The 125,054-nt window shown below is 47.0% G+C and overlaps 8 protein-coding genes and 1 long non-coding RNA gene across 14 annotated transcripts; 4 read left to right on the top strand and 5 right to left on the bottom strand.

Annotated features, from left to right (window-relative positions):
- Nucleotides 1–9,155: 9,155 nt before the first annotated feature.
- Nucleotides 9,156–21,389, bottom strand: LOC128120623 (paired immunoglobulin-like type 2 receptor alpha). 2 transcript variants are annotated; one of them, XM_052754780.1, is made up of 7 exons: nucleotides 21,158–21,389; nucleotides 20,474–20,860; nucleotides 16,517–16,717; nucleotides 12,804–12,834; nucleotides 10,382–10,419; nucleotides 10,141–10,172; nucleotides 9,156–9,596 (listed from the first exon to the last, which is right to left on the bottom strand). In XM_052754780.1, exons 1-7 carry the CDS (start codon nucleotides 21,243–21,245, stop codon nucleotides 9,471–9,473), a joined length of 903 nt encoding a protein of 300 aa, XP_052610740.1. In that variant the 5' UTR covers nucleotides 21,246–21,389; the 3' UTR covers nucleotides 9,156–9,470. The 2 variants fall into 2 exon arrangements, with proteins under 2 accessions (XP_052610740.1, XP_052610741.1); XM_052754781.1 differs by lacking the exon at nucleotides 16,517–16,717.
- A 4,941-nt stretch (nucleotides 21,390–26,330) lies between these two features.
- On the bottom strand, nucleotides 26,331–28,893 carry LOC128120797 (paired immunoglobulin-like type 2 receptor beta-2). Its single transcript, XM_052755005.1, has 3 exons — nucleotides 28,880–28,893; nucleotides 28,560–28,699; nucleotides 26,331–26,563 (listed from the first exon to the last, which is right to left on the bottom strand). Exons 1-3 carry the CDS (start codon nucleotides 28,891–28,893, stop codon nucleotides 26,331–26,333), a joined length of 387 nt encoding a protein of 128 aa, XP_052610965.1.
- Nucleotides 28,894–38,085: 9,192 nt separating this feature from the next.
- Nucleotides 38,086–39,187, bottom strand: Pvrig (PVR related immunoglobulin domain containing). The gene is made up of 5 exons (XM_052755006.1): nucleotides 39,127–39,187; nucleotides 38,678–39,037; nucleotides 38,476–38,599; nucleotides 38,338–38,395; nucleotides 38,086–38,235 (listed from the first exon to the last, which is right to left on the bottom strand). The coding sequence occupies exons 1-5, from the start codon at nucleotides 39,185–39,187 to the stop codon at nucleotides 38,086–38,088; spliced, it is 753 nt and encodes a 250-aa protein (XP_052610966.1).
- A 13,617-nt stretch (nucleotides 39,188–52,804) lies between these two features.
- On the bottom strand, nucleotides 52,805–79,307 carry Stag3 (stromal antigen 3). Its single transcript, XM_052755007.1, has 30 exons — nucleotides 79,266–79,307; nucleotides 78,370–78,489; nucleotides 73,836–74,040; nucleotides 73,289–73,410; nucleotides 68,091–68,164; nucleotides 67,176–67,299; nucleotides 66,566–66,664; nucleotides 66,279–66,358; nucleotides 65,781–65,888; nucleotides 65,345–65,459; nucleotides 65,097–65,202; nucleotides 64,799–64,902; nucleotides 64,439–64,531; nucleotides 64,233–64,322; nucleotides 63,680–63,880; nucleotides 63,509–63,579; nucleotides 63,323–63,410; nucleotides 62,620–62,697; nucleotides 62,447–62,539; nucleotides 62,162–62,330; nucleotides 61,917–62,053; nucleotides 61,054–61,155; nucleotides 59,548–59,696; nucleotides 59,227–59,355; nucleotides 58,981–59,138; nucleotides 55,682–55,856; nucleotides 55,402–55,503; nucleotides 55,082–55,163; nucleotides 53,391–53,462; nucleotides 52,805–53,169 (listed from the first exon to the last, which is right to left on the bottom strand). The coding sequence occupies exons 1-30, from the start codon at nucleotides 79,305–79,307 to the stop codon at nucleotides 53,161–53,163; spliced, it is 3,297 nt and encodes a 1,098-aa protein (XP_052610967.1). The 3' UTR covers nucleotides 52,805–53,160.
- Nucleotides 79,308–82,374: 3,067 nt separating this feature from the next.
- Gpc2 (glypican 2) lies at nucleotides 82,375–88,882 on the top strand. The gene is made up of 10 exons (XM_052754782.1): nucleotides 82,375–82,698; nucleotides 83,368–83,526; nucleotides 83,837–84,159; nucleotides 84,924–85,004; nucleotides 85,697–85,859; nucleotides 86,106–86,236; nucleotides 86,377–86,523; nucleotides 86,613–86,752; nucleotides 86,843–87,012; nucleotides 87,969–88,882. The coding sequence occupies exons 1-10, from the start codon at nucleotides 82,533–82,535 to the stop codon at nucleotides 88,226–88,228; spliced, it is 1,740 nt and encodes a 579-aa protein (XP_052610742.1). The 5' UTR covers nucleotides 82,375–82,532; the 3' UTR covers nucleotides 88,229–88,882.
- Nucleotides 88,883–89,791: 909 nt separating this feature from the next.
- On the top strand, nucleotides 89,792–98,220 carry Gal3st4 (galactose-3-O-sulfotransferase 4). Of its 3 annotated transcripts, none has more exons than XM_052754113.1 (4): nucleotides 89,792–89,893; nucleotides 91,313–91,414; nucleotides 91,664–91,967; nucleotides 96,853–98,220. In XM_052754113.1, exons 2-4 carry the CDS (start codon nucleotides 91,317–91,319, stop codon nucleotides 97,942–97,944), a joined length of 1,494 nt encoding a protein of 497 aa, XP_052610073.1. In that variant the 5' UTR covers nucleotides 89,792–89,893; nucleotides 91,313–91,316; the 3' UTR covers nucleotides 97,945–98,220. The 3 variants fall into 3 exon arrangements, with proteins under 3 accessions (XP_052610073.1, XP_052610075.1, XP_052610072.1); XM_052754115.1 differs by lacking the exon at nucleotides 89,792–89,893 and adding an exon at nucleotides 89,901–90,048; XM_052754112.1 differs by lacking the exon at nucleotides 89,792–89,893 and having other exon boundaries at nucleotides 91,052–91,414.
- A 952-nt stretch (nucleotides 98,221–99,172) lies between these two features.
- On the top strand, nucleotides 99,173–103,582 carry Trappc14 (trafficking protein particle complex subunit 14). 2 transcript variants are annotated; one of them, XM_052754110.1, is made up of 11 exons: nucleotides 99,176–99,746; nucleotides 100,001–100,096; nucleotides 100,196–100,325; nucleotides 100,441–100,527; nucleotides 100,659–100,779; nucleotides 100,874–101,021; nucleotides 101,324–101,406; nucleotides 101,493–101,656; nucleotides 102,231–102,385; nucleotides 102,530–102,723; nucleotides 102,838–103,582. In XM_052754110.1, the coding sequence occupies exons 1-11, from the start codon at nucleotides 99,330–99,332 to the stop codon at nucleotides 102,989–102,991; spliced, it is 1,749 nt and encodes a 582-aa protein (XP_052610070.1). In that variant the 5' UTR covers nucleotides 99,176–99,329; the 3' UTR covers nucleotides 102,992–103,582. The 2 variants fall into 2 exon arrangements, with proteins under 2 accessions (XP_052610071.1, XP_052610070.1); XM_052754111.1 differs by lacking the exon at nucleotides 102,838–103,582 and having other exon boundaries at nucleotides 99,173–99,746; nucleotides 102,510–102,621.
- A 367-nt stretch (nucleotides 103,583–103,949) lies between these two features.
- Lamtor4 (late endosomal/lysosomal adaptor, MAPK and MTOR activator 4) lies at nucleotides 103,950–108,091 on the bottom strand. 2 transcript variants are annotated; one of them, XM_052754116.1, is made up of 4 exons: nucleotides 108,014–108,091; nucleotides 107,500–107,580; nucleotides 104,550–104,667; nucleotides 103,950–104,277 (listed from the first exon to the last, which is right to left on the bottom strand). In XM_052754116.1, the coding sequence occupies exons 1-4, from the start codon at nucleotides 108,014–108,016 to the stop codon at nucleotides 104,180–104,182; spliced, it is 300 nt and encodes a 99-aa protein (XP_052610076.1). In that variant the 5' UTR covers nucleotides 108,017–108,091; the 3' UTR covers nucleotides 103,950–104,179. The 2 variants fall into 2 exon arrangements, with proteins under 2 accessions (XP_052610076.1, XP_052610077.1); XM_052754117.1 differs by lacking the exons at nucleotides 107,500–107,580; nucleotides 108,014–108,091 and adding an exon at nucleotides 106,819–107,409.
- Nucleotides 108,092–108,346: 255 nt separating this feature from the next.
- LOC128120626 (uncharacterized) lies at nucleotides 108,347–117,402 on the top strand. Its single transcript, XR_008221913.1, has 3 exons — nucleotides 108,347–108,540; nucleotides 116,437–116,509; nucleotides 116,939–117,402. It is a non-coding gene; the product is annotated as an uncharacterized LOC128120626 (long non-coding RNA).
- The last annotated feature ends 7,652 nt before the right edge of the window (nucleotides 117,403–125,054 follow it).

Consider the following 125,054-nt stretch of genomic DNA (forward strand, 5'->3'; position numbering starts at 1 on the left):
TTCATCAATTGAGAAACTCTGAATCTATTTTTCTGGTACATGAATGGTCATAGAGTCAGCCATTTTGTCCCCTATGGCAGGGAGTTTCTTTTTGACCCAGCATTTCAACCTATTTTGGGCAGGGAGCATGGGACGATGTATTCTCTTTTGGAACTTCTTTAAGCTGACACTGGGGTGTTGTTGTCAAGGCCCAGAAAGGCTGAAAGGCTAGTCAAAGTCTGGGCAATGGGGCATTTGTCAGAAGCATGTGTTTATCTGACCCAGCTGTTGAGACAGGGAACAATCACGTTGGCTGGTCTGGTCTACATCTGCTTTCAGCAAGTCCAGAGATCATAGTCATCTGGAGCAGTGTAGTCAGCAACTGAAGCTTGAAGGGGTTTGCCGGCCACGTGGAAACCTGTTGAGACAAGGAACAGAAGTTAACATATATGAACTTATTTGGAACTTTCAGGCCCATAGTCTTAGTAATTGGGAAGGTCGGGAGTCCCAAGACCAGGAGAGAGAAAAATACTGTCCTTAGGAATAGACAAGTGGGGAAAATTTAAGCTGTACTTAATTGGAGTCCTTTTGACCTCTGTTTAGTGTATCCAAGTTCTATGACTCTTTTAATCCTCTGAGGCCTACATGAATTATTTTAGATGCATTAGTATTACCAATCTGTACCAAAATCCATGTTGTAGACAAAGCAGGTAATGAGAATCTGTAAAACAGCAGAAGTGGACTCAGACCTTTTCTGAATCCTAGCAAAAACTACAGATTTGGGTTAAAAACATGTGCATTTTCCTTCTGACCAGACATCCAGGTGTAGATTAGACAGAGATTTCTTTGGCCTGATGACAAGCACTTTTAAGTTTATATTTAGATGACAACCAAACTAAATCTAAAATGTTGAGCTTGTGACTGAACAGTAAGTAGTCACTGTTCTACCAGCTTATCAGAACTCTATTAAATGTTAAGCTCTGACCTTTTATATTATAGAAGGGGAGAGCAATCAGAAACATTTCCCACAAGCTAAACCATTCATTTATATCCTCACACCTTGCATTTATATCTTATATCATTTTCTGAGATCCTCATAGCTTATAAGCTTCCATCTCCTCAGACCTTTATATATTTTAAAACATTCTTAGATCCTTAAAACTTGCATAGACATATATCCTAAGACCTTTTTTTCAGACTCATATTTAAACCTTTATGACTTATTTAAACTTTCATATCTTAGAACATTTTCTTTAAAATGAGGTAACAGGCTGGCTATACCCTTGAGGAGAAATCTGGTTGTCTGATGCTGCCAAGCTGACAAAGTAATAGCCAGCCTAGCCATCAATACTATCAGAGATCTGAGAAGGATAACATTATACCTGAGTGCAGATGAAGCAGCTTCTGAATCTATTAAAAATGCCAAGGACTATTCCATTCCCAGTCTAGCCATCCCCAGGTCTCCATAGCGGTGGAGGCAGAAGTATCAAAACAGCATCAATCTTGGGTTTCAAGTCCCATAAGGGGAGAGTTTTTCCTGTGGAAGAGGGACAAGGTGAAGACTGATGTTATTTGTCTAAGACAAAGGAGTATAATCAATTCTCAGTGTCCTGTTGCTTGTCCACAGTCTCGGTTGTGTCGTGGAGGCAGGTGTAGCATCAGGGCTTCTCACCCTGTGGTCAGCATTGCCATAATCCAAGTGGAGACATCATGGTTCCCCATAATCTTCTTTGGAGACCTTGAGTCACTGCTAGGATCTAGGAGTCTCTGATATAATAAGCTTTTTAATGAAGTTTTTAAATGCCATATTCTGCAGGTCTCTGAAATATTTGGGCTGTCCAGGTTTATCTGAATAGACAAACTTTTTTTCTATTTACTTGTTTTAAGCTCAACCCTGAAAACACTTGCAAGGGACTAAGTAAAGCTCATACCTATCATTAATTATATCAGTCCCATAGCATTATAAATTTAATATTTTTAAAAGTGTTCTTAAAAAGGTTAAAGTCTCTCAGATGTCTTCCTGCAGTATCAAAAATAAAGTACTCTCTTTTACTTCAAGAGGGATAAAACATGGCATAACCACAATCTGTATAAGGCAAAACCAAAGCTCCAAAGTGCATACAATCCCCAAGTTCAACATCTGGGATTCATTCCAAATCCTTTTGGTTGTTTAATTTAGAGACTTAACCTAAATCATTTCTTGACCCCATCCTTGGAAGCATATACATAGCTTGCCTTCTGTGAGAGTCACCAGGACCTGAGGACAGTCCTCAGCTGTCCTTCTGCACAGCACAGCCAATCAGAGGACAGCTCTCCTGGTCCTTTGCCCTTGTCCATGTCCTTCTCCCTCTGCTTCCTTCCCCTGCCTTGAACCCATGTCTCCTCCCTGCTTTCCCTGCTCTGCACTCTCCACGCCTCCCTTTTGTCTCCCTGGAAACTGGCTCTCTAGCTTTCCCTGTGAGTGCAGGCTGCTGCCACCCTGCAGATTCAGCCTCAGGGTTCAAATCCCAGTCAGTCTTCTGCTGCCTCTCAGGCTGCTGCTCTCCAGCTCTCAGATGCTCCTCTAACCTATTGGAGGGCTGAGCCCTTCTGAAGACCTGGACACTCCCCTTATGTGATTCATATAAATGCAGGCAAAACAGTCATATCCCTGAAACACATTCAAATCTTTTTAAAAGAAATGCCAGTAGCTTTTCAGTCTGTAGTTAGATCTCAAGCCTTTTTCATACTGAATTTTATCTGGCCTAAGCTTTCATCAATCTTGTTATAATTCTGCCCTTACTCCAGCTACACATGCACAGTTCAGGGTCTTATGTCTTACATCATCGTGGGTGCTGGCCACTATGTGTGCTCGGCATGGTCATACAATCAGCATATGTGTGATGAAGCATCATACTGGGGCCCTTAAAAAGCCGGACACAGACCCCCACCTCTCTCTCTTCTCTCACTGCTCTCTCTGCACCCCATCTTTCTCTCTGCCCTCCGCACCTGCTCTTTCCCAGGCCTGGTCCTTTTGTTCCTGCCCCCTCCCTTCCTCCTAATAAAGCTCTCTGCTACTAAGTAACCAGGTTCTGTCGTGACCGTGACCTTTCCACCGGTAACCAGCACCGCCACCAGCGCCATTTATCATTCATTTTATTGGTGCCATGGACTCAGATAGGACATTCCACCTGCTCTGTGTCCGGGGCTGAGTGTTGTCGGAAACCTATACCGAGGACCTGCGACTGCTCATTCTGCTTTTTTCCATTTGCGCAGCTGCAGGACCACTCTGCACACACCACACATGCCACTAAGATTGGTGAGTTCCCCTATTTTCCAAGACTGCAACCTGAGCTATATTCCTCGTGCCGTACCCCTGGGGGGTCCTGGGCTGCATACCACAGTACATTCTATCTTAATGAAGTATAGGACGCTGTCTGGGCCCCAGGGGTGGGACCCTCTAGCACATATGCCCCAGCCCTTACCCTTATTGTGACAGTGGTTTGGGTAATTTGTGCTGTTAATGCCGGTCCACAGACTGCCTATTCTTGAGGATGCTTGAAATAGGAGCCTGGGGTCCTGTTTGTTATTTTAATTTTTAATTTTTTCTCTCTCAGTTGCAGCCATGGGATGTAAGGACTTCCTTCTTATGGTTCCATTCCTCCTCTGACAAATGCCTTAGATGTCCCCAGATACCAGTGAATTTGGTTGCTTGAACCCTGATATTTCATGGGAATTCATCTAACATCTGCCAGTGAATGGGCAAATGAAAAGAGGTACCTTATCCCCACGCTTTTACCCAAGCTCTGAAGTCCCTCTCCCTTTCTTTCTCAATCTCTCTCCTGACCAGGTGCATTCCTAAGCCTAAGGAGTCTCTGACTCCAAAGAACCCTGTCTTATCTGTTCTCTGCTCTGTGCTCTGCTCTCTGCTCTCTGGTATTGGCCGGGTTCTCTAGTATCAGTTCTACCCAAGCCTGGCTCTCACCTTAACTCACCTTAACTCCTCCCACTTGTTCTCAAGCTGCCCTGAGAATCATAGCCTGGTCTGAAAGCAGGCTAGGATGCATGCAAATAAGTTTACGATCAGAACCCACATGGGGATCACAGTAATCTGGATGGCTCTTTAGCCAGAGATCAATTTACACTCTGCCTCCTGGCTGGTCTTCCTAAAGCTGACTTCAAGCCAGCAGATATCAAGAAAAAAAAATTCAAGACATGAAATAAAATCTGTCTCTTATCTCCCAGACCTCCCTGACATTAGGGCTAAAACTTAAGCATCTGGAGAGCAAGGCTCCTGACCCCACAGACAGAAGTTTCAGCTGTGGCATTTAAGGTGTACCAGGGGAGAAATGAGAAAGCCTGAGAACAGAATTTCCAAGTGCCGGCACACACTGTCCAACCAGCTCCTGAAAGCCACTGGGTCCCTGTTTTAAGTGCGGAGAAAAAGACAAAAAGGCCATGTGGGCTAGTGTGTGCCCTGCCAGGCCATCAACTGAGTCTTGTTCAAAGTGCCACCTAGAAAGACATCTGGTCAGTTGACTGCACCCAGGCACCAAGGGTCATGGGAGCATCATCTAAGACTTCCAGCAGACCTAGGCTTGGCCATAGGCTCACTTGCAGGGAACCCAGAACACAGCATGGAAGCGATCCATTTCTTTCCTTCTGGACACCAAAGCCACTGACTTGGTCCTGGGTGTTTTGGGATGTCACCTCTCCTCGTTTCCCTATTGGGGTAGGGAGGACAGCCTTACCCACCTCACCAGACTTAATTGTACTTTCAGGGTTGCTTGATGGGAAAAGATTTTCCAGCTAAGGTAGGAGCTTTCATTTCATTGCTCCCTCCATGTGCCTCACTCCAGACCTGTCAGCAGTGCTTCTCCTCCTCATGTGCACAGACAGGGCCCTGATCTCTACCTTGTCCCTAATTCCAAAGAAATAGGTTCTCACCCCACAAGCGTTTCTCTTCCTGGTTCCCTCTTCTAATTAACTGCTCAGCTAATGGCTGCTTCAGACCACCACAGTACTGGAGTCCAGGAATCACCAAGTAAGAAACTGCAACAGCTAAATGGTATTTACACCCCCAGACCCAAAAGTGTCTGGGTTCTACAGAAACAGATTTTAACATAACCATCTATTACTGTTAAATGCTCTCAACAGTTGATCACCTGTGTCTCCTGGATGCTCAACTAGTAAAGGAAACAGGTGCCTTAAATAATCTGTCTCTGATAAAGCTTATTATCTGGTTAAAAAATTAAACAACATGTTCCAATCTCTCTGTTTCTCTCATTAACAGTAACCAATACAAGCAGAGTACTAAACTCTACAATGGTCACTAATTTTCTCATGGCTGCTTCTTAATATGTTCAAAATTTTTCCCAAGCTCCAGAAACCAGCTTAAGTCTGTCTGGACAGGTCAGTTCTACTTCAGATAAGCGCCAAACACAAACTCTCCGAATCTGGGAACACGCCAAAGAAAATAAAAATAATAATGATTCTTTTTCCTAAGCTTTCTCTGTCTCACCAACATCCTGTCAGATACAAAAGCGGCCAGAGTGCCAAGCCAAGAGGGATGAACTGCCCCGAGGCAACAGGACAGCCCACCACCCCAGGACGCCTAACCCCCCTAAGAGGCAACCGACATCCACAAAGTCAGCTGAAAGCAGTTTTTCTGAGAGAAGTGACACCTTTATTCCTATTCACTTGCTTTTTTGTAATGAGCGAAAAGTCTGGTGAAAGATGTGGGGGAGAGAGAGCAGAGAGAGAGAGAGTGGGGTCTGCATCTGCCTTTTTAAGGGCCCCTGGTATGGAGCTACACCTCGCAAGCGCTGATTGCATGACCACACCACGTGCAAGTAGTCGCTACCATCTACTAATGATGTAAGACGCAAGACCCTGAACTGCGCATGTGTAGCTGGAGCAAGGGCAGAATTCTAACAGATCTAATGTCTGCTGTCACAATCACTGTGAGTTCATATGTGCAGCTGCCCTGGTGTGTTCAGAAAATACTGTTTCCTCCACCTCTGGCTCTTACACAGCCTTTTGTCCTGACCCCCCTCTTTTCTTAACGATCCTTGAGCCTTGGGAAGAGGGATGTGGTATGTCCCAATGAGGACTGAGGTGCCACAGTCTCTCATTCTCAGGATGTTGACCAGTTGAGTGACTCTGTTAATTGTCACCTGATGCAAGGAGAAGCAGCTCTGACAAGGTTGAGAGACGCACTGATCTGTGGGGACAGCAGTGAAGTTGTTAGAGTCACTTTAATTCTATGTCCATTAAGTAGAGGATGGGAGTGGATTTTCCTTAGGTCCTAAGATTGTCACACACAGGTTCTTGGACCCTTTAACAGTGCCAGGTGTGGGTCCATCTGATGGAATGGGCCTTAGAATTTTGACATTTTATCTATTTATTTTTAATATACATATTTAAAATTTTTATATGTATGGGTGTTTTGCTTGCATATATATCTGTGTACCACATGCATTCTTGGTGCTCACAGAGGCCAGAAGAGGGTGTCATTGTGGTGAGCCATAAGAATATATAGAATATAAGGAGTGCAGCTGTATATAATAAGCTATACCTTGACCGATCAAAGGTCCTTCAAGTGGGAAGCCATTTATCACAGAATATTTGGTGTTATTCAGCTTTCATATTCAGCTGCTCCTTGTTATGAATTTCTTGTGCTCATAATCCCCATAGAACATGTATGTGTGAGCATCCTGCTTGGGCCAGTACTTGGACAAGGTCATGGAGACAGGACCTTCTGCCTCTGAGCTCCCTGCTCCCTTTTAGCATTTGAATAGGGTATCTGCCTTTTGCAAATTTCCCCTTTAGTTAGGGCCAGCCCCAAACAAAGCATTGAAGGACTGGGAGGGGACAGAATAGCTGAGACCATCCCTTGCCTTCAGGCCTATTGGCATTCTAGAGCAACTGACTGAGAACAAAGGAGGTTTTTGCATATCTAGGTAGTATGAGCGGTGGAACAGGATTCCTGGGAGACAGAATCATGTGGCCAGAGAGAAGGGAGGAAGACAGAGATTCTGTAGAGGGTAAGGCAGATCTTCTGTAGTGTTTCTCAGAGCCAGGAGTAAGGAGCTAGGAAGGCAAGATGGAGGACGAAGGAACAGAGGATGAAGATGAGGTCAAAAGCATAGGAGCTTATTAAAACTATGAGGACAGGAAAAATAGGCACAGAGAGGTGGGGCCCCATCATCTTTCTGGAGACTTCAAATTCACTACATTAAACATTGAAGTGTAGGCAGTGGTAGCACATGCCTTAAATCCTAGCATTCCAGAGGTAGATTGCATTTGGATCTCCATGAGTTCAAGGCCACACTGTAAACAGAGTCAGGCAGTGGTGACAGACACCTTTAATCCCAGGATTTGAGATCTCATGTCTTGCTTAGGAAAGACACATGCCTTTAATCCCAGGAAGTAATGTCAGGGACATAAGGCATGAAAACCAGGAACTAGAGGTTTTTTAAACTTTTAAGCTTTTGAGCAGCAGTTCAGCAGAGATCCATTTGGATGAGGACTCAGAGGCTTCCAATTTGTGGAAACAGGATCGGCTGAGAATTTGGTGAAGTGATGTTAGCTGTGTCTTGTTCTGCTTCTCTGATCTTTCTAAGGCTTTAACCCAAATTTCTGGCTCCATAGTTTTTACTAAATAAGACCATTTAGAAATTCATCTACAGAGAGGAACTGAATGTGAGGATGGAGCTGAAGCTGTGTAGACAGAATTTTGTCATAGAGGAATAAAGCAAATGGACAAAGAGCTGGTGAATCTAGATTCATTACCCCGATATTGGTAGCATCTCTTCTGGGCCCCTGGGAGAATATTATAAAGGCTGGTCCATGAATAATATTTGAGATGTCATATCCTCTGGAACTGGAGTTACAGGTGGTTGTGAGCCACCGTGTGAGCACTGGGAATAGAAACCCAGTCTTCTAGAAGAGCAGCAAGTTGTTTTAACTGCTCAGCCATCTTTCCAGCCCCTTGACATTTCAGATACAACTGTAGTAAGTAAGGCTCAAAAGTGTTCAGATTTGTTCAAGACCCGTGTTGAACACACAGCTAACACAAGGCTGGAGTCCAAGTGTGACCTGAAAGTCCATATTCCTCATTCTATCCTTTCAGACGCTTTAAACATAAGAATCCAGAAATCTGGCTTGTAAAACATCAGGATAGGTTGACTTAAAGGGACTCTAAACTTTGTCCTTTTTTCTCTTTAGGCCCTAAAAAAAATAAATTAATTAAGAGGCCGGGCTGTGGTAGCACACACCTTTAATCCTAGCACTTGGGAGGCAGAGGCAGGTGGATCTCTGAGTTTGAGGCCAGTCTGGTCTACAGAGTGAGTTCCAGGACAGGCTCCAAAGCTACACAGAGAAACCCTGTTGGAAAAACCAAAAAAAAAAAAAAAAATTCTTGTTTCTAAAAGCAAGGACTCAGTGACCACTTACTCAAGGATAAGGAAATAAAAAATCATATCAAAGTGCCCTACCCCACCAGCTCCACACGGGGCTTGTCCATTGGGAAAGGAAAGTCCTGGACTTCAGAAGCCCCTGACACAGGAGGCAGCAAGTTCCCCACTGAAGGTGATGGTTCCAGTGACCTGGACTTGAAGCAACTCATGGAAGACATTGGAGAGGCAGAGGAGAGAGGGGAGTCGCAGCAGGGGGATGGCTCAGAGGAGTTCCTGGCGGGTCTCTTTGAGGAGTAGTGTGCTCTGGTCCTTCTACAATTCACAGCCTCTCAGTGATCCTGAGCAGATGTTGAATGTCGGGGTTGGTGACCTGCTCCATGCTTCAGGTCAGAGCTGTGCATCATGGGTAATAAAGCAGGTCTCTGGGGTCACTGTTTAGGCTGGGCTTCCTTTCATGTCACTATGGCAACCTGCCTTCTCTGGAGGGTATAGGAGGCTGGGAACAGCAGCAGGACCCAGGCCTGGGGAACCTTCAGAAAAGCATGTCTGTGAGTCCTGGCTCCCCAACTTCCTGGGAGCCACATGGCCTTAGGAAAGCATTGTGACCATCTGGTGTTTAGTTCCCTGTCTCACACCATCTATCTAGGGTTGTTGCTGATGTCCAGTGTGGTGGTCCATGGGAACCAGTCACAGAGTGTGCTGGTTATTACCCTCCCAGATATGGATGTACATCGTGTAGACAGGCTGAAAGCATTTGGGGCATCCCCTGCCTTGGGCAGCTAGAAAAAAGTTATAGAGGAGGGGATCTTAGAGGGCCAGAAGTTAAGGGTCACATGAGTGACTCTAAATTAGATTCATTTAGGCAAATTCTGTGGATTGTTTTATTTTGTGAGAAAGGTCTAGGAAGTTAGAAAAGGGAACTGGGAATTTCTCATTTTCTCTCAGCTCAAACACCCTGACGTGTGGATTTCTGTCTCTGGCCATGGGTATCAGTGACCCATGAGATTTTGTCTCTGGCTGTGGGTATCTGTGGAAGCTGGGAGTCTTCCTACTAGAAACACAGGTGACTCTGAGATCGTCACCCAGACCCACTCATTTGGCCTTTACAATGGAGTACACAGTCTCTTCCTGGGGATCTTCAGGGACAGCCTGGCAGGGTGATGTTCCCGGTAAGGCTGGATTTGAGAGGGCAATGGAGGCGTACACGATGTTGTTATCCTGTGGGGACAAGAGGTTAGATGGCAGCAGTGCAGCTGTGGCCACCATAAAGCAGCAGCTGCAGCCTGAGTGTCCTGCCCACACCTGCAGCAGCTGCAGCCTGAGTGTCCTGCCCACACCTGCAGCAGCTGCAGCCTGAGTGTCCTGCCCACACCTGCAGCAGCTGCAGCCTGAGTGTCCTGCCCACACCTGCAGCAGCTGCAGCCTGAGTGTCCTGCCCACACCTGCAGCAGCTGCAGCCTGAGTGTCCTCTCCACACCTGCAGCAGCTGCAGCCTGAGTGTCCTGCCCACACCTGCAGCAGCTGCAGCCTGAGTGTCCTGCCCACACCTGCAGCAGCTGCAGCCTGAGTGTCCTGCCCACACCTGCAGCAGCTGCAGCCTGAGTGTCCTCTCCACACCTGCAGCAGCTGCAGCCTGAGTGTCCTGCCCACACCTGCAGCAGCTGCAGCCTGAGTGTCCTCTCCACACCTGCAGCCTCCCCCCTTCTGCCTCCTTCTTCAACATCCCTTTAACTTCCCTCAGGCCTGAGTCTGAGTGGCTTACCTTGGGGTTCTCTTTGGGGTCCATATATTGCCCTAGAGAAAAAAGAACACAGAGTGCTAAAGTCAAGGGAAGGGAGACAGATGGCTGGGAGTTCCAACAGTGAGGTGAGGACCTTGGTTACATGGGAGGGACAGGGTGATGGAGGGAAAGGTGGAAATACTGAGGGATGCTTATGTAAGTGTGGGGTCTTGGGAGAAGAAGGCAGAGCCAGGTGAGGAAACAGGAAGCTGGCAGAATTTACCTTCAGGTTCAACATTCTCAGTGTTTTCAATGAGGTCCCTGCATAGGAACAAATGGACAACATATCAGAATCTGGACAGGAAAGGGTTAAGACACCAGGTGCTGGGCTGCAGAGATGGCTCAGTTAGGAAAGTAAGTGTCACATAAACACGAAGTCCTGATTGCAGACCCAGGACCCACAGAACACTGGATGCTGGAGAAGCAGAGACAGGCAGATAAATCCCTGGAGTTCACTGGCCAGCCTGGACTAACAGATGAGCTCTAGATTTATCTCAAAAGATAAAGTGGAGGGCTGGAGAGATGGTTCAGCTGGCAAAGTGCCCACTTCACAAACACGAAGACACAGATTTAGATCCCCAAGGACCCATGTGAAAAAACCTGGACACGATGTGCCTGGAGAGTGGGGTGGAGAGAGGAGGATCCCTGAAGCTCATTGTCTGGGCAGCCTGGCCCAACTGATGAACTCAGGTTAATGAGAGACCCTGCCTCAAAATAAATATTAAATAACGGTGGGAGAAACTGAGGGGAGTCACCACATAGACTTCTGGCTTCCACACACATACACAGGTGCAGACACACACACACACACACACACACACACACACACACACACACACACACACACACACACACACACTCTCAACATACATGCTGGGACACAAAACAGACCAGAAAACAACTGAGAGACACACCATTGATCTCTGGCTTCTACACACATGGACACATGTGGATGTGCACCTGCACATGGATACACACAGGAACAGTAACAACACACACAGGAATAGTAACAACACACACAGAACAGGGAATGGTGGTGCATGCTTGAAATCTCAGTGCTCAGGAGGTGGAGACAGGGAACTCCTGGTGTTCAATGGCCAACCAACCTGATCTAACTGGTGAGTTCCAGACCAGTCTGAACCAATTAAAATAACAACAACAACAACAACCCACAGCACAAGTGGGGACTGGAGAAATGACTTAGTGGTCAGAGCAGGCCATCAAGACTGACAACCTGAGAAACATCCCAAGGATTCACAAGGTGGAAGGAAAGAGACAGCTCTCAGAAGTTGTCCTGTGACCTCCACATGTGGACCATGTCAAGTCATACCCACACACATGTATACACATGCACACGAACAAAATGTAATAAAAATAATTATTTAAAAGACTGATTGGCACTGGAGAACACACTCACACAGACACCCAAAACACACACACACACACACACACACACACACACACACACACATACACACACACACACACACACACACACACACACACACACACACACACACACCAGGAGCTCGTTCCCTCTGAGTGGTCTCTGCCATCCTCAGTGACTCTAGATGAGCATGACCAAGTTCCATGCTCAGAATTAAACCTTCTCCTGAAGACAATGAGAGGCCATTGGGAAGGTGGCCTGGCCAAGGTCCCTCAGCACTAGCTGAGGGGAGTCATTCTAGGAAATCGTCTTGCCCTGGGCAGGAACAGAGACTAGAAATAGGAAGAACCAAGTCTATCCTCTCTCACTACCCTGAAAACTAGAAGGCAAGAAAGTTTCAGATCTTCTGGGTAGGTGCTCAGGCTGGGTTCAAGGAAGAAAGGACCTGAGATGGGACTGGAGGAAGGGCATCTGGCCAAAGAAGCCACAGGGAGAGGAGAGATGGAGGAAGCTGGGATGCAGTGTTGCTGGTGGATGCTTGAGTTATCTGCACAAGGCTGTGGGTTCCATCCCAGCACCTCATAAACCCGGTGTGGTACAATGCCTGTCCTTCCAACAGTTGGGAGGTGGAGGCAAAAGATCAGAAGTTCAAGGTCATCCATGGCTACAGAGTGAGTTTGAGGCCAGTCTGGACTAAATGAGACCCTTTCTCAGAAAAAAGGGGTTGGAGGAGGAAGGGTGAGAGCAGTTCATGTTCAGTAGGAAAAGAAGAGGCAGGAGAGAAGGGTGGAGAGGTTGGGAGGTGGAGAGAAAAGGGCAGAGATGTGGAAGATCTGGAACAAAGGATTCTGGGGGAGCGGGGCTCACTGACCATAGAGACAGACAGAGAGAAGGAAGGAAAAGATGGGAGAGCTGTTGAATCCAGGCGGATGTTCAAGGCTGAGAGGAACCAGAGACAGAGAGGGAAGCCCAGGAAATGGAAGGAGAGAGGGAGAAAGTCTGAGGCCTAAAGGGGGTGTTGTTCTGGGAAGGAGACTCCTGAGACCCTCTGCACTCCTTGTCACTGAGAATCTGGTGCCTGAGGAGCCTGAGGTCATAGAGGACAAGGAGGGAGCAGACAGGATGAGTCAGTGGTTAGGGAGATGTGAAGAGTCCTGAGTGTGGTTTTCCTTTTTTTATGTTATTTGAAGGGCCTGGAGAGATGGCTCAGTGGTTAAGAGCACTGGCTGCTCTCACAGAGGACCCGGATGGTGCTCACCTGGCTGGGGTTTCGGCTTTAGTCCTCTGTCCTGTGGGGAAGAAACAGTGTCAGTGTGACATCAGTGCTGATCCTCCATCATCCCTCTCAGCTGTCCTGTGTGTTCAGACCACCTTCAGAGGACAGGGGAGCAGAGAACCTGCCCCAGGCAGTCAGAGAGGAGCCTGAGCTCCCTCTGCTGGGCTGTGTCCTACACAGCAACCTCCCCAGATCTCTGCTAGGTCCATGTCCACCCATGTGTCCTCTGCTTCCTTCACCAACCTTGAGTTCCCCGCACTCCACACCTGCCTCATCTACTCTGCATTCATCTACCTTCCTTTTTGTGCCTTTAGAGACCGCCTCTTTCTGGATTATATTTAATCTACTGATCTTTTTGTCTTGGTGCATACTAGTCTCTTTTTATTTACTGTAGCTTTTAAATCGTCACTTATTTATTATATGGTCGGGGGTGTGCCACAGTTTGTATGGAGGTAGAGGGCAACTTGTAGGAGTCTGTTTCCTCCATCATATGTCCTCCAGGTTTCAACACTGACTCCTTTTACCCTCTGAGGGCAACTGTAGATTTTTAAAGAAAAAAATCTATTATTTATTTAGCTACTGTAGCTTTAAAAGTTTTTGTTGTTGTTGTTTTGTTTTGTTTTAAGAATTTTTAAATTATGTGAACCTGTTTTGGGGCACAAGAGAGCAGATGCCTGTGGGATTCAGGAGAGGGCTTCGATCGATATGGCTGCAGCCAGAGTTACAGGCGGTGGTAAACTGCCTGATGTGGGTGCTGGAGCAGAACTCAGGTTCTCGGCCAGAGCAGCCAGTGCTCTTAACTGCGGAGCCATCCCTCCAGCCTCCTGTTGCAACTTTGATAAACTCTGGGATCAGGCAGCGGGAGTGCTCCATTATTGGCCATTTTTGTTATTTCATCTCATTTTGTTTTCCAGAATGTACGTGAATTTGAAAAGATGAATTATTTTTACAAAACTCCCATTGTACTTTAGATAGAAATTATATTGAATTTACTGATTATTTTTGTAGTACAGACATCTTTTTTTAAAAAAAACTTAACTCATTTTTATTGTATGACAGTTTGCCTGCTGGTATGTCCGATTGCCACACATGTGTCTGGTCCCTGTGGCAGTCAGAAGAGGGCGTCAGATCCCCTGGAACAGCAGTTACAGGTTATTGTGAAACATTGTATGGGTGCTGGAATCAAAGCCTGGTCCTCTGCAAGAGCAGCCAGTGCTCTTAACCAATGAGTCATCTCTCCAGCCTCCTAATATAGACATCTGAACTAATTTTTCCATTTTAAGAATGAGATGATTCCTACTTACCCGCTTCCTGTGTCTTTCAACAATGTTACCCACTGTGTTTTGGAGAACACGTCATTTGGTGCCTTAGTTTAGGGTTTTTCCCTGTTTTTTTCTTTTTTCCCGGAGACAGAGTTTCTCTGTGTAGTTTTTTTTTTTGTTTGTTTGTTTTTTTTTTTTTTTTTTTTTTTTTTTTCGTGTCCTGGAGCTTTCTCTGTAGTACAGGCTGGCCTCGAACTCATAGAGATCCACCTGGCTCTGCCTCCTGTGTGACAGGATTAAAGGCGTGTGCCACTGTCCACTGGCCTTCCCTAAGTGTTTTTAGATTATAATTTTAGTTTTAGAGATTTATTTTTATTTGTGTGTGTATATATGTGTGCATGATTGTGTATGCCATCCTGTTCCCTTGGCCAAGGAGGCCAGAAGAGAGCCCTGGGTGCCTGAAGCTAGACTTAGAGGAGGTTGTGAGCTGCTCCATATGGGTGCTGGGAACTGAACTTGGGTCCTCTGCCAGAGCAGCAGGTGCTCTTAACTCCTGAACCATCTCTCTCTGTTTTTCTTTTGACTTATAAATACACTTTGTTTGTTTGTTTGTTTTTGTTCAGCTCTGTGAGATCCACACAGGCACGTCAAATAGATCCCCAACTCAGCTGGTTAGCCCACTCCTAACTAACCCAAACAATTGAATTGTTTTCATTTTTTAATTGTTTGGGTTAGTTTAGGGTTAGATTTGAATGAAAAATCTTCATAACAGGCTCATCTATTTGAAATCTTGTCGTATTTGGGAGGTTATGGACCATTTAGGAGGTGCAGCCTTCTGGAAGAGTTATGTGTCACTGGAGGTGAGTTTTGAGAACGTATTGCTCTCCCTCACTTCCAGCTTTCTCCCTGGGTTTTCTGCATGTGTTGAAGATGTGACTTCTCAGTGTCCTGCTTCAGCTCCCCCTTCACTATTAACCTTCCTTCTGGGACCGCAGGCCAAATCAAACTCTTCCTTCCACAAGTTACTTTTGATCATGATGTTTTATCACCACACTGGAAAAGTAACCGCCATTACACACTCTCAAACACACTTCCTCTTTCAGTCCCTATATGGCTTGGTGGTTTCATCAGAGTGTTTCTCAACACACTGAGGCTTGTTCCTGTTCTCTGTCCCCATGTAACCCATCTAATCACTGAGTGTTGGTTTGAGGTCTTCTGCACCCTAGGATGACTTTGAACTACTGATCATCCTGCCTGCCCCTTCCACACACTGGAGTTACAGACATGCACTACCACACCAGGCTAATCACCAAGTATGAAAGCTTTTGCCTTGACATTTTCCTGGTTCTGGCTGTTCATCCCCATGTGCAGGTCCACTGTGGCAAAGTGACACAGCCTGGCCCCCCTCCAGTCTGTTCTCTGCACCCTAAGACTGTAATGTCAGAATCCAGCTGCTGCTCAGGCCACAGCACCACCCTTCACCTCTCACACAGACACTGTCCGGACACTGTTCTCTCCAGCTGACCTGATTCCATCCAGGTCCCGGGTTTCTCACCTGGGAGTGATTTTAGTCACTGACAGTATTAGTGTCCACACATCCTGTTCCCTTTCCTGCCTCCTTCCTGGTTCAGCTTGTGTAGTGAAACCACCCCTATCCACCTCAGAAGGATATAAAAAGAACCCCCCCTGTTTCCTCTTTAGAGGCCCTGTCATGTTGGTAGAGCCTGAAATCTCCTTAGAGAGCCCTGCCTTGCTGCTATTTACCATTCTGTCTGTCCATGGCATCGATAACCTTTAGTAAACTCCTTCCTCCCCGGTTATCTGTCTCAGTGACCCTCTTGAATCCCCATCTGAGACCTTTCACACACACTGATGTCATCATAGCAGGGTGCTGTGGTGGCCACTGCATTTTTACTATGGTATCAGAGGCTTGGGGACCTGATTTACCAGGTTCCCTCTGGTCATCTCCTGCCTCCTCTAACAGCACCACACTGCTCAAGAGTTCCTGAGATGTTTTCCCTTTCCTGGAAGGCCAGAGAGTGTCCTCTAAACCACTCCCAGCCCTTTCCTGGCCGTTTGGTGGAAGGAGGAGGGTTGAGATAAATTCTCATATAATCCAGGCTAGTCTTGAACTCAAGACCCTCCTGCCTCCACCTCCCAGGTGCACTTATTGAGGTGTGCATCACCGTTGACTGTCAGTGTTTTCATTTTTTAATTGTATTAGATTATTTTATTCACTGTGTATGTGAGTGTGCACACACCATGGTGTGGTGTGTTAGAGGACAATGTCCAGGACTCAAGCTCTTTCCTGACTCAGCCATCCCCTGACCCTGGCATCTGCTCTGTCGTCAATCTCCTTCATGGACTGTGGTGTGGACTGTTCTGTGGAAACACTCAGGACGTGTGATGGGGGTGCTGTCTTGGACCACTTACCTTTCCTTCTCTTCCACCTGAGGAACACTATCAACCCCAAAACCCCAGCCAGGAGTACAGCAGCAGCCACTGCCAACCCAACTGTGGTTCCCAGACCCAGGGGCTGATTCTTCCCACTGTTCTTCCCTTCTGTGGCTGTGAGAGCAGTTCTGGTGAGTGCAGAAGTTGCAGTGGTGGGGCTTGGAGAGGTGGTCTTGGGGACTGGGAGGAGACAAAGGAAGTCAGCATTGAAGGTGATTGGGAAGTTTAAGCCAAATAAACCTTTTCCTCCCTAAGTTCTTTGGTCATAGAGTTTTCCACAGCAATAGAAACTCAAACCAGGACACCTGCTGCCTCTGAATCCCAAGTCATGGAGGCTGTTCTAGTTTCAAGTCCTCTGTTGAATCCCCATGGGGACCTGCTGTGGGATGATTTCTCTCCAGGATGCTGCAATCAGTCTCCTGCAGTGCCAACTCCATTTCCCCAACAGCAGTGACTGGACCCTGCAGCCATGGTGCTCTCACAGGGGTCGGGCACTTCTGTGGAAGAGCAGTGTGGGGCTTTGGTGTAAGTGGAAGTTTCTGTCCCTTCAGCAACTCCCAAATACCTGGCAGCTGCTTCCCAAATTACCATCCAGAGACTTAAATAATTAATATATATTATATCATATTATATTATATTATATATATTAATATAATTATATATAAATGATCTGCTGTTAGCTCAGGCTTATTACTAACTAGCTCTTACACTTAAATTAACCTATAATTCTTATCCATGTTTAACTTGGTACCTTTTCTCAGTAGGGCAGTCTCATCTTGCTTTCTCTGCATCTGCCTGAGGACTCCTGACTCAACCCTTCCTCTTCCCAGCATCCCCAGGGACCTGTGTGTTGCCATGTACTTATAATCCCAGCACTTCAAGGGGAAAATAGGCAGATCCCTGTGGCTCACTGCCAATTGTCCTATCCCACTTTGTGAGTTCAGCCCAGAGAAAGACCCATCAAAGGAAACATAGGAAGAGAGAGACAGAGAGACAGAGAGCTAGAGAGAGGGAAAGAGAGACACAGAGAGAAATCTATCACTAGGGGTCTCTTTGTTTAGACATGAAAGAGAAAATGTGCAAAGGAGAGTACTATTGATTTGGCTACAAAAATTAAATTATGTAAAGAGAATTAATAAGCCAACCACAGGGTTCTTTTCAGTACTTGTTGCACATATTTCTCCAGGGGTATTATCTTTGCCCTAAATGAGGACATTTTGCTCGGATAAAACATTTCTTTTGAGGGCTGTGGATGCAGCTCAGTGGTGGAGTGCTTGCCTAGGGTGCACGAGGCCCTGAGTCCATCTCAGGCAGGGGACACGGGATGGTGAAATGTCCTTTTGGTCCCAGCTCTTGGGAAAGAGTTCAAGGCCATCTTAGGTTTTATAGCAATTTGAGACCAGCATGGACACATGAGACTCTGTCTTAAAGAAATGGAAAAATAGAAGAATGTCTTTTTATCGTTAATTTTAATATTTTAAAAACAATGGGCAGGAAGCCGGTGGTGGCGCACGCCTTTAATCCCAGCACTCGGGAGGCAGAGCCAGGCGGATCTCTGTGAGTTCGAGGCCAGCCTGGTCTCCAAAGCGAGTTCCAGGAAAGGCGCAAAGCTACACAGAGAAACCCTGTCTCGAAAAACCAAAAAAAAAAAAAAAAAAAAAAAAAAAACAATGGGCAGGAATATTTAGTTAATGAATTAATTTTTAAAATGCTGATGGGAAAAATACTGGTGGAATAACTCATAGTGGAGGTGAGGTGTAAGTCAATGACAGAGCCCTTGTCTAGTGTGCATGTGGCCCTGGGGACAAGAAAAAACACATGGTGTCTGTGCCTGAAGCAGAGAAAGTCATGGCTGCCTTAAATTGATTGTTCTACAAGCACCTAATAGATTATCGCCAAGACTGGAGACATTAGGAACGGAGGAAGAGGGAGGAAGCTGGAAGAAGAGAAGTCATTTAGGGAAACAGGTAGGAGACACAGGAAATGCAGATGTAAGGTGCCTGTCAGCTCTGTCTGTGGAGTTTATCCTGAACCAGAACAGGGGTTAAGATGAGGAGTGTGCTGTGGGATGTTCTGTGTGGCAAATGTGTTGCTGATTGGTCAATAAATAAAACACTGATTGGCCAGTGGCCAGGCAGGAAGTATAGGCGGGACAAGGAGGAGAATAAAGCTGGGAAGTGGAAGGCTGACTCAGAGAGACACTGCCAGCCGCCATGATGACAAACAGCATGTGAAGATGCCGGTAAGCCACGAGCCACGTGGCAAGGTATAGATTAATAGAAATGGATTAATTTAAGCTGTAAGAACAGTTAGCAAGAAGCCTGCCATGGCCATACAGTTTGTAACCAATATAAGTCTCTGTGTTTACTTGGTCGGGTCTGAGCGGCTGTGGGACTGGCAGGTGAGAGAGATTTGTCCTGACTGTGGGCCAGGCAGGAAAACTCTAGCAACAGGAGTGGTTTGCCAGGGGGAGATGGGTGAGTCTAACCTGGAAGGGACAAATCTACTTATCACTGGCACTGCTGAGAATTGGCAATGTAATTAATGATGATTGTTATTTGACTATTAATTTTATATTTTATTTTCTAAAAATGTTTTTTAATTAAATTTTTGCACACACACAATGGTGCATGAATGTGTATGTGTGTTTATGTGTCTGTGTGTGTCTGTGTGTGTGTGTCAGAGGTTAACCTTGTGTGTTCCTTCCTCAGATGTCATACACCTTATTCGTAAGACAGACCACGTGAGCACCTATAACCGCAACACCATGGGAGATGGAGACAAGAAGATCAATGGGTCTTCACAGCCCATCATCCTAGCCCTAAACAGTGAGCTCCAGGTTCAGTGAGAGACCCTGCCTCAAGGGAATAAGGTGGGTCTTAGTATAGGAGGACTCCCAATGACCATCTACCTCTGGCCTTCCCAAGCACAAAAATGAAATACATGCCCCCCCTACGTGAACCCACACAAACACACACACACACACACACACACACACACACACACACACACACACGCATGCATGCTTACACAATATATACACACTCCACATAATCAAGAAAGAAGAGAGGCAAGCAACAGTGTCTACTGGTTGACAGATGCTTGGAGGTAAACATCTTTACCTCCAAAAACCTTTCGGGGCCTGTTCCTCACCAGCAGGACCTTGGGCAGGGGGGAATTCTGCTGATCTCTGTGTCTCACTGTATAATGACCATGAGAGTGCCCAGCAGTAGTGACGGGTGGCTGGAGTAATGTCCACACAGTGACTAGGCTGGGCCTGTGTGCACTCTGTGTGGAAGCTGCAGTTACAGTTGCCATGGAGGAGGAGAAGTGACCAGAGAACCTGATCATGGTGAGAACGTGAGGGTCTGTGTGGGAAAGATGGGGGATGGGGAGGAAGGAAGGAAAGAGGGAAATGAGGAAGCAGAAAAGAAACTGGGGCAGGGAGAGGTGAGGGATGTGTCTAGAGACTGGTGAAGTGGGAGGATCCAGAGAAGGAGGGGTACCCGGGACCAGAAGGCACCTACTGTGGAAGACATGAGATATGGTGTAAAGTCTAGATCTAATGGAGACCCTGACACGGGACCAGGTGAAGGCCGCTCCGTCCTGGAGAGGTCAGATCCACGTGGATTTGTGTCAACGAGGGTGGGGTGGGCAGGGTGGTAGTCAGTTTGGAGAAAGGAGCAGGAGACTGGGCCATCTGGGAAGAGCTGAGGCTGGGGGTGGGGTGGATCTGAGGGCACATGAGGGGCAGCTCAGAGAGAGCAGCTAAGGCTTGTGGATGGTTGTGGGGAAGAGGAAAGGTGGAGTTGTCAGAGCTCTGGGGAGGGGACAGAACACATGAGAGGAATCAGAGGGAAGAAACAGAAGTGTAGGATCCCTAATGACAGTACAAGAAAGCCATGGCCACCAGGGCCTGATGTGGGATGTGCTCACCAGGAGTGATGGTGAGTTGGGTCCCAGGAATTGACTGAAACATTGTCATGCCTTCTTTTGTGTTCATATGAACTCGGCAGAAGTACTCTGTCTGGTCCTTCTTCTTCAAGTCCAGGATTCGGAGGACTCCAGATGTCTGAGGCTGTGTCCAGTTCAGGATGAGCCGGTTCTTGAAATGCTCATGTATGAAACGTGGGGTGGAGTTGTAGATATATTCCCCATGGAAGTTCTTCCATTTCCAGAGAATCTTCATCTGTGGATCCTCTGCCAACTCCCAGGGGAAGTAAAAGGAGAAGGAGATCTCGATGGAGCTGCCCTGGACACCAGAGATGTGTGCTGGTTGGTTGACCCCATAGGGTCCTTTTCTGTCGGATTCTGCTGAGTCACCTGGGAAGGATGGGGAGAATCTGATGTCTCTGCAGGGGACGGAAAGGACAACCGAGAGCTTCCTGAGCCATATCCATAGGACAGTCCTGCCCTGTGTCCCACTGTCCCATACAGTACAGGACAGATGAGGACGGGTTGGGCTGGACCCCCTCTGAGGATGAGCTCTCTCTTGGGGCACAGAGCACTGGCTGGCTCCTTTAGCAGACACCTGTCCACATGACAGCCCGCTCTTCCCAGTCCCACTGGCCCCTCCTGTGGTTATGGCAGAGTGCCTGCTAACAAGGTCCCCAAACTCACCAGCTTGCAGACATTCAGCTGACAGCAGCAGAAGCAGGATCCAAGTCATGGCCTGATTCCCTCCAGGAAGTGAGACCAGCAGAGCCATGGGGAAGGAGAGGAGCCCTGTGCAGGGACACTGGGGTGCTCAGGAGTCAGGAAAAATCAGGGTATAGTGGTACACAACCACCAAGTCTTCTCATGTGGAGGACAGAGTGGGGCAGGATCTCCCCATCTCCACCTCCCTGTGACCAGCAACTTCCTTCATGATTCTGGCTTCTTCCTTCCCACGCTGCAGAAGATCCGCCCTGTGGTCACCGACAGGATGGCCATGCCCTTGAGCCCAGCCCCCATTTTTGACAGGAACTGACCTCACCATGCCAGGCTCTCCTCTCTTCTACCTTGACCTCCTGTCTTATTGAATCTCGTCCATTTCCTATGTGGCCTGTAATCACTGGTTCCTCACCTCCATAATCTCCTCCACTCCTGCCCCCACCACCTCAACATTTTCACATGTCTCCCACCATGCTTGTTGTGTGTCTGTCTGTCTGTCTAATAACCTCAGGCACAGAAGTGGTCAGTTTCTGCTCACTTCAAACACAGCAAGGATGGAAACACATTCTGTCCCAGCCCTAGCTCGGTGTCCCCACCACCATCTGCTCTTTGTCCTCTTCTTGCCCTTCAGGGACTCTTCACAGCACCCGGCAGAACCAAGGCCCAGTGGACACTACCGCCCTGGTCTGCCTGCTGCTTCAGACTTTATAAGCACCCTGAGCTTTTTGGGTATTGCCTCCCTCACCTCAACAATGAATCCAAAACTACTCCAATTTGTGCTCCGCCTCAGTGCTGCCACCTGCTGGCACCTTAATCACAAGTCATGCGCACTGTTAGACTTTCAAGGCCTGGCCATTGAGACCCTGCTGTGGGATATGATTTCTGTCCAGGATGCTGTAGTCAGTCTCGTGCAATGTCAACCATGTTTCCCATAATATCAGTGACTGGGCACTGCAGACATGATACTTTCATAGGGGAGAGACACTTTCTGTAGAAGAGCAGCCTGGAGCGTTGGTGTGTGTGCACACATGCACACATGCATCTGACCATTGGGAGTGTCAGACTGCAGTGTTAGTACCCGGCTGCTGCTCCGGCTGTAGCACATGCAGTTTGGTCCCCATAGAATGAATAAGTAAATAAAATGGAAAAAAATTAAACCCGAAAATGGGCATGGTGGTGCATGCCTTTAATTCTAGCATTTGGGAGGCAGAGGCAGAGATGAGTGAGCATCTGTTAGCTTGAATGTAGACTAGTCTATAAATTGAGTTTCAGGTCAGCCAGGGGTACATAGTGAGAACGTGTTCCCCCCAAACAAGCAAACAAATCAACAAAAAGAAGGACCAACTAATCAAACAAATAGCCCAAGGTGCATGGTGTCCTGAGTAGGAGTAATGCCTGAGGTTGTTCTCTGGCCTACACAAACAGGAGCACACACTTACTTGCATGTACATGCACCTACATGCAGACACACACACAGTCATGCAAGGCCCTTTTCACACCTGATCTTCCACCACATGTTTACACAGTCCTCATCCTGAGTAAACATGGCCTCTCCAGGCATGGCTATGTGACTCTTCAGATCCAGTTCCTGATAGTGTCCCCAGCATTCAGACTCTGACATTATACCCAACAGTCTCAACACTCTCTATTTCTCTCTGAATCATCCAATTCCAGAAACTCCCTTCAAATTACCTACAGTGCAGTTCCTGTGGGTCCTGACCCTACAGATATCATCATTGATGAAAACTGTCCATCTGTCCACCCCTCCTGTCACACCACCTACCCTCTCACTCATGATTTGTTTACCCCAGTGACAACATACAGACCCAGAGTAACCTGTGCAGACTGGGTCCTGAGGAGAGTGGAGGAGATGCTAGAGAGGGTGGAAGGATGGCGGCTGGTGGTGTAGACAGGACACTCAGGCTGCACCTGAGACTTTACATTAGCACAGTTGCCCCGCCCCCATCTCACCTCTTCTTTCTCCCCCAGGATGACATCATCATCTTCATCTCCCTCCTGTGCTGCTCAACCTCAGCATGAACACCTCCCTTCAGCCCTGCCCAGGGGAGCCCCAAGAAGAGACTCTATACTGTACTAAAGGCCCAGTGAGTGGGGCTGGGTGACCAGCTCAGTCTCCTGCTCCTCTGGAGGAAGTCTCCCAGCTTCTGCAGATAGCTAAGGCCAAAGGCAGAAACTTACATGTCACTGAGTTTGAGGTCACAGAAATGTAGAAACTCCCAATTTCCTCTTCAACATTATATATATTATTTAAAAGAAAATATTAATTGTCACAAAATTTGTTTAAGTGAATCTAAAAAGAAAACTGGTGATATCTTCAAGTTCTCTGTCTCCAACCAAAGTGGATGACCTGCCTCCATGACCCCTCTGTTTGGAGTTTTAGTGAGATTTACTGTTCGTTTGGTTTTGGGACAGGGTCTCATGTACCCCAGGCAGGCCTCAAACTCAACAGGTACTAATGACAGCCTCCAATTCATGGTCTTGCTATCTTTACTGTCAATCATTGGCATTACAGGCATATGCCACCATGCCTGGCTTCCTCTAGTACTTCTTTTAACTGACTGGCTCAGGCCAGGGAAAACTAATCCCAAACACTGGTAGCCAGGCTAGAAGCTATGTCTGCTCTGTGGGTTCTGTGAAGTCTTTGCTGTGGGCTCCTTTGCTGTTTCTCCCTTTTGAACAATGGAAACTGACATGGCAAGTCACATGACCACTGGAGTATCATTCATGAGGTCCGTCTCTCTTACCAGCTACCTGGAGGGAGGAGATGATGAACGGATACTCCCATAGATGACTGGCCAGACCATCATCCTGCAGCCTGCTCGTGTGAACACTCCAGGGTTGCTCAGAGGAGACACCACCCCAGCTGTCAAGATCACTGTGACCATGGCTGCTGCTGAGTTCAGCCTCAGGAGGCTTGGATCCAGTTACACCACTGCAGACATTTCACAGCTGTCCCAGGAGACTTCACTTCAGCCAGGAGAAGCCTGGGTCACTTTTCTATGACTCCATCTATCTTCAAATAGTCTAATGGAGATGGGACAGTTTTTTCAATGACTCATGATTGATTCACATTTGAGGCTTGTGATTGGTGGAACTGGAGCTGAATCTATGCAGGACTGTGATTGGTGGATCTCAGTGAAGCATGCCCATGCATCTCTCTCTTCTGGCTATAAAAAGCAGCCTGGGTTTCATTCTTTTTTTTTTTTTTTTTTGGTTTTTCGAGACAGGGTTTCTCTGTGTAGCTTTGCGCCTTTCCTGGAACTCGCTTTGGAGACCAGGCTGGCCTCGAACTCACAGAGATCCGCCTGGCTCTGCCTCCCGAGTGCTGGGATTAAAGGCGTGCGCCACCACCGCCCGGCTATTGGTCAGTCTGGATGCTGTCCTTATGTCCCGGGAGGCTCTTTGTTAGAAGCTGACCCACTGACTATCAAATGTCACGACAGACTGGACTTGGGAAGGAAATCTTGTTCTAGGGGAGACCCCAGAGGTCAGAATATCAACATGGCAGGAAATAAGGAAAGCGAGTGGATACAGACGGGCAAGGAGGACAGGAGGACCAACATGGGAGCAAGACGAGCTCCGTTTTAAAGAAAACTTCATTTGTACAAATACTAAGATAAAAGCTGAGCCAAGTTCCAGAGACATAAACACCCAGCGAAGACTCCGGTCAAGGCGGTCCCCCCAGGGTGGGTGGGCTGCTGGCCCATAAACAGTTCTGAAGCTAAAACAAAGGCTTAATCCATCAAAGTCTCCAACAGTACTGGGAGAGTCTCTAAATGTATTTTATCTTCTGTAGTTCTCTTGGCTAAATGTTCCTGTTAGCTAAGTACAACCCTGAAATGCAAAGGCCTGTACCCTCTAGCTTACATTTTTTCCCTTTAAAAACCCTCTCTCTGAGAGCTCAGGACATTCTCCTTCACCTGGCTAGTCAGTGTGCTGGATGCGAACCAAGCCCGGGCTTGCTTACTATCAATAAACCCCTTTGTACTTGCATCAGATATTGGCTCTGTGGTGGTCTTGCCTGGGGGTCTCGCAACATGGGCACAACAATGCAAGCCATGGTCTGTCACCTGAGGAGGAGCATGGTGTGTTCAGGGCTGTGGCTGAGATGTCTGTGTCCAGGGAGCAGGAGAGAGGAACCAGAATCCTCAGGCAGTGGTTCTCAGTGTGGACCATGGTCCTTTCCTCTCTCCCTGTCCCTGCTCCTGGACACAATCTGTCACTCTGAGACCTAGGAGGTCTCACATGGGGTGTCAAGAGAGGAACAGATGGATTGCTGGGAGTAAGAGAAGTGTTAAAAAAGTGTTATCAATTCCATAGACAGACAGAAAACAGCATGTTAGTCCCCAAAATCTAGGGTCTCGAGTGGGCACCCCAAGAACCCAGACTCCAGTCCAGTTGATGCAACAGCAAGAGGTGTTTATTGAAGAAGCAACTGTACAGTCGGGCAAACTCTTGTCCTGAGAGCAAGAGCTGCATCTTACTGTAGACACATGGGTACTTTTAAAGGAAAAACCCACAAAAGCCCTAAGATTACAATTCCCATACAATTTCGTTTTACAAGATCATGGTCTGATCACAGAGTGGGTACAGTTACGTCCACATGTACATTCTTCCTGAAACCTCAAAGGGGGTCTCAGGGTGGGAGTGGAGTTTACACAAAGGTCACAGTGGTCCTTCCTGGAACACTTGCAACTATCCCAGTCACAGGTGAGCACATCTCTTAACAGAAATCTTTTTACATTGTTACATTGTTACAGGTTGAATAATGGCTGAGTCAGGTGGTCCTTGGAACTAGTTTTCTTTTTAGTTCCTTATTTCCTGGGGCTTGGGGGTGTAAGCCTGAAGGGTTAGGGTCTTTCAAGCACAATTGGGATTTCAGGACCAGAGACAGACAAGATGACCTAGGTTCTAAGGGGAGGAAATCAGAACCCACCTTGCAGAACTGTGGGTTCTGTTCTTACACCTGTCCAAGGTCAGGGTGTTTTCACAGCACAAGCCTGCAGCCATACTCTCTGATTCCCAGGCAGGAGGCCAGGAGGAGAGTGGGATGCAGGATCTGTGACCACCAACCCCTATTTTGATGTAAACTCTCCTCACAGGTGAGAGGTCCTGGCCCCTAGAGGTCTGTGATCTGGGAACACACAGACAATGTCCTGGACCTTTGCTTCCACCAGAGGAAGACCATCAACACATAGATGGGGGTTATGAGCACAGCCGTGGCCACCACCACCCCGACCGTGGCTCCCAGGTTCACAAGTGGAGGATTCCTCAGGCCCTCTGTGTCCTCCAGGCCAGCTGTGGTGACTGCAGAGGTGACCATGGAGGGGCTCTGCATGGTGGTGCTGATGGCTGGGGAGAGATGAGAAGTGAGCAGATCCCCCTGGATGAGGGAGGGATGGGGTGAGTGTCACACCTTGTCTCCTCTGTGGGATGTGGGATGGGGAACAGATGTTAGAATTTCACAGAGAGGGAATACATGCTGAAGGCTGAGACTCCAGGAGAGCAAGCTCAAATGTTCACTCTCCACCTGTCCTGGAGCTGTGTCCTCAGATTGTCATCTGGTCACAGATAATTAGGCCATGGAAATCCTGTTGTTTCTGCCTAGATATGGGTAACATACAGACATGTCTCAGTCCATGTAGTGTTTGCTGCTCAGACCATAGAACTGGAGATTGATCCCTACTATCCATATCAAGAGCCTGGTGAAATGAGCGTGGCCTTTAATCTTAGCCCTAGAGCAGAGGCAGGAGATCTCTGTGAGTTAAAGCCAGCCTGTCTATAGAAATTTAGTTCCACATCAAACAGAGCTGAGAGAGTTGTAATTCCAGGACACAGACAGACATGATCCTGGGGCTCACTGGTCATATAACCTAGCCTACTTGGCAATCTTGAAGCCAGTGTGAGAACCTGTCTCATAAAATAAGAGGAATGCCACCTAACGTTCTCCTTTATCCTCCACATGCACTTGATGTAATGTGAACACTCACTCACACACACACACACACACACACACACACACACACACACACACACACATGAATTAACAGACCACCCACATGTTCACCCACAGTGAATTTATAAAATGCATTTCAGAAAGTATAAAATTTTATCTGTAAGTGAACAGCTCAGTGCAGAGTTCACAGCTCATTCATTTACTCTACAAACATCACTCTGGTCAATTTCCAGAACATGTACCTGACTGGAAGCTCCAGACCCAAGAAACAGCTTCTTTCTCTCCCTTCCCAGATCCTTGGCAGCTGCTGGTAGACATTACAGGTCAACATGGGGGCCATAGAGACTGTGCAGAGAACCATGCTGTGGTTGCTTTCTCACAGGTTGGCTTTAATCCAGTCAAGAGAGACTGCTGAATGGGGTGGCCCAGGCCTCTAGTTTTGGCACTTGGGAGGCAGGTTTCTATGAGTTTAGGCCAGCCTGGTCTACATAGTGAGTTCCAGGATAGCCAGGGCTAAATACAGATACCCTGTTTTCTAAAAAAAAAAAAAAAAAAACAAACAAACAAACAAAAAAAAAACAAAAAAAACACCAATATGTATAAAGAGTCACAGAGCAAGGTTGTGATCAACAACCCAGCACATAGAGTCTCCAGCTCCTGTCCGGCCATGTGTAGGACCACACAGTGACGAGGCTGGGCCTCAGTGTTCCCAGTGTGTGAGTCTGCAGTTACTTCAGCCTCAGAGGAGAGGCAAGGATCAGAAGAGTGAGCAGCCACATCACAAAAGTAGGGACTGGGGTCTAATGTGGGAGAGGTGACCACAAGGAAGGAGAGAGCGGAGTTGGGAAATGGAGAGGAGACAAGGGAGTTGGGTAGAAAGTGGTGAGGGATGTGTGCTGGGGAGTTGGAGGGGAAATGGGGGACTTTAGTGACAGGTGGCAGTTTACACTTGCACTGGAGGACTCCAAGAACATCCAGTGGGTACCTGCTGTTTGTTCTGGGCTTAGGTTGGAGCTGTGTGGAGATGCTCCATACAGGGACTCAGGGGAGCCCTGCCTCAGGACCAAGTGAGTCAGTTACATCCTGGAGAAGTCACTCAGTTGAGGTCCTGGAGAAGTGGCCTGGCCTGCAGTGTTAGTTTGGGACAGAAAGGGGGTGAACTAGGAAGCAGAGCAAGCTGAGGTCTAGAGAGGGTGTAGGGTTCCATCTTAGTAGAGAATGACAGACAAGGTCAGAAGGGCAGCAAAGACTTGTCACAACAACAAGGAAAAGGTCCTTTTGGCAGAGCCAAGGGAAAAGAGTATGAAAGAAATCTCTGAGTTGTGGAGCCTGAGGTGACATCTAGGAGTCAAGGAAGCCAGAGGCATCAAAGCCAGAGCCAGGGTGGCTCACCATGGATGATGGTCAGTCGAGTCCCGGTAATAGACTGAATATACTTAATGCCTTCATTTGCGTTTAGATAAACTTGGCGGTAGTATGTAGTCTGGTCCTTTTCCTTCAAGTTCAGGATTCTGAGTGCCCCGCCTGCAGGGCTTCAACGGGTGTTGAAAAGAAAGATTGGGTTGAGCCCACTCTGAGGGATGGCTCTTTCTTGGGGACGAGACTTTTGGTTTGATCCTCTAATAGACACAGGTCCACATGACAGCCCACTCCCAAGCCACATTGGCCCCTTCTATGGTTAAGACCCCTGTAGTGAGGTCCCCACCACTCACCAGCTTGTAGCCATGCTTGTAACAGAAGCAGAAGCAGAAGCAAGGATCCAAATACCTCCAGGAAATGAGACCAGCAGAGCCACCAGGCAGGAGAGGAGGCCCTGTGAAGGGACAATGGTGTGGTCATGAGTCAAGGGAGCATCAGGGTAAAGTGGCCCACATCCCCATGGGCCTTCTCATGTGGAGGACTAAGTGAAGGCAAGACCGCCCCCATCTCTACCTCCTTGTGGCCAGCAACTTCCTTCATTGATCTGACTTTTTCTTTTTTCATGTTGCAGAAGATCCTCCCTGTGGTCACTGACAAGATGGCCATGCCCTTGAGCCTATCTTCCATTTTTGGCTGAAGATACAGCCTTGACCTCTGCATGCCAGGTTTTCTTCTATTCCACGTTGATACCCTGACTGCACCATCCTTCATATATACGATGCTGTCCCCTTTCCCTCTCTTCTCATCTCTGCCTCTCCTCCCCACTCTCTCATTCTCTCTTCTATCTTGCTGGTTCTCTGTGTCTCAGCCTCTCTCTCATCCCAAGGAAGAGGCAGCCTGGACCAGCACATGCTCTTCAGGGAGAGAAAAGCTGACCCATCTCTGACCAGCTGAGCCCCATGGTCAGCTAAGAGATGCTGATGACGGTGGTGCTGGAGTGGATGCTCCCTCAGCCCCCAACTCTCTCTCATCCCAAGGAAGAGGCAGCCTGGACCAGCACATGCTCTTCAGGGAGAGAAAAGCTGACCCATCTCTGACCAGCTGAGCCCCATGGTCAGCTAAGAGATGCTGATGACGGTGGTGCTGGAGTGGATGCTCCCTCAGCCCCCAACTCTAGAATGTGGTCCCTAATTCTGCTCTTTGACCATTTCCTGTTCTTCAGCAACCCCTTATAGTTCCTAGGCTGAACCAAGGCGTGATAGATCATTACAGGCCTGGCCTGCTCCCTACTGCCCAGATCACAATGTCCCTAGGCTTCCCACATGACAGTCTGCCCCCCTCCGCCCCAACACGGGTTCTAAAGATTACCCCATTTCTGCAAGAGCCTTTCAGCCCTCCCACCCACAGAGGAAGCCCTGGCTCAGGCCATGCCATCATCACATGGCAGGTCTGAGGGCACTCCAGTCTCACTCAGTCCTGGTAGGCTTCTGCTCTGCACAGAGATGTCAGCCTGGCCTCAAGGCATCACTCAGCCTTACCTCAAAGGCCAGAGATAGGTGACATTTTCTTGAAGCTCTAGAGATGGCTTTGTCTAGCTATAGTCATTCCAGAATGTGGGTAAAGAAGGCTCAGAGCAGCTATGTGACAGTCATGACATATTGCCAGGGACATCTCTGGGAGTGGACAAGATGGTCTGTGACTAGGGTGGAGGTATGAGAGGTGGGGTCAGAGGCTGTGGGGGCTTCAGGTTCTGTAGGAGTGTCATCCCACCCTTCCCTGTGACAAGGTGCCATCAGCTTGCCTCAGCTATGGCAGGAAGACATGGTTATACCAGAGGAAGCGGCATCAGTCTCCTTGAGTCACACATGCAGAGGCATCTTCCCATTCTTGACACTGAGTGCCTTCTCCATGCTTGCCTGAGGCGGTTAAGCAGCCCGCCCTCTCTCACATCTGCTTCTCTGCCTTCCTCACAGTCCACACGGTCCTCAGATCCCTTGATATACCTCAGGGCATATAGCTGAGGATGACCTCAAAGACTGCCATTTCTCCCTGTGCTGGGATTACAAGAGTGCACCCCCACACCCAGCGTCTGTGATGCTGGGGATCCAACCCACATCTTCACGCATGTTAGGCAAGCACTGTACCAGCTGAGCTACATCTGAACCCCAAGCAGGGTCTTCAGAGGATGCCCATCACTAGTTTCCATCTGGTTTTTTCCTATTGTCTGCTGGCTGTGGAAAGTCACCTGATTGCCAAGTCATCCAAAGACGCAAGCTCACAGGGGTGCCATGGGCCTGTACTTGTCCTCAGGAACCATTACAGGGCAGGCTCTGGGGACCTACAGCTCCTCTTGGCCTCAGACCTCACTGCTGCTACCTTCTGTCTCCTTAAAGCCAAGTGACATGTTCTTTTGTCCTTTCCGTGGCCTGAGTCCAGGTGGATCCCCATAAGGATGTCCTAGGATGGGGCTTGTCAGAGATTTGGGGTACTCAGCTTCCTTAGCTGTTAATGAATTTCCCCAACATGAGGCCCAGGAGTCACCTGCAGCCATGGTACTGTCATAGGGGGAGGAGGGACTTTTTGGAACACAAAGGCCTGTGGTTTTGATGATCAAAGACAGGGAAGCCTGAAGGAATAGCATCTGCCCCCCAGGGCATCCTGAGGCCATTGCTCTCCTTTCTGCCCACAGTCAGAACTGCTCTGCGGCCCACGCAGATCTTTAATCCACTCACTGCTCTCTTTCTCATTCTACCATGGGGCTTACACACAGTCTTTTCTAACTGGAGCGTTGCAGGAACCTCCTAACTGTGCCCTTGTCCCTTTCTCTCCCCTCACTCCAGCACACCCAGCCTTCTATCCACAGCAGTCAAAGTAGTGGGGTTTGGGGGATGTGAATCTCATGCTGCTGATTTTGCTTAAAAACAAAAACAACCCACAAAGGGATTGCTCAAAGTCAGATGCCGTGTGTTGAGTTTCAGGGACCCACTCACATGGTAGGAAGAGAGAACTCACTCCCTAAAGTTATCCTCTGACCTCCACACGTGCACCATAGTGTGCACAAGTACATGCACATGTTTTTTGTGTAGCCACACATAATAAAAACATATACACACGGGACAGAGAGATAAAAAAGAGGTTATGAATTTGTATTGCTCTTGGAGAGCCTTGGAGTTTGGTTCCTAGCACTCACTTTAGGTAGCTTACAAACCAGGGTTTTGACGCTTCCTTTCTGACCTGAGGCCAGATTAAACCAACACCCAAGACAGGTCCATTCAGGCAACAAGGGACCATCAGCTCCAACCTATGGGATGGCCGAGAAAAACACTGAAATACAAGATAGGATATTATAAAAAATGTGTGAACACAGTCAGATATAAAACAGAGCCGCTCCTGTCAATGTACCAAAAGTGAACACAGCTCGAAGAAGCAGATATATTTCAGAACAATTGCCAGCCGGGTCACAGCCTTACATGGAGATTTGTGAAGAAATCTTACAGGGTGGGAGAGATGGCTCCATGGGTAAGAGCACTGGCTGCTCTTGTCGAGGACCTGGGTTTGGTTCCAGCATCCACATGTGGGCTCACAACCACCTGGAACTCCTGTTCTAGGGGATCCGATGCCATCATCTAGCTTTTGCAGGCACGACACACACGCAGTACACATATATACATTGGGGCAAAACACTCATACACGTACAATAAAATAATGTTTAAAAAAAGAGTGGGCACATGGCAGCCCAGGATAGGCAGACATAGTGAAGCCTACACACAGTCAAGCTTGTCCTGAACCAAAAATTCCAAGCTCAAGTCTGATCTAACACACCTGCCTTTGGAGAATACAGGTATCATAGATGGGAGCAGTTGGTTTTTTCTTAATTTTTAAAAATTCATTTTATAAAATTTTGGATACACTTATTTTTTTATTCTGTGTAAATGGGTGTTTCCTGTAGCTAAAGTTTTCCTGCCTGGTCCACAGTCAGGACAAATCTCTCTCACCTGCCAGTCCCACAGCCGCTCAGACCCGACCAAGTAAACACAGAGACTTATATTGCTTACAAACTGTATGGCCGTGGCAGGCTTCTTGTTAACTGTTCTTACAGCTTAAATTAATCCATTTCCATTAATCTATACCTTGCCACATGGCTCGTGGCTTACCGGCATCTTCACATGCTGTTTGTCATCATGGCGGCTGGCAGTGTCTCTCTGAGTCAGCCTTCCACTTCCCAGCTTTATTCTCCTCCTTGTCCTGCCTACACTTCCTGCCTAGCCAATGGCCAATCAGTGTTTTATTAATTGACTAATTAGCAACACATTTGACATACAGAACATCCCACAGCAGTTTCCCCTGCATGTATGTCTGTGCACCACATGTGTGCTACCTGTGGTGGTCAGAAAAGGGAACTGGATCTCCTGGAACTAGAGCTACAGAGGGTTGTAAGCCACTGTGTGGGTGCTGAGAACTGAACCTGGGTCCTCTGCAAGAGCAGCAAGCTCTCTTAACCGCTGAGCCATCTCTCCAGTCCCGGTGGGAATGGTTTTAAGGACCAAGGAAAACTTAGGCTGATGTGTGGTGGGAGCCCACAATAAAGACACTGGATAGAAGCAGAAGCCCTCCCCAGCCTCCTCCACATAGAGGGTGGGCAAGGGCACTGTGTTTAGTAAAGAGAAAAATGACTATTTTTTTTACTGACTCCAAATATATTTTTTGGGGTCCATGCCATATGGAAAAATCAGAAGGCCACAAGCATGATGTGCTTATTTTGAGCCTCCTTTTTGTGTTCTGCTGCATAGTTTATAAGTTGCTTTTTTAAGGTAATACTTATTTGCCTCAGTCATTGTTGAAAGAGTCAGATCACCTGATTCTTGTGCACTTTTTGTCCAGCCACAGGGGTAAGAGGACAGTTTAGTTTGCAGAAGCCGGTTCTCTTCTTCCATCATGTGGATCCCAGGGAATGAGACTTGGGTCATCTAGCTTGGCAGCAAGCCCCTTTTACCACCGAGCCATCTTGCCTACCCCGGTTTTATTCCTCTCATCCACAGCTACGCAAAGATAGATTGCCAGAGATTGTAGAACGAATAATGGACAGAGAAAAGGAGCGTGGTGAGCCTAGGGGACACTGAGAAATACCTCTAATTTTGTTCACATTTAATTGTTTTTAAAATCACTAACTTTGGGCCAGGCAGTGTACGCCTTTAATCCCAGCGCTCTGGAGGCAGGCAGATCTCTGCGAGTTCGAGGCCAGCCTGGTCTACAGAGTGAGTTCCAGGACAGCCAGGGATACCCAGAGAAACCCTGTCTCAAACAACAAACAACAACAACAACAAAAATCACACGCTTTGGAGGTCATGCAGGCGAGCAATGAGTTCTCGGTCTTTGCCCTGTCGCTGACATCTCCAGCTGAAGCCACCTTCTACCTTAAAACAGTTGTCCAGGAAAAGGTACGTTTTGCTGTGCTACCCTCCAGCAAAAGATGCTTCTTGTCTCTTAACTACATTGTTAGAGGCTCCAGGAAAGAACACCAAAGACCCCAGTGATCAGAATCACTCATTGGTATCTTTTCTCCATATTTACTGCATCCAGCAGCAGCCATGGTCACTTGACAGCTGGGTGGTGGCTGTTGTCTTTTAAAACCGGCAGGAAGGAGTCACACCATATAACAGGGCCCACGTGGGAGGTTTATTGAGGGGAGAGGAGAGAAGGGACATAGAAGAGGGCAGAGATCGGTCCCTGAGACAGAGGAGAACAAAGGAAGACAAAGAGAGCCAGGCAGGGCCCGCCTTTTATAAGGGAAGGTAGCAAATGCACACAAGGGGGCGCTCTTAGGGGCTGCAGCTGAGAATACATCCTGTCAGGACCCTAAGGGCAGGCCAGTACAGATGCCTGCAAGCTAACAGTGTCTCCTCTGGGCATCCCTGAAGTGTTCACACAAGCAGGCTGCCATGATGATGGTCTGGCCAGTCATCTAAAGGAGTGTCCATTCATCATCCCCTCCCTCCAGGTAGCTGGGCGTGGAGAAGGGGCCTCAAAGCTGTTACTCAAATGGTCATGTGACTTGCCAGATCACTTTCCAAAGGGAGACTGACCCTTTGCCACGTTGTTCAAAGGGAGCAACAACAAAGGGGCCCATAACAAAGACTTATAAACAATCAACATTCTCAACAACATTTAGGTGCTTAACCCTTGGCCAAATTCTGTAGGGAATGTTGAGTCTCTCCTTTATCTCAAAGGAACATTATGGTTCCCTTGGGGAACAGACGTTGGGTTCTAGCCTGGCTATCAGTGTTTGAGAATTTAGGTTGCCTGGTCTGAGGCAGTCTGTGAAAAGAAAAGAAAAGAAAAGAAAAGAAAAGAAAAGAAAAGAAAAGGAGGGGAGGGGAGGGGAGGGGAGGGGAGGGGAGGGGAGAAGGGAAGGGAAAGAGAAAAGAAAAGAAAAAGCACTAGATGGAACCGGGTGTGGTGGTGCATGTCTATAATTACAGCGGCTGAGAGAGATAGGAAGATAAGGCATTCACGGTCATCCTTGGCTACATCTTGTGTTAAAGGCCAGCGTGGATGACTTGAGAACTTATCTCAGAGAAACAAAATAAAAATACCAAGTATTTTGAAAAAGTCCTAGAGGAGAGGTGACGGATGGGAGCTGTCTGTCAGAGTTTACTTTGGTTTGGAGGGAAGGAAGTTGAAGGGAATATATAGTTTTCTACTTAGATTTAGTCCATTTTTGTGGGTAGCATTGTTCTTTTGTTTTTAGCAGCAGGTGGACAGTTGAAGAGGGAACTGGTAGTTTCGGGGAGATTTCTTTGTGACATTCTGACTCACTGACTCTTGAGCCTCTTCAGTAGATGTGGGAATCAGTCGAAGCTGAGAGTCTCCCTACCACTAGCATAGGAGACTCTAAGAGTGTCCCCACCACTCACCAGGTGGCAGGCATGCAGCTGACAGCAGCAGAAGCAGGATCCAAGCCACGGCCTGATTCCCTCCAGGAAGTGAGACCAGCAGAGCCATCAGGCAGGAGAGGAGCCCTGTGCAGGGACCTTGGGGTGCTGAGGAGTCAGAAAAGTTTAGGGTACAGTGGCCTAATCCCCAGGGCCTCCCGAGGATCACTGAGGGAGGATGGGATCTCCCTGTCTCTCTGTTGCCTTGTGGATTCTTCTTTTCCTACAATGAGGACCTTCCCTTGTGGTCACAGACAAGACAGATGCTCCTGTCTTTTGGCCCAGTCCCCACCTTCTGCTGGGAGACGTTGTCCTGGCCTTGACCGGTTGGACTTCCACTCTCCACTTTGACCTTCTGCCTTGTCTCATCCGTCACATGTCCTATGCTGTCCCCTCACCCTTTCAGAATGTGGTTGTGGCTTAGTAACTCTCAGGCCCTGGACTCTTTCCAGCCAGCCCTGTCCTGTGAGCGAGTTGATGTATTTCACAGATGCTGAATCTGTTTTTTTTAAAAAGGGTGGATCTGTGCTACATTCTGCAGAGCTTGGCTGGAACCTCAGTTTGGGAACCCTTGTCCCCTTCACTATAACTTTGCCAAAAGACCCAATGTCCTATGCTTTGGGGGATGTGGCCACAGTCAGGCCACAGACTGACTCCCCCATGGGGCACTAAAAAATCTCAGGCAATAGGAAGGAGGAGGCGCATCCCACTGTTCCAATCAGACTCCCACCGCACATCATCCTGATTAGGGCCATCTCCCTGGTCCTGCTGGCCAAGCTCTCAGATCTGATTTGGTTTTCATATGCCATAGCTTCCGGCCACTTCCTGTGCATGGTGACCCCACAAGACTGGAGTTGAGGCCCTGAGAATAATACACGAGGCGATGGTTTAAGGCCCAAGAGCTAGCCATTAATTTGAGGTCTCAGAACCCCTCCAGTCTCAAAGCTATTATAGGCTAGTTTCTGGTGCAGGGTTTGGGCTGAGGAATAAAGGTCTTGGGCACAGCCTTCTCAGGATGTGACAGTGACGAACTAGACTACCAGGAGGGCAGTGAACCATGAGGAAGACAGAGGGAGACAGTTGGGCGATGCTGGGGTACGGACTCCCAGGGTTAGGTGCCAGCTGCAGGGTGGGGTCAGGCATCAGGAATGGGGAAGGGGGGAGACTAGGGACAGCCTCAGGCGGGGTTGTCAAGGGAGTGAGGCTGAGGGTAGCAGAGGCTGCACCGGGGAAGCCAGGCTTGGGGTGACTGGAGGCAGGAGGAGTCAGGGGAGGATTCGCGGGTCTTGTCGCTGGTCTTCCCAGACGTGAATTGGTGGGGAATGGACCAACTGCTGGCAGTTTCTTCACAGTTGCTGGGGATGGTCCAGGTTACCCCTCCCAGCGGAGGGCGGGGCTGTGAATTCCAGGTCACTCTCCCCACTGGCAGCCTCTTTGAGGATATCCCTTTGCCCATGGCTTCCTGGCCTCTTGTGCTACGGCCCTGTGGGGCCCATCTGACCCCTCAGAAGCAGTGTTAGTTGTCACCTCGTAGACACAGACCACTTGGAGGAGTTCCAGGGATTCGGGTGGAAGGCAGCCCCACCAGCAATGCTCAGGCTCAGTTTTTCCCCCTAACAGACCTCCTGCCTCTCTCCCAAACTTCTCTGTATCTCAGGCTCTGCTCAAGGGCGGTGAAGCCTGCACGGGCCAGTCCAAACAACAGCTCAGTCTCCTACCTTGCTACCTCCATGCTCCTTGGGCTTCTGCACCCTCCTCATGCACCCCCACAAGCAAGGGGAGCCTCTCATGTAGTCAATCTATGTGGGTCACCATGCTAGAGTGACCCAGGAAATCACACCTGAGGTCCTCGTGGCTCCCAAGGATGTCTCACTCATTTTATCTCCTCTGAGGATGACGCAGGGGGCCTGGGGTGCTTGTCTCATGCAGGGGAACCTAGTTCCTGGGTGGAACAACTTGAGATGGATGAACCTGTGTTCAATTCCTGTGTCTGCCAGGCCTCTCTGCCTGCCTCTGAGTGGCCAATAGGGAGCAGTGTCTGGAGGTCCATCATGAGGAGGCCAGGTCAGAAAAGCCTGTTGAAGCCCCAGGAGACCCCTGTTCCTTGTGTCCTTCAGCAAGGACCAACCACAGGTTCAGCCTGGGTCTTAGACCCACTCACTTCTGGCTTTAATTTGGGTCCTTCCTCCCAAGGGACTGAATCTGCCCCTGACCCTCCTCAGGAAGCAAAAGATAAAACTAAAGTCCCAAACAGAAGGATCACTTTAATGACCTTATTAAAGACATCATCTGGGAGGGTGGAATCGTGTGCAAAACAGGATGTTACTGGGCCTTCCTCATACCCCTCCACTCACACCTGCGTCCATACATGCGCATACACTGACCACATCCTAGCCAGCAGGGTGTGCCCTCATCAGAGGCCTAAAAACAAAACAAGATTCATGAAGAGGCCCAGGATGAAGACACCAGCAGAGGGATGTCCCAAAGGCCCGGAGGGGACCGAGAGTGCCTGTTATTGAACTTCCGAGCATTTTCCCGGGGTACCGTGCTCCAGAGAGCCAGTGGAAGCAAGGCTGTTGGGAACAGGGTGGGGAAGTGTCTCCCCTGCCGAAGCATACAATCCATTCTCAGTAGAGACGAAGCTGCCGTGTCCAGAGGGTGATCGGAGAAGCTGAGGAGACAGGCACCGGGGGTTGGTTGGTGTGGGTCATCGGTGGGAAGTGGTGTGAACTGGGGCAGGTGCTGGTCAACGTGGACCGTAGCCTCAGACAGAGGTGCTGAATGGGGGGGTGGGGGTGGAGAGTGGCCAGGGATGTTTTGCTGGCTGGCTGTGGGGGACCCCTGGTACCCTGCTCCAGACACCATCCTTCAAGCCTCACCTGAGCTTGCGTCTGTGCCCGGGCGCTCGTGGGGGGTGGTTGAGATTTACTGAAACACCTGGGAGACAGAAGAGGAGGAGTCAGGGGCAGAAGGCGGCTAGCCAAGTGGTGTGGAGATGTTACTGGACCCATTCTTACCAATGCTTCTGCCGCCACAGGAGATAGAGTATGAAGACGAAACCAAGTAGGAGAAACCCTGAGGTTCCCAAGATCCTGGCCAGGTCTGCTCGAAGAATGGGGACTGGAGCTGGGGCAGAGAGTCCTAGGAACAAATAAAGGTGTCAGATGGGCAGCCAGTGTCAAGGTCCTCCCTGCCTCCCGCTTCTCTCCCCAGACACGCCTGGATCTGAGCTATGCAGCTCTCCACAGGCAACCCTGGAACCGTGAGGGAAAGTAACGAACTCGCAGCAGAATGTGGTGTTAGCCAGGGACGCTTTTGCTTTGGACTGTTCCAGGGTCAGAGTGAGAGAGACGCTGTTTGAGGTTTCCCAGCGGGCCTGGGAGGTGGGGCCCCACCGCTGGGTGCCAAGTTCTGGATGTAACACAGCTAGTTTGGTCCCTTGGGCATCCACAAATCTTTCCCAGACCACTGTTACCAGGGAGATGAAATTGGTTCCTAAGACCCCACAGCGAACTGAGAGGGAGAGGGATGGGAGCCTGGTGGCCTCCATCTGGACTCGCACCCACACCTCGGGGCTCCCTGAGGAACAAAGACAGGGAGGTCGGCGGCTGTGTCTCCACACTCTCTCCACTCCTATGTCTCTGCGTTTCTCTGGCCTCTCCACTCACCTTTGGAGACACAGACGGTCAGCAGTGAGGAGAATAGCACCAGGACCTGAGCCTGGGCCATACCTGCTGCAGGGACGGCCTGCGTGGTCCAGTTCTCATGGCAGAATGTGTTCGTGTTGTCAGCAGTTAGAGCCGCAGCAGTGGCTCCCCACAACCTAGCCCTGTTTCCTTTTGGAAGGCCCTCGTGGTAGTGAACTCAGGATTATGGGTTCCTCCACTTAAAGTTACAGTGTCAAGATTTGCTTGCCACTTCCCAGCCCTGCAGTGGTAGGGAAAGCTGCGGGTGTGTGTGTGTGTGTGTGTGTGTGTGTGTGTGTGTGTGTGTGTGTATGTGTGTGTGTGTGTGTGTTGCTGAAGTCAGTCAGCTCATGTCTCAGGGAGAGGAGGATGCACGGCTGCTCCTGAGGTACTTAGGCCTGTTTCCATCCAGCTTTACCCAGGTTAAGGGTCAGGGAATGGAGCAACCGGAGAATGCAAGGTCCTGCAATCCGGAAAGCCACTGGGGAGGCATCCAGGAGCCAGCCTGAACGACCTAGCAACACTCTCCTTATCACACACTAGTGGTCCCGGGTTTGAGTCTGCAGCCCACCGTCCCTCCCCTGCTCCTGCCCTGTGTCCACCCGGAAACCCAAAGGTAGACTTCACTTGCCCCATGCAGAGCTCTGCCTGTTGGCACCTGACTCCAAGCTGCTTGGACCTGAAGCGTGGTCATCTGAGGCTTTTTGCTCATCTCCTCCATCCTGTTGACTCCCCTTCTAACCAACGGACTTCTCCCCACCGCTGTTACGGTTGTGGACAACTGAGCCAGCTCGTGGCCACACGTCGTCGACCTCAGCTTCACTGAAGCAGCCTAGGTAGCCCTCACAACACACGGGGCCACTCCTTCACCCGCTCACCTCCATTTCACTCGGAGCCAAAGCTTGCCGCCTCGCTGCCCCGTCCTTCCCTGTCCTGCCTCTCCCCAGCCTCATGTGTGTGGAATTTGGAGGTCCCAAGGGGCAAGTTGGCTCTTGCCCATGAATTCTGTCACCAAGGCAGGGAGTGGCTCTACCAAACTGTTTTTCTTTCATCAAGTGTTGCTTCAAATCACTGTCCTGTGCAAGGTCATTTACAGAATGCCACAAACTGACCAGGGTGCTTGGGCATATGTGGCGACATGTGACCCTGTTCCGGGATCAGAACACTGTGTGCTGAGAACCTGAACCGCAGGTCTGCATCCGATGCCAAGCTATTGTCTGAGGACTGTCTTGTCACTTCATCCTTGCCTCTGCAGGCATACAAACCAGCCCTCGCAGGTGCCAACCGGAGTGGCCTCCAGGCCGCTGCCCCCACAGTTCCCAGCCTGGCCAGCATTCTCTCCATCCTTTGATCTCCTCTAAGACCCAGAGGACATCCCTGACAGGCCTGCTGTCATCAGTTAACGTGACAAAGCTGACTCACCTCAGAGAGGCCAAGTCATGTAGGCCACAGGACCTTTGAAGGTTCCCCTAACACCTTCCATTGACTGTCTGCGAGGCTAGTTAGATAATTAAACTGGTTGGAACTTCAGAGACCAGAGTCAAGAGTTTGGAATATTTTAATGGCTGTCTTTAGCTACCCTTAGTAGCTGTTAGGTTTCAGGTCTGGGACAAATGGCTGAGGTACCCATTAACCTATTAAAGCAGACCTGGCTAACAGGTTCTCCCTGAATCCTTATTACAGGGCCCTCCTGGCTAACGTACCCCGCCTTCTACCCTAAACTCCAGCCCAGGGGCTGGGCTGCCCTTCCCGATAATGTCCAACCATTTTGTCTATCAAGTCCTTTTCTTCTACTCTCTTTCAGGGCCTCCTGGCTGCTGCAGATGTTCCCCTCTCCCCCATCTCCCTCCCCCTCCCCCTCTCCTCACATAGGGTCATGTCCACTCTGGACTCTCCCAGACGTCCCTGCCTCTGACTAGGCTCTCCCATATATCTATGATAAACTTTCTCCTCCACCATACCTAGGAGTAGTCATATTCCTTTCCTCTTTCTTTCTTTCTTTCTTTCTTTCTTTCTTTCTTTCTTTCTTTCATTCATTCATTCATTCATTCACACAGAGCATCTTTCTTTCATTCACATAGAACATCTTCTGGGCAGATGGGGTGAACATCAGTCAACTCCTCAGTTCAGGCATGGAAGTCTGCACAAGTCTTCCACCAGAAGCCCTGACCACCACATCCCAGCCTCCTTGGAGAGGTAACCAGTTCTCCACTGGGTGCCCTTGTCTAACAGCTTGGCCTAATGCAGAGTGAAAACTAGGCAGTGTTTTTGTTTTGTTTTTTGTTTTTAAAAAGACTCAGTTCGGTCCAAACACAGGGTTCAGCATGGCCCCGTTCATTAAAACCCAAAATATTAGGGATTGGCTGGTAAAGGCACTTGATGACCTGAGTTCAATCACTGGGCCTCACATGGTAGAAGGAGAGAAAGAATTCCTGCAAGTTGTCCTCTGACTTCTGTATTGTATGCAAAGGATGTGCAGTAAAGTAAAGGCCACTCGGTTTTTATTATAGATATGATGTGAGGACTAGAGTTATGTTTTAAGTTACTGTGCTTAAGAGATCTATAAAACAAAAATGCCTCTAATCTGTAACCCCCACTTGCCAGAGGGCAGATAATTTCCTGGAATTCTAGGGACTGTTGTTCATGTAAGATAACAAGTCACGTTTTCACCCTGTAAACAGGTGCATTGCTCCAACTGCACAGGATGTGCTTGATCACATGTAGACAGGAGGTACATAGGCAGGAAGTACGTCAGGATGTATGCTTGCCCCCAGTTATATGAAGGCGGGAAGTACATAGCCTTGTGGGTTTTGCCTTTATAATAGCACTTGACTGGTGTAATTTGTGGCCATTCTGTGGGAATTCGGGGTATAGACCTGGCTAGTATCCATCGTTCTGGCCGGTATTTAATAAAGCCTGCTTCAAATTTGGCTCAAAGATTGTGATAGTGGTCTTATTTTCCCCTGGTGGAATTAACAAAGAGAGAGAGAATGTCTAGAGGCATCTAGAAGAGTCCAGAGCAGAGAGAAAAAAGCAGGAGACTGGACGTAGCCAGGGCTAGGGAAAGAAGAGTGGAGACGGCAGGAGACAGAAGAGCAGGAGAGGGAATAGTGAGAAGAGCAAGCGGGAGGTGTAACAAAGAAAGCAAGACTCCGAGATTAGGAGGGCCAGCAAGTGTGGGAACTGGGAACTGGGTAACAGGAACTTGTGAAGAGGGACTGAGGGAGCCTGGAGGCCAGCATGGGCGTTGATATGCAGCCACAGGTGTATGTCAAGGGAAAGCCGTATGTTCCTTTTTTGGAGTGGGGTGAGGGAAGGGAAGTGACTCCTTTTTGGGGGGTGGGAGGAGTGACTCCTATGGTGGACACGAACTATTTTGCAAGTTCCTGGAGAATGTTGGCTTTTTATCCAGTCCAGCTTGAGCTCCTTTCTGGATATATGGGCTTCCTGGGACCTGTTGCATGCCTGCATGTGCCCACACACACAAAATAAATAAATACTTGTACTTTTAAAATTCAAATATATATATGTATATATATACATATATGTGTGCATATATATGTATATATATGTATATATGTGTGTATATATATATATATATATATATATATATACACATATATATTTAATCCAGGATTTTGCTTTCTGTACCAGTTTCATGTAGACCAAGCTGGTCTTGAACTATGTAGCTGAGGATGACCTTGAAATTCTGATCCTCCTGCCTCCGTCTACTCTGTGTTAGGATTACGGGTACACGCTGTTGCATCAATTTTTCTGCGGTACTGGGCTGGAACCCAGGCCTTCGTGCATGTCCGGCACAAGCTCTCTACACTGAGTTTCACTGCCGGCTCCAGGATGTTTAGAGGAAATAACCCACAGTGATTTTCCTTGTGTGTGTGTGTTTTTTTCTTTTTTCTTTTCTTTTCTTTTCCTTCCTGTTAGGCAGAACCGTCTCTGAGGAAGGCCCGTGGCTTCAGGAGAGCTGTAACTAGGGTGAGAGGACGCTGATGTTGTTGGCCTAGCACTAGCTCTTGAGTCAAAACGCTCAGCTCCCTTGAGGAAACCTGGAGAATCTGTGGTTCAGATAAAATGCTTGTGAGAGGCCAAGGAGGAGAAGTGAGCTCATGCCACAACTCAGAATAGCATTTGAGGGAAGAAGGTGTGCCAGAAATGGGGGTCAGCCAAGCAGATTCCTGAGGCCAGACCTGGCACATGCTCTGTTCCTACTGTGTAGACTGAAACCCAGAGGCACCTCACCCCATATGCCTTGGCACCACTGTAAGGAAAATTAAGAAAGCTGGAGACTCAGAAGTTCAAATTTCTACCCTCTGGGCAGGAGAAGGGCTTGAAGTCATGGGGGAAAGTGGAGCTACATTTCTGCTCGTCTGAGCTTGTGGAGTAAGGCTTGTAATTGCTACGTTTTATTTTTACGTATGTTTTCCCTTCTCTGTGTGTATGTATTTGTGTATGCACATGTGTGCAGGTCTGTGCATCATATTGGAGGCCAGAGGTCAACATCAGGTGTCTTCCTCTACCACTCCGTCTAATTATTTGAGGCAGGATCTCTCACTGAACCTGGAGCTGACCAAGGGCTGGTATTACAGGCACATGCGCCATACCTGCCTCCCCCACCCACTTCACCCCTCAATGAACCTTTTGTTTTTTCTAACACAGATTCTGGAGCATTGGACTCAGTTCCTCACCCTTGTTCAGTAAGTAGTTTATTAACTAAGCCATCTTCCCAGTGCATATTTTACCCTTTTATCAAACTAATATCAGTAGTGAGAGATAAGCTGCTGAGTGTATACTATTATGCTAAATCTGTTCAGGTTAACTCACAGAGCTCTGAGGAAATAACTGCTTGCCCAAGGTAAAAAACAAAAACAACAAAAAAAAAAAACCCCACAATGAATCTTGGACTTCCTGGACCCTGACAAAAATCTTACCACCCTCTCAAACCCACAGCATTAACTACAATGGTGAGTTTCCTTTCCCTTCCACACAGATAACTATTATATATATCTGGGCTTTCTTCCCCTTTCTCCAAAGCATCCTTCTGTCCTGGAGCTAACCTGCTGCCTTCTGCTGCAGTAGGCATGGCCTTCTCTCTTCTTCCTCACTCCCTTCCTCCCGGCAGCTGTTCAGGTTCTCAGACTCTGTTGTTGTTGTTGTTTTCTCTCAAACTAAAAAAATTGTTCTTGAGCTTAAAAAAATTTTTTTAATGGCCCAATGTGGTGCCTCAACTTGTGATCCCAACAATTGGGAGGTGGAGGCAAGAGGATTACCATGAGTGGGAGACCAGCCTAGGCTACATAGTGAGTTCCAGACTATCCTCAGCTACAGTGTGAGACTCTTAAAAACGAAGCAAACACCAAAACAATTAAGGGCTGCAGAGATGGCTCAGCAGTTAGGAGTATGTGCTGCTCATGTAGATTAGAGTTTGGTTCTCAACGCCCATGTCCATCATTCACAACCACCTGTGATGCCAGTCCAGGAAATCTGATGCTCTCTCCTGGTCTCCAAGGTGCCCTCTTCTGTCATTTGCACCCATGTGCATATACCCTGCCTCTCCCCCCATTAAAAAGTAAGATCATTTTACAAACAAGTAAAATTAAATAAGGAAATGAACTACAAGGTCATGTCAACAAATGGTGGACAGTCCTAGGCCACATCAGCGGAGAGCTGGGACTCAAACCATATCCCTTAATCACCGGGCCAGGCAACCTCACCGTGTGAACTCTGTGACGCTGCTGTAACTACTCAGGACACTTGTTCAGCTTCTACATAATTCTCCACTGGTTCTTTTTTGAAATGGGGTTTCTCTGTGTAGCCCCGGCTGTCCTGGAACTCACTCTGTAGACCAGGCTGGCCTTGAACTCAGAGATCCACCTGCCTCTGCCTCCCAGCTTTCCACTGGTTCTTTTTACTTAGTTTGAGAAAAGGTTTCACGTAGCCCATGCTGGCCTCAAACTATGTAGCTGAGACCGGCCTTGAATTCCTGACACGCACATCAACTTCATCTCCTGAGTGCTGGGATTACAGGTGTGCACCACCACAGCTAGTTCTTTTGCTGGTTCTACTGAATACGAGACTTCCCTTGCACACTGGAAGTCTCTAGCTTCCCTGGACAAGTAGTAATGGTTTCCAATTTTGCTACTTCACTCCTTCCTAGCCATAGCCCCTTAGTGTTATCTGTCCTGGCCATCTTGCTTCTGCACACAGCCAGGACTCTACTTAGATTAGGAAGCCTGTTCTAGAGTGACTGGTTTTGTACATTCAAGGGATGCAATGCTTCGCCCTGTCTCCAGGGCAGGCCACTGGAGAGCCCAATGGAGACTTCACAGATCTCTGGACAGAAGGAAACTCCTTCCTGCCACTGCCTCCCCTCACTTCAAGACAGATTATTTTCTCTTCCTGTAACCTCTGGATCATGGACCTAGGGTTCAAAGAGGGGGTAACTTTTACCCAGTAGCCAAAGGCTTTCTCAGTGACTCAGAAAAATCTTTTCACCTTGTGATTCAGACACAACACCATTGACTTGGGCAGAACTTACAGCAAGAATACCAGTTTGGGGTTTTGTCTTCATCGTTGTGTGTGTGTGTGTGTGTGTGTGTGTGTGTGTGTGTGTGTGTGTGTGTGTGTGATGTCCCTGTGTGTACAGGTGTGTGCCCCAATGCATGTGAAGAAGCCTGAGAAAGACATTGGGTGTCCTGTTCAATCACTAGGTCTCTCACAGAACATAGAGGTAGGCTGGTGGCCAGCAAGCCCCAGCCATCCTCCTGTCCCTTCCTCCCACAGAGCTGGGGATTCCAGATGTGTGACTGCTGCCCAGGGGTGCAGCCCCCAGTGGGTCTGAGAGACTGGAGAGGGGATGAGGAGTAGGAGAACTACTGGACAGATGCACAGACACAAGCTGGAACTTTATCTGAGGGCCAAAGCTTAATCCTTCATTTTATTTTTTCTCTCTGCTGGTTGTTCTTGCTCTGTTCCCTTTCTGTTCTGTTCTTCTGCCCTGATGTTTTCTTTCTTCTTCTCCTTCTCCTTCCTCCTCTCCCTCCTCCTCCTCCTCCTCCTCCTTCCTCTTCCCAGATGTTCTCCTTCTATTTCTTTCCTGATGTTTTCCCTTCACCTTTCCTTCTCCTGTCTCTTATTTCTCTTATTCCTTTTATGCCTCCTAATTCAAAGATTTCTATGCAAGAAAAGATTACCTCACAACCACAACTTACATATTTTCCAAAAAATTAAAACCTTTACATAATAAGAAATCACATGAAGATCAGAAGTCACATGTTTTTCTCAGAAGCCCACAAGTAGTTCAACATTTTTCTTTGTATTAATTTTCCCACCATAACATCTTCCCCCCAAAGCAATGACTCTTTCATAGCTGATTAAGGAAGTTTTAAGCAAGCCAAGTGTATTCCAGCCGGTTCCTTTGGTTTGTGGTTTCAGTGTAGCATTCCTAGTTCTCCAGAGAAGCTTTAAACGAGCGGTCAGCTCACCATCTACTTCTCTCCACACAATAGGGTCATTTAATTTCCTTTTGCAAGTTTGTCTTTTCAAGGTGCATACCGGGCCATGTGATTAATTCTGTAAGTTACATGACCAAGGAACTCAGGCTGAACCCTGGGTGTGGGGACATGATTGTTTTTTTTTTAGTCATTAGCTTGTTTTCCACAGGCAGAATTCATGGGTCTATAATGCATGAAACTTCCTTGTTCTTATTTTTAATCCTCTGTAAATCTCACATCTAATGAAGGGGAAGGTGACTTCTAGCCTGTTTTTTTGCCTTTTTTGTATCTCTTAATTGGAGCAATTGACAGATAACCTAAACCATTTCCCTAATCATCTTTACTGTCTTAACCACCTGCATCTTTTAGGCTGACTCAGAAAGTCCAATTAAATCGTTGATCCAACTAAACATCATTGCTCTTATAAGAATCATCTTCATTATGATCTGCAAATAAACTACCCAGTGAGGAGTGGAAATTTCCCATGAAACAATTGCACTATACTAGATACAGTGGGATCCTGTGGTATAGCAACCATGCCAGGCCCAATACAGCAGGAACTTGGCAGCAGAAAGCAGGAGGAAAAAGCAAGAGGGTATTCTGAAGACAGTACACACACACACACACACACACACACACACACATACACACACACAGGCTTTGCCTCTCCAGGGTTTAGCTTTGCTATTTAGTGAATTGAACTCCATAAGCTCTATTGCTGACTGCAGCTCCTCTGACATGGCCACTGATGTGTGGCCATGCCTGGCTTTTCATATGGGTACCAGTATCAGAACTGAGGTTCTCATACTTACACTCTTATCCACTGAGCCAGGTTTTAAAAAGATAGGGCTTGAGATGAACACAAGCATGCTTCCTGGGTAGTACTACAGACCAGAGTTCTCTCACTACCTTGCCTTCCCCACCGTGATGGACTGAATTCCTCTGAACTGTAAGCCAAAACAATGCCCCCACCTTTGTTAGGTAGTTGGTTAATGATGAGAAATATTGTCAGTTCAGAAAACTGGTACCAGGAGAGAGGATATTCATGGTGATTCTATCACAAGCCCAAATGCCCAAATGTTAGACACGGAGCTGCCATTTACTGGGTTTAGGTCTTATTCTCTCTCTCTCTCTCTCTCTCTCTCTCTCTCTCTCTCTCCCTCCCTCCCTCCCCCCTCTCTGCTATACCTGCATTCATTCATTTAGAATGCAAATATTTACTCTGTGCTATGTATGTTTTAAAATCATTGTGTCTATGAGTGTGAGTGTGCATGTGGGGGTCAGAAGACAGTCTTGAGTGCCTGTCCTCACCCCTCAGCTTGTTTGATGTCTGTTTGTTTGTTTGTCCCTGTGTATGCCAGGCTAGCTGGCCCCATGAGCTTCTAGGGAACCCTTGTCTCTGTCTTCCAGCTTGCCTTAAAACTCTGGGATTACAGATGCACACTACCACATCCCAATTTACTGGGTTCTATGGACCCAAACTCAGGTCCCTCTAGCCAATAAATTGTTTCTTGATTTTATACATGTTTACAGTTAAAAGAGTGCCTTGGATTTTAAAGAGAATGAACTATTCAGACACTGGAGGCTCTTACAGGAGAACTAAATGCACTTTGTATTATGGGGTGGGGTAGGGAGCTTCCAGAAATGATGATGAAAACTTGTAATCATAGCATCCAAGAAGAGGCAAAAGGACTGTAGTTCAAGGCCAGCCTGGGATATATAGTGCAAGACTCTCTCTCAACAAAAATGAAATAAAAGGGGTTGGGAGCATAGCCCAGTGGCAGAAAAAAAATGCCTGGAATGGGACAGGCCCTAGTAACACTCACTGCTCCCCCCACCACCACCATATACAGGCCTTTCTGAATATTAAATGATTTTAAAACAATTTTTCAATATTGAGCTAACAGAATAGTTAGAACCCTAAAAAGGATTGTTTAGCGTTACTTATAAACCCATGAAAAGCCTCCATATCTGCCTCTTAAGCTGGCCTCATCTCAGGGCCCAGCCTGGCCTAGTATTGCTGACAGATTCCCACTATGCTTTAGCCAACATGAACAGAGCTGAGCTGATGGAGATGGGTAGTGAAAACCCAGTGGTATCTAAGGCATCCCCAGATGTTCAGGAGAAATGAAGATCATTTCTAAGTTTTAAATTAAAACAGAGAGTGTGCTAGAGAGGTGGCTCAGTGGTTAAGAGCATTGGTTGCTCTTATAGAGGACCTGAGCGTAGTTCTCGGCATGTTTACTTCTCAACATCCATTTCAAGTGCTCACAACCACCTGTACTCCAAGGCATCCAATGCCCTCTTCAGGCCTCTGTGGGCACCTGCACAAAGGCATAACACAGACACACATAAAAATAAATCTTGGAGTTGAAAAGATGGCTCAGTGGTTAAGAGCACTGGCTGCTTTTCCAGAGCTCCTGCGTTTGAGTCCCCAGCACCCACTTGGCAGTTTACAATTGTATCTTCAGGTCTAGGGGATCTAATGCCCTTTCTGGCCTCTTTGAGCACTTGTCACACCTGGTTGGTGCATACATGCATATAGGCATACATGCAGGCAAAACAGCCATATGCCTAAAATAAAAATTAAAAAAAAAAATACAAGGGGTGGAAAGATAGCTTAGTTGGTTAAGCCTGCCATTTATGTAGGCAGATTCAAGTTCAATTTCTAGCAACCATGTATGTGGGGAAAAAAAGCTAGTCAGGTGCATAAAATACTAGTGCTGGGGAGGAGATAGGAGAATTCCCAGGGGCTGGCCAGCCAGTCTAGAAAAATTGGTGAGCTCCAGGTTCAGTGAGAGACCCTGTCTCAAAAGATGTGGACAGTGACTGAAGATGCCAGATATCAACATTTGGCCTCCACATGCAAGCGAATGCACACAGAAACATGCACACACACACACACACACACACACACACACACACACACACACTATATGCTTGTGTGCATGCACCAACTACAAAGCTGTTTTTCTGGTGCTGTGGGACTCATATGCCACAAACCATTTCTAACAAGACCAGCATTTCTGAGGGAAGGAAAGCAAGCCAAACCCACAAGGCATCACCATGGAGTGGCTGAGGTGCTGCAGGGTTTTTAGCTCCCAGAGTGTCTCCCAGATTGCCATTCACAATGGAAGGCAGTTCTAACCTGTCCTGTAAGGAGGATGCTATCTGTCCTTGGAAATAACTTCCTGATGTTTCCTAAAACGGAGACATTTTTAGGGAGGAGTGGCATTGAACTTCTCTATTGAAGCACTAAATGCAAAGAGCCACCTCTGCCATTTGGATTAATGTTGAAACCATTTTTGAAGTTAAAGAGATTGTTACAAATATATATCAGGACAGCTTTCAATAGGAACTTCAGAAAATGCGCATCTTTCTTTATGAGTTTCTCTTTGTTCTAATTTTTTTTTTTAACATCAAAAGGTATTTTGTACCTCTACTTAAACTATTTAAATACTGTATTGGTTTGAATGAGAATGCCCCACTGTAGAAATGCCCAAGGATCTGAACACTTGGTCCTGGTTGGGGGCACTGTTTGGGAGGGGGAGGTGCTTCTCACTGGAAGCAGACTTTGAAAATTAAAAGTCTTGTCTCTTCTAGTCACTCTCTGCTTAATTCTAGGAGCCATACCTTCCTGCCATAATGGACTCTTACCCTTCTGAAACAGTAATCAAAATAATCTCTGCCTTATAAAAGTTGTTCTTGCTTATGGTATTTTATCACAGCAACAGAAAAAGTAACTGATACAGATACACTTAACTCACATATTATATTTAAATGTGTATAATGTACAAAATGAAGAAATATTGATATAGCTTACAACTTTTTATTATAACTTTATTTTTAAAAATTATAATTACATCGTTTACAAGTAGTTATTTTTTAAACAATGTGTTTCAAAAACATCCATATAGCCCAGGCTGACCTCAACCTTGTGGTCTGCTGACTCAGCCTCCCCAGTGCTGGGATTACAATTATGCACCACCACACCTGGTTTTTAAGGGAAAAAAATTAAATGACAAGAAGATCCCCAAACTTTTGGACTGATGTGTCTCTAAGGATCTGTCCTAGTCACCATAGCAACACAACAAACCTCTCTAGATTCTGTAGTGTAAAAAAACCACCTCTTATACTCAAGGTCAGGGCTTTGGAAAACATGAGTACAGAATGGATGGCTCATATCAGATTCCCAGTGCCTGGACCTTCTCTGGGGAAACTTACAAGATGAAGGCTGGGATCATCTAATTCCTGTCTAGACCAACCACATTTGGCACCAAGTGCTGAATGTTGCTGGATGCTGGCTGGAACCTCTGAGAGTTGTTGGCTGGAGCAACTGCACACAGCCTAGCCATGTAGCTGCTTAGGCTTTCTCACAGTGGGGTACCTGACTCCAGAACAGCACAGCTTAAGAAACCGGAAGCAGCATCAGGCAGTTTCCTTAAAGTCTAAGCTCATAAACTGGTCTAGCATCACTTCTACCATACTCTATGAGCTGAGCACTCAAGAGACCATCCTGCCTAGTTTATGTCAACTTGACACAAGCTAGTCATCTGAAGGGAGGGAACCTCAGCTGAGAGAAAATGCCTCCATGAGATCCAGCTGTAGGGCATTTTCTTAGTGATTGGTGAGGGGAAGGGCCCTGTGGGTGGTACCATGCCTGGGCTGTTGGTCCTGGGTTCTCTAAGAAAACAAACTGAGCAAGCCATGATGAGTGAGCCAGTAAGCAGCCCCATTCTGTGGCCTCTGCATCAGCTCCTGCATCTGGGTTCTGGCTCTATTTGAGTTCCTTTTCTGACTTCATTCAATGGACTACAATTAGTAGTAATGTAAGTGTAAGCCAAACAAACCCTTTCCTCGCCCCTATTGCTTCACAGCCATAGAAACCCTGAGAGCCCATATTTAAAGGGAAGATGACCCAATCTCCCGACACAGTGTCAAAGAATTGGGATCTGAGGGGTAGGAGGTCTAATACATCTGCAGATTCTGAGGCCAGGGATCAACCTACCACATTGTTATCTGGCTGTCCAAATTTACAAAATCTCTAGGTTCCCCTTTTCACTTCTGAAATTTCCTTAACTTGGCTGGTATTTAAATACCTTCAGGAATCTTGCCCCTCCTGGATTCCTCTACCTCTTATTTCTTGTATATTTATACCTCAGTGTTCCAACTGTTTCCAGATTCCATGGATCCCTCAATCTGCTGCACTAGGCTGCCTTCCAAAGAGACTCATACTCTAACCTTTTTTACCTGGAAGGAGAGAGGAAGTGGGGCAAGACCAGTAAGGTGGGGACGGTAGAAATGGTTTGGGCTGGGTGGCCTGATCACTGGAAGACTGTTCTTTCCACACAACCATTGGCTGGATGGTGGTGCTCAGAAAGGACCCATAATAAAGGGCAGGAAAAGACCTTGAATCCTACATATCTCCCCAGAAAGGGTAAAGAGCTCCTTAAGCCATGGAAGAAAGTAGTGACATCAGAAAGCCACCCAGCTGTCTTCATGTGTTGCGACAGAGGTCCTAAGCTGCTGCAAGAGGCAGAGCAAGAATAACAAGTCCAGCTTCCAGAAGGCAAGTCTCCTGAGGCAATTTTGTGACAATCAGGTGAGAGATACAGTAGAGAACAGACCAGAGATATGTGTTAGAGAACACTGCAACAGGACTTGTGAGGAACTGGCTAGGGAAGGATGGACAGAGTCGCTTTCCTCCAATTCTTAGATTTGGGTTTGGATATGTACATTAAATTCTGTATCTTTGTACTCTCAGCTATTGTACGAAAACGTCCACATCTTTGGGATAAGGGTATGAAACTACCTGAAAAGAACTAATGGGTGATATCCACCATCCTGTGCACCCTGGGCTAGGTGGGTGAAACAACACGTTTCAAGAAGTCTCTACCTCACCTGCCTATCAGTGCCATCTTCTCTCACTTTGGCCTACACTGTCATCATTAGTGTAACTGCTCAGAGATAGCTAAACTCTCCTCAGCCATCTGTCCCACTCATCTTACTGACTGATCCATCCATCCTTGAGAACCTATACACAAAATATCTGAGGGTATGGAGGCACTTAAATAGGGGGCCACAGTGTCAGGAAGCCAAAGAACCCAATCTTCATCAGCATTACAATCTCAAGCCATACCTGGAAACAGCTTTGAACATGTTTATTGAGAGATTGTATTTAGAGCTTGGCAGTGTTTCTGGGAAGAAGTACCAAATAGAAAACCAAAGGTTTACTAAACTCCAGTGCTGAGGTGAAGCCCCCTACCCAACTCCAACCCTGCAAACAGGCAGAAGCATAGAGCTCTGGTGCATTAAGGATGACAGGGCTCATGGCTTCTCTATATAGCCCCCACTTCAGAAAGAAATGGAGGTTTGAAAAACAAGGCCATTTCTCTTTCCTTTAAAGTACTTGGCTGGGGCCCAAAGGAATACTTCATTTTACTCCTTCCTTCTGCTCACTCATGGCCTTTAAGTGGGAAGTAGAGAAGGGGAGGGGCCCAAAGTTCCATCAGAAATCCTGCAACGAGAAAGAGAATATAAGACATGGAGTCATGGTGAGAAGAGACCAAATAGTAAACTGAAGGCTGTGTGTTCTAGGGTAGCCATTCTAGTTCCCCACAAGGGCTCCTGAAGACCACATAGAGCTGCCCACAGGTTCTGGTCTTCCATCTATTGGATGGATAGACATCTGGCCACCATCACTTCCAAGGACACACACACCAGCTCTGGAATGCTCACCTCCATGTTCAGCTCTGTAGTATCTAATAGGTCCAGCCCACGCTCACTGGAAGAAGAAGGGCTATGAAGCAGCTGAAGCAAATGGAGTAAAAAATTAGAAAGGCTGTTCTAAATTATACCCACCAACAGAAACATGGTTCCTTCTGACGTCTCAAGGGATAAATCACAGAACTGACTCCTCCTATGGCCTGCTGGCTGAACCCTTTACATACATTCAGCTCTGGAGCTAGAGAGTAGGATTGTCCTAGAACTCTACACAGGTTATTTGAACAGAAGTTCAAGGTGCTATTTGGATTTTCCTCTGAGCACAAAGCCTCCATTCTCCTATTCTATCCATTTTCTCCCCTCCCCAGAGAAGACACTAAAATAACAGCACACAGTATTAGCTCAGTGCTGATTGATTGTCTGCAGGCTGTCCTCCCCTCTACCTCCTGCAAGACCTACCTGATATGTATGTTGAGATCCTAACCCTTGGGGCCCATAGAAGTAAGAGGTGACCTTCGGAATGTGTTTAGGTGAGAGGGTGTAGCCCTTACAACTATGTTAGTGCCTTTACAAGAGGCCAGTGTTAGCTTGTTCTTGCCTGCGTGTGAGACAGCCTGCAATTAGCACTGGGCCCTTACCAGAAACCATCTGTGCTTACCAGAACTCAAGACTTTTAGCTTTCAGAGCTGAAGGAATAAATGTCTGCCATTTATAAGCCTATAGTCCATGCTTCTCTGAACTAACGCTTTGTACTCTACACTATGTATAAACGCTCCATTGTAAGGATGGAGAAATGAGACTGAGACAAGCAACAGCTAGCCTGGTATGAAACTAAGGACTCACATTCAGTTGACCTCACTTCAAGCTCTCTGTTTTGCTTACTAGATCTGATCAACCATCTAAGAAATCAGGTAGCAGGGAAGAAAAAGGGTGAGTGGGGGACAAGGATAGGCAGCCTTGTTAGGAAAGAGGAGAAAAGGAATGGTGTGGCTGGAATGGGCTGAGGGACTTCTGTCTCTGGCTCTAAGAACTCTTTCAATTGTTGGGAAATTCAGTGGCAACAATATTGATCTTGGAACTGTGAAGGAATGTGCTGCTCCAATCCTTTTTCCTTTTTTTTAAAGATTTATTTATTTATGTGTGTGTGTGTGTGTGTGTGTGTGTGTATGTGTGTGTGTGTGTGTGTGTGTGTGTGTGTGTGTTAGAGAAAAAGAGAAAGAATGAGTGTGTGCACTGTGTGTAGGTCAGGGGACAAGTTTTGGAAATAATTTCTCTCCTTCTACCACATGGGTTCTGGGAACTGAACTCAAGCCTTCAGGCTTAGAAAGAGGGACCTTTATCTGCTAAATGATCTTGCTGGCCTTTAAATTTCTAACTTCTTTTCCTTTCAGTTTTCAAAGCAGGGTCTCACTGGATAGCCAAGGCTGGCCTGGAAGCCACTTTGTAGGCCAGGGTAGCCTTAAACTCATAGTAATCCTCTTGTCTCAGTCTCCCAAGTACTGAGATTGTACATGTGAATGACCTCTGATCATTCCTGGGCTCCTTATTTAATAAAAGTAAAGTCTAAACAAAGTCTGCAACTTTTCCTCCTTCAGTCTATGATTCTTTCCAACAACCTTTAGCAGCTTTCAGAAACAAGGGCATCATGAACTGGTAACAGGCATCTCAGACTCTAGTTTTGGGGAAAGGTACTACTGGGTCCATACCTTGTCTCCACCTTGCCATTCTTCACATGATTCATCCAGAAGTCCTAGCTCTTCTTCCCCATCCTCTTCCATAAGGCTGAGTCTGTGGTAGTGGCAAAGAGTACAGGTTTTCAGATGGTCCTCCTTCCAGACCCTGAGTAGATTCTCATAGGCACAGGGAAAGACGGACTTCCAGCAGCAGGTGGAGTAGCCCTTTACACACTGGAGAAGCATGTTATGTATGCTGGAAGGAGTGTTCTGGGACCAAGACAATTCAAGGAGCACCGGCTCAGGTAAGGAGTCAGAGTGGGTGACAGCAGCATGGGAAAGGGGAACCTCACCGGGTTAGTTGCTTGCCCAAACCAGAGCCTGAAGGATCACAATGAATCTGGAGAGACTGTGCACTTGACATCTTCAACCTCTGGGTGCCTGAGAGTTGCTGACTGTTGAGAATAAAGCAGGGTCAGTGACACGGTTTGAGAAAAAGCAAAGGGTAAAAAGAGTAGAGAACAGCATGGAGTATGAGGGAGACATTTTGCAGCCATAAAAGCAACAGAAAAGCACACCAACATCAGAGTGTGCTGTGGGAGGAAGAACAGAAACACCATCCTCTGGCTTCACCTGCTGATCATCTCTGGTCCTGGTCCTGGTCTACCTTTTTGCCTCTGGCCCACTGGCCTCAGGGACTGCCTCCTCTTCAGTGCTGTGGAGGTAAGGGTAGGTGTTGGGGGGCTACTGTTCAGTTGAAGGCTTTCTTCCTGGGATGAAGGCTCTTTTCCTTGAGGCCTACAGGGACCTACAAAGAAGCAGATACGCATATTAAATAGATCAGGAACCTGACATGGGTTGCTTTTACAAAACCTCTCCAGAGTTTCTTTAGGGAAAGTTAAGCACAAAAGAATGGAAAATCTATGTGGCCTTATTTTATTCCACCTCAATGAGCAGAGCCCTACGTAACAATGTACCTGTGTGTACAGTATGATGCTGTGTCATTATGTATAGCTCCTGTCCTAGCAAATACAACTTATCTAGGAAATAAGGCAGATAGAGAAAAATATCCACTTCACAGAGGGCATAAACATTTGATGACAAATGTGGGAGATGACTGATTCCCCAAATTTAAGTTGTCTGTTAGAATTCTGAAATCCTATCCATTCTAGATTGATAACCATTTGGGGACCAGAGGCTGGAGTGGATGCATAAGGGCTAGGGAGACAGGGTTTTCTGAAGTCAGAAGATGGAAGGATGGCAATGCTAATGTCATCTTACCAAGAAGGCTGAGTACTTTCTCTGCCAACTACAGAGGGCAAAGAAGGAAGATGCCACCAACTGAGGTGTCCACACCGGAGGCCCTCTTTCCCCGAGAAAATCCAGGTGGTGATTTTAAAACATCAGTCAAATGTCACCATTTGCCAGGGGTGAGCATTCCTCTATTAACTCTCTTCCTCCTCTGTAACCATGTATATACACAGAAACCAACAACCCAAAAGTTGCTGCCGTTAACCTATATGAAGGATTATAGACAGCAGGGGCTGTAGTCATAAGTAAATCTTTATGAACTTGGATTAGTCAATGGTTAATTAGCCAATTAGACATTACATATTCAAGTTTAAAAAATTAAAAAATAGGTAAGGCAGAATTCACCCTAATTAGGGATATCAACAAAAATAAAAATAACAGAAGAATACCAACAGCATAAAAAGGTAACTCAAAGAATTTGAGAACATATTTGTATCTCTTTACCTAATAAAGATCTATCTAGAATGTGTAAAGAACCCTCAACAACTTATCAATAAAAAGACAACACAATTTTAAATGAAAAAAAGAAGGTGGGCATGGTGGCTAAAGTTTGTCAGTCACCCCAATACTTGGGAAGTGGAGGCAGAGAAATCCGAAGTTCAAGGTCATCTTCCACTATACAGAGTTCAAGTCCTGCCTAGGCTACACAAGACTTTGTCTCAAAAAGAAATGAACAACTGGGCAGTGGTGGCGCACGCCTTTAATCCCAGTACTGAGGAGGCAGAGCCAAGCAGATCTCTGTGAGTTCAAGGCCAGCCTGGTCTTCAGAGCGAGATCCAGGACAGGAATCAAAACTACACAGAGAAACCCTGTCTCAAAAAAACAAAAAAAAATGGACAAAAGTTTTAATAAGCAATTCACCAAATATCAACTGTCCATAAGAACATGAAGTAGAAAACTCAATTTTGTTAGTCAGTAGGGAAATACAAACTGAAGAGAATGAGATACCAATTCAGTCAATGCGAGAGAGAGAAAATACAAAGAAGAAACCCAGACAGTCACAAATATATAGAAAGGAAGCACTTAATCATTGCTGGTAGGAATGTAAAATGATGCAGGCACTTTGGAGAATAGTTTGGTATCTCATTATAAAATTAAATGTAGAGCTTCAATATGACCAAGCCAGAAATTCCATTCCTAAGTATATCTCAAGATATATCTACTCAAAACCTTGCATAAGAATTTTAGCAGCACTATGCACACCAACAACGGCAACAACTCAAATGTTAATCAACTCATGAGCGAGTAAAATAGGTAATGGCCATACAATGGACTACTATTCTGCTATAGAAAGAACCCCCAAAACAGACTAAGCAAAAGAATAGACACACACAAAGCCACATAATGTATTGGTGCTGTTTAGACAAAGTGTCTGCCAGAGGCAAATTCAGAGAGAGGAAGATCAGTGACAGTGCCCAGGGTTGGGAGGACAGGGAGAACCCTGATGTAACAGGGATATAGTTTCTTTTGAAGCAATCAGAGTGTCTGAACATTAAAGACTGGTGGGATGGTGAGATAGCTCAGCACATAAAACTGCTAGCTGGAAAAGCTCCGAATCTGAGTTTAATACTCAGAATCCATGTAAAGGAGAGAATCAACTCTACAGCGCTGTCCTCTAAGCTCCTCATGAACAACATGGCAAGTGCATGCTATATGCATCATACACTTAAAATAATTTTAAGACTAATAAACAAAATTAAAATGTTAAATTCTCACTTAAAGATTAAAAACCTGCTGGGCAGTGGTGGTGCATGCCTTTAATTCTAGCACTAGGGAGGCAGAGGCAGGCAGATCGATGTGTGTTTGAGGCCAGCCTGGTCTACAGAGTGAGTTCCAGGACAGCTAGGACTACAAAGAGAAACGCTGTCTCTAAAAACAAAACAACAACAAGAATGTAAACAAACAAAAAAGATTAAGAACTATTAAGAACTAAAATTAAAAAAAAAAAGCAGTGAAGAGACGGCCAGCAGTTAAGAGCATGTACTGCTCTTTCAAAAGATCCAAGTTCAGTTCACAGGTACCTGTGCTCACATACATATTCTCTCTCTCTCCCTCGCAAACCCTCACACATACACACAAACACACAATTAAAACTTGTTGAGGAAACAAAAGCCATCGAAGCACACACATTAAAAAGATGACTTTGACTTTTATGGTATGTAAATTACATCTCATTAAAACTGTTAATGGTTTTAAAATTACATTTTAAAGTGCATGTTAGCAAATGCACATTAGCATATCAAATTGATTAGACTATTACTTGAGACAATGTAAAAAAAAAAGCAAATTAAAGACATTAGGTAAATTTTAAGACAAGTGGTGATCTGAAAGTTACTTGAGAAATCAGTACATTGTTTGCTGTCAAGGACGTGCACCCTGAAAAGACTGCTTGGTTCAATCTTTGGCTTATCATTAGTTTCTATGTCATTTTCTCAAGTTTGGTATTTTAAACTGGCTAGCCAAATGATGAAGAAAATGAATGACAGCTGGTGCCTGATGAAATATTCCACAAAGTGTAAGTTTGAAGGAGACTAAGACCTATCTCCTATTATCAGGCAAAGGCAACTAGGATGTGGTGCTGAACACACTGATGCCTACCTACCCCAACCCTGACCCCTTACCTTCAACACGCCTCTTCTTGGAGTAGGGGGGTCCCTGAGGACTGGCCTCTGCTGTGTTCTCTACAGGGTTGAGGGAGTGGTAGTAGGTGGTAACTGGACGCCAGGGATGGCTAGGTGCCTTGGAGACACGCTGCAGACATTTTTCCAGATAGGATAGTCTAAGAAGGGATGGGACAGAGAATAAATGAACCGAGCCCTCCCCAGACTCTTCTGTAAATCCACATCTCTACTCAACCACTAACTTACAGTAGTTTCTTGTCCTGATGGAAGAGGCGGGGGGAGAACTCTGAAAGGAGCTCCAGGAATGCAAGATTTGGTGGCTCACTAGAAGAGCCAGCAGGAGGAAGCTCAGACAATGAGAACTTGATGCCTTCCCTTGATTGGGTAGAATTATTTCAGTTAGAGTCTGAACTATCCTAGCCAAGTTTATCATCCCCAGATCCTTGCTGCCCAAGCCACACTTACCACCAGCCTGCCTGCCGCTTCTGCACATGGTTACCCTTCCCACCAAGACCTGACTCCCTGCCCTCCCTGTGCCCGACCTCCAACCAGCACTCCCTTCCTCACTTGTGCAGCATGACCACAAGGTCTCGGTTGTGAAGCTGCTGGGGTCCAAAGCTCAAGGCAAATCTCCTGGCCAAGTCCCTCATCTCGATAAAGGCTGGCAGTTCTGTCAGGCCCTGAGGGCCCTGCTCCTGCATCAGTTCTGTGTACAGCTGTGTCCGGGAGACAAGGCACATTTGGAAAAGGAGACAAGGGAGTTTTAGAAAAGCATAACTCTCTTCTCTACTCAAGACTCCACAAGGCTTGGGGTGTGGAGTGCCATCTTCTATCTTTCCTCCCTAGATACATCCACATCCTGACCCCCTACAGCAGAGCACCTCCACCCTGCTGAGAGTTTTTAAAAATGTGCTCTTGGGTAATCACACACAGTCTCACCATACCATTGAGCACCATCCTCAGCATTTTAGCTCTACAGTGATGAATAAAAATGTCGCTGATCAGGCTGGTGAAATGTAAAGCAAGTAAAGGTGCTTGCTACCAAGGCTGACAACATGAATTCAATCCCTAGAACCCACATAGTAGAAGGAGAAAACCAATTTCCACACTTTCCTCTGATTTCCACACTTACACAATAATACATGCTTCCTTCCCACTCCAGCAATACACACAAAATAAATAATTTTTAAAAAATTAAATGTCTGTCATAAATGAAAAGAGGTTGTAAAAAAAAAAACAGTCTAAAAAGTAATCAAGAATTCCCTAGAGGGTGGAGAGCTGGCTCAGTGGCTAAGAGCATTTGCTGCTCTTCCAGAGCACCTGGATTCAATCCTCAGCACCCACATGGTGGCTTGCAACCATCTATAATTCCAGTCCCAGGGATTGGATCTGACTCCCTCTTCTGGCTCCATAGGCACATGATGCACAGACATGCATGCAGGTAGAACACCTACTTAAATAAAAATAATAAAATATTTTAAAATTCCCTATCACTTTAGTATTGGTGTTAATAACTGATTTCTATGGGGCCTGGGGAAGGGGAAACTGCCTGCTCTGAATGCTTAGTCACCAGGGATTAGAAAAATTAGGAGGTGTGGCCTTGCTAGAGGAATAGACAGATTAGAAGGATTTGTAGGTGTGGCCCTGCTGGAGAAAGTGTGTCACTAGAGTGGGCTCTGAGGTTTCAAAGGCCAAGCCAAGCCCAATGTCACTCTCCCTCTTTCTGCCCTAAGAATCAGAAGGCAGCTCTTAGCTACTGCTCCAGTGACTGCCTACATGCCATCATGCTCTCTGCCGTGATGATAAAGGACTAAAACCTCTGAAACTGGAAGCAAGGCCCCAATTAAAAGTACTTTATAAGAGTTGCCTTGGTCATGGTTTCTCTTCACAGCAATAAAACAATGACTAAGACAGGGTCTATGAGGTGTGAAGAAACCTGCTACAAGAAATGAGTCAAGAAAGTTTCTCTCCTTAAAGATCTTGCAGCATCATCTCTGAGATGCTGGGACTGGACAATGAGGTGGGAATCTAGGAAAAGTATGCTACAGTTGTAAGGTATCTAGACAAGATTACCTGTTTTAGGCTCAGGAGCAGGATCCGAGAGCACTGACACCGGTCAATTTGTCTTGCTCGAGTTAATGTTTCCTTGATAATGTCACCATAGTCTTCATAGAACTGAGGGAGAGGAAGTGAAGAAGGTAACATTAACCACCAGGAAAAATCTCTTTGGTTTCTTCCTTCACATCCTTAATTATAACTCCTTCCCAAAGAGCCTAAGGTAGGAAAACAGTAATGTGAGCACAAATAACTCAGACTAAACCTCATCTCTAATAGTACAGTGTCCAAAAGAAACCATTTACTGAAAAAAAACTCAGGGCAGGAATTGGTTGAACCCAACTGTCGGAGAAAAAGGGTGGTGTACCAGTACCACCCTTAGACACCAATGGAGTCTGCACATCCCTCCCCTCAGTCTAGAGTTCTGTACAAGAGCTCCTGTGCTGCTCATTGCTTTCCCCTAGGACCTGGCATGTCTGGTGTACAGCAGGTGCTCAGTAAATAGAGAGGGATACAATGGCAGGCTGAGGAAATGGAGCTAGCTATTCCATAGGTTATCCTGTGAGGCCTGACTCTCCCCACTGTTTTCTTTCTCGAATATCCCATCCTGTAGATTAGGTTTAAAGCAGGGAAAACAGATTTCTTAATTGGAAAAATAAGGTATTTCCTAGCCAATAGCCTTTTCTATTTAAGTATTCACCCCCATACTCTTTTCTTTGTCCTTTTTTCTAAACTCCTACTGCTGTTCTCTCCTACTTCTCTTTTAAGCCCGATACCCTCAGACTGTCCTCAATCCTTGACTGACTTCCTTTCTTAGATGCTGCAGTGTCTGAAGCCAGGGCTATGTTCAACTTGTCTTTCATGTCAGGGGATCTGATTACCTTGTTGTAGTGTTTGAAAACGTCTGAGGCTGCATCTAGCTCCAGTACCCCATAGAGCAGCAGCTTGCAAAACCCAGCAAGCAGGCGGCGCCGCTGGTGCAGAAGCTCTATCTGGACATGATCCTCCTGAGACTGACCTGCCCAGCAAAAACAGAACCAGTCACAGGCTTAGGCCTCCTGCCCAAGATACTGTAGCCAGGCTCAGCCCAAACCCTTCCTAAGCTCTGGGCCTAGAGTTCTTGTACCATTGCCCAGTTCTCCAGGCTGGAGAAAGACGTGATCCATGAGGAAACTGGCTAGTTCTGACTGGAGAGTAGCTTCCGGAAAAAAGACAAGGGGCCTAAGGAAATCCCGTCCCCCTACAATCATCTGAGGACTGAAGATGAGAAGCAAGTCACTCAATAAGACAAAAGCCTGTTGGGGAGAAAAAAAGGATGATTGCAAAAATCAGAATACTTACAAAGACTATAATTCCATAGCTCATTTCTCTGGAGAACAGTCTCCTCAAACTGCAGGACACACATGCTCACCTGCTCCTGGATCTCTGGGTCTACATCTGAGAGGCAGCTCTGGCAAAGTTCACAGAAGGCTACCATTCTTTTCTTCAGACTCATCAGCTGCCTCTGTAAAGAGAGCAGCTTGCTTCAAAGAGGAATGAAGACTTAGGCTCCTCCATTCCCACTCTCCTCAAACCCACACTCACATGGGAAGTAGACTCTGAAATGTGCGTTACTGTCCAGAGAATGGAAAAATAAACAAGACTCAAGGCCGGCAAAATCACCTGTAACCACAAATGTCAGAAAAATGGGGTTTGAGTCAAATCAGGGGGCTAGAGAGCAAGAGTGAGGAAGTGTCAGCACTGTCACACACACAATCAGTAAGAAGAGAGAAGCCAGAGTGTGGTAGCACATGCCTTTAATCCCAGCACTCAGGAGGCAGAGACAGGAGTATCTCTGTGAGTCTGAGGCCAGCCTGGTCAACAAAGCAAATTCTAAGACAGACAGGGATGCACAGAGATACCCTGTCTCAATCAAACAAACAATAATAAACCTCATCCCAATAAAGAAAAGAGAAGATAGACCAGGGAAACAGAATTCCTTTCTGATGGAAAAGAAGGGATTATTTTGGACAATGTCCAGAGGCTTCTAGCCTAGACAAAAATGTCACATCTTTTTGGTTTATTCAGTCTCCTAGAATTCCTCAACATTCTCCTTGGCTCCTAGGAATACCAAGAGGATTGCTATTTCCAGGCACTGTTCAGAGAAGAACAGAATGATAACCCACCCAACCTTCCTCCCTAGTCCACTGCACACCCCAGGACTGGGGCTGCCCGGGCAAGGTGGCCTCCAAGACACAGGTTCTGAGAGTCATCTGCCCTGCCTCTGTGTGTCCAGCCCATCACCTGCCTGGTGAGGAACTTCTCCCGTGTCTACAGCCTTCTGGATGAGTCGAGAACATGGTTCAGAGATCTCCCAGCGAGTCAGGTCATGAGCACTGTAAGGAGACAGAAGTGAATGTTATGCCGGGACACATCCAAGGCAATCAACTCCATCAATACTAGAAGAAAGGGAAGGGGCAGGAGAGCTGCTCACTTGTAAAACGCAGAGAGACGTTTCAGAGTGGCTGTCAGACTGTATACCTCATCCTCATCCGGGAAGGACGACTGAGGAACAAAGAGGCTCACAGCAAGAGTTTCTCAAGAACTCATCATTAATCCTGGCCCTCTCTTACCCTCCTTGGGGTGCCCTGCTGTTTAGCACCACCTGCATTAGGTCATCAAGCTCCTGCTGGAATCTATCGGTCAGAAGATCCACTAGTTGGCTTCGGGCAAAGTCCACTCTGCTGAAGAAGGTGAACTCTGGCTTACAGAGCAGATAGAGGCCACGTGCTGCAGCCTCAAGCACCTCAGGTTCTATATGCTTCACCACCACCTCCTGGAGTTGTTGCAGAAGCAGCTCCAAGTGCTAAGAGGGAGACAAGGTATGGTGGAGTATAAGCTGAAGAGTGACATAGGAGGATGAAAGTAGTGATGTTTAGGGATAAGATTAGGTGGATGGATGAATGGATGAATAGATGAATAGATGGATAGGTACGTAGTAGGTAGGCAGGTATGTAGACAGACAGATACATATAAATAGATAAGAGATGGATGAATACATAGATGAGATAGATAGATAGACAGACAGACAGACAGACAGAGAATGGGCCTATAGATTCTTTCTGAACCCAGGGCCTTGCAGAAACAAACCAACCAATGAAAACCCCTTAACATAAGTAGGGGAGCATCAAGTTCTAGAAAATGAGCTGCCTCCTCACCTTTTCCAAGCGCTGAGTGCAGTAAATGCTGAGGTCAAAGTAACTGAGCAGCCGGAGCAGGGGAGCAACATTCTCTGCATCTGCTGAGAACTGTAGTGGAGAGAGTGTCTTGTTAATTAAGAGACAAGAGGCAAATCCTTCCCCCATCCTGCCTTGGGGTTGGTCCCTCAACCACTTATACCCTAGGCTATACAAGATGCTCTTACCTTGGCTAGGAGCTGGGGCAAGACAGGGATGAGGTGCTCAGCCAGCTTCACCTTGTCATAAGCTTGAAGCTTGCGTTCTTTGGCAGTCAGACCCTAAGATTAGTCATTAGGGGTGGGAAACTGTGAAGAAACACTGGGTACAGAGGGCAGGTGTATCTGCACACACTTCTGCTCCATGAACTTCTCCGAATGAGGAAGAAAAACTCAGCATATCCTTCAGATGTCTTTTATATGGAGATGGGAGTCTTAGAAGGAAAAGAGGAAGGCCGGGGCCCTAACACAGAATGTAGAGGTGAAGACGGCCAATAGCCATCTGGTTCCAATACTACTGACCAATTACAACCCACCACTCGGGCCCACCTTCTTCCCTGTGATGCGCCCCACTGGTGGGTGACCCTCGGCAGCTTGCCGGGCACTGGACACAAGGATTTCTATCAGCATTCTCTCCTGCATATCACCCAGGTCTGGGATAGAAAGAGGATCAAAAGTAAAACCACAGATGTGCCATCCTTCATCTCCACATTCCCTCCCCAGGACACCTCTGCCGCTTTTTCCAAGTCAGGCAAAAAACAAAACAAAACAAAATAAAACCCCAAACCTCTCAGTTTCACACTAGAAAGTTCAAAATACTCAACCCCAGCTACCATGAAGCACGCACTCTGGTCCTTCTGCAGTAGCAGGCTTATCAGACTCTCCCAGTCTTTCAGGTAAGACGCTGCACAGTCCCACAAGCTGTCTACCAAGTAAGCAGCATGGTTGTGATGCTGTGAAAGAAGGTTCCCATTAAATTATCCACTGATGCCACATCAAACTACTCCAGCAAGTGGCTGTTGGTAAGCAGGACCCTCCTACCCACTGCCCCTCTTGTCCTCTACTTATAGGCATTACATCCCCTCCCTACATTACCTCACTCTCCATAAAGAAGGACAGTAAAAGGCAGATGAAAGTCCTCTGGGCTTGTGGACTCCGGCGTCGCTCACTGCTACCCACTGATTTTGCCTCACACTCAGGATAGAAGATCCTGGTAGGATGGATACATAGAAAGAGCATAGCATGGGAGGAAGTGAGGACAAATGAATAAGTGGAGAGCCACAGAAATCCCACAAGATTGAGGAAGGAAAGGGACAAGAGAGACTTCAAGAATTTTGCTAAGTCCCTAGGTAGAGCAGAGAGGTGAGAAAGAGTGTGTGTGTCTGAGTGAGTGTGTGTGTGTGTGTGTGTGTGTGTGTGTGTGTGTGTGTGTGTGTGAGAGAGAGAGAGAGAGAGAGAGAGAGAGAGAGAGAGACAGACAGACAGACAGACAGACAGACAGAGGATAGTATGACAAACACACACCACTCACTTCCAGTACACAAACTCCCCTGCAGAAGAGGCCATGGCACGATTAGAAATGTACACAATGGAGTAGATTTTCTCACAGTCTGCACTGGTCAGCACTCCCTCCATGTTCCTGCAAAATAAAAAGGAGAAAGTGTGTGTGTGTGTGTGTGTGTGTGTGTGTGTGTGTGAGAGAGAGAGAGAGAGAGAGAGAGAGAGAGAGAGAGAGAGAGAGAGAGAGAGAGAGAGAGAGAGAGAGAGAGTCCTCTCATATAGCCAGGAGTAGACCAAAATAAGGCAACACCTACATGGACATGACTCACAGAAAATGTTTAAGTGAAGAGTGGGGGAGTTAAAGATAGGGAAGTACCCTTCCATCCTACAACTCAGGAATGCCCTTTGTCTTCCAATCTGCACACAAGGAAGGCCAATTGTGACAGGTGGGGAACAGAACTCTGGAGGGGCTTTTTTGAGGGTACAAAGGCAAGTCTGTGAGGCTGCCTTCCCACTTCCCACAACTCACTTCAGGATAAGGGTCAGCAACTTGATAGCCTCCACTGCCACTTCACACTCTTTGTCCATGACCATGGAAACCATCCGGTCCTGTGCAAAGAACATTATCCAATCTCTCACTGCATCCATTCCAAAACATCACAGTCTCCTGAAATCTGAAGCTCCTAACACAGAGGGAGCAGGAACTATATCCAGAATAGCTATCAGTCTGCCAGAGAGGCTAGGTGGAAAGACCTGAGGTGGGAAAATGGGAACCATAACAATGAGCCAACCCTGGGAATGTTGTCCTCATCTTACCTTGAAGCGGTTGGTAAAGAGTTCCATGCGTGTGCTCAGCTCCTGGTTGCTATACAGCCCTTCCAGAGCCTTCACACACTTTAGGCGGACGTCCTTGTGCTGTTGAGGAGGGGACAGGAGAAGGGAAACATGACTGACCAATAATCCCAACACAGCCTCCATGTGCTCCTCACTGTTCTTCATTCTGGACATGGGTGATCTCTACACCAAGGACTCTCAGGATGTAAGAAACAGTAAAGAGCTGATTTCTCACTGAAAACGCAAAAGGCTCCTATGAGCACTAGACAATTATGATGAAAAGAATCCCTTTGGCTGGCACTCTGACACTTGTGTTACCATCACCAATTTGCTGTTTCATAGGGAACACCTTCTTTCTCCATGACATCTAAGGTTTCAAAGGTATTTTGATTCCTGAATGCTTTTCTCATTCCTGCTTTGTCCTACCTCCCTCAGCACTGCAGTAATCTCAAGGTTCAATGCCTTGATGGGGAGATCACTGTGAAATGACCTCACTATATCAATGTTGGAGTGGCAGACAAGAAAAGCTGAAGTGTTCAGGACAGGTTAGAAGAAGCAGGTAACAGGGAGAAGGAGGTAGATTTAACCTGACCTTATCATGCAGGGTCCAGCCAATGTATTTTAAGTAGCTGTCATTAAGAAAGGAGGTGCTATAGCTTTGCATCCAACACCCAATCTCCTCGATGCAGATAGCACGAATCTCAGGAAGGATGTCCCTAGACAGAGAGACAAACTCACATATTATCTTCTCTCAAACGTTACTTTTTGGCCTACCACATAGCACTCTCAATGAAGTTATGTTTGTACTAGGCCTTTCATTTCCACATTCCAACCTAAACACATGAAATTAAATGCTTCTTTCTACAACCAGCATAAAAGATAATTTAACCTTGTACAACTACATCCCCATACTCCTTTAAAAGCCAATTCTGAAAGTTCACTTAAGTGTTGACTAAAATGTACCATTTTTCAATTCCATTTCAAGAAATGATTAAAGTTCTGGAGAATCAGAAGTTGAAATATAGACAAAAGTGAGACAATACTACAAATACTCCAATTCTAAAACAGGTAAAATTTAATCCTATCAGTTCTTCAAACACTATGAAACTCCCCTACCCTTAGCACAGTGAAACCACAGGCTAGGCTAGAAAAAGGCTTGCTGAGCCAGACATGCCTCAGGAAAGCCATCTGTCAGGTCTCTGCCATTGTGCGCTCAAGTCTCCAACTCTACAAAGACAGAAGCAGGGCCAGGACTTGGGCAGGGTAAAGAGAAGGAAAATACTCAGTAATATCTTGATCTCTGACTTTCCTTCCCAGAAGAACTCACAAGAGCCTTTGCAGGGTGGAATAAACCAGACCTTAACAAATTCATTGTTATCTGTCAGTTTTCACTCCAGCTGAAATAGTCCTGGAACTAACTAAATAACTGAGCATTGCAAAGGACCTTGTCATTTCCCATGCTATCACGAAGGACAGTAGCTTCAGTAAGAGCCCATAACTGACTCACCTGTACCGATGGACAAAAACACCTCTGAAGATGGCATTCATCATCCCCTCTATCTCCTCTTGATTCTCTTGGAACTGGATGAAGGAACAAGGTTAGTCTATCCCTCTTGTACCTCAACAACATAACATCACAGATATAGAAAAATCTAACATCTACCCACTTCCTGTTTATTGAAGGACATATTGTGAACGCTCAGGCATCCTATATTCCCTTCTAATTACAGAAGAAGCAGTGTAGTCTAATACCTCAAGGTTGCTTTGTATTTGATAGAAAATAATGTCCCTGAGGACTGGAGAGATGGTTCAGTGGTTAAGAGCACATACTGCTTTTCCTTTTTTTTTTAAATAATTTATCGTTATTTTATGTGCATTACTGTTTTGTCTGCATGTCTAGATGTGTGAGGGTGTCAGATCTCAGAGTTACAGACAGTTGTTAGCTGCCATGTGGGTGCTGGGAATTGAACCCTGGTCCTCCAGAAGAGCAGTCAGTGCTCTTAACCACTGAGCCATCACTCCAGCCCCCCCATACTGCTTTTCCAGAGCACCCAAGGTCAGTTCCCAGCACCCATATCACATGGCTCAAAATTACCTGTAACTTCAGCTCCAGAGGACCTGACATCCTCTTCATAAATAACAAATCTTCAAAAAAAAAAAGTCCCTTCTGATTGGGGTTATTCTATTCATACCTGACAGTTTTGTTTTTGACTACTATTAATTGGGGAAATGAAATTTTTAAAAAATGTATTGAATGTATTCATTTGAGGGGAAGCATATATATATTTAATATATATATATAATATATATATATATTATATATATATGTAGAAGTCAGTTTCAGAAGTCAGTTCTCTTTCCACCGTGTGGGTGTTAGGTATGAACTCAGGCTTGCAAATAAGTGTTTTTACCCACTGAGTGATCTGACCAGCCTCAAAATGAATTTTTAATAAGTGCATTTTGATAAAAGTATAACCAATAAAAAGAGATGAAAGAGACTGGATCAATAATTTTCAATTGGACAATTCTGTTTCCCAGATGTGGCTGTAGCAAGAGTTCCTGCAAAGTTCTACAGCTGGTTTGATTCCTGAGTGTTAGAACCTGGCTTTTATCTGCCTTTTGTGACTGCTACCTTCTGTGTCTGGTACCTTCTGTTTGAAGTATGAAAATCTTATCTGAGCGCTTCCTAAAGTTTCAAAACCTATGCAAAACTTGGTTGTGGAAGGTACTCAGCAAATTGAGATGTCCTGCAGCTGGGAATTTGCTCTGGCATTTGTCTCTTTGGGGAGCTTAGATAAGAGGTTTTGGTATATGAAATTGACTTGCTAAAAGGTGTAACTGAGTAACAATAAAAAAAAATTCCAAGGCTACAAGAAGTCAGTTCACCAGAGGCTGACTCCCCTGCAGCTTCAAAAGGCTATAAAATTCATCCTAGAGTGCCTCTGTTTCTTTTTTCCAAGGACCAGTGTGAACCCAACACCCAACACAGCACCCAGAAGATATCTGGCAATGTCTGAATCCCCTCCTCTCAGGGTTCAGGTATCACTGTAGAAGAGCCAGAAGTGGTAGATGAATACAAGGAAACAATATCCTGTGGACACAGCAGGGCTGCATATGAATTCACAGTGATTCTGATAGCATGCACAAGCCCCTTACAAGCTCAAGGGAGGCCAAATCCCAGCATGGAAAAAGAAGATTTACATGAAGTCCCACCCCTAGCCTAGAAGCTACTAGAAACTGATAGCTAGTGGTAAAGGGAGAGTCAGTTTCCTTTGAGAGTGTTGCCCCTGGTAAACAAACTGTACTCTGATGGAGGCCGCACACCCAAGATTATATTGGAAGCACAAACAGGACTTAATGGATGAAAAAGAAAAAGAGAGGACAAAGTTGAATGTATAGAGTAGTGGGGTGGAGGAGTTGGGGAGGGGTGAATATGATCAAAATGCACTGTATAAAATTCTCAAAAAATTAAGACTTTTTAAATCAATATTTTTTAAAGTTTTGGTTGTCAGGCTGGGCATTACTGGAATCTAGTAGACAGAGGCAAGGGAACAGTGCTAACAGAATACACAGCCAGGACAGTTTCCCAGCATCAATAATGCCATGGCTGAGAAACCCTTGACTAAATGAACTACATACTGGGTAAGTAGAATTATAAGGAGAAAACATCTTTGAATCAACTAATCCCATTTCTTCAATATGTCAATATATTGGGGGAAATCTGAGGAAGCAGACACTCTGTGTAAGATTAAAAGAGGAAGTCAGGTGTTAGTGCATACCTCTAATTCTAGCTCAGGAAGCCAGGAGTTTGAAGCCAGCCTAGCCTACATAGACAAGATCCTATTCGAAGGAAGAGAATAATAAAAGAGGCTCCAGAAACACCATCATCAAATATCCTTACTTAAGTCCTGGATTAGTTAGAAAGGACTTTTGGGGACGGAAAAAAATGGTATTGAGTAACAAAGACATGTTACTTTTAAGAGGGTATACTTAAACCTTTAGGGCTGAAGAACTACTATGTCCATAACTTACTATAAGCTATCAAAACAGATAAGCTAATGAAATATTGTTTATGGAATGCACTGTGTATATGGTATTCATTATAATCAAGTTCTATAACATCTTAAGTTTTTCACATTTAAAAGATAATCAGTACCAAATTTTACAGACATCTACAAAAGGGAAACTGAGAAAAGACCACTGGTGACAAGATGCACTTGTTTGGAGAGAAATTTTGAAAAAACAGAGCTAAAATCTAGGTACTGTCCCATTCAGTGGGAAATCAAGGAAGTAAGGAAATACTATAAAGTAAAATAAAGTATATTACAGAAAAGTGGACTAAAGGGTTGATACACATTCACAAATGAACAGAAGAAAACAGTATGGTCGGGAGACTAAAGTGGGAGAATGACAACTTAGTCCAGAAAATGAAAACAAAGACCCACACTAGTGCAGCTCCCCCTTTTCACAGGGAGTAGACACCAAAACTTTCAAGCAATGTTTAAACTACAGACAGTATCAAAACCATCCACATAGGTTGAATATATCTTTATATAAAATTCTCGGGACAATTGGTGATACAGATTTTAGTTTTTGGATTTTGGAACATTTATACAGACTTTACTCATTGGAAACACAGTTTCCAAGTCCAAATCTGAAATACACTCTAAAATGAAAAAAACTTCTGAGTGTCATATTGGTGCTCAAAAAGTTTTGCAGAGCATTTTAGAATTTACATTTTGGATTAAGGATGCTCAAAATGTATTATGTGTTTCTATGTGTGTGTACACCTATGAGAAACTAGTTTGTAAATTACACAGAGAAACAATGTTGGAATAATGTTATGTGAACTTTGGTCTCTCTCTTTCTCTCACCCCTCCCCTTCTCTCAAAATAGTCATACTGTACTTTGGGATTCTTTTTGTTTTTGAGACAAGGCCTCATTATTCAGCCTGGCTGGCTTGGAGCTCACAGAGATCTTCCTGCCTCTGCCTCCTGAGTGCTAGGGTTAAAGGCATGTGCTACCATGGCCAGCTACTTTGGAGATTTTTGATCCTTTGTTGACTGTGGGAAACTGAAACCACAGAAAACTCACCTGCAGATCTAATGTGGGTCTATGACACATTATTATCTATATCATCCTAACAATGAAAAACAGCACATGAGAATGGAGTAACACAAAGTTTTGCTTCTCAGGCTGATACAGTTCAGTGACAGTGCCTACTTGGCAGATCTAAGGCCTTGGATTCAATTCTCAGTGCCATAGCAAAAGAGAACAAGTGAGAATTAAGAAACACAGACGCACACTGTAATAATTATTTCCTTCTCTTTTGGCACAGCAGAGAAGTAATTGTTTTTTATGAGGACTGGGAAAATCATCAATAGATATAGTTAGACATGGTATGTCCTACCAACCTCAAGGTGGAGGAGAGTCAGATACTAGCAAGGAGTAGAAGACAGATATATCAGTGTTTGACCCAAACACTGCTATTGGAAGTTTAATCAGTCTAAAAGATTTTCCCAAGGCTTATGTCTGCCAAAGGTATTATAGTTTAAAAATGCCTCCTCAAAAGATTTGTGTGTTTGTGTGTGTGTGTGTGTGTGTGTGTGTGTAAGTTACCTGCTGATAAACTTTTAAGAGGTGACTGAATCCTGAGGGTTCTAACTCCATCAATGGATTAATCCACAGATGAGTTCATAGCTAAATGGACTTATGAGGAGATAGCCAGACTTAGCTGGATGATGTAGGTCACTGGGGTCATGTCTTTGAAGGAAATAGCTTGTCCCCAGACCCTTCTCTCCCCTCACTGCTTCTACTATGAGGCAAGTGGCCCTGCTCCATCATAACCTCTAGGCTTTAATAGTCAGCCTCACCACAGGCACAAAGCCATGGAACCACCTGAACACTGACTGAAACCTCTGAAACTATGAGCCAGGATAAAATCTTCCCTCTTTGAACTGTTCCTCTCAGGTATCTGTCAGAGTGATGAAAAGCCTACCAAAAGGAAAACAAAACAAACTTACTGTGTGTCTGGGTAGCCAATTCGATCCTTATCTTATTTACATTGATTAGAAGGTAGAAAGAATTACCTCTTTAATTATTTTTAATTTTTTTATATTTTTTGTACAATATATTTTGGTCATATTCTTTCCCTTCTCCCAATTCCTCCCACAAGAATTATGACTCTTTTTAAAGAAAAGGAAACTCAAGTTTTAGAAGCTACATAAGGCCCTCTATAACAACTACCAGGATAAAATTTGTATCTAGGTGTGACTGGAAGGTTTGTGCTCTTTCCATTTCCCAATAACTTAGCCTCCCTTATCATTTGTTGTTTTTAAGCATCCCTATGATAACCTGCACTGTACATTTAACATGAAGTTCAAATTTAACTTGGCATGCCAGTATAACATCTAAACACTGCTGATAATGCTTGCAGACCAATGGAAATGGAATAAAAGGGAAATACAGAAAACTCTAACATTTCTACAAATTAAACATTGTGAGTCTATGTCCCAAACCAAGAGGAATACACAATGACTTCTGATAGGATGAGTTCGGGAAAACTGTTGCCAGTCCCTATTTTTCTTTATCTGAAAGGCTCCCTGAGGCCTGTGCTTACTGAGAAAAGTTATAGAGCCTGATAATGTCTGGGCTGCAGAAGACGAAAGCTGGAAGAGAGGGGAAGGGGCCAGGAACCTTTCTCACCTCTTTCAGTTTCTCCAGCAGACTCTCCAGTCGCTCCGGTGCTCTCCGCTCTGGCCCCTTGTTTCGTTCAGCCTCATACTGACGCTGATTGTTGTCTTTGTGCAGACTCAATTGGAGAGCAACTCTTACCAGAGAAGTCATTAGCTTCATGGCTTTGAGTCAGAGGAAACAAGGAAGCCATTGTTCAAGTCAGAAGAGAGAGCATGAGTGCAAAAACAAAAGGGCAAAGGATAAAGAAAACAAAAAGCAGGGTGACCCTTCAGTCCTAAGGTTTCCTGTCCTGAAATGGCTCTCTCCTGAAACATCTTTTGGCCTTCTTTTATGCCCCAGGGGTATGCTCTGAGAAGATAGAAAAACTGGGAATCATTACTGTGGTCTCCCCCTTTCCTACATCCACTAGTGGGAAGCAGAAGGAAGGTCTAGGATACAAGCAACAAGGTACTGATTAGCATTGATGCAGGTGGGGAAGAAAACCCAGAACATGGAATAAAAGCTTCCTCCACCTCATTAATCTCAGGAGAGCCCACTGAGTTGTGTGAGTGCTCACCAGCCAGGGTACTAGTATGACGGAAGGCGCGGACTTGGGAATCTGAGAGGCCAACGAGCAGGGAGATAAGGTCATCCATAGGAAAGCCATCATAGAGGAGGCTGTACTGGCACTGATAGACCAATGTCTTCACAAACTCACAGAAGCTTCCCTGAAACTTCTTCCAGGATGGGCCTGGAGCCATTAGGGGATAGTCCCCTGAGTCCTACAAAAGGGTTTATGGAAAGAATAGGAAAATTACTAGGTCCATGAAAGTCCAGGGATTTGAAGGTCAAAACCCAACAGCACAGTGAAAATGTAACTCTATATACTTCATTGTGGAATATCACCCAGTCCCAAAGGCATGCCAGCTAAATTCTGTAAGTCCCTTTTATTTTAAAAAAGATAGAACTCTTCCTTATAAAAGCTATTTCCCAGAATCAGAAATAAAGGGGCAATGAGCCTTGGGTTTTGAATTCAGACTAAGAGGAGCAAGTGATCCTGATTGGCTTCCTTCACCTCATTAAACTGTTCTGTTAGGTGCTGGATGATCTCTGAGTTGGACATCATCTTGAACATCTCAGGAGTTACAGTGCCTGGAAATTGAAGGAGACAAGACATAAAAAGAAAATAATAAGACACAGATACATCTGAGGATGAACTAGAGGAAATATTGAGACGAGCTTAGGGAGCAATCAGACAACTTGAATCCACCCTACTCATGAGCCTGTCACCATTCATTTGTACATCTGCTATGAAATAACTTCTGAAAAACATAAATGAATTATGTAGTGAAAAACTATGGTTTAAAAAAATTCCCCCAAACAAACAGAGAAAAAAAGACTAGGCCAGATGATGAAATCTTATAAAAACAAGTTGATGCTCCCTGGCACAATAAACTAAGCCTTGGCATGTAGAGTTTAGGGGCTCCACAGCATCAGACAGAAAACATAATGGCTGAAAAATAATAATAGACTATCTCATCTATAAAGACTAAAAGTCACTCAGTGTTTTGTGCACACCTGCAATTCCAGCACTCCAGAGGCTGAGGAAAAATACAGGTGAAATGGTTGATAAATAGAAACAAGTAATAGATTGCTTCATATACAAAGACTAAAAGCACTTGATGTCATGTGCATACCTGTAATCCCAGTACTCAGAAGATTGAGTGAGGCAGGAGGATTGCTTCAGGATCAAAGCCCCATCTCAGAAAAAAAATAAAATGAAAAAGCCTCCAAGGGTATGATAGTCCAGTTTTAAATCTGTGCCTATCATTATCATGGCCAAAGCAAGATTCTTTTCCACCAAAAGGTTGTGATTCAAAATCAACATAGTTCCCTACTAAATTATTTCCAATACTTACACATCAAAAGTGTAGTTAAGTAAGCTAGCTCTCGTCTTACCTTCTTTACTTAGACAATTTCAACTGTACTCATAAGCAGAAGGAAAGTTTTAAACATGAAGGGTAGGGATCAGGAAGAGGTAGGCAAGTTTCCTCACTTTTACATCCACAGGATCGGATGAAAAAATTAACGAGCTCCAAGAATCCTGCATTTTCATCTTGCTTGTAGTTTTCTAGCCACTCATCCACCAAAGACTAGGAGAAAAGTGTGGATGATTTCAATTCCAACAATATGACAGAACAGATTGTCCTATTTGATCTTCCCAAGTGAAATATGCAAATTTCTTATTAAAAATTACAAACCTCTTTTAAACATATTGCTGAACTAGAATGGAAGATAGAACCTCACATAGGTCAAAAATGAGAAAGCAGCAATTCTGGAAGTAGGAAGCTGACTTTTGGTGGAAGGGTTTCACTAAACAAAATAGCTATATGGAATGCACAGCATAGGAAACAGAGCCTAAGATAATCATTCCAAGAAGAGCCGTCCAAGAAAAGGCTCCCATATAAGGCTGAATCCTACAGCTGTATTCTTTGAAAAAGAAGAATCATTTTCAAATGGGAAATGAATCTACTCGGCCATTGGGAAGAGCAAGAGAACATATTCTATAGCATCGTTAGAGAGGAAAAGTGAATCTCTCCTAAAAAAAAAAAAATAACCATACTTAGCCCTTAGGACCAGACTTATCATCCAGATTCTTACTACCTGTATGACCAGAATAATCTCAGGTACAGAACTTAATTAAAAGTGATTCTCAGCTGGATATGGTAGTGAACATTTCTAATTGCAGTATTTGGGAGGTGGAGGCAGAAGGATCAGGAATTCAAGGCCATCCACAGCTTCACGGTGAGTTTGAAGTCAAGTCTGGGCTATGTGATACTCTGCCTCAACACAACAACAGCAAAAATATTCAGAAGTGTTCCCATGTTAGAAACAAACACTGGTTCCTCTCTTACAAGCACATCTTTGATCCTTACCCAAAGAGTTCTAACACAGAGAGTTCTGGAGAAAATGACTAGATCATAGTAGAAACCCAGTAAAACATATGAGGAAAGAAGGCATTTAAAGAAATAATCATAAAACAGACAGACAACAGAATTATAAGCATCCAGTTATGAGATTGAAGGTATCACCAAATATAAAATGGTTGTTTCAATATGATTAAAGCAATATACATATAAAAATAGAAAAATACAGTCAAATTTGAAAATGAGTTAACTTTGCAGAAATTTGTGAGAAATACAATAAAATGTAAAAGTTTACTGCACATGGCTGGAGAGATGGCTTGGCAGTTAAGAGCACTTGCTGCTCTTGCAGCGGGCCTAGGGTTGGTTCCCAGCACACAGTGGCTCACAAACACCCATTAACTCCAGTTCCAGAGGATCTGGTGCCTTCCTCTGGATTTCCAGGGCATTACATATTCACGGTGCGCACACATAAAATAAAAAAAAAATTTTTTTAATCTAACAAAAACACAAACTTCTCTGGATGGATTACAGGTAACATCACTGGATGAATTACACAGAAGAACAAATGGTGAGCTGAATCAATGAAAGTGTCCAAAATGCAACTCAGAGAGGCTGACAGATGGAAGTCCAAGAAGTATTAAAGGGATCAGAGAAGAGACTGAAAAGTTCTAAGATCTAACTGAATTCTATAATACAATAAAAAGAAGAAAGGGCAGTATCTGAAAAGAATTTTCCATACTTGTTGAACGACATCAATTCTAAGATCCAGGAAGCTAGTGGATCTCTAGCATAACAAATAAAAAAGAAACTTAACCTTTAAACAACCTGTAAGACATCAGAACACACAACCAAGAAAATTTTCAAAACAGTAGAAAAGAATCATTTACAAAGACCATACATTTAACATTTTACAAACTAAAACATTTACAAATAAGAACTATGCAAATATAATGGCCTTGAATCATATAAGATTATTAAATTCTTAGTTGTATAAACTATATTTCAAAAGCTCAACAATCACACATAGCTAGTGGATACTGTACTAGAAGCACTGATATGTAGCACCACTATAAAATTCTGTATTTAAAGTTTTTATTTACCATTGTGGGTGTATATGATGTGTGTATGAGTGTGAGCACATCACAAATGTGGAGGTCAGATGACAGCTTTCAGGAGCTGATTCTCTTCCACATTTACATGGCTCTGGGAACTGAACTCAGTTACCAGGCTTAAGTGGCAAGTGCTTTACCCACTAAGCCATCCCACCAGCCCCAAAATACTGTATTGATCAGTGTTAAATTAATGATATCTGATTTTCAGTAGCAACAGGAAAGGCAAAAAGCAATGGGAATAGTATTTTTAATATGCTAAAGAAAAATGTATCATCTCAGGATACCTAGTCTAGCCAGGGTAGTGGCTCATGCCTGTATCCTCAGCACTTGGGAGGCTAAGGCAGGAGGATTTCTCTGTGTCTGAGACCAGAATGGGATATAGAGTCAATTACAAGCCAGCCTGGGCTAGAATGGGACCCTTAAAAGGTGTTTCTGGGGTGGAGTAGAATACACATTTAATCGCAGCACTCGTGAGGCACAAGCAGGTATAGCTCTGCAAGTTCCAAGCCAGCCTAATATACATAATTCCAGTCTAGCTAGGCCTATATAGTCATACTCTGTCTCAAAAACTAATTTATAAGATTCTCTATGTAGTAAAAAGTTTTTAATAAACAAGTACATTTTTATACAAGCAAAATATATAATGCTTTATTAATAAAACCCTCTTAAAGGATAATCTGGAGATAAAAGAGAATGATTCTTTACAGAATATTTGAGATTCAAGAAGGAATAACAAACAAAAACTTGAAAAAAATGTAGGCATATATAAACAAACACTATATAAAATAAGATCTGATTTGTTGAGGAAGGGAAATAGACAAACAATATGACAGTATGTATGTTGGAGGAGACAGTTGTACTTAAATATATTAAGGTCCTTTGGAAGACATCCAAAATGAAGCATGTAAAAGGAGAGAAGACAGAAAAGATAATATAAAGTTGGATATAAATATATCAATAATGATAACAAATACAAATTGGTTAAATTTCCGTGAAGTACATATTGGCAAAATAAGGAACATTTCTTATTGATGTTAAGAGGAAGAGGAGCAGAGGGGAGACACTTCTTTACCTGCATGTCACATTTGGCAGCTTTCACAGCATCAAAGAGATCATTGGTTGGCAGCACTGATTCATTCTTGCCATTCCCACTACGTACTATTCGGGACCGCTTCTTCCGATGCTTTGCCACCTATTAAGTGTAGAAATATTAGGCATACAAAAGCTATAAGAATAATGCTAACATTTGATTTTATCATTATCATCTTAAGTAGCCTTAAGCTGCCAATTACACAGCTATGCTTCCATTATTGTTTCAGAACTTAAGTAACTGATTTTTTTATTGTTGTGAAGTTTGTTATTACTAACCTTTTTTCCTTGTAAAGAATTCCGGCACCTCTCCATCCTAATGTTCTCTTTTCTTCCATTCCATCACCTGAGTCCCTTCCAGATCTTTCTTTGCTGATTCCCCGACTAGGTTCTAAATTAATTAAAACAGACTCACTGGGGCAGCTCTGGGTGGTCGTTTCGCTGCTCTCTTCTTCACATTGCGTCTTGAGCTGTCTTCAAAGTCACTGTCTTCATTAGTTGACACAGACGGACTATCCCTATTAAGAGAGTATGATTTCCCTTGTATCACCCCATTTCTTCCACATAAACAGTTAAATATAGCCGGGCAGTGGTGGCGCATGCCTTTAATCCCAGCACTCGGGAGGCAGAGCCAGGCGGATCTCTGTGAGTTCGAGGCCAGCCTGGTCTACAGAGTGAGATCTGGGACAGCCAGAGCTACACAGAGAAACTCTGTTTCAAAAAAACAACAACAAAAAAAGAGTTATCTATAATTTCTATTTATCTCTAACTTCAAATTTTAAGAAATAAGGGGCAAGAAAAAATCACTTCAAAGCAGTGGAGATGAAAAAATGAGTAACTAAAAGCAGGTGAGATGGCTCAGCGAGTAAGAGCACTTACCACCAAAGCCTGATGACCAGAGTTCAGCTCCTGGAACCCCATGATGGAAAGAGAAAACTGATTCCTGAAAGTTACCCTCTGACCTACATGTATATGTTTGTGGAATGCCAATATGTACATATACACCTAAATAAATTGTACTTATCTTTTTTTTAAGAATGAGGAACTGAAACGGGTGAATGAGACAATTTGTATTCACAGGCATATTCAGATTACTACTCTGTGTGCAGAAAAATCAACCTGGCTGAGGAATAACTTATCACTCATACATAAGTAGATGAGTGTGTACCTAGTTCATCCTTGAAACATAACCTTAGTGATTCAAGTTTATAGTGCTGACATAATCTAGTCCTCAATAATAGCACTGGCAGAAACAGAAATGATTCAGAGAAGGCCAATTAAAACAAATGGAAGAAAGATAATGGTATGTGTGATTATTTTTTCCTGGAAAGATTACAAAAACATGATATGCTATTATAATCTTCACAGAATGAACACATAAAGCTATAAGGATCATGGATCTGTTTTAAAAATCTCAAACAGAACTATAGGACACTAAAAAATACCTACAAATTCTCAAGCAACAAATTAAGTACTCTTTATTTATACAGTGTCTCAGTCCCTCATTCCACTTAGCAACTATCATGTGCTAAGCACTGTTACATGTTCAAGATAGGTTTAGGTAGCAAGATGAATTCAAAACTAGACATGTACTCTATTCTTGTTTTCAGGGTAGCCCAGGCTGGCCCTTTGAACTTACAATTATGATGTGCTAGTCTTGATGTTTATAAGATGTAAGAGAGCTAAGAACCAGTCAGCAGAGCTGGGAGGAGCCTCCAGTCTGAACCAGTACAGCATTTCCTCCCTTCCTCTCTTCTCTTTTCCCCTTCCCTGCCTTCCATTTTTTTGTTTGTTTGTTTGGTTGGTTGGTTGATTTTTATATGTTGTTTTAAAGCAGAGTCTCATTGGTTGTTTGGTTCATTTTTATATACTGTTTTAAAGCAGAGTCTCATGCAGTCCAGGCTAGCTTGAACTCACTATGCAGCTGTCCTTAACCTCTTGATCCTCCTGCCTCCACAGCCCAAGTTCTGGGATTACAGGTGTGTCCCACCACATTCAGCTTTCAGTGCAGTCTTTGTGCTGTTTTCATACAGCCCCACACATACTATAGAAAGCAACAGAGGGGAAAGCTGCTGGGGATACAGGAGGGGCCCCCAAAGGCAACAACCTCTCCCTCACCGACTGCACTCACCACTCTGCAGTATCCTGTGAGTTCCTGTCATCACAGGACAGGCTGGTGGAGGAACAAGGAGACAAGGCCATCTGTGCACTTCCCACAGACTTTTGACGTGGGGAGAGCACACTGTCTGAGGAGGAGTCATGAAGCTGAGAGGAGGGTGACCACAGAGTAGGCATGTTAATCCAGCTGTAGGAGAAAAGAGGAAAGTGTGTTTCTACCACAACTACTCCATCCCTGCCATGACCATCACCTTTCTCACCTAGGATATGGTCCTAGCGCCCCCCCCCCCCGCCCCCAGAGGGGACCAGAAACAATACAAAGAGGCAACCTAACCACGGTGAGGTATTAAGGTCACGACTTCCTCAGGGTTTGGCAAACAGGGCCGGTAATCCCAGCTACCCGGCAGGCTGAGGCAGGAAGGTCACCAAATTCCAAGCCAGCCTGGGTTATGGAATCCATTCCAGACCACCCTGGGCAATTTAGTGAGACCTTATCTTAAAATAAACAGGAAAAAAGAGGGCTGGGGATTACAGTTGAGTGGTAGAAGGCTTGTCCAACACGTTCAAGACTCTGGGTCCAATCTCCAGTATAGGCAAATAAAATAAATGAATGAATGAATGAATGAATGAATGAATAAGTAAGTAAGCAAATAAATAAATAAATAAATAAATAAATAAATAAATAAATGAAATAGGCTAGAGGATTTACACACCAGAGCAGCTTCAGGCATGAATCCCTTCCATAGGAGCGGGGGTTGGGGTGGGGATGGGGGTGGGGGGTGAGGGCACACTGGCTGGTATAAGAGAATGAAGCTTGGCCTCCAAAAACAAACCCAGCAGAGCACCTCAGAGTTCCTTTTCTGGAAACCATTTCCCGGTTACACAGGGAACGGGAGACGAGGAATGATTTGGAGGTAGAGGGGGCCCTTCGAACTGGCTTCTCTATTTCCAGACAGCGCGGTCTAAGGCCAACCCCAGGAGGCTTATTCGAGCTGAGGGGGGGGGTCTCCCGTTTGGGAGACTACCCGTCTCTCCGGGTCAGAGGATGGGATTCTCGGCTGCCATAGCAGCCACCACAGAGGCACAGAGGACGGAGGGGCAGGGCGGGCAGGCGGGAGGGTCGGAACGCGGCCTACTCGTGCTTCAAAGGGGCCACCTCACTGTTGGAGCTCGGAAGAGTGACTCTAGACGAACACAGTTGAGGAAAGGTCACCACCTCCGGGGTTCCTTCAGGTCTCAGTGGACATCCCACCTGTGACAGGGACGCCCCGCCACTGGCGGCTTTACCTCCTGCGATGGCGGGCGGGTAAAGCCTAGAAAAAACGCGGGAAGGCACGAGATTCGCCGTGCGCAGGCGCGAGATCAAACTGGGCTTCGCGCGGCTGGGGAGTGTCGCGAGACTTGGGAGAGCGCGAGCTCGTGCTAGACACGTTCCAGTCACACAGCAGGCTCGGGCTTCGAGCAGCCACCAGGCATGAGGCATGCATCCCAGTCACGTGGGCTCGAGCGCGTGCGGGTCGCTCCACCCTGGCCACGCCCCCTTTCCCTTATGTCTCCCCCTTCATTGGCTGGGCGTTCAGCGCCTGCCTCCGGCCCGGCTTCTCAATTGCAATAGGCTCAGTTTCACGCAAGCCCCGCCTTTCGAGCAAGAGAGCCACGCCCCCTCTCAAAGCCACCTCCCCCTACCTCACCAACCTCCGCCGTGCGGCCACGCTCCGCCCCCTGCCGAGGTCCCCTTCCACATTGGCTTCATTTCTACCCTGGCCCCGCCCCCGAGGCCGGTTTCCTCTTATCATTGGCGAGCCCCCGCTTCGGGCCCCGCCCCCTGTCCCGCTCCCTGGCTCCCATTGTCTCCGCAGATGCCGCCTGGTCCAGCTATCGTGCTGGGGTTGTTCAGTTTTGGGGGGGGGCACGCTCTTTCTCTTTTCTTCGAGACGTCCCGCGGCCGAGAAAGGAATTCTAGAGTTCCGTGGAGTCCTCTTTTCTCCTTAGGACCCACTTTGCCCCGTCCCAGGGAGGAGAGCAGCTATGTCCGCCCTGCGTCCTCTCCTGCTTTTGATGCTCCCTCTGTGTCCCGGTCCTGGTCCGGGACCTGGGAGTGAGGCAAAGGTCGTCCGGAGTTGTGCAGAGACTCGGCAGGTGCTGGGAGCCCGGGGATATAGCTTAAACCTAATCCCTCCCTCCCTCATCTCAGGTGAGAAGAAAGAGGAAGACCGAAAGAGTCCGGGGTGGGAGGGGGCGGGCACGGGTCCTCCCCATCTCACAATGACTTTTTCCTTTCAGTGACCATTCTGATAATTGTTTCACCTCCTAGGCATCTTTCTTCTCCTCCTCCTCCTGTAACCTCCTTACCAGGATCACAATAATCCTGCTGCTCACATAATAGCGCTCACTCAATCCCCGCCCAAGGAATTCCCCTCTCTGTAATTAGCCCACCCGTTAGTGTCTTTCTTAGCAGCCAGGAATTCCCTTGCAATTTCTGTGAGCTTCTTTTTTGATAATACTTTCTTGCTCACCAAGTAGCACCACCCCTACAAACCCCATTCTTCATCCCATAGCTGTCCCATAAATCCTCGGAGGCGTGGGGTGTGCCGTGTTGGGGAGGGTCACCTGAAGACACTCTGGTCACTAATTTGGCCCTCAAGGCAGCTGTCAAATAGACGATCCCATGACAAATAGGGGTGAATTTGGCATGGGTGAGGGACAGACAATAAAGGAGGGTTCAGGTAGGGCTGAAGGGGCAGACAAAGGGAAAAGCGACCGGGCAGGTGGAAGAGAATGATCAGCCCCCAGAGACAGGTGGGAGATGGAAGGAAATTCATAATGTCCCTTCTTGCTATCATCCACTGTTTCCTCTGCCCAGGTGAGCACCTTCAGATCTGTCCCCAGGAGTACACCTGCTGTTCCAGTGAGACAGAGCAGAAGTTGATCAGGGATGCTGAGGTCACCTTCCGTGGCCTGGTGGAGGACAGTGGCTCCTTCCTGATTCACACACTGGCTGCCCGGCATAGAAAGTTTAATGGTGAGGACCTTTGGGGGTCCCCAGATGTGCTTCAGACCTCTTTATGCTGATAGTTCCCACCCAGCTTCCTGTCCCCACCTCCTGCAGGCTAAGGCTGCCCACCAAACACCCCAGAACTCCCCACAACTGCCTGGCCATGCCTGTCTCCAGTTCCCACTCCACATTCTCTCCAGTCCCTAGCCTGCCAGCTCTCCGACTTGCTCGGTTTTCTAATTCTTTTGCCTCTTCTTCTCCTCGTTCCCTCTCCTGTCTCTGCCCTTCCTCTGCTCTCCCTCTCTATTCCCTCTCCCCATCCGGCCACCCGTGTTAGAGTTTTTTCGGGAGATGCTGTCCATATCCCAGCATTCTTTGGCCCAGCTCTTCTCGCATTCCTATGGTCGCCTGTATTCCCAGCACGCCATCATCTTCAATAGTCTGTTCTCTGGCCTGCGGGACTACTATGAGAAGTCTGGCGAGGGGTTGGAGGACACCTTGGCGGATTTCTGGGCACAGCTCCTGGAGAGAGCCTTCCCTCTGCTGCACCCACAATACAGCTTCCCTCCTGACTTCCTGCTCTGCCTCACTCGACTCACCTCTACTGCTGATGGCTCTCTGCAGCCCTTCGGGGACTCACCCCGCCGCCTCCGCCTCCAGGTGAGGGGGTCCCACGACCCGAGCTTCAGCATCCTCCCACCTAGTGACCTCTAATTTATGAATCGCCATCTCCAAGACAGTCTCCCTGTTCTGTGCCCATGTCACCTCATGCCCTGCAGCTCAGCCTTTCTCTGACTTGGTGATCCCCATCTCAAGCTTGGTCACCTATGGCTGACCAGTGTTCCTTGGTCTCCTTTTAACTCCACGCCCACCCTCCTTCTTAGCCCTGCTTTTATATACACACTTGGCCTTCCACCCCCAGCTGCTTTTCTGCTGACACCTCTCTAGTCCTCACACAGTGACGTCCTGTGGTTCAACTAAACATGAACTGGGCACTCCATAGTTGGGAATCATTTTTCACTTACAGTATCACATTGAATTGTCACCATAATTGTTTGAGGTAAATAAGAGCATCCTTACTTTGTAAAGGAGAAAAATGGAGCTCCCGAGCAAGTCCCATAGCCAATAAGTAGTAATGCTGGACTTCATACCTCAAGTCTTCTAACGTTTAAGTTCAGTGTTCTGATTCACAATCTATCCCTAAACCTTGTTCAACACAATCCTACCAGCTCTTTCCAAACACCCAATCCTTCTAGACCGTAATTCCTTTGGAGTTATTGAACCTCTCTCTTATATCACCCAACAGTGTACCCACCCAAGTTAACCCCACAAACCCAATTTCCTACTGTCTCTCAGCTCCAGTCTTGACTAAGTCACAATAATTTTTGTGTTTGTTTACTTTTTCCTTACCTTCTTTCTTCCAGATAACCCGGGCACTGGTAGCGGCCCGGGCCTTGGTCCAGGGTCTGGAGACCGGAAGAAATGTGGTCAGTGAAGCGCTTAAGGTTAGAGGGACCTGAGTATGGACAGAGCCTAGGGGGTGAGGAGACAGGCGCCAGCTGGCGGGAGAGGCCTGGAGCTGTCTCTCCTTACCTGCTCCTGGGCTCTGGTGTTCCAGGGCACATCAGGAAGGAAGGCCAGAGTCAGGCCTCCACTGGGTCTGGGACACGATCTCCTGTGACTTCTGATTCTCCCCACTGGTGACTCACGTGCCTTCTGCCAGTCTCGGAGGGCTTGTTTATTTCCATAGCAGTTCAAGATTGTAGTGAACCCCTCAGTGCCCCCCTCTCTCCTCCCTGTTGCTGAAGGCCTCTGTACGGCACTGGTCCTGTCCCCAACCTCACCTCCTGCCCCCTCCCTCTCTCCTCAGCCATCTTGGGCTCACTCTTGGCCCTGAATCCTTCCTTACCACCTCCTCCCCAGTAACACTCTAGTCAAACACTTCTCATGAAGTCCAATCAGCAACCTTGCCTCTGGGTACTCCCCTTCTCAGCCCAGGCTCCCGTAGCAGCCTGGTGCTGTCATGGGGGGGGGGGGTGTCACATGGGGTCACCAGCCACAGTTGCTTACGTCCAGCTTCCAACAGATAGCCTGGGGAGGTGGGTCAGGATCTCTGACCTCTATGCCCGGCACCAGGCTTACTAAGAGCAGCCTAGGTATTCATGGATACCCAGACCCATTCTCTACCCCTCCCCAGGTGCCCGTGTTGGAAGGCTGCAGGCAGGCCCTGATGCGTCTGATCGGCTGCCCACTTTGTCGGGGAGTCCCCTCGCTTATGCCCTGCCGGGGCTTCTGCCTCAATGTGGCCCATGGCTGCCTCAGCAGCAGGGGACTGGAGCCGGAATGGGGCGGATATCTGGGTGAGGGGCCTCAAGAAAGCCGGAGGGGAGGAGGGCCCTGAGTAAGGTTGGGGGTCATTGAGTGAGAGAGTGGCCTAAAACCATACGGGGGCGGGGGAAGAATAATAGGGAGGTGGGCTTTTCTCATGTGATCACGCACACCACCTCCAAGCAAGCAAATTGCTCGTTCCTCTTAAGGACCTAGTGAGATTGGTGGGAATATCCTAGGTCAGCGCACATACTTTGTCTTTCCCCCCTGCCCTCAAGATGGTCTCCTGCTGTTGGCTGAGAAACTCCAGGGACCCTTTTCCTTTGAGCTGGCTGCAGAGTCCATTGGGGTGAAGATCTCAGAAGGGTTGATGCACCTGCAGGAAAACAGTGTAAAGGTGTCAGCCAAGGTAGAGAGAGGGAAGGGTGGAGGTCAGGTGTGGCTCACAGTGTGGATGTCAGAAACAATAGAGCATCTGGGGGAGACTAGATGGGGACACGGTGTGGTTTGCTTCAGAGTGACTGCGTTGGGGTCTTTTCCCGTGCACAGGTGTTTCAGGAATGCGGGACCCCGCATCCCGTGCAATCTCGTAACCGTCGAGCACCAGCGCCCCGAGAAGAGGCAAGCCGGCCATGGAGGGCGGCGGCCGAGGAAGAACGACCCACGACGGCAGCGGGCACTAATCTGCACCGCCTGGTGTGTAGAGGAGCTGCGGGTGCGGGTGGGCGTGGCGTGGCAGGCGCTCAGCTCAAAGATGCGCTGCAGCTTTGTTTTGTGTCGCACAGGTAGGGGAGCTCCGCGAGAGACTTGGCCGAGTGCGGGGCTTCTGGGCTGGATTGCCCGTGACGGTGTGCGGGGACTCGCGCATGGCGGCGGACCTCTCACACGAGGCGGCACCCTGCTGGACTGGGGTTGGGAGAGGCCGGTGAGGCTCTGGCGGTAGCGGCGGGAGCCGGGCTGCTGCAGAAGGAGGGAAGGCAGGCAGCGGGAGTCTTTCGGGGTGTTGTGTCCTCAGGTATCTGTCGCCTGTGGTCGTGGGCTCCTTGAACGAGCAGATTCGCAACCCCGAGTTGGAAACCTCGGGTCCCGATGTCCCGACGCGGCGGCGGAGGCTACATCTCCGAGCAGCTACGGCTCGGATGAAGGCGGCTGCGCTGGGTCAGGACCTTGACATGCATGATGCTGGTGAGGCCCAGAACCCCATCCCGCACCGCCCCTTGCCCCGGGTCGGCTGGCCGTCTCCAGCAAGTCTCCCCTAGGGGCCCGCCCATTGCTTCTCACGTCCCGCCCACTGCCCTCTAGCTTCATCCTCCGCTGCGGGCCAGCTCCCTGCTCTGGAGCTCAGCCCACTGCCTCTCTGCCGGCTCACTGCCCCCTCGAGTACCTGCTTCCCGTTGCCCCTGACACCACCCCGCACTGCGCCTCCACTCCCGCCCATCTCCCTTTGAGTCCCACTCCCTGCCCCACTAGCCCCGCCCCCCATTAACTAGCCTCATTCATTCCTGTTCACTTAAGCCTTTCTTAAGTGCCTGTTTGAAAGGTCTCCATCCTTGATTGTGGTGGAAGACGCAAACATTCCTGCAGAGAACGCTGAGGAAACTTAGTGTAAAGAGCAGTACTGGGGACAGGGAAGCTAGCTGTGGGACCACTGGGCTGCCCCGCCCCCACCTCCCGATTAGCCGGAAAGAAACAGACACTCACATTTTATTCTTTGTCTTGGTCACTCTCCCTACTCCTTCCTCCCTCATCCCCCGTTTCTCTGCTTTTGTGTTCTATGGCTTCTTGTCTGTCTTTCTCCCTATCTCTACCCATTTCTGTCTGTTTTCTGTCTCTGGCTTTTCCCCTCTCTCATTACCTTCTCCCATCTCCATGTCTGGTGTCTGATTTCTGATGGTGCGTTCCCTGCCCTGGCATTCCTGTCCATCACTCTTACGTGTGTGTCCTTCTTTGGTCTCTCTTTATCTTTTTTTTTTGTATATTAATTATGCAAAATAATGGGTCTCGTTTTGACATTTTCATGCATGCCTATCTATAAAAACATGTGCTTTGTGTTTTATCTCCATTTCCCTTCCATTTGCATCATTCCCCTCTCTTTTTCTCTCTCTTTCTGCCGTCTACCTCTGTCCTCTGCGTCTGCACAGATGAAGATGCCAGTGGCTCCGGAGGGGGACAGCAGTATGCAGATGACTGGAAGGCTGGGGCGGCGCCTGTGGTCCCCCCAGCCAGGCCTCCACGGCCACCTCGCCCTCCTCGAAGGGATGGTCTTGGGGTCAAAGGAGGCAGCGGCAGTGCCAGATATAACCAGGGCCGGAGCAGGAATCTGGGATCATCTGTTGGTCTCCATGTTCCAGTCACCATCATCCTCTTCCCCTCCGCCCTGACCCTGCTTGGATTTCGATAACCAGGGAGGGGTGCCCTAGCATCAGAAGGGTTAATGGCCCTTTCCACTCCACCTCCCTCAGCTCAGCATGAGGGAGAGTGGAAGGGGGCTATAGAGAGGGTAGAAAGGGACTTTGTGGGTGAATGGCTGGGGCCCCAGATCCAGGAGTTTCCCATTGATGGGCTGGGGGGGTAGATGGGTGTTCATAATATTTATTTTTTCATTTGGGAACTGGGGATATTTATTTAGGAAGGGAGTATGGTTCAGCTCTTTTAAGGTTTGGGGCTCAATGATGCAAAAGGCAGGGGGTGGGATGTTGGGGAATGGGTTGAAGGAACTTGGAAGTGGGGAGGGGGATACCTGGTATTGAAAATGGACACATAAACCTAGCTGGGAGTGATGTCGCACGCCTGTAAACCCATTATTTGGGAGGCTGAGGCAAGAAGATTGAAAGTTGGAAACCAGCTCACACAAAAACAAAGCTAGGTGCTGACGGTGGGACAGGATGGGGTAGGGGAGATGGACCTGGGTTCTATTGGCTCTTTAAAGCATCTGTTTAAGTGGGGGGAGGGGGGAGGCTCATCTTGTGACCTTTGCCATCCACATCCTTCAAAGCTTCCATTTCATATTTCAGTGTTCAAGTCTGTTTATTGGTAAATAAATAATAATTTATTGGACCATGCGTATGGCTTTCTATGTGTTTGTGTATGTGTGTGGTGTGCATGTATACACCCAGAGGCCAGAGGAGTACATCTGTCCTGCTGTATCACCCCGTCTAATCCCTTGAGACAGGCATTCTCACTGAACCTGAAGCTAGGCTGGCAGGAAGCTCCAGCGATACTCTTTACCCCCCCCCCCCCATCACTAGAGTCACATGCAGATGCACTTGTGGCCATGCCCAGCTTCTTCACACGGGGCCAGGGTCCTTAGGCATATGTAGCAACTTCCCTCTTGGGCATCTGTAACTGGCTCAGTTTCTAGCTGCTTCTTGCCTCTTGGAGTCTGTTCCCTAGGAGCAAGCAGCCCTAACAAAGGAACAACCCCAGATTTCCCAAGCCTGAGGTCTGACTATCTTAATCTATTAAAAGAGAATTGTGGTAATCAAACAGGAATCACATGAGGAAGTACCTGTAAAATGTGAACACCAGGCCTGTTTACATTAACACACCTCTATCCTTGCCTTAGGGGTAAGGGGAGCAATTCTTGGCAAACTTTGGCTATCATGTCTGTCTGTCTGTCTGTCTCCTCTCTCCCCTCTCCCCTCCTCTCCTCTCCTCTCCTCCTCTCTCTCTCTCTCTCTCTCTCTCTCTCTCTCTCTCTCTCTCTCTCTCTCTCTCCTCTCTCTCCTTTCACCTGAATAAATCTTTTGTTTTGTGGAAAGCCAAAAAAAAAAAAGATGTAATTGATTCCTACTTGGAAGGAGTGTAGAAGTGGCATCTTTCAAAGGCAGGCTAGGTTATCTTTTCCCCAGTGGACTGGTAAAGGGGCAGGGAGGGGAGAGACCCAGAGAGAACGGATCAATGCCCAAGCAAGCAAGTAAGCAGCTACTTGGACTGGCGGGACAAAGGGAGGGGAGAGGGAGGAGTCTGGGTGCTGAGAAAAGTTTGTAGGGAAAGTTGATCCGAGCAGCCGGGCGGTGGCTGAGGCAGCCCGACCTGATTTTTCGACTGCTCTCCTTACGGCCTGGTGAGTGGCTAGAGAAGCTGAGGCTGGAACGCGTGGAGGGACCTTTGAATTTATGGATGGAGACTTGAGGGGTTCACAGAAGACCCTTAACAAAGGGCTGACGACAAATGAAGCCGTCACCAACGCTGCAGAGGGGACCGTGAACTGGGATTCGGGTAATGAGAAGAGCTTGAGATGGATGGGAAGAAATAAAGTTTAGCTCGAGATAGAGGAATTGCTGGCTGAATTCTGGGGGCTGTGATGGGGGAGGGAGTTGGGGATAATGTCAGAAGGAGGCGGGTCTCTGGATAGCGAATTTGGATTCTTTTCGCTTGGGGTCACCCTGGTAATTCGGGCAAGGGGGCTGTCAACGCTCGCTGAAAGGACCTTGATCTTTGATTGCAGGGTGTGATCTGAAAAGGTGGAGCTACACTCCAAGTTCATTAGGAAGCTTAGGGCCCGGGAAAGAAGAAAATCAATTTCTCTCTCTCTCTCTCTCTCTCTCTCTCTCTCTCTCTCTCTCTCCCCCCCCCCCCCCCCCACACACACACACACACACACACCGTGCACTGATAGACAGGATTAGGAAGCATTTGCACCAGCCCCTTTTAGACCTTGGGGTCTGCCTTGTGCTGAATGGGAAACAGCCTTGCCAGCAGGAACAGTGGCTCACATCACTCCTCTAGGTCCACCCACCCCTCTTCCTCCTCCTGGGTTACCCAACCTGTTCCTATCTGATCCCCCACATTCTCTCCTAAGGTTTCCCCCATACTAGTTCCAGAAGGAGGGAGGTCCTTCATTCCTATTTGTGATTGACAGAGGGGCTCAGAAGGCAGCCAGAACCTGGCTTGACAATGCCCTCACCATGAGCCAACAGGTTCAATCTTATTTTGGTGTCTGTTTCCTTTGAGATCTGGGTCCTGGCTTTCTCTCCTTCTCTTTTAAATATCTAAAGTTTGGAAGGGGGTACAGTTGGAGAGTTAGGGGTTGGCTAAAGACAAGCAAGGCTGGCAGAACAAGGAATAGATGCCAGGGCATCTACAAGGGTCTGTAAAGAGCACACACAAATACACACACACACACACACACACACACACACACACGCACACGCACACGCACACGCACCAGGCCACTCCCCATACCTGCCTCAGGTCTCAGTGGCAGGAGAAGAAGAAGAAAAAGTTCTACCCTTCTCCTTAGACTCCTCTCCTTCCCCCTCATTTCCCTTCTAGACGCTGACAGAGGCAAAAATCTGCTAAGTCAGGGGGCAGACTCAACCAGGGCTGCGAGCAGGCCTGGGGAACGAGCCCCTGATCTCCAAAAGGTGCCTTTCCCGCTGCACAGCCATCTCCAGCTGTCTCTGCCACCCATGGCTCTTGGTCAGGGCTCTGTCACTGTCTAGTGTCACTTGTGATACATGGGTCCTCTGTCTCCTGCCAGGACCATGAGGCTCTGGAGGCCTGGGAACCTAGGGGTGGCTCTGGGAGTCTTCATGACCATCGGATTTGGCCTCCAGCTCTTAAGGGGACCATTCCAGAAGAGGTGAGTCCCCATCCTGTCCTACCTCTCCGATTATTACCCTCCCCCAACCTACTCTTCCTTAATCCCATATGGGGATGTGACCCTTGGAGGTAAACACTCATGGGGTGTGTGTGTGTGTGTGTGTGTGTGTGTGTGTGTGTGTGTGTGTGTGTGTAAGCATTGCATTCCTACTGTCCATTCCTTACAAGGACCCACCTGCTCCACATAATGGCAAGGGACAGGGACACTCCCCTTCCTTTCTCTTTCCAGGTTACCTGGGCTACAGCTCCGACAGTCCTGGATCCCTTCATTGGGACCAACTGTTAAGTCTTGCCTACCACGACAGCGGCTTGTGTTCTTGAAGACCCACAAATCTGGGAGCAGCTCTGTGCTCAACCTCCTTCATCGCTACGGGGACCAGCAGGGGCTACGCTTTGCCCTGCCTGCCCACTACCAGTTTGGCTACCCAAAGCTTTTCCAGGCCTCTAAGGTCAAAGGCTACCACCCCCAGAGTTCCGATACCAAGAAGCCTTTCCATATTCTCTGTCACCACATGAGATTCAACCTAAAAGAGGTGAGCAGGTTCAGGGAGGGTGGGGTAGACTTGAAAAGAGATCTCCACAGGCTTGTGGTCAAGATCTGTAAGAGAGGGATGCCATGATTTGGTATGGGGGTTCACCCACAAGTTGGACCCTAAGACATAAAAATGAGGTTTCCTATTGCTCATTCTACAAGCGCCCTTCCTCTGGGGCAAGTGTAGTGTTGGGAGCCAGAGTGTTCCTTTCTCTCATAAGGGAGCTGTGTGTGGAGGATGCATGTGCTTGTGGAGGCCAGATGTCAATTCCAGATGTGTTTCTCACTTTCCACCTCAGCTTTGGAGACAAGCAGGGTCTTTCACTGAACCTGGAACTTACTGATTCAGCTAGATTGGCTGGCCAGCGAGCCCCAGGATCTTCCTGTCTCCATCTCCTTAGTGCTGGGGGTTATGTGTAAAAGCCACGTTTGGAAACTTCATGTCACTTCTGTGTTAAGCCCTCAACAGAGTACAGAATAGTCAGACCAATAAACCCAGAACTGAGGAAGTTGAGACAGGAGGCAACTGGAGGTCAGACTAGGGACGTAGCTTGTCTAGCATGTATAAGGCCCTGGGTTCAATTCCTAGCCCCACATAAACCAGGTTTGGTGGTGCACACCTATAATCCTAGCACTTGGGAGATGGAGCCAGAAGGCTCTGATATCAAAAAGTTAAAAAAAATAAAAAAATAGTTGAAGGCCAACCTGAGCTGTATAACCAGACCCCCATCTCAAAAACAAACAACAATGACCACAACAACACAAAAAGGATCCCAATTCCAACCCCAAAGGAGACTTCTCTTAAGAGAGATGAGCCCATTCTCTCACAGGCTTAACCAGTGCATGCTTGTCGGCAGAAACAGAAGCACCGGGGCACTGGGTGTGGTGGCTCACGCTGTAATTCTAGCCCCATGAGGGGTAAGGAGCACCTGGCAGAAGAACAGAGAAAGATTGGTGTGGTGGGCGAGGAACTTAAAAGAAAGATTGGTAGAGGCAATTATGCTTCCTGCTTTCTCCTGTGTGTGTGTGTGTGTGTGTGTGTGTGTGTGTGTGTGTGTGTGTGTGTGTCTGTCTGTCTGTCTGTCTGTATCTGTATTTGATACTGGATCTCATGTAGCTCAGACTAGTTTCGAACTCACTAAGTAGCTAAGGATGAGCTTGAACTCCTGATGCTCCTGCCTCCATCTCCTGAGTGTTAGGTGCAAGTGTGCACAAACCACTATCCGTTTATGTAGTGGTGGGGATGGACCTCAGCACTTTGTGAATGCTAGGCTAACACTCTACAAAGTGAGCTGCTTCTCCAGCTCAGACGTTCTTGGGGTGGATTTTTTTTTTTTTTGATAGTTACCATTATGACACTCACCATTAGCCCAGAATGTCCCAGAACTCATGGCAATACTTCTATCTCAGTCTCTCAGAGTGCCAGAATTATAAGTGTGAACTACAATGTCCAGTAGACATCAAATATTCTTGGTGTTTTTGTTTTGGTTTTTAATGAAGTACTGGGGGTTGATCCCAGGGGTTCCTCACACATGCTAGACAAGCATTTTACCACTGAGCTATATCCCTAGCCCTGACTGGGCATTCTTAGAGGAAGCAAACCATCACAAAGACATGATGATGCATGTATACATGTGTATATCGGGAGAGTATGTGCAGCCAATAGAATAGCAGGGACCGCCAAAACACTTTATTTTGAAACAGGCTCTTGTTACATACCCTGGGTTTTCCTTGAACTCTTAGCTCTCGTCCTTCCTCAGCCTTCCAAGGGCTAGGATTACATGTGTGAGCCACCATACCCAGCATGCCCTTGTTGAAGGCAGAGCAGGACAGCTGAGGATCGTGAAGGTGATGATAGGAGCAGCGAGGGGCCACTGTTGTATGACAAGGGGCTCCTGATAAGGGTGGGACAGTAACAAGGATCACTGAACTCAGTTCCTCGAATGGCTGAGAGATGACCTTCATGGTCAATGCCATTCATTTGACTGCCTACCATGTTCCAGGCACTTCCACACTCTTCCAGATATACTAATCCAGATTTATACCCAAAGAAACAAAGGCTCTGATACCATCAGTGAAAAGCCAAAGTCACACAGATAGCAAATGGTAGAACTGGGAACAGTTATTTTTAATGCCAGAGACAGTTAACTACCTTCTCCTTTTGGGGCGGGGTTGGGGGGCAAAAACAGATTTCAAAGGCTCTGCCCTCTGGGCATGCCCATATTAATGAAGAAAGTCAAAAAACACTCAGTTAAGGAAAGGCATAATTTAAAAAAACAATCTTCCTGTGTAGGATGTGCGTGTCCCTAACTGTGATACAGGCAAGGGTGTGTCATGGAGCATATGTGGCAGTCAGAGGACAACCTTGTGTTAGTCCTCACCTGCCACTGCATTTGAGACAGGGTCTTTTTTGTAGTCCGTGGCTATGTATTCCAGGCTAGCTCGTCTGTGGGTTTCTGGGGACTCACCTGTCCCCACCTCCCATCTCACCATGGGAGGTTACAGAGGCATGCTACTACGTCTAACTTTATGTACCTGGGTCATGGGGATTCAAACTCGGGTCCTCACACTTGCACAGCACTTTACCCACTGAGCCATCTCTCCAGCCTGTCATAACTCCTTTTTTTTTTTTAAAAAAAAAACCCATTTATGTTTATTTTTTTTTCCTCAGTAAATTTTCAGTCTGTTCTTAAATCTTCACTCTACGAAATGTGAACCATCATATTGTCCTCAGGCTGTCTCCTGCAGAGTTGGGGTGGGGGACAGGAGTTTGGGGAATGAAATTTCTTGACAACAGGAGAAATGTAACCATTTGTTCTTTTGGGGGAGGGATGGTTAAAGACTGATGGATGCCTTTTTGCCGATTTGGGGGCTTGCTCATGTGGTTTCCAGATGCATAGCATAACACCTTAAATTCCAAATAAGTTCCTATTATCATTTTGGAGATTGATCCAAACTTATTTATTTTATTCATCTGAAGATTCATTTATTTGTGTGTGAGAGAGACAATGTGTGCCTATGCATGTACAAGGAGGCTTAGAAAGGATAGCAAGGAGTTCTCTCTCAGGTATCATTCTCTGTCTATTCCTTTGAGGCAGGCTCCCTCCCTGACTGAACATGGGGCTAGGTTCTCAGCTAGGCCAGAAGTCATCAAGCCCCAGTGATCCTCCTGTCTCTGTCCCCATTGAAGATAGGCTTACGGGCATTTGTAGAGATACCTGACTCGCTACATGGATGCTGGGATCTGAAGACTGGTTCTCATAATTGCAGCATACAAGGTCTTAATTACTTAATTACCTGTCCAGCCCCTGATCCTAATTTTAAAAACTCCCTTAAGGACAGACTTACTACCAATTGCCACTGTGATAGAGAAAGGTTAGATTCCATGATAAAAGTCATTATCAGGGAGTCTGGGAACTATTAACACAATATGTCAGTCAGTCTGCAGGGCTATGTTACAGCACAACCCAGCCTGATTCTCAAGGCACCTGTTGAGTAATAGAGAGAGACACACATCTCAGACTTTAGTCCTACCCATTTTCCAGCACCGCACCCCCTGACCCCTGGTGTGCCCTACTTCAGGAGTATCTTGTTCTCCAAGATCTTCAGGAATTCAGAAGTGCCTTGCGGTACATCATCTTGGACTGGTCTGAGAACGCATCTGCTGTCCCTGATGGAATCCTGAGGAGCCTCAAGTCTAGTTGTTTTCTTGAAGCTGTGACCCAGAGTCCCAGAAAAGGCATTTAACAGTTTTTGTTGTGTGTGTGTGTGCTGGTCATGTTGGCACCTGTCTGTAATTACAATGCTCAGGTGGCTGAGGCAAGAGTTCAAGGACACCCTAGGCTGCATACGTGTGATCCTGTCTCAGAAAGGGATGGGGAGATACAGTAAAATGTTTACCATGCGAACCATTTCAGCAGCTGAATTTGATTCCCAGAACCCAGGTAAGAAAGCTGGGCATGGTAGCAGGCTCTTGTGTTCCCGGCATTGAGGAGGCAGAAACAGGTGAGTCCCTGGGGCTCCCAGACTAGCCAGCCTTGCCCAGTTATCTCTCACTTGGGCCAGTGAGAGATCTTGTCTTGAAAACAAAGGTGGACGATGTCTGAGAAATGAGGCTCTCCCCCAGAGTCCGTATGCACAAGAGCACACATATGAACACACAAAAACTGAATACAAAGATCTTTTATTGTAAAAGTAAACACCAAGTCTGGTTCTTAGAGATTTTAGGTGTGTGCCAGCAGCTCCCAGGGTTCTACCCGTCTCTGTCTCCTCAGCACAGGGCTTATTATGGGTGAGCACCACTGTACCTGGCTTTTAGGTGGGTATTGGGAGTCTGGACTTGGGTCCTCATGCTTTATGGACTGAGCCATTTCCTCAGCCCCAGGTTTGAGAGGGGTTTTGTTTTGTTTGTTTTTTTCTGAGGCAGGGTTTCTCTGATAGCTTTGGTGCCTGTCCTGGATCTCTCACTCTGTAGACCAGGCTGGTCTCGAACTCAGAGAGATCCGCCTGGCTCTGTCTCCCCAGTGCAGGGATTAAAAATGTGGGCCACCACTGCCCGGCTGAGAGTTTTTTTTTTATCAACTAAAGAAGACACAAAGACCCAAGGAAATTGACGATCCAGAGAAGCTTTGTGTGGTCCAGATTTCTGACTAGCTGCCATCTCGTGTATTCATCTCAGTCACCTGGGAACCTCTGACTACTTCCCTTTTGCAGACAAGTAAACTGAGTCTCAGAGGTGATACAGAATTTCCCCCAAGATCATCCAGCTAATGAAGGAAGCCAAGGGGTGACAGCAGAGCTCTGAAGGCTCACCAGAGCCTTAGCTTGTACTTATCTTCTCCTCAGTCAAGTTCCGTCTCTGTGTCTGCTCTTTCTCTCCTCTGCAGGTACTCCAGGTCATGCCTTCTGACAGCTTCTTCTTTTCCATTGTCCGAGACCCAGCGGCTCTAGCCCGCTCTGCCTTCTCCTATTATAAATCAGCTTCATCGGCCTTCCGAAAGGCACCGTCTTTGGCGGCCTTCCTGTCTAATCCTCGAGCCTTCTACAGACCCGGGGGCCGTGGCAACCACTATGCCCGCAACTTACTATGGTTCGACTTTGGTTTGCCCTTCCCCCCAGAGACGAGAGTCAGTCCTCATCTACCCAGAGACCCCAACCCCCTCCAGCTACATATTGTGCCTTCTTCTGGTGCTGGCCCTGGAAGTCTCTTCCAGCCTATGACCACAGTTGCTAATAGTCATGAGCAGCCAGCCAGTTTTGCCTCTTCGGATTTTGGGCCCTCATCTTTTATCCAGTGGGGTCTGGCCTGGTTGGACTCGGTCTTTGACTTGGTCATGGTGGCTGAATACTTTGACGAGTCATTGGTTCTGTTGGCAGATGCCCTGTGCTGGAGTCTGGATGATGTGGTGGGCTTCATGCACAACGCCCAGGCTGGAAGTAAGCCGAGGCTCAGTGCTGTCAATCAGAGTACGGTGAAAGGTGAAGATCAGCAGCTGACTGCACGGGCCCGGGCTTGGAATAACCTAGACTGGGCTCTTTATACTCACTTCAACCGGAGTCTGTGGGCACGGATAGAACAATATGGCCAGAGTCGGCTGCAACGGGCCGTGGCTGAGCTCCGGGCTCGAAGAGAAGCTCTGGCTAAACGTTGCCTGATGGGAGGTGAGGCTTTAGACCCCAAATACATCACCGATGTAAGGCTCCGTCCTTTCCAGTTCGGTTCAGCTAAAGTTTTGGGCTATGTCCTTCAGAATGGACTGAGCCAGAAAGACCGAGAGGAATGCGAACGCTTGGCCACCCCTGAGCTACAGTATAAGGACAAACTTGATGCCAAGCAGTTCCCCCCGACAGTCTCCCTGCCTCTCAAGACCTCAAGGCTACTTCCCCCGTATCTATCGGATTACAAATTAGAACACAAGTGGCCGGCGGCGGCGGCGGAGGACAGCCAGATACACCTTCCCTTTCCTTGGAATGAATAGGAAGTTGGCTCTAAGGTGAGACTGGAGTTGTCTGGCCTTTCTGGAGGAATTCCAGCAGCATCTGCCCCCACCCTCCACCTCCAGCTGCTCACTTTGCCTCTTCAAGTCTCAAGACAGGTTCATGTAGCAGTTCCCCCCAGAGCCCCTGGGAGGGGCCAAAGAAGAGTGAGCCAGAGAAAGTTGGGGGACCATTTCTCTATGAAATCTTGGTCACGGAGCTGTGTGGATTTCACTGTGAAAATATTTGCTGGATGAATAAACGCTATGAAACGTTTACTTTTTTAAAAAAAAATTATTAGATTTATTTTTTGTGTGTGTGTGTGTGTGTGAACGAGTGTTTTGCCTGCATGTGCAAATGTGCCCACAGGTCTCCTGGAACTGGAGTTACCAATGATCGTGAGCCATCATGTGGGTGTTGGGACCGAAGCCCTGCTCCTCTGCAAGAACAGCAAGTGCTCTTACCTCAGAACCATCTCTCCAGCCCCCAGTTATTAGTTTTATGTAGGGCTCTCAAAAGGGAAGGGATGGGGAATCTTTTGTTGGATAGAAATTGGACTGGAAAGGGTTCTTTTTTTTTTCTTTCAGTATTTCCTCAAGGAATACAGCCCATTGGTAAAATGAATGACTAGCATGAGGCTGAGGGTCATGTATGCCAGACACTTCACACACGCACACACAAGCATACTACCAAAAATAACCTCCACCACCACCACAAAAGTCCAAGAAAATGACAGGGGGGTAGCTCAGTTGGTAGAGTGCTTGCCCAGCATGCATGAAGCCCTCAGGGATTCCCTCCTCAGCCCTGCATAAGTCAGACCTGACGACACCTGTAATGCCAGCCCTCCGGAGAACCCAGGCAAGAGAGTCAAAAGTCTAAGTTCATTCTCAGTCAGATACGGTGTTTAAGGCCAGCTGGGGAAACCTGGGAAACCCTGTCATAAAAAGAAAGAATCGTGAGGGGGTTGGGGGAACAGAAAGAGAAAATTAGGGAAGAGAGCAAGGGAGAGAGGTCAGAAGAGAAAGAAAGAAGGCGGGGAGAAGGAGGAGAGGCGAATAAAAAGAAATTCTACCCAAAGAAGCCTGTCAAGTCTCCTACCAATTCCTCAGCAGCCTGCATTCACGACCCCCACCCCCGCGGCCCCAGCCATGCAACCTCGGAGGCTACTCCCCTTCCCTTCCCTTCCGCTTCCGGTTTTTCTCCGGTCATTCAGCCCCGCACCCCAGTTCCGGCGCCGCCGGGTCTGGGTTCCGGGTTCGTTTCCCTGGTTTCCGGGCCCGGCTGGTGTCTCCCGCTGCCGGGCGGAGCAGCGGCCCTCGGGGGGGTCGGGACTCGCCGGCCGAGCTCCCGCCGGCCCGGTCTCGGGTCGCGTCGCCTTCCCCGCCCCATGGAGTCCCAATGCGACTACTCGATGTATTTCCCGGCCGTGCCGCTGCCGCCACGCGCCGAACTGGCTGGGGACCCGGGCCGGTACCGGGCGCTGCCCCGGCGCAACCATCTGTACCTAGGGGAGACGGTCCGCTTCCTGCTGGTGCTGCGCTGCCGGGGCGGCGCGGGGCCCGGCGTCGGGGGCGGCGCGGGCTTGGCATCCCGAGGGGCCTGGACCGAGCTGGCGACTGCCCTGGCCGCCCTGGCCTCGGTCAGCGCCGGAGGGGTGCTGCCAGGGGGCGGCGGCGGCGGCGCCGGCGACCAGGATGCTGAGCCCCCGGGGGGAGGGGACCCAGGGGGCGGGGGCTTGTTTCGAGGCTGCAGCCCCCTTCTCACCCACGGCCCGGGCCCTGCTACCTCAGGGGGAGCGACCACGGTGAGGATCTCGGGGTGACGAGGGCTGAGGGGAGGTTGGCTGGGGCCACCGAGGAGGCAGTTTGGGGCATGGACTCTTTAGGGACCTGACGCAGGAAGGCAGGTGAAGATAGCATTGTCCTGCCTTGCAGAGGGACCTAAGGCAGGAAGGGGATGACAGCGAGAGGAGGACGTAAAGACTTGCCCTGTCTTGCAGCGAGGTTGAAGAATCCTGCATCTTTGATACTGACTTCTCACCCCTTTCATAACCCCTAGCTGCCTGTGGAAGAACCGATCGTGTCCACAGATGAGGTCATTTTCCCACTCACTGTTTCACTGGATAGACTGCCCCCAGGGACACCCAAGGCCAAGGTAGGATGACAAAGCTGGAGCTGTTGCCCTATAATTCAGACGACATTTCAAGACCCGTCTATCAGACCTGAATCATGGTCCGATGGCTCCTGTACCTAGATTGTAGTGACCGTGTGGAAGCGCGAGGTCGAGGCACCGGAAGTCCGAGATCAAGGCTACCTGCGCTTACTACAGACTCGATCTCCTGGGGATACTTTCCGCGGAGAACAGAGCGCCTTCAAGGCCCAAGGTGGGGGAGAGGAGGAAAGCTAGAGCTTGGAGGAGGGGTAGATTAGAGGGGCCAGACTGGAAGGGACGAGCTGTAAGGTAGTGGTCTGATTTCTTGCCTCATTCTCTCTCTGCAGTAAGCACCCTGCTGACGCTGCTTCCCCCTCCAGTTCTGAAATGCCGGCAGTTCACTGTGGCTGGAAAACACTTGACCGTCCTCAAGGGTGAGCGGATCTGCAGGCTCAAGGCTTGAACAGCTGCAAGGGAGTGGACTGGAGGGCAGTGATGGGTCTGTTATGCTAGGTAAAGGGGGTGGGGTCTCACTGCTCTCAACTGGGCTGGTTCCCCTACACAGTGCTGAACAGCTCTTCCCAGGAGGAGATCTCCATCTGGGATATCCGAATCCTCCCCAACTTCAACGCCAGTTACCTGCCTGTCATGCCGGATGGCTCTGTACTTCTGGTGGACAATGTCTGGTGAGGTCCTGGGGAGGGGCAGGGATGTTGAGTGGTGCGGACAGAGATGGGATATGGCAAGCTCAATGCACTGCCTTCTTTTCTTCTGAACTAGTCACCAGTCTGGGGAAGTCTCCATGGGCTCCTTCTGTCGGCTTCCTGGTACCTCTGGCTACTTCCCCTGTCCACTTAGTGCTCTGGAGGAACACAACTTCCTGTTTCAGCTGAGAGGGGGTGAGCAGCCCCCTCCCGGGGCCAAGGAGGTGAGCTGCTGTGTTCGCATAAGTGATGAAAACAGAGGGAACTGGAGATAGGGTTCAGTTGATAGAGTGCTTGTGTACCGAGCACAAAACCTTAGGTTCTGCCCTCAGCATTCAGGCGTAGTGGCATGTGCCTGGGATCCTAGCACTTGGGAGGTAGCAGGAAGTTCAGAAGTTCAAGGTCATCCCTAGCTACATAAGGAGTTGCAGACCAGTCTCAAAGAATAGACAACGGAAGGGAAAGTCCATGGGCTTAAGAGAGGAAAACTCTGAACATGCGAAGTCTCCCTTTGTCCTGTCTGCAGGGTCTTGAAGTCCCCTTGATTGCTGTGGTTCAGTGGTCCACCCCAAAACTGCCCTTCACCCAGAGCATCTACACCCACTACCGGTGAGTATGTGGGAGACCCACCAGGCACTTTTCCTGCTCACCTCTGCCTAACACATACACCCAGCTTCCTCTTCCACTGCTCCTAGCCTGCCCAGTGTCCGCCTAGACCGCCCCTGCTTTGTGATGACTGCTTCTTGTGAATCCCCTGTGCGGACCTACGAGCGGTTCACTGTCACCTACACGCTGCTCAACAACCTCCAAGACTTCCTTGCTGTGAGGCTTGTGTGGACCCCGGAACACGCACAGGCTGGTGGGTCACCTACCAGGCTGAGACCTTTTCCCCTGGGAGGGACAGGGAAAGCAAGTGGTAGGGTAGTGAGAACAGCTCCAGGTGGTGTCAGCCCCACCTCAGTGGGTGACTGCAATACCCAGATGGCTCTGCTGAGTTCCTGGCTAGTCAACCTGGGTCACAGATGGGGTGTTAAGATAGGCAGTGGGCAGAGACACTGGATCTACGCTTTCTGGTACAAGTCGTCCGTCGTCATCCCCCCCCCCCCCCCCCCCAGTTACTAGCTCTGTGACCTTGGGTAAGTTACTTTGTCTCTCTGGGCTTCTGTGCTCTCTAAAACTGAGTAAATAACATCTCATGGCTTGTTACGCATATTAACGAGTTAGCGCACGATATTGGTTAGAACAAACCTCAGCACACAGCAGCATTAACTACCACTGTCTATAACCCTCAGCAAAGATAACATTTACTCAGTTTACTCCACAGAGCACCTTGCAAATTAAACGCCCGCCCCCCCCTCCCCAATGCTGGTAAAGACCTATGGGAGCTGAGGAAAACTGTCCAGTGCTCACGGGTACCTGCTTTCTGTCCCCAGGAAAGCAGCTGTGTGAGGAAGAGCGTCGGGCCATGCAAGCAGCCCTAGACTCCATCGTCTGCCACACGCCCCTCAATAACCTTGGCTTCTCCCGGAAGGGCAGCGCACTTACCTTCAGTGTGGCCTTCCAGGCCCTGAGGACGGGGCTCTTTGAGGTGGGCCCAGCGTTGGGTGGAACATTTGGGGTTTCCTAGCTTCTAGAGGGGAAATGTCTTAGGTGGCACTGGAAGGCTGGGCACAGGGAAGGTGAAACCCAGTCCAACCTGGGTCTGTGTGAAGGTCTGCATCTTCCTACCCAGCTGAGCCAGCACATGAAACTGAAGCTCCAGTTCACGGCCAGTGTGTCCCACCCTCCGCCTGAGGCCCGGCCCCTGTCCCGCAAGAGCAGCCCTAGCAGTCCTGCTGTCCGGGACCTGGTGGAAAGACACCAGGCCAGCCTAGGCCGTTCTCAGTCCTTCTCCCACCAACAGCCTTCCCGTAGCCACCTCATGAGGTAAGGGACCTGGACTGGTGTCAAGGTGGCCAAGAAGGAAGTTGGGAGGCAGGAGCAGGGCGCTGGGAGGGATGCTGCACCCTCCCAGAGCCCACAGCCTCTGTCTTCTCCCAGGTCTGGCAGCGTGATGGAACGCAGGGCCATCACACCCCCTGTGGCCTCTCCCGTCGGTCGTCCCCTCTATCTGCCCCCGGACAAGGCTGTGCTTTCTCTAGACAAGATTGCCAAGCGCGAGTGTAAAGTCTTGGTGGTGGAGCCCGTCAAGTAGCACCAATCTGCTCACTCAGCTCCGTACACTCCAGAAACCCTCAGCCCCCGGAGGGCTCCTTGTTCCTAGGCGGCGTCTCCCACTGGAGGCAGAGAGGCCCTTCAGGGCTGCCTGTCTGTGTCTGCTGGTGAGGGATGAGGGCGGAAGCTGTGAAATGTGCAGCACGGCTGCAGCTCGGCCAACAGTATTCCCCAAGTTCTCGTGGGGGGGCTGGCCCCACCCCAGCAGGGCAAGGGGCTGCAGGCGCTCCCTTGTCCCAGTCCTTCCCTTTGTCCTGAGTTTACAGAGTACTCTCATCCTGTTCAGTCCTCTCTGCCTCTGAAATTCCCTTCCACCCACCCGCAGGGCTGAGATTAGAGGGTGGCAGTGGTAAAGGGACCCCAACAATGACAATGACTCTCCTGTCTCAGGGGTTGGGGACATAGCTAGGTGGCCTCTTTCTGCCCCTCATGTTTACGTTGGCAGCCTGAAGCACTTTAAGTTCCGTTTTCTTGGTTTTTTTTTTTGTTTTTTGTCTGTTCCTGTAACTTATTCTCTGACTACATACATCTTCCAACTGAAGTAAACCTATTAAAAGCTGTTCAGGAGGGAGTCTCAGTGTTGTCTGTGTTGACCACACGGGAGGTCGCCTTCAGTATACAAACAGCTGCCTTCCTATCCATGATTCTCCAATTCCTAGTTTTACTTATGTTGGTTTTTTGAAACACCCTAGACTGGCCCTGAAACCACTATGCAGCAGCCCAGGCTGTCTAAAACTTGATGCTCCTGACTTGCCTCTCAAGTGCTGGGATTACAGATGTGCATCACCGCACCTGTCTCCAGTTCTCAGTTCTGGCTGCCTGGTGGTGGTCTTGTCCCATGGATGGACTGAGGTATGGCTATCTTCCTAGAAGGACAAAGACGGGCACAAAGGTGTGGCCTCAGCCCCACCCGAACAAACCATTCTATGTACACCTCCTGAGCCCTGGAAGGGTTGGACTGCTGTTTATTACGCAGAAGGGAAGAAAGGAGGGGATGCTCTTGCCATGGTTTCCCTTAGCGCAGAAATCGCTAAGCCTCTGTGTCTTGGGTGGGGGTGAGGAGGTGGCGAGCATAGGCCCAGTTCCAGCAGCGAGAAAGGTAGAGGACGGTGTCCCCCGTCACAGGCCCCAGCGGCAGTCCACTTCTCCAGCCAGCACCTTCTGCAGCTCAGACATCAATAGGTTCCCGACCTCGGTTCTGCCTCTTTACCACAAACACCCTCTGTCCGGACACAGTCACCAGCAGTGTGTGTTCACCAAAGACCACTGGAAGGGAAGGGAGCAAAGTCAGTGGGGACAGTGGCCTCCATGGGGGTCACAGCAAAACTGGCTGGGATGGGACAAAGGGAGGTGGCTGGGAAAACCCTTCCTACCCTTATTACTCGGTTCTCATACTAGAGGATCTCAAACTGAGGGCAGTGGTTGAACCAGGGACCCCAGGAGGAATTGGGAGTCAGTGGGATGGAGCCAGATAGTCCTCCCCTAAGCCGAGAGGCCTCTAGAAGCAAACCCCGCCCCCACCAAAAGCAGGAGCTCACCAGACAGGCGCTTGAAAGGGATGTTCGTGCCATGGTGCAGCCTGAAGCCACAGGCTGTGCTGACCAGCTCTGAGATGGTGCTGGCTGCCTGCTCATCGTTCTCAAGGTCTCCAGATGACTGCATGTGCATGGAGGAGGGAAGGGGCAAAAAGTGAGGGACCAGCGTTAGGAACAAATTTCAAGGCACAGGACCTCTGGCTCCCATACTTGTAATGGTCTCCCATTGTCCCAAGTTGCCCAGCATTAGATAAATTCTACCTGAAGCTTCTTTATGATGGTGGTGCCTTCCCTTGTGCCATCCTGTTTCTCACCCTGAAATACCAGCCTTTACTTGTAACTGCTGATACCCATAATGGGGATCAAAACCTTAGGTATGTTCATCAAATGACCTACCCCTCTAGGCAAGTGCTCTACCACTGAGCCACACCCCAGCCCCTCACTGTAGGATTCTAGGCAGGTGCTTACCACTGACCCACACCCCCAGCCTCTCACTAGGGGATTCTAGACAGGTGCTTTACCACTTAGCCACACTCCCAGTCCTTCATTGGGGGATTCTAGGCAGGTGCTCTACTACTGAGCCATGTCCCAGCCCCTCACTGGGGGATGCTAGGCAGGTGCTCTACCACTGAGCCACACCCCAGCCCTTCACTGGGGATTCTAGGCAGGTGCTCTACTACTGAGCCATGTCCCAGCCCCTCACTGGGGGATTCTAGACAGGAGCTCTACCACTGAGCCATACCCCAGCCCTTCACTGGGGATTCTAGGCAGGTGCTCTACCACTGAGCCACACTCCCAGCCTCTCACTGGGAGATTCTAGACAGGTGCTCTACCACTTAGCCACTTCCCAGCCCTTCACTGGGGGATTCTAGGCAGGTGCTCTACCACTGAGTCATGGCCCCCAGCCCCTCACCTAGGATTCCTGGCAGATGTTCCACTGCCGAGTCAACTGTCAGTCTTTAAAGTCTCTACCTATTCCCAGCCTTCCCACTTGTCCTGTCTGTAGGCTATGAAGCAGAAACACCCACTTGGTCTTGGAAACCTTCCCTCTGGCTACTCCTTGGGTAAATGATAGGACTACTGTCCAGGCTTCCTCTGAACAATAGTACAGGCTGTCTCAACTTCTTCCCACTGCTTCTAAGTGAGCCCATTACTAGGCTTAGTTCCTTTTGCTCTCAGTTTCTTCATCTGTATATTGGGGTTAGCAGGACCTACTTTATGGGCTTGTGAAAATTTCATAAGAAAACAATGAGAGAGCATTATGTACCTACTTAATAAATGTTCTATATAACTGCTATCAGTCCACCTCAAACTCAGTATCTACAGTCAGGCCATCAAAATTCCCCTTAGCTACCTCCTTGGTCAGCTTCCTTTCTCAATTTCTTATTTCTTCAGGCACCATAATATTTTCTGGTTTTCCCAGTTCAAAGTCCTGCTGAATGAGTACTTCAGAAAGGTACTATACACCCAGAAGTACTTTTATCTAATTATTACCAACATATATTAACACCTCTAATATGTATTCTCTGGGCTGTGGAGATGGCTTAGTGAATAAGAGCACTTGCTGTACAAGCAGGAGGACCTGAGTTCAAATCCCCAGCCAGGCATGGCCACAATTGTAACCCCAGCACTGTGGGGGTACAGACAGGTTAATCGCTGGGGCTTGCTCAGGGCTGCAAGCCTAGCTTCAGGCTCAGTGAGAGACCCTGCCTCAAGAAATAAGGCAGAGAGTGATAAAGCAGGACTCTCGTATCCTGCATTGGCCTCAGCACATGCATGGGCACACATACCTGTGCACACATGTGCAGACACACACTAAAAACAGATACAATGTCTTCTGTCCGTGTTCCTTATTGCGACCCGTCTAGTTTCCTACCTAGATGACAGTCCTGGAAGAGACCTGTTAAACCTTTTCAGTGACTTAGGTTTTTGCTTTAAATAACCCTCAAAGATGTCAAAGCTAGCCACAGGAAGTCCTCCACTGTCAAGATTCTTACCACATCATCCTTCCTGTTCAAACCGTTTCAACACAAACCCACACCTAACCCAGACAGGCACTGACAGGCTCAGGCTAGTATGTCCAGCTCCCAGCCCTGAGTGTTCTTTTTCTCATTCACAACCTTCTGACCTTGCAGCTCAGCTCAACTTCTGCCTCTAAAGAAATCTTGCCATTAAAAAAAAAAAAAAAAAAAAAAAAAAAAAAAAAAAAAAAAAAAAAAAAAAAAAAAGTTCTAGGGGCAGGTGAAATGGTTCAGAACATAAAAATGCTCACCTCAGTGCCTGATGACCTGAGTTCAGTCCTCAGGACCCACGTGGTGGAACAAGAACTCACTCCTGAAGGTGCCTCTGACATTCACTAGCTGTGGCACCCAAATGTGCCCCCATGTGGGTTTTAAAGATACACCAAATAAAAACATACTACAAGTGACCAGTTGTCATCAAACTAATTGTACGACTTTAGAAAAGTTGGTCTTTTTTTTTTAGGCAAGGTTACATGAAGTCCAGACTGGGAGTGAACTTACTAGGTAGCCAAGGATGACCCTGAACTTCTGATCTGCCTGTCTCTGCCTTTCAAGGGCTGGGATTATGTCCCACCATGTTTGGTTTTATACAATACTGGGGACTGAACCCAAGGCTTTGTGCGTGCTAAGCAAATTAACTCTCCGAACTGAGCTACATCCCCAGCCCTTTGGTAACAAACCTCTTATAATACCATGAAATAGGAGACCTGGATTCCAGACATTTAATTACTGAAAGCTTACTATATGGCAAGCAGGGAGCCAGACAGAGGGAAAAAAATAGACAACTGGGAGAAACTGGGCAAGATTTGAAGCGATTTCTGGACCGTGTATCCCCAAAGGACACCTTCCCCGCAACACACACATCCCGTCCCGGCCCCGTGCGCGCACCGTCCCCGCCCCGTGCGCGCACGCCTTGCGTTTCCACAACGCACCGCTAGCACTGCACCTTCGCTCAGCACCAGGTAGCCAAGCTGGTCTGGGATTCGCTCCAGTCCCTGGGTCAGTGCGGAAGTCTAGTGGGTAAAAAAGGCAAGGGGTGAGGAGCGTGACAGCCTTGCAGACCCATCTTCCTCCAGACCCTCTAAATGGCTTGTAGGACTGAGTCTCCATCCGCGGTCACCAGTGGACCCCCAAGCTCTTCCACTTGTCAAGTAGGAGACCCAGGAGGCCTTCCTAGCCCCATAGCCCCTCCTCGAGGCCCTTCTCACTCCAGTCCCCTTGTGCCCCGCCCCTTGTGCCATCTAGACTATTCCCCAGCCGCAGAACACCGGGTGGCAGAGCCTTCTCCAGCCCTCCCTGTCGCCTCCCTCCCATCTCCGTTCCCTCTCGGTCCCAGGGTGGACTGGAGGTGACAGCGGAAGGCAGGCCATAAGGGGGCAACCGAAGCTTGGGGAGCGGGGACGCGGAACCCTAGGCGTGCACGCCCGCGCATGCGTCCTCACTTACCATCGCAGCCGTAGGTGCCCGGGGAGCTGTCTACCAGATAGGTAGCTTCCGGCGCCAGGCTCCGGTCATGTGGTTTCACCAGCTGACTCGAGCCCAGCCCTTCGCCTGCCGATTGGAGGGCGGGTCCGTCATCAGACTTCATCAACCACTGCGGAGCGCCGCTTTCCAGACACACTCGTGGATTGGTTGCATTTCTCCGACCCGGAGAGCGTCGGAAGAGTCCGCGAGTTAGTGGGCGGGGCGGGGGCGGGGCGGGGCGCGGGCGGGGACGGGGCGGGCGGGGGCGGGGCGGGACACTCCCACCCCACCCTCCGGCTCTACGAATGTGCGCATGTGCGCCCGGGTCTTCTGAGCAGAAACTAACGGATTCTAGTGTTGTAAGGGAACACCCCTTAGGTGTCCTGCCTCAACCTGAAATGAGAAACTAACGTGAAAGAAAGACGATGGGTTGCGTATGAAAAGCCGTTCACAATGTTACTCTTCTGTCTTGAGGTTTAAGAGTGAAGCAACCCAAATATAACGAATGGGTAAGTCAAATTTGGGGCATATACACGGTGGCCTAGGATCAACACAAGGGAATAAGGTCCCTGTTGTGCCCTGAGCGCGAGATCCCCCAAAGAGACCACCAGAGACACGAGCTCACCGAAATGCAAAAGCAATGTTTATTGGAGCAGTTCAATCCCCGGGGCAGGGACCTCATCAAGCCATCCAACACAGTAGAGGCTGGAGGAGGTGCCTGCCCCTCTGCTCAGTTTTTAAAGGCAAAACCCACAAGGTTACATCAGTTAGGGGTGCTAATATGGGTACAATTCTAATTGGCTCAAGTTTTAGGGGCCTTCCAGAATTTTTGTGTTATCTTACTTTTTAGTTTTGACTGGTTGTTTGTCAAACTTTATAGACTGTCTCGGGCATTGGGGCACCTGTGTTAATCAGTTGCTACCAGATAGTCCCTCAAACATCCTGACTTTGTACTTTTGACCATCTCCAGAATCGGGGCATTCTATGGTTAATCAGTTGCTACCAGATGGCTCTTCAAACATCCTGACTTTGTCCTGGAACCGATGTCAGCAGCTCTGAGAATTTAGAAACTCAGGCCTGTTCCAAGCTGGGGTGAGGGGCTTGCTTGAAATGGGGGTGCTTTGGTTCTTCAGTCCCGATGTACAGTGCAGCGTGAGAATCTCAAAAACATGATACGAGATGGAGAAAGCAGGCTGGAGCGATGGCTTCAGAGACCACTCAGCCAAATAGCCAGTTCAAAGATAGCCTGAGGCCCGAGCTACCTGCCGAGACCCTGACCAACACACATATACACTTCTGGCAAATCCAGAAAACCTGGAAGCATGTTAGTGGCTGGTAGTGGGGCAAGAGAACATAGGGAGAGGCTGTTGATGAGAATTTTTTGTTTTGTTTGTTTTTTGAGGGGGGCAGAGTGATTTATACTTTTTGGAATTCATGTTGAAGACTGCACATCTTCGTGAATGTGCTGAAGTCACTGAATCCTACACTTTAAAATAGAGAGTTTTAAGATGTGTGAGGTATACCCCGCCCCCTTCAGTGCTGAGAATTATAGCTCGACAGTGGAAGTCCTTGGTCCCAAATCCTCCTGTTGTAGAAGCAGCAGCTGACCAGAGAAGAGGCATGTCTTTTAAAGTGAGGCAAGGCTGTGGCCGTCGCTTAAGTGCAAACACTTGCCTAGCGCTCACAGGCCCCAAATTCAATCTTGATGACAAAAATATGGAAGAAGGACTGGCAAGATGGCTCAGCAGGCAAAGGGGCTTGCCGCCAAGCCTAATAACCTGAGTTCGATCACCGGGTCCCATGTTGTGAAAGAAAACAAACCGACTCCCACAAGTTATCCTCTGACCTCCACCTGTAAGTCATGGCACACGTGGCCACACACATACATGCACGTGTACATAATAAATTAATAAAAATAAAAGTATAATTACAATATAAAATTTAATTTAAATGGGTCTGGTAATGCATATCTATAATCCCGTACTCGGGAGTGAAGTGGGAGGATCTTTAATTCAAGACTATTTTAAGGTAAATAGTGAGATTGTCTCCAAAGAGTTTTAAATTAGTGAAGATTGTTGAGAGAAAGTTATTCAGAGATGTTAAATGTGCAAGGCCTTCCCTGGTCTTAGACACTCATGATGCTTAGGAATAACATGGGGTTTTTTGTTGGTTTTTGTTGGTTTGTTCAGGACTTCATGTAGCTTAGGCTGGCCTTGAGTTCCTGACACTCTTGTTTCCACCTCCCAAGTACAGAGGTTACAGCTGTGTGCTGCCACAGCTGGCTAGGGATAGCTTTGCATTTATTACTCAGAGCATTTTCATCTATACACATTCATCTAAAACTTGTTCATCACCCCATAGTATCCCCCTCCCCACATTTAATGTCCCTGTAATAGCTCCATGTTGTAGATGGGGGAAGTGTAGAGGTTGAGCCTTGCTTCCAGGCATACAACTGGCCAGCTGCCAGTTTCTATTCTCAATTTTCTGATGTCAAGGCCAATGCTTGTTACTTTGCTCTCAGGGCCGATTATGCAGTTCTTTAAAACTGCATTTTACCTTTTTAATCGCAAATGACTAAACCATCCAAGAACGGCTAGTATTCAGTGATCAAGAAGGGGATGAGGGTCTAGAGATGGCTTGGTGGTTGAGATCATGTGGTGCTTGTCCAGAGGACCTGTGTTTGGTTCCCAGCACTCATGCCAGGCAACCCATAAGCTCTAGCTGTAGGGGGTCTGATGTTTTCTCTCTTCAAGCCTTTGTGGACATATACACATACATGTGAGAGTGTGTGCACACACACACATATGCACACTTTTTAAAAAATAAGAATTTTTTTTAAAAAGGGCAAATTTTCATTTCCTTTTAGGCGTAATGTCAGACATAGTTATTAACACAGAAACTATCAGCAACACATAGAATACTGATTTTTAACTACAGACAGCCCATGCAATGACATGAATTACATTTCCTTTGACCTCAAAACTTCCTCCTGACATTTTTGTTAATACAGAAGAACTCTTTGCAAGGCTCTGTTCATCATTCAGTACTGTTTCCTTTTGCAACAACTTGGTTCACACTATTCATGTCGACATCAGTGTTTCTTGCTCTGGCAACAAGTGTGTATTGGGCATTTCCTATGTACCAAACACTCTCCTTAAAATTGGTGGCAAGAGTAGTGACTTTTCTCTGAGACAGGATCTCATGTAGGCTTGAGGCTAATACTCCTGTAAGCCAACATAGTAAGAACTGTACGTTGAAACTGGCCTTGATAATGAGTTTTTACTATAACAACAAAACCATGAGCAACAAATAGCACCCTGAACAAGTGGGATGTGATTAATGGGACTGAAATTAAGGAGACATGCCTGAGATCTCTCTGTGACGATCTTCTCAGAGATGTTTCACTGAAGAGTGGGCCCCACCTGAATGTGGGCAGCGCCATCTACTGCACTGGCATCCCAGACTGCATAATAAGGAGAAAGTGAGCTGAGCACCAGCATCCATCTCTCTCTGCTTCCTGACTATGGATGCCACATGACCAGCTGCCTCACGCTCCCACTGCCATGCCTTCCCACCACCAAGATGAACTGTATCTCCCGAAACCATGAGGCTTCCTCAAGTGCAGGATCTTGTCACAACTACCAGAAAATTAACTGATAATTTAATTAAAAAGGTTGAGACTTTTTTCTGATGATGATATACAAATATCAATAGCTGTTTTGTACAGTTCAGAGGATGATCTGTGATAGCCACAATTTTGGTTTTGGACGGGTGACTTTATTAAGAGGGAGAGAGAGAACACAAAACATAACCAAATCGGGTATTCAAGTATCCAGCAAAAACTAACTGGGGAAGCCCCTTTAAGACAGCCACCAACAGACAGAGTCCTGGCAGAATAGAATGCCTCCTTGAGGGAGGCTTCTAAGTCAAAGAACAAAAATCATCAAATTAGGAGCTTACAGATATCCAGTAGAAACTGACCTGGGGAGGCTGAGGCAGTTGACTGGAGTTCCCCCATGAAGTTTTCACCCCATGGCTGACCTGGCTTCTCTCCTGCTACAGGCACCTTTATACCATGGTGTGAACACTAGGGAACCTCTGTTGGAAATGGGTCACCTGCCAGTCATTCTCAAGGGCACTTTATTTGGTTGGTTGGTTGGTTTTGAGACAGGGCCTCACAGTGTAGACTAGGCTGGCCTGGTACGCGCAGAGATCCTCCTGCCTTTGCCGCCAGAGTTCTGTGATTAAAGATGTGTGCCACCGTGCACTGACAGGTACAGTATTTTCACTCTTGGGCTCTTTTGATGCTTTGCTCCTGCCCTATCAGAGTTAAGGGGCCAGTCCATCCCTAGATTGTCACTGTGTGTCACAGCACGAGTGTGTGGGTTCATGTGGATCTGTGGAAAGAAGATTCAGAGGCATCTTAAGAATGAATCTAGCCCTTCATGGCTGCAGAGGGATCCAGCCTCGAAGGACTGAAGCACTTTCCCTTCGCCCAGGGCATCTTTATTTTCTCTCTATTTACAGTTTAGCCAGTTAATTTTCACATGCTCAAAGCAAACCTGAAAGGAGCTCCCAGAGATAAAATTCCAAGTGCAAATTCCTCGATTTCGCAGGTACCACAGTGGTTTTCTGGGTTTCCTGAACCAAGTTTTGCATAGACCTTGGATCCTTGGGAGACTCTCAGACAAGATTCATATAGGGCAATAAGAGAAACAAAAGGTGTCGGTTAAACAAAGGAAGGATTAGGGCTAGGTGCTGCTCTCTGGAGCCCAGGCTAGGAGTAGCTCAGCAGGAATGCAGCCACACTAGATCTTGGAAGACTCTTTGAGTCAAACATGGTTATGCCTGAAATGGAGGTGGAGTTGGGGATGGGGGTGTAACTTTGCTTCCAGAACCAGCTTCCCAGTGCATTCAAACAGCCTACCAATATAATGTACATGTAACAGCTAATGAAAGGGTGTTCCACATCACTAATTACTAGGGAAATGCATACCAAAACTACCCCACACTTGCTAGGATGGGTATTTCTTTAGGTTCATATGTAGGGGTGTTTTGCCTGCATGTGTGTCTATGTACCATGTGCAGCATAGTGCTACCTGAGGCCAGAAGAGGGTGTCAGATCTCTGTGGGTGCTGGGAACTGAATCCCGCTCCTCTAGAAGAGCAGCCAGTGCTCTTAGCCATCTCTCCAGCCCCTAGAACAGTCATTATAAAAGACAAGTGATGAGTGTTGGTGAGATAGTAAAGAAAGGGAATCCTTGTGTCTGCTGGACACCATGTGAACTTGTACAGCCATTATGGAAAGCAGTATGAAGTTTCCTCAAAAAATTAAAAACAGAGCTACCACATGGGGTCTGGAGAGATGGCCTAATAGTTAAAGAGTGCTTGCTGCCCTTACAGAGGACTGGAGTTCAATTCCTAGCACCCACATCAAACGGTTCCCACTTGCCTGTAACTCCATCTGCAGGAGGGTGTCTGATACCCTCTTCTGGCCTCCATGTGCATTACACTTTCATGTTCAAACTCACACTCAGATGTGCACATATACACATAATTTAAATTAATAAAAATAAGATGCTTTAATTAAAAAAAAGCTAACATGTGATTCAGCCATGCCAATACTAGACATATAACAGAAAAAGCAATATGTTGAATAGATATCTGCACTGATATGTTTATTGACATACTACTTATAATACCTAAAATATAGAATCAATCTAAATGTCCACAACAGAGAAAGAGAGAGAGAGAGAGAGAGAGAGAGAGAAAGAAAGGAAGAAAGAAAGCTGGGCAGTGGTGGCACACACCTTTAATACCAGCGCTCAGGAGGCAGAAGCAGATGGATCTCTCAAGACCAGCCTGATCTACAGAGAGAGTTCTAGGACAGCCAAGGCTACACAGAAAAACCCTGTCTCCAAAAACCAAAATAATAATATATTTATATTATACACATACAACAGGATATTATTCAGACTTAAACGTGAGGAAAATCCTACCATTTGCCACAACATGGTGACCTGAAATAGTGAAGGGAGCCAGATACATGAGGGGTAATTTTGTATGATCTCAATGACATGTAATCTTTTGAAGTCAAATATATAGATACAGTGAATTTTAAAAATAAGTCTCAGATGTTGGTATGAGGTGTGTGTTGGTTAATTTAATATCAACTGATGCAAGCTAGAGTCCTCTGGGGAAAGTGATTTCTCCATTGAGAAAATGCCTCCATAAGATTCATCTGTAGGCAAGACTATAGTGCATTTTCTTGCTTAGGGATAGATGTGGATGGGCCGGCCCGCTGAGGGCAGTGCTACCCCGGGCTGATGGTCCTGGGTGGTATAAAAACCGAAGGAGCAAGCATGGTCACAAGCAATGGTGAGTGCTTCTCCACAGCTTCCACTTCAGTCCCTGCCTCGGTTCCTCTCTTCAATCCCTGCCTTGACTTCCCTCGGTGATGGACTGTGACCTGAGAGTCGTAAGCTGAAATAAACCCTTTCCTCCCCCCAGTTGCTTTTGGTCGGGGTTTGTTTTTTTCATAGGAGTAGAAACCCTAAGGGTGGAAATAGGTTGATGCAAGTTGGGGGATACAAAGGCATTCTGGGACACCATGCCCAGCATGGTCTTGAACTCTTGATACTGCTCCGGTCTCTGCTCCTGAAGGCTGGAATAACAGTGCCATAAAACCAGTTTATGTGGTGCTGGGGCACTAGACCTAAGGCATTTTTGCATACTGGGCAAGCACTCTACAAACCGAGCAACATCCCCCACCTTGAAAATTAAAAAAAAAAAGATATTCTACCATTTGGAGCCACAAGGCTTTAAGCTAGACAAATACTAGCTGGATGTTGTCATGGCACATATGATAGCCAGGCTAGCCTGGAATCTACAAACTTTCTGCCAAGGAATATTTTTTTTTCTCAGTATGTATCTTGGTATATGCTTGATGTGTATCTTTCTTTCCTATCTTTGTTGTTGTTGTTGTGTTGGCTTTTTGAGACAAAATCTTATGTATTGCCTTAAACTCCTTATATAGCTTGAGGACCACCCTGAAGTCCTGACCATCTTTACCTCAGTCTCTCATGTGCTAGGTTACAGTTCTGTGTAGTTCAAGGTGGCTTACAAAGCGAGAAAGTGCAAGGAGGGGTTTCTGTGCGGTAGACCTTGACTATGTAATAGGCTGAGGACTGGGACAGACTCTTCCCGGAGTAGCCCTTGAGGGCTCTAATGAGGTTTTGCAAAGGACATGCTGTTTGCTAGACTGTTACAGACCCAAAATAGAGGCTGCGATAGATGGGTTTTCACTGATAAGAATTATTTAGTTCACTGAGTCCTCCATATTTAAGAACTGAGGGTTTTGTATAAAATTCTTGGGTTCCAGCTTCTTGTAACCCCAGCATTAGGTGGGGAGAGGGGCTGAGACAAACAGATCCCCGAAGCTCATTGGCTAGACCCATTAGCCGAATGAGAAGCTCAAAACAGAAAGGTGAGAAGACATTGGAAAGTCTACCTCTGGCCTCTACACACACATGAATGTGTGCACATACCTGCACTAACACATACATACAACACATACCGTACACACACACACACACACACACACACACACACACACACACACACAGTGTAGGAGGTATCAAATAAGTAAATAAAAAAACAAGTATCTGCTGGTTATAGCGGTGCCCACCCTTAATCTCAGCACTCAGAGGCAAGGAGATCTTGGTCTACATATTAAGTTCCAGGCTAGCCAGGGCTCCGTAGTGAGACCTTGTCTTAAAAATAAAATAAAATAAAATAAATTAAATAAAATAGGAGTACAGAAGGTGAAGGTGAGGTGGGAGGCAGGTAACTGGTGCATGGCAGCTGCCCTTAGTACATACAACCTTTAATAAGCTGATTTCCCCATCAAGCTAAACTTACCCTAGTTGTCCTTTTATTTTTAGAAAGGGCCTCATTTAGCCCAGGCTGGCCTCAAACTCTCTTTGTAGCTAAGAAAGAGCCTCAAACCTCTTTTGATTTTCCTGCCTCCACTTCCCAAGTGCTGTGATTAGAGGAAATACATTACTGCACCATCACACCTATCTATGCAGTACTGGAATCCAACCAGGGTTCTGTGCATGCTGGGTGAGTTGGTTTGAAAGAAAATGACCCCTAAAGGGAGTGGCACTATTAGGATGCATGGCCTTGTTGGAGGAAGTATGTCACTATGGGGTTGAGCTTTGAGGTCTCATATATGCTCAAGCCGCACCCAGTTTCTCAGACCACTTCCTGTTGCCTGTGAGTCAAGATGTTAAGAACTCTCAGCTTCTTCTCCAACACCATGTCTGCCTTCATGATGCCTTGCTTCCCACCATGGCGATAATGACTAAACTTCTGAACTGTAAATTAAATGTTTTCTTTTATAAGAGTTGCTGTGAATGGATGGAACTAGAAAATATCATCCTGAGTGAGGTAACCCAGACTCAGAAAGACAAACAAGGTATGTACTAACTCATTAGTGGATACTAGATGTAAAGCAAAGGATAATCAGACTACAACCCACAGATCCAGAGAAACTAGGAAACAAAGAGGACCCTAAGAGGGATGCATGGATCGTCTTGGGAAGGGGAAACACATGAGATCTCCATTAGTAAACTGGGGATGGGGGGGCAATAGAGGGGAGGGGATAGGGATGAGAACTTGAGGGAATGGGATGGTTGAGCTGGGGGAGGGACAAAGTGGGAGAGCAATGAAAGAGATATCTTGATAGAGGGAGACATTATGGGGTTAGGGAGAACCCAGGTGCTAGGGAGGTTCCCAGGAATCCACAAGGATGACCCCATATTAGACTACTAGCAATAGTGGAGAGGGTGGCTGAACTGGCCTACCCTGGTAGTCAGATTGGTGAATACCCTAACTGTCATCATAGAGCCTTCATCCAGTAACTGATGGAAGCCGATGCAGAGATCCACAGCCAAGCACCAGGCCAAGCTCTGGAAGTCTAGTCGAAGAGAAGGAAGAGGGATTGTATGAGCAAGGGAGGGGTCAAGATCATGATGGCGAAATCTACAGAGACAACTGAACCAAGCTCGTAGGAACTCATGAACTTTAGACTGACAATTGTGGAACCTGCATGGGACTGGACTAGGCCCTCTGCATATAGGAGACAGTTGTGTAGCTGGGTCTGTTTGAGGAGCCCCTGGCAATGGGATCAGGACATCTCCCTGGTACATGAGCTGGCTTTTTAGAGCCCTTCACCTTTGGTGGGATGCCTTGCTTAGCCTTGATACTGTGGGGAGGGGCTTGGTCCTTCCTCAACTGAATGTACCAGGCTTTACTGACTCCATGGGAGGTCTCACCCTTTTTGGAGGAGGGGTTCGGGAGTAAGGCAGGGGGGCTGGAGGGAGCAGGAGGAGGAATGAGAAGGGGATCTGTGTTTGGTATGTAAAATGAATAAAAATTTTTTAATTAAAAAAAAAGAGTTGCTGTGGTCATAGTGTCTACTCACAGCAACAGAAGCCCTAGTGAAGACACTGGGCAAGCATTTTGCCCACTGGGCCACATCCTCAGCCTATTTAACTATTCTTTGCTCTGTTCATGCTGCCCCACTTCCTAGGTAGGCATTTCTTTTACATCTCTATGGAAAATTTGCATAATACAATCCTTTTTATTTTCCTATTTGTTTCTTTTTTAATCCTAGAAAGGTACTTTGGTCACATTTTATAAAAGCTTTAGTTTCCATCTGGGCAGTGGTGCACGCCTTTAATCCCAGCACTCAGGAGGCAGAGGCAGGTGGATCTCTGATTTTGAGGTCAGCTTGGTCTACAGAATGAGTTCCAGGATAGCCAGAGCTACACAGAAAAAAAATTTTAGTTTCTTTTTTATTTTTATTATTATTATTATTATTATCATCATCATCATCATCATCATCATCATCATCACCTTAATTATGTGTGTGTGCTTGTGTCCACACACAGGTAGGTATGTGCACATGAGTGCAGGTGCCTAAAGAGATCAGAGGCTCTGTATTGTTGGAGGCCCCTATAGCTGGAGTTAAAGGCAATTGTGAGCCACCTGCTGTGGGTGCTGGGAATTGAACTCAGGTCCTCTGCAAAACAACAAGTGTTCTTAACTGCTGAGCCATCTCTCCAGCCCTAAGCCTCAGCTGACAGATGGTGGGAGTGGGGTGAGGGGAATCCAAGAATCCAACCTTGCCATTCAGCAACAAATATTCAGGAGAGCACTTTCCCACAGAAACCTCTGTATTCATTTTTTAAAATTATATTTGGGTATTTGCTTGTGTATGTTTGGGGTAGGGTATATGTGTGCCAAGGTATTTGTGTGGAGGTCAGAGAATAAGGGTTCTCTCCTTCCATCATGTAGGTCCTGGAAATTGAAATTAGATCCCCTGGCTGATGGCAAGTACTTTTACCAAATGATCATTTTGACAGGCCCAAATCATCATATTGATATAGATTAGTAGAAGATGAAGTCTTGGAGCTGAAGAGATGGCTCAGCTGTTAAGACTGCTTGTTGCTTTTTCAGAGGACCTGTGTTCAATTCCTAGCACCCACATGGTTGTTTATAACCATCTGCAACTCCAGCTCCAGAAGATCCATCCAATGCCTTCCCTCTTCTGATGCCTGCAGACACCAAGCATGCATGTGGTGTACATACATCCATTCAGGTAAAACACTTGCACATATAAAATAAGTAAATAAATCTTTAAAAATCTTTTTTTACAATGTAATATTAGGTATTTCTACAGTGAAAATTCAGAAACAATTCAAGTGCATATGGACAAAAGAAAGAAATAAATTATTTAAAATAAATTATTAAAACAATTATTACTAATTATTAACACATCTCATCACACATTATATTATTACATATTATATTATATTTTGTATGTTATAATTACAATTAATTATTAAAATGAAATTATTTGAAAAATAAGAGAAAAAGAACTAAATATTCTTTGACTGATGATTCTATTTCCCCTATCGTATCTTCAGTGCCAGAGATTCTCTCTTCCATCTCTTGCATTCTATTGGTTATGCTTGCATCTGTAGTTCCTGTTCATTTACTCAGATTTTCTATTTCCAGCATTCCCTCAGTTTATCTTCTTTATTGTCTTGATTTCATTTTTCAAATCTTGAACTGTTTCCTTCACCTGTTTAATTGTTTTATCTTGGCTTTCCTCATGGGATTTACCAATTTCTTCCAATTTTTTGTTGGTCTTTTTCTTGATTTCTTTAAGGGAATTTTTCATTTCTTTAAGGGATTTTTTCATTTCCTCTTTAAAGACCTCTATCATCTTCTTAAAGTCATTTTTAGGGTTGATTTCTTCTGTTTATTTTGGGATGTTCAGGTCTTGCTGATGTAGAACCACTAGGTTCTGATGGTGCCATATTGGTCTTTATGTTGTTGATGGTATTTTTGCACTGGCGTCTACCCATCTCTTTCTCCACTCGGTGCAAGTGGTGTCTGTGTCTGATCGATACCCTTGGTCTAATCGGTGCTGATGGACTCTGTCTCAGGGGGCAGCTCTTAGTTTAAGCAGTGCTTATGGGTTCTGTCTCAGGGAGCAGCTGCATTATCGGAGGGTAGGTGGGTTTGGGAGGGGTGGGGCTTGTGGCTTACAGAGTCTGGTGGGGGAGGTGGTAGTCCGACCTGTCTGCAGGAGACCTGCTTACCCGCCTGAAACTAGGACTGCAATAGGTGGTGGTGTGGGGGCACAGGGTTGTGCCCCTGGGACCAAAGCCTAGAGGCTGAGGTGTTCAGCTATGAGGACAAAGACTCAACTCTTAGTCTAACCGACACTAGCGGGCTCTGTCTCAGGGAGTAGTTGCAGTCTTAGAGGGTGGGTGGGGTTTGGGTGAGGTGGGGCTTGTGGGTCCAGGAAATTTGGGACACCATGAAAAGACCAAACCTAAGAATAATAGGGATAGAAGAAGGAGAAGAATACCAACTCAAAGGCACAAAAAATATATTCAACAAAATCATAGAAGAAAACTTTCCCAACCTAAAGAAGAAAATGCCTATGAAGATACAAGAAGCTTACAGAACACCAAATAGACTGGATAAAAAAAAAAAGTCCCCTTGCCACATAATAATCAAACCACTAAACATATAGAATAAAGAAAAAATATTAAAAGCTGCAAAGGAAAAATGCCAAGTAACATATAAAGACAGACCCATCAGAATAACACTTGACTTCTCAATGGAAACTGTAAAAGCAAGAAGGTCCTGGATAGACGTTATACAGATACTAAGAGACCATGAATGCCAACCGAGACTATTATACCCAGCAAAACTCTCAATCACCATAGACAGAGTAAACAAAATATTCCATGATAAAACCAGATTTAAACAATATCTTTCCACAAATCCAGCCCTACAGAAAGCACTAGAAGGAAAAATCCAACCTAAAGAAGTTAGATACACCCACAAAAACACAGGCAATAGAATATTCCATAGCAACAAATACTAAAGAAGGGAACAACACTACCACCAAAAAAAAAAAAAAACAAAACAAAACAAAAAACCAGGAATTAACAATAGTCATTAATATTCACTAATATCAATGGTCTCAGTTCGCCTACAGAAAGACATAGGCTAACAGATAGATATGAAAACAGGATCCATCCTTCTGCTGCATACAGGAAACATACCTCAACTTCAAAGACAGACACTACCTCAGAGAAAAAGGCTGGGAAAAGATTTTCCAATCAAATGGACTTAAGAAGCAAGGTGGTGTAGCTATCCTAATATCTAACAAAATAGACTTCAAACCAAAATCAATCTAAAGAAATCAGGAAGGACATTACATATTTATCACAGGGAAAAACCCGACAAGATGAAGTCTCAATTCTGAACATTTATGCCCCAAATACAAGGGCACCCACATTTGTAAAAGAAACATTACTAAAGCTTAAATCACACATCAAACCCCATACACTAGTAGTGGGAGACTTCAACACCCCACTCTCACCAATGGACAGGTCTGCCAGACAGAAACTTAACAGAAAAATAAGGGAACTTACAGACATTATGACTCAAATGGACTTAATAGATATTTACAGAACATTCTACATCTACAGAACTAAACAGAGAATTATCAAGAGAAGAATTATCAAGTGGCTGAAAGACATTTAAGGAATTGCTCAACATCTTTAGTCATCAGGGAAATGAAAATCAAAAGAACTCTAAGATACCATCTTATACCTGTCAGAATGGCTATGATCAAAAACACTGATGACAGCTTATGTTGGATAGGATGTGGAGCAAGGGGAACACTCCTCCACTGTTGGTGGGAGTGCAAACTTGTATAGCCACTTTGGAAATCAGTATGGTGGTTTCTCAGAAAATTGGGAATCAATTTACTTCAAGATCCAGCTATACCACTCTTGAGTATATACCCAAGGAATGCACAATCTTACCACAAAGACACATACTCAACTATGTTTATAGAAGCATTATTTGTAATAGCCAGAACCTGGAAACAACTAGATGCCCCTCAACCAAAGAATGAATAAAGAAAATGTGGTACATTTACACAATGGAGTACTATGCAGCCATAAAAAAACAATGATATGAAATTTGCAGGCAAATGGATGGAACTAGAAAATGTCATCCTGAGTGAGATAACCCAGACTCAGAAGGACAAGCATGGTATGTACTCACTCATAAGTGGATACTAGATGTAAAGCAAAGGATTACCAACTACAGCCCACAGCCCCAGTGAAGCTAAGTAACAAGGAGGACCCTAAGAGGGGCACATAGATAGGCCAGTGAAGGAGAAATAGATGAAACCTACATAAGCAAACTGGGGTGAGGGGGTTAATGGAGGGTGAGGGATGGAGGATGAGAACATAGGGGAATGGGAGGTTTAAGCTGGAACAGGGACAGAGTGGGAGAGCAAGGAAGGAGATACCATGATAAATGAAGACATCATGGGAATAGGAAGAAACAGGGTACTAGGGAATTTCCCAGGATGCCACAAGGATGACCCCACCTTGGACTACTAGCAATTGTTGAGAGGGTGCCTGAACTGGCCTACTCCAGTAATCAGATTAGTGAATACCCTGTCATCATAGAGCCTTCAAACAGTTACTAATGGAAGCGGATGTAGAGATCCATGGCCGGGCGCCAGGTTGAGCTCCAGGAATTCAATCGATGAGAGAGGAGAGGGATTCTATAAACAAGGAACATCGAGATTATGATGAGAAAACATACAGAGACAACCATCCACACTAACGGAAAATCATGAACTGTGGACCAATAGCTGTGGAGCCCCCATGGTACTGTACTAGGCCCTCTAGATATGTGAGACAGTTGTTTAGCTTGAACTATTTGTGGGGCCCCCAGCCAGGGGGATCAGGATCTGTCCCTGGTGCATGGACTTTTTGGAGCCCAGTGCCTAAGGTGTAACACATTGTGCAGCCTTGGTGCAGGCAGGGAGGGGCTTGGACCTGCCTCAACTGAATGTACCAGGCTCTGCTGACTCCCCATGGGAGACCTTGACTTGGAGGAGATGGGAATGGAAAGTGGGTTGGGGGGGAAGGCTGGGGGTGGGAGGAGGAAGGAGGGGGGATCTGTGGTTGGTATGTAAAATGAATAGAAAATCTCTTAATAATAAAAAAATGTAAAAAAAAAAGAAGTAAATGTCCATATACTGGAAAACAATTCTCATATCAAATGACTTACACCAGAACTACATTTACCAACAAAAATAAATCTTAAAACAAGTAGGGCAAGGCTTGTGGCCGCTGAAAGAACTTGGTAGGTAAGCCTGACAACTCATATAAAAAAAGCTGGTGCTGTGGCCCACATCTGTCATCCAGTACTGTTACAGAGAAATGGGGAGGCAGAGAGGGCAATCATCCAGAAGTTCACAGGCCAGCTAGACAGTAGAGAAATAAGAGAAACAGGGCCTCAACCAAATGAAAAGATAAACTGACTCCCCAAAGTTGTCCTCTGCCTGCCCCCCAACATACACGCTGTGGCAGATATACACATACACAGAAATAATAATAATTAGTATTGTTATATTTAAAGCAAGTTACAGAAGGAAAGATACCCAGTATGGTATCACCTGTTTATCTGTTGAAACCAGGGAAAGACAGAGTGTGTAATGTATCTGTGTGTGTGTGTGTGTGTGTGTGTGTGTGTGTGTGTGTGTGTGTGTGTGTGTGTGTGTTATGATTGTACTTTAAGGATAATATAAAACTTATAGGAAAATCACAAACATCATAGTCATCTGACGGATGGGAGGGCAATCAAGGAATTAATTTTTTACACAAGTTTGAGGCATGTGGAGAAAATTGCTGCCACTTGAATATGGCTACGTGGTAGGGACACTAAAATTTAGTTGCTACTTTCTTTGTGGTTGTTTTGTTTTGCCTTTGTGTGTGTGTGTGTGTGTGTGTGTATGTGTGTGTGTTTGAGACAGGGTTTCTCTGTGTAGTTTTGGTGCCTGTCCTGGTCCTGGATCTTGCTCTGTAGACCAGGCTGGCTTCGAACTCACAGAGATCCTCCTGGCTCTGTCTCCTGAGTGCTGGGATTAAAGGCGTGTGCCACCACCACCCTTGTTTTGCTTTTTAAGGCGCTATTTCTTTTCCTTTTTGAAACATTTACTTATTTCCATATAGGCATATGTAGGGAACATTTTTATTAATTATTGATAATTTCATACACACCTGTAATATATTTTGATGTATTCACCCCTCTCCTGTTCTCCCTAACACCTCCAGGTCCATTTCCATCTCTTCCCAACTTCATGTCTTTTTTTTGTTTGTTTTTTCGAGACAGGGTTTCTCTGTGTAACAGTCCTGGCTGTCCTGGAACTCACTTTGTGGACCAGGCTGGCCTCGAACTCAGCCTCCCGAGTGCTAGGATTAAAGATGTGTGCTCTTCTTTGATATTTAACATGTTCTGTTCAGGGGCAACCATAATTTTATGGTTGGGGTCACCAGAATGTGAAGAACTATAGTAAAAGGTCACAGCATTAAGAAGGTTGAGAACTACTGAATTAGAACAATTAGGAAGTGTGGTCTTGTTGGAAGAAATGTGTCACAGGGGTGGGCTTTGAGGTTTCAAAAGACCATGCCATGCCCAGTCTCTCTCTTTCTCTCTCTCTCTCTCTCTGTCTCTCTCTCAAGTGTAGAGGCAAAAAGTCTAGCGTTCTGGGTGTTCTACCTTAGCAAAAATCCTAATTGGGATTTTTAAAATTTATTTATTATTTTAGAATTTTGTGAAAGTAACTGTTAGATTAAACCACACTTTGACCCCCGACCCTCAAAAAAAAGAGTAGCTCTGCTGTAGTAGAGGACCCATGTCAGAGGACTCCCATCTGCCTGTTACTCAGCCCCAGGAAACCTGACGCCCTCTTCTGGCCTCCGCAGGCACCTTCACGCATGTGGCATACAGTTACACAGAGACGTTCATGCACAAAAATAAACAAACACAGGAAACCTGTAAGAGGATGCCTGCTTTTTCCAATACCTCCTCATCCTATTATCTGGACACATACAGATAATTTCCTGTTCTTTCAAAATGCATCAACCCTAATCCAAATGTGACACTCTAAGCCCTAACTAACCACAGCAGCCTTGGCTGGCTCTCTCTCTCTCTCTCTCTCTCTCTCTCTCTGTCTCTCTCTCTGTCTCTCTCTCTGTCTCTCTCTCTGTCTCTGTCTCTGTCTCTCTCTCTCTCTGTTCTCTCTCTCTCTCTCTCTCTCTCTCTCTCTCTCTCTCTCTCTCTCTCCCTTCCCCCCCTCTTTCTCTGCTGTCTTTCTGGGAGCTCCACTCTGACAGGGTTTCCCCACCCCCACCGTCTTTTCTCCCTCCACCTCATCACCTGTTTGTTCGAGTAGAATGTCTTCTGGGTCTGTGGCTCCCCAGCCTACCTTGCCTCCCCACTAACTGCTTGATTCGCATGCCAGTATAATCAACTCCAAATGTGGGTGCTGCTCCTAACAACTAGACCTTTCCTAGCCTAATGACTGGGTATGCACATGGAAACAGACTCCCCATCCCTTCCCC

Source organism: Peromyscus californicus, unplaced genomic scaffold, assembly GCF_007827085.1.
Source record: "Peromyscus californicus insignis strain IS unplaced genomic scaffold, ASM782708v3 Scaffold_2__1_contigs__length_46816999, whole genome shotgun sequence".
Classification (NCBI taxonomy): domain Eukaryota; kingdom Metazoa; phylum Chordata; class Mammalia; order Rodentia; family Cricetidae; genus Peromyscus; species Peromyscus californicus.

Bases quoted from the DNA above. Each gene is read 5' to 3' on its own strand.
- Lamtor4 (XM_052754116.1), bottom strand. The intron at 104,668-107,499 runs GTGCGTTGTGGA...ATGCACATGCAG, and splicing joins GCGAAGGTGCAGTGCTAGCG to TCATCTGGAGACCTTGAGAA. The intron at 104,278-104,549 runs GTGAGCTCCTGC...CTTCCCTTCCAG, and splicing joins CCCTTTCAAGCGCCTGTCTG to TGGTCTTTGGTGAACACACA.
- Gpc2 (XM_052754782.1), top strand. From the start codon at position 82,533: ATGTCCGCCCTGCGTCCTCTCCTGCTTTTGATGCTCCCTCTGTGTCCC. The intron at 84,160-84,923 runs GTGAGGGGGTCC...TCTTTCTTCCAG, and splicing joins CCCGCCGCCTCCGCCTCCAG to ATAACCCGGGCACTGGTAGC. The intron at 87,013-87,968 runs GTGAGGCCCAGA...GCGTCTGCACAG, and splicing joins CCTTGACATGCATGATGCTG to ATGAAGATGCCAGTGGCTCC.
- Trappc14 (XM_052754110.1), top strand. From the start codon at position 99,330: ATGGAGTCCCAATGCGACTACTCGATGTATTTCCCGGCCGTGCCGCTG. The intron at 100,097-100,195 runs GTAGGATGACAA...TCCTGTACCTAG, and splicing joins CAGGGACACCCAAGGCCAAG to ATTGTAGTGACCGTGTGGAA. The intron at 101,657-102,230 runs GTGGGTCACCTA...TTCTGTCCCCAG, and splicing joins CCCGGAACACGCACAGGCTG to GAAAGCAGCTGTGTGAGGAA.
- LOC128120797 (XM_052755005.1), bottom strand. The intron at 26,564-28,559 runs GTGAGCCACCCT...ATCTCTCCCCAG, and splicing joins TCGACTGACCATCATCCATG to CCATCAGCACCACCATGCAG.
- LOC128120623 (XM_052754780.1), bottom strand. From the start codon at position 21,245: ATGGCTCTGCTGGTCTCACTTCCTGGAGGGAATCAGGCCATGACTTGG. The intron at 12,835-16,516 runs GTAAGTGGTCCA...TCTTCCCCACAG, and splicing joins CAGGTGGAAGAGAAGGAAAG to GACAGAGGACTAAAGCCGAA. The intron at 10,173-10,381 runs GTAAATTCTGCC...TTTTTTCTCTAG, and splicing joins TGAGAATGTTGAACCTGAAG to GGCAATATATGGACCCCAAA.
- Pvrig (XM_052755006.1), bottom strand. From the start codon at position 39,187: ATGGCCCAGGCTCAGGTCCTGGTGCTATTCTCCTCACTGCTGACCGTC. The intron at 39,038-39,126 runs GTGAGTGGAGAG...TTTGTTCCTCAG, and splicing joins GACCGTCTGTGTCTCCAAAG to GGAGCCCCGAGGTGTGGGTG. The intron at 38,236-38,337 runs GTGAGGCTTGAA...CCCCCCATTCAG, and splicing joins GGGCACAGACGCAAGCTCAG to CACCTCTGTCTGAGGCTACG.
- Stag3 (XM_052755007.1), bottom strand. From the start codon at position 79,307: ATGGGGTTCCAGGAGCTGAACTCTGGTCATCAGGCTTTGGTG. The intron at 64,323-64,438 runs GTAAGAGCATCT...TCTCCACTACAG, and splicing joins TGCCCCAGCTCCTAGCCAAG to TTCTCAGCAGATGCAGAGAA. The intron at 63,580-63,679 runs GTGGTGCTAAAC...TTTGTTCCTCAG, and splicing joins AGCTTGATGACCTAATGCAG to TCGTCCTTCCCGGATGAGGA.
- Gal3st4 (XM_052754112.1), top strand. From the start codon at position 91,290: ATGGGTCCTCTGTCTCCTGCCAGGACCATGAGGCTCTGGAGGCCTGGG. The intron at 91,415-91,663 runs GTGAGTCCCCAT...TTCTCTTTCCAG, and splicing joins AGGGGACCATTCCAGAAGAG to GTTACCTGGGCTACAGCTCC. The intron at 91,968-96,852 runs GTGAGCAGGTTC...TCTCCTCTGCAG, and splicing joins TGAGATTCAACCTAAAAGAG to GTACTCCAGGTCATGCCTTC.